The 120,414-nt window shown below is 42.5% G+C and overlaps 1 protein-coding gene across 12 annotated transcripts; it reads left to right on the forward strand.

Moving 5' to 3' along the window:
* Positions 1-3,251: 3,251 nt before the first annotated feature.
* Positions 3,252-114,190, forward strand: CAST (calpastatin). Of its 12 annotated transcripts, XR_007773389.1 has the most exons (33): positions 3,253-3,612; positions 12,957-13,022; positions 17,313-17,381; positions 55,741-55,794; positions 59,268-59,333; positions 62,766-62,816; positions 64,169-64,225; positions 64,346-64,462; positions 67,729-67,833; positions 67,926-67,994; positions 68,400-68,498; positions 69,611-69,691; positions 69,783-69,836; positions 71,040-71,135; positions 71,237-71,332; positions 71,981-72,082; positions 74,225-74,308; positions 80,047-80,094; positions 82,364-82,468; positions 82,746-82,847; positions 84,344-84,445; positions 90,469-90,552; positions 91,313-91,360; positions 91,555-91,647; positions 92,234-92,335; positions 94,441-94,542; positions 103,357-103,449; positions 104,470-104,523; positions 105,269-105,358; positions 108,333-108,422; positions 109,696-109,767; positions 112,842-113,885; positions 113,920-114,190. XR_007773389.1 is itself a non-coding variant. In XM_050945711.1 (32 exons), exons 1-31 carry the CDS (start codon positions 3,547-3,549, stop codon positions 109,744-109,746), a joined length of 2,496 nt encoding a protein of 831 aa, XP_050801668.1. In that variant the 5' UTR covers positions 3,252-3,546; the 3' UTR covers positions 109,747-109,767; positions 111,307-112,829. The 12 variants fall into 12 exon arrangements, 11 of the variants coding, with proteins under 11 accessions (XP_050801668.1, XP_050801667.1, XP_050801669.1 ...); XM_050945711.1 differs by lacking the exons at positions 112,842-113,885; positions 113,920-114,190 and adding an exon at positions 111,307-112,829 and having other exon boundaries at positions 3,252-3,612; XM_050945710.1 differs by having other exon boundaries at positions 112,842-114,190.
* The last annotated feature ends 6,224 nt before the right edge of the window (positions 114,191-120,414 follow it).

Genomic DNA, 120,414 nt, shown 5'->3' on the forward strand with positions numbered 1-120,414 from the left:
AAATAATAGGTAGCAGGTTTAAAACAAACAAGAAGAAGTACTTCTTCGCAGAACACACAGCCAACCGGTGGAACTCATTGCCAGGGGATGTTGTGAAGGCCGAAATTATAACTAGGTTAAAAAAATAATTAGATGAGATCATGGAGGATAGGTTCACCAATGGGTTTTAGCCAAGATGGTCAGGGACACAACCTCATGCTCTAGGTGTCCCATAACCTCTGACTGCCAGAAACTGGAACTGGACAATAGGGGATGGATCACGCGATAATTGCCTTGCTCTGTTCATTTCCTCTGAAGCACCTGGTATTGGCCACTGTCAGAAGACAGGCGACTGGGCTAGATGGACTATTGGTCTGACCCAGTATGACTGTTCTTATTTAAGCATGTGCTGTACTTAGGTGATTTGCTCGATCAGGGCAAAGCCAGCCCTAGGCGTAAGCATAATAAGCAATTGCTTAGGGCCATCAAGCAGCTTTTTATTTTTATTTATTATTGGGGGGAGCCAAAAATATTCCTGCTTATTCCCCCCAACAGGCTAGCACTGCCTCTGGATCAGGACCAGAGAGATGAGCACCAGGCAGAATTGAGACCTAAATTATTGTGTTTTTCTCACATATTCTTGTCTAATCATGAATGCTACTGTTTGCTCCCTAATTTCTGTCACTGAGCTAAAATGACTGTCATCAGGAACAGAGCAATTAAAGGAGTGGTGCTCAAACAGGCTTCCTCCTTTTCCTGTAGAAGTGCCAGCAGGGAGTATCCTATGCACTGCAACCTCAGGAATGCAGTACGATCTGTTGGACCTGTTGGTGAGACCCAAGGGGTTATTTTTTTAAATTAAAACACAAAAGATACTTGTTAAACTCATATATTAAACCAGTCCTTCAACCTTCCATCTGCCTCTGCATCTCACCCATACACTCATCCTTCAATTGCATTTAGCCTGGTACAATTATTTTAGACACACAAGGTTTGACTCGCCTCTTACTAGTTTCACACTGGGGTAAGTGAGATCAGAACCAGACTCTCAAACTGTTACTCATAGTACTTTTATCTCTGTATTCGTCTTTCTGAAAGTATGGCTGGATTACAGTCAAAATTCTCTTGTAAATGTAAAAAGTTTTAAAGATAAATTTATGAAGTTTTACATTAAATCAATCACAATCATTTCAGCATATAAATTATGTACTTATATTTCTCTTAAGTATTCAATACACTTAAAATATATTCAATATTTAGAACTGAATTATAAAATAATTTCTACAAAGCTAACACTTAGAATAATCTTAGTTGTAAACTTACTATATTTAATATTACATATGTGTTAATGAGAACTTAATACACAATCTCATGTTAATGTAAATATTTTTCTTCCTATTTGAAAACTGAATAGCAGTATTATGGAACAAAGCTTATTTAAACAATTGGAATAGGGTTCTCCTACTTCCTTCCAAATTATTAATTACATCTGACTTGCTACAACCTTTGAGAAATAATGTAATATATATCAGTTATTCTGATTGCTTCTTCAGAACAGAAAGGGTTGGGCTCCTGGTGGACTGGTCCCCCACACTCAGTTAGAGCCAAGATGTTTCTGATAAGAATGCCTAGCATTTCTGAGTTTCCCAAGATGGGCCACTTGCAGGTCTGACCCTTTCCCATTTTGGCTGTTTAAAGCTTAAAGTAGGACAGTGTTGCTGTTATTGCCAGACTCAGTGAAATGCCTTGGTTTGCCCCAAATCCTCAAGTCCATGTAAAAGCTGTGGAAGGTTCTGAATGTGGTGAAACGGATGCTATTCTTATGTGGTAGGATGGGTACAGGATGTAAGGAGTGCACTCAGGCCTGGTCTACAGTACAAAATTTAATCTCAGGGGGAGTAGAGAGGCTCTGGTACTGCTCCATGGCCTAGAGCTCCCCAAGCACACATCTATTTTACTCAAGCTGTGTACAAATTGCTTACATATATGCTTGCCAATTAATCTTGTGTCTTTAATCTCCCTTTATTTTGGAAGGGAATAATTAAAGTGATGGATTTTCAGTTCCAGGTACACCTCAGTATCTCTGCCAGATCCAGACTAACTTAAATTCTTATTCTGGGGCCGTGTTCATGCATTCAGAGTCACAAATAATAATGTTCTGACTTTGGATCAGGGCCAGATGGTCATGCTGGATTTTTGATTGACCACAAAATTGTTCCTCCAGTGTCTAAGAGAAGTTGTTGGTGTCTCATAGACTGCCAAGCCTTCTGCATAAGTGTTTGCAGGAGTTGGGCATTTAGAATTTACCTTTTTTAAACTAAACTTTGAAAATTCTTTCAAATCTAATCATCTAAGTTGCGGCAGCAAAGGTTAAAAACTTATTTAATACATAAATTTGAAACCTAATAGTTACTCTTAATCAAAAAGGAAAGTTTTGTTGTTTTTGCAGACCCATTAAAACTGATACTCACCAGAAAACATTTAGTTAGTTAGAACCTTTTTGCATTCACTGGTGTGGAAATTTAAAGATTAAATGACTGATGATTTTGAGCTATAGGAACATAAAATCTGGAACAAGTACTGGGGTAAATTCAACAAGTCATGGAGTTTTTGAACAACAATTTTAGGGCATGATCCCAAGAAGGAAGTTGTGAATGGTTTAAGCACCTCTTCAGAAGCAGGCCTCAAGTGGGATGCTTAGTGAAACTGATATGATGAAAAATTTCAGCTAGAAATCTCATGAGAAGTTTGCTTTTGATATTTCCACTTGCAGCTTAATGCAGGAAGAGCACAAGAGACATATACCTTCCCCCCCCCCCCCGGTGTTTTTCTCTAAACCTCAAAAAAGTTCCAGTTTGGTTTGAGTTTTGGGCAAAGATACAGGTTTGCTCAGATTGCACGTTATTCTGCTACCTAAAACTGACAGGAGAAATAAATGTTGGATGGCTAATTTTTTCAGGCAACTGGTTTTTGTTACAAGGAGCCAAACAGCAATTACAGGAGACAGGCCTAAACCAAAACTATGGATCTGATCCAAACCCCACTGAGTCTTGCAAAGTTTTTTGCTCTGGCTTTGAATTTTATGCCTTCCTCCACTGTAGTTTCTAGCACAGGAAGAAGAATAAATCCCAGCTCAGCTGTGAAGCCTAAAAGAAACAAGAGGACCACGCCCAGGCCCCATTCTGCAAGTAAGCCTGCAAGGTATGGCCTGGCAAGCATCTTCAGGCAGCTGTCCCCTCCTGCTCAGTAAACACTGAGCCCAGCGGGGATGCGCCAGGGCAGAGGAGTGGTGCAGTTAGAGCAGCTAGTCCGTCCCCTCCTGCTCAGCAAACACTGAGCCTAGCGAGGATGAGCCGGGGCAGAGGAGTGGTGCAGCTAGAGCAGCTGGTCCAGCAGTCGAGGCTCCAGGAAGAGGAGGGACTTGCTGGGTTGCAGCCTAGAGAGTTGGCTCTGGCTGCATCGGAAAAGCTGCTTCGCAGTTACATGTAACCTGCCCCCCTCTCCCTGCCCGTTACATCGCCCCGTAAACAGTGCGAGAGAGGCGCCGAGCGAGGACCCGCCGCGGCCATGTCTCAGCCACATAAAGGGAAGAAGTCCTCCTCCTCCAAGCCTGCGGGCAAGGGGAGCAGAGCGGTAAGTGTCGGAACCACGGCGCGGGGCAAGGGCGGCGCCCAAAGCTCCGCCGTGCCAGGGCTCTGGGTGCCAGCTGGGCTTCCTGCCTGCTGCATGTCAGGGCAGGGAATGTGCCAGCGGCGCCCGCAAGAGAGAGCGCCCCTAGGCTGGTGCGGGCTAGCGGAGGGGCTGTTCGGCTCAGCCCCGCTGCGGGTCCTGGGGTGGGGGGAACAGCCCAGCCCAGCGCAGCCTAGATCCGGGCCCTCGGGGGCGGGGGGGACGGGACAGCCCAGCGCAGCCCCGCTCCGGGCCCGGGGGAGGGTTGGGGGACGGGACAGCCCGGCGCAGCCCCGCTCCGGGCCCTGGGTTGGGGGACGGGACAGCCCGGCGCAGCCCCGCTCCGGGCCCTGGGGGGGAGGGGGGGGGTTGGGGGACGGGACAGCCCGGCGCAGCCCCGCTCCGGGCCGGGGGGCGGGGGGGTTGGGGGACGGGACAGCCCGGCGCAGCCCAGCTCCGGGCCCTGGGTTGGGGGACGGGACAGCCCGGCGCAGCCCCGCTCCGGGCCCTGGGGGGGGGGGACGGGACAGCCCGGCGCAGCCCCGCTCCGGGCCCTGGGTTGGGGGACGGGACAGCCCGGCGCAGCCCCGCTCCGGGCCCTGGGGGGGGGGTTGGGGGACGGGACAGCCCGGCGCAGCCCCGCTCCGGGCCCTGGGTGGGGGGGTTGGGTGACGGGACAGCCCGGCGCAGCCCAGCTCCGGGCCCTGGGGGCGGGGGAGGAGGGGAAACGACAGCCCAGCGCAGCCCCGCTCCGGGCCCTGGGTGGGAGGTGGGGGGGACGACAGCCCAGCGCAGCCCCGCTCCGGGCCCTGAGAGGGGAGGTGCAGGGGACGACAGCCCAGCGCAGCCCCGCTCCGGGCCCTGAGAGGGGTGGGGGGGACGACAGCCCAGCGCAGCCCCGCTCCGCGCCATAGGAGGGGCGGGGTGGAGGGAACAGCCCAGCGCAGCCCTTTCCCCGGGCACCGGGCTGCTACAGGACAGACTCGCTGCAATGAGGGGCGCGTTGCGATCTGCCCCGCAGTCCCTAAAGCCCTGGGGACCGGGAGGGGCGCAGCAGAGGCCGCGGCAACAGCCCTTCCCGCCTCTGCCTGCTCCTGCCCTGCAGCGGCGGCCCGCCCAACCTGGAGCGCAAACCCCGCCCCGCTGCCAGAGCGCCGCCCGCCCCAGTGACGGGGTCAGCCCCCGCTTGGCTCTAGAGTGCTGAGCCTGTGCCCTTTGAAACGCTGCGCTGTGCTAGGAGGGAAGGGATTATTTTAAAAGAGGAACACGTTCCGGTCATGGCTTTTGCAAGCTGGTGGTATGCGAAGGTAAATCTAGCCAGCTCTGCTATTGACAGAGTGGGTTTGAATCTCTCGGGTTGGGGGTGTGGCTCTTGCCAGCGACTGTATCAAGAATACACGGCTGTAGAGAGTGGGGGAGCATTAGTGCTGAAGGTTAGAGACAGCCCAATGCATTCCTTGTGTAACTCTGCTGCATTCAGTAACATTACAGGGGGGTGAATTTGCCCCACCCTCTATTTGGGGAATCTCACCCTGCTCTGGTATGTGTGACGTACAGTCTCACTCCCTTTTGTAGCTTGGCTATGTTGTATTCCACGTTTTAAAAGGTAGCTACAGTATGTGGGGCTGCAGGAGAAGGAATGAGGAAGCAACTGTCAGTTATAGCAAGAAAGAACTATGGAGTCACTGACTTCATATTAAGTTAGACACTGATGCACTGGTTATGTTGTTCAGCAGAATATCTAGTTACTTGATGCATTGATTGTTGTATGTTCATCTTAAATTAGTAAGGAATAATACTTTTGTGTAGAAGGTGTGATTTGAAACTTAGAAATTTTAAGTTGATGATATTTTACTATGAAATATTGTCCAGTTATATTTTCTGTATATAGTCTGTTAAAATACATGCCTTGCAGTTTCAGAGGGACTTCCATAAACTCTTTAGTGAAGCTATTGCAGTCAAAAATAGCTTTGTGGATGTTGCTTATTTTCACAACCTTCTGAAAAAATGCAGGCCCTTTTACATCTGATAATTCATTTATCCTTTAACCAAATCAGGGTTGTGGTCTGAAAGGTAATCTTATAAGTGGTGGATTGATTATTTTTTTTAAAGGCTAAGTTAATTTTGGACTCTTTCTTCCCCACTCTGAATAGAGTCCTAGTTGGTACAAGTTTTCATAAATTTTTTCTTGGCTGCAGGTATTCTTTTTAGCTAACTTGTTTGAACCTACCTAAGTAAACCATGGTTCTTTGATGGAACTTTGCAGTTTAGCTATACTTGAGCTACCAAAGATTACTTTTGGGGGAGGGATAGCTCTGTGGTTTGAGCATTGGCCTGCTAAACCCAGGGTTGTGAGTTAAGTCTTTGAGGGGTCCATTTAGGGATCTGGGGCAAAAATCTATCAGGAAGAGTACTTGGTCCTGCTGTGAAGGCAGAAAATTAGACTTCATAACCTTTCAAGGTCCCTTCCAGCTCTATGGGATAGGTGTATCTGCTTTTCGCTAACCTTTATTTGTATGTTTTTAGCAAGTCTGGTCTTTCTGCGTAATGTGTTAGACATATAGGGAAGCATTCTGACTTTACAGGTTATAGTGAAATCATAAAATAACGTACATAGGTTGTGATTATAGTATTTGCATTCCACTAGTTTATACCCCCCAAATATACTTTATATAAGGTGACTTTGTCTCACCAAAAATTCATTCTCTGAATCAATTAAATTGCTAAATTTATATATGGATATAAGAAATCCATGACATTGCTAATCATTATTTACATCAGATCTGCTCTGTAGAAAGTTTGCTGGAACATAAATAATTTAATTATACAACTTCAGTCACTGTTTTAAGTCAGTATTTGAGTTCGTTATCCAGTATTGATGAATGGTCTTTCTATACATAATTAGAAATGTGAGTTCCATGGAATTGTACTGTCAGACACCTGAGGGTTGAACACTACAGCTGTAAGTATTGCACCAAGTTTGTGCCAGTAGTACTAGCTTGATGCAGTGAAAGTCTTTCCTTAAAGTATAAAGAATGACAGGTTCTGGAAACAATGTAATACAAACTGAGCATGTCTTTTGAGACAGAAAAAACACTCATACATCTACTCAATTGGAAACTAGTCATTATCCAGAACCCGCTGGAGATCCCAACCAAGATCAGAGTCTTAGGCCTAGTCTGAACTTAAAGTTTGTGTCAAATGGTTATATTGCTCCAGGGTGTGAAAAATCCATCCCCTTGAGCAATGCAGGTATGCCACTCTAACCTCCAGTGCAGACGCAGCTAGATCAGTGGCAGAATGCTTCCATTGACCTAGGTAGCATTGTTTGGGGAGGATGTGTTCCTACAGTGACGAGAACAAAAATTCTGTTGGCATAGGTTATGTCTAAACTGTGAGGTTATGTTGGTATAGCACTGGCACCATAACTATGAAGATATAGTCCCCTCAGTGTAGACAGGGCCGTATTGTACGAACACATAGTAAGTGGTAGCCCCTGTCCTGAAGACCTCACAACCTATATAGGCCAGACAGATAACACATGGGAGGGGACACAGAAGCAAAAGCAGTGAAGTGATTGACCTTCTGAGTGTTTTTTTTTTTTATTTTAAATAAGAAGTTTATTTAAACAACAAGACAGTTTACTTGAAGGGAAAACTATCTAGGATCAATATTTTTTTTGTTAGGCAGTTTTCTTTTGAATCAGTTGCTCAAGTGAGATCATAGACTATTCTCTCATCCCTAACTTTGGGACTTACTTTCCCCTGGATTCTCCTCCCCCCCCCCATTTTTTTTTTTAATCTTCATTCCCTCTGGATGAAGAAAAACGTGGATCTTTATCTGTTTCTAAGAAAAACATGGAACTTTATCTTTCTTCACAGTTGGAGGTTATGGCTTTCTTAATAATGTAGGGCAAAATTCTCATGTAGTGTGAAATAGCATAGTTCCTTGGAAATCAATGTTAAAATCAATAGAGCTATGCTGATTTACAGCGGCTGAGAATCTGACCCATGGACTTCACCTCTTGCCCAGTTACTGGAAGCGTCACTGCTCCAGCGCTCCAAGTCCCTGTTTAATTAGGACCATGGGTTAGAGCTGAAGTTAATGACATTCTCTCCAAGCCTCAAGAATGCCAAGTTTGCCTTGAAGCTGGGTGTTCAGCTTGGTCTGCCGTGCTGTCTGCAGCCTGAGAGTAGGCCAGATTTAACGATTAGCATGTTGTCCTTCTTCTTTTTATTTATGCTTGTCCTTGTTCTTCAGTTGTTTTCTAATTTATGAGATGCACACCTTGCTGATCAAGACGTTAATGTTAATAAGTTTCAGAGTGGTAGCCATGTTAGTCTGCATCAGCAAAAAGAACGAGGAGTACTAGTGGCACCTTAGAGACTAACAAATTTATTTAAACATAAGTTTTTGTGGGCTAAAACCCGCTTCATCAGATGCATGCAGTGGAAAATACAGTAGGAATATATATATAAACGCAGAGAACATGAAAAAATGGGTGTTGCCATACCAACTATAACGAGTGTAATCAGTTAAGGTAGGCTATTGTCAGCAGGAGGAAAAAACACTTTTGTAGTGATAATCACGATGGCCCATTTCCAACAATAGACAAGAAGATGTGAGTAACAGTAGGGGGAATAGTTCTACTTTGTGTAATGACCCATCCACTCCCAGTCTTTATTCAAGCCTAATTTAATGGTGTCTAGTTTGCAAATTAATTCCAATTCATCAGTTTCTCACTGGAGTCTGTTTTTGAAGTTTTTTTGTTGTAGTATTGCCACTTTTAGGTCTGTAATTGAGTGACCAGGGAGATTGAAGTGATCTCCGACTGGTTTTTGAATGTTATCATTCTTGACATCTGATTTGTGTCCATTTATTCTTTTGCGTAGAGACTGTCTGTTTTGGTCAATGTACATGGCAAAGGGGCACTGCTGACAATAGCTCACCTTAACTAATTACACTTGTTATAGAAATAATAAAAAAAATGTTCTAATAAAACTAATACTGTTTATTGACCTGGTTATGGGGATGTTTACTGTATGAATAGGTTGATTTAGTTTAATAGAAAGCTATGGGGGGAGCGGGGAAAGGAAGATGGGAAAGAGTGGATCAACATAAGCCACCATTCACCGTCAAAGGTTGTTTGCTCCTGGAGGAATTCTGTGCCACTGCATGTGCACAGAATTCATGTCTAGAATTCTTTGCTTCCCCGCAGAAAAATGACTTTCTCACGGGGAAGCAAAGGGAAGCAGCAAGAGCAGTCATGTGTCCCTCCCCAACAGGTGGGCACATCATTTTGGGTGCCTGGAGCTGCTGGTGGAGAGAGAAATCACTGCTGGAGGGAGGGGACTGGGGATGCCCTGGCTGGAGCTGGGTCACACTCACCCTCATCTGCCCAATCCCCCTGCATCCAGATCCCCCCCACATACCCATATCCTTGGGCCAAACCTCATCCCTCACTTAGAGCCCCCCCACACCAACCCTCACCCCTGGGATCAGGAGCCCTCCTGCACCCAGACACCCCAGTCGAGCCCCAACCCTCCTGTAACCGGGCCTCCCCAGCTCCATCCAGGTGGTGGCTCCTACCCTGTGCTGGGCTCAGCTGCTAGGCTGGGCTAGGGGTAGGGGAGGAGCGTACTTCCCCTGCAAGGTGTGGCAGGTCTAGGTCAGACTCACCCTCAGAAACTTCCCATGGCTCCCCCCACCCCTTGCTCTTGCCTCTGTTGCTCCTCAGCTGCATGGGGAGCGGTCACTGTACATCCAGACCCTCCCATACCCAGACTCCCCTGCTGAGCTCCACCCCTGGCCCTGCCTGTTGAGCCCCAATCACCTACATCCGGACCCGTATCTGGGCACCTCCCCCACCTGCATCTAGAGCAGCTCCTGCCCCCCCACCAGATCCCCTTGCATCTGAACTGCACTGTCAAGTCCCCCTCGCCCCCCGCCCCATGCATCTGGATAACTACTCCCCGCTGAGCCCCGGTTCTCTGCAACCAGATCACCATGGTACCCGGAACCCCCTGCTGAGCCACTCACCGCTGCAGCCAGACCACCCCTTGCTGATCCTCCTGCTCTGGAGCTGACACCTGGGCCTCATCTCACCCCCTGCACCTGGACCACCCCCACTCCACTGAGCCCCAACCAGCTGCACCTGGACCTCTACCTCACCAGGCCCCACTCCCCCAGCACCCAGACCCTTCCTGCATGGGTGGAGCCCTCCCTTTGGGTAGGCTAGCCCCAGGTTATGCCCGTGCCCTCGGAGACCCCCTGTACCCCCCTCCCCCCTGTGGCCGGAGCCTCAAGCCTCCCCCTCTGGAGAAGCCCAGAGCACTTGCCACACCCCAGCTGCAGGAGCCCTGGGCTGGCCAAAGCCCCGAGTCTGCCCTCTGTCCAGAGGAGCCCTGGGCTGACTGAAGCCCCAAGCTTCCTTCCCCCGGCCCAGAGGAGCCCTGGGGCAGCCTCTGCCATGCCTCCCCTCCCCAGACCCAACATGCCCAGGGGAAAAGCATCTGTTAGAAGATGCTTTTGATATGCCCCATGTAGGTTCTGGGGCAGCAGGAGGCAGTATTATCGTCCCACACCCAGACACTCTTCCCCCCCGCCTCCCAGCTGAGCCCTAACCGCCTTCACCCCGCTGCAGAGTCCCATTGCCGCTGTACCTGGAGCTCACCCAATGAACTCCTGTGCATCCATATCCCCACCCCCCCTTGGACCCCCCCTCCGAGTTGCCAACACCTAGATTGCCCCACACAGAACCCTCTTACCCCACAGCTGGATCCCCTCACATCAAGGCATTCCACACTTGGATCCTGCTGGGCTGAGCCTGCCTGCCCACACTTGGTGTGCCTGGCATGGAGGGCAGCTCCCTGGAGTATTTCTGGGGCAGGCCCAGCCCTTGCACTGTGTCTAGGGCGAGTGCAGCCTCATGTCCCAGGGAGTGGGAGGGAGGCTACAGCATGATCTCCCACCTCCATGCAGCCAGTTGCCTGTGCTCCCCACTGCCATGCTGGAGCCTCCACATTTATTTATTGACATTTGCAGAATTTTAAAATATTGTGTGCAGAATTCCCTCAGAAGTAGTGTTAAGGGACAAAGTGAGAGCCATTGACTCTGAGGAGTGTGACTTGATCTGCTGCTTAGCCTACTGGACTGATTTTGTCCAGAGGACCAAAGCCTAGCAACACAGAAGACCAAAAGAACTATGGCAGTTTAAAAAAGGTCTCTGTCAAAAAAGAGGGAGTTATTTGGGGAAGCAGACTGATACTCAGGCACCTACCAGGGGCATCTGAAGAAGTTATGCCTGCCTAGCTTATTTTCAGATGATGGTAAGATTTTAGGTAAGATAGACGTGCCTACATAAGTGTTGTTTTAAAATCCTTTGTTTTCTAAGAGCTTTGTTCCTATTCTTAAAATATACAATACTTGGGTTTTAAGAAGGTTGACTGGCCACTGTATACCCCACTGGTCATGGATACCTGAAGGGAAAAGCCGTGGGTGTCTGAACTCAGTCGTACCTGCTAGCTAAGCACGGTTAATACACACAGTACTGTAGCTCAGGGTCTGGTCTAAGAGTGGGAGAATTGTGAAGTCCTGCCCCACAACAGGTAAAGGGACAAAGAGAGGGGACTCGAGGGGCGTGCTCAGAGAAACCAGAAAGAGGGCAGAGATGCAACTAAACAAATCCATTGTCATAAATTAAATTGGACTATAAATCTATGATACTGTTTTTAAAGCTATTCCCCCACCCTAAAGAAACAGACAAAAGCAACAACACAGGTTGTTTGGAGGTACAGTAAAGCAGTGCAAGAACTGTTAGCCCTAGTATAAACAGATATCTTATCTGAAAAGCTGGGCATTGTTCTGGTATTGCATGCACTTCATTCTTACAGTCATATACTGCACTCAGTCTGAGTATAGAAATGCCATTGATATCAATGGGACCTGCACTTCTGGATTCAGGGTAGTATATACCTTTTAGTGTGTCATGCAGCTCAGATTAGAGGTTCAGATCAGTTAAAGACTAGGTGGTTTGTTGTGTCTTGTGGGTTAACTCCACCAGGAGCTAACTGTATTTATGTGGGAAAGCAGACAAATTCTTCAGATAGCATCATATACTGGTACTTAAAGGGACAGTGTAGATGCCATTTGTGTGAAGTTTCATCTCTATTCTTGTTGAGTTCCATTGGCTGGCTTGTAACCAGCAGGAGTGGGGCTCCGGGACAGGGGTGGGGGAAATGAATCAAAGAACTTTGGAATTGATTAATAGGCAGTCCCTGAAGAAAAGGACAGAGCAAGGCAGAGAGAGTTGGAGAGCAGACAAGTTCAGTCCCTAGGGTTTGGGATAAGATAGGCCTGCCCAAGCTTTACGTAATGGAAATATGTGTGTGGACCTCTTTCTTGTGTTAAAACCCCTTTCTTCGTGTTATGTTTTATTCCTATTGTTATGATTTAACACTCCTTTTTTTTTTTTTTTTGCAAAGGCTGTTTGTGTTGATATTCATCACTGGTCAGAGCTTCCAAAGGGAAGCCTTGCAGGACCTGAACCCACTGAGGCCTGCTGAGTAATCATGGCTGGTACATAAGGGGGTGCATGGAGTCATCTAAGTGTGGGAGAATCATGGGATTCCACCCCAGGACTGCTGAAGGCAAGAGGCTTAACTCCTGAGGAGGATAGAGAGAGACTGAGAGAGGTCAAATGTGCAGCTAGCTCTAAACTGTGACAGGGATTGTTGGTCATATACCAACAGTATAACTGCTGGTCCTGGTGAAAACTTGGATGGAATGCCTTCAAGGAAAACTTAGGTGTTGGAAATAGTGTTCATGATTCAGTAAGTAATGCTACTCTCTCTAAGCACTTATCCGACATTGACTGAAGTCAGTGGGAGTTAGATCAGGATCTAAAGCAATACTGAATCAAAGACCAAAATAGAGTTAAGGAGCACTGAATTGCTGGAGGAGGAGCTATAAAACAGATACAGGTATTTGAATGTCTTGTAGCAGTTTTCAGAAGAGCCGTAGTGTTAAGTTTACTGTCAGATTCTACCAGTGAAAATAATTATTCTGTCTGCCTAAATTCTGCTTCTGATTTCATTTGAAGTTATGCTTCATGTCTCCTAAAAACGTTATCTGTTGTGTATTGGTGATGAAGAATAAGTCCTGATTCACTCTGTGGAGATCTTGATTACAGTGAATAATGTGGTCCCAACATGTACTGTCTGTAAGGCATTTGAGATTCTCTTTATATAGAAGATGCAGTATAAGATTTAGTTATTAATCTTATTAATGACTTTTTTTTGTTCTTACAGCATGGTGACAAGAAAAGTGGAGCATCTTCTAAACCTGGAGATAAAAAAGGATCAGAAGTCACAGAGGTAAATAAATGCAGAACACTGTGTTATATTAAAATGAACTCCAGCATGTACGATTATATAGCAGAGAACATCTACTCATTCTGTGATAATGTTTATGGTTGGTTGTTTTTAAACAGCAAAGTAATAACTTGAAGACATCTGACTAGTGGTGTTCGCTAATAGCTCTTATTTCCAAAAAAAGTTATAAATCTATCTTGTGCTGTTCAGTTTTGTGTGAAAAGAGCTTTCCCTGATTCCCCTGTCACTTCAAATCTGCATGTTGGCATGAGTGGAGAATCAGGGTCCATGTATTTATTTTAGAAGAGCACCTTATCTCTGCAAATGCTACTTTATCTGGAATTGGTATTTGTAATTCAGCAGTCTAGACAGGTCTCTAAGATTGAACTCAGGGCCAGGAGTCAAGAACTCCTGGCTGTGCCACTGTGTGGCACATTTTGTTCCGTTTAACTTATAAAAAATCCATGGAAGCCAATGCTCCTGGCAGCAGCATTAACTGTCACTAGGCACTTTGTGTCTGCTGTTGCTAGTGTCAGGCAGCTGTGGAGAAGCTAAGGGCAGCACAGCAACCAAGCCAGGCTTGTGCATGGAGGACACTACACATGGTGGGCAGACTATCTGTGGATTTGAATAAGTGTTTTTTTAACAGTCTTCTGAATGCTGGTAAATTGGGAAATGCTCATAGGGTGCTTTTTAAAAGACAGTTTTCTAACTAGCCTTCTGGGTCACACCAGATACTTCTAATGAAATTCATGTAATACCAAACATATTGTAATAAACATAGTCTGTCTCTCTCTCTCTCTCTCTCTCTCTCTCTATTAATTCAAAAGATCTGAAAACTGAAATTTCAATCAGCCTAGTGATTGTGTTGGTTAAATCTCAGTGGTGTCTTTGACACTTCCCAGATGAATGGTAATTTGCCTGTAACTTGAGGTCTTCTCTCTTACTTAAGCTGATTTTAGCCAGATGATTAAATGTGATGCTGCCTGAAGGAACAATTGTTACTATAATACACCCTCTCTGATTCTGTCTGCACACTCCTTTTTGTGCCCAAGTTTTTCCAGCCTACTTGAATAAAGGTAAAGGTTGTTATGCCCAAGTCCCTCAACTAGTAAGGTATGAATCATTGTTTATAGCTAGTGCTTTGTGTTGCCAAACCTAAACAGTTTGGTTTGATGTGAGTTATTTCAAATTACCTTTTTTATTTTTTAACTTGTAAGAGTGATTTGATTTACAACTCAAAACAGTTTATGACCATGAACATTTGTCTATGCAAGGAAATGATCAAAAGTGACATCTGAGTGCTCCAAAACAAGAGTTACCCTAAAAGAGGAAAAATACTGAGATTAAAACAGTCTGATTTGTAAGAAGAGGGTGCTCTGTTTTAGTGTCATTGCTCCTGCTACAGAAGGGAGGTGGCATATACATTCCATAATAACTTATATAAGAAATAAATGCAGCATAATGAAATTAACTGTATAAAGGACTTGCTAATTTTGAATAAGTGCCATATTGTTAGAGAGATCCTTTGTACCAGAGCCTGAAGTGTACATGGGCATTGTCTCCACCAGAATCTCTAGCTAAGCTCTTGCACGAACTCATCTTCTTTAAGAATGTACAACAACTCACTGTCATCAAGTATATATGCCTGACCTTAAATTTGTAACTGCCACTTTCCAGGCTATAGTATAGCTACTTCCGCATTTCCATTTGTAAATTCTAGCTTGAGCAGCAGCAGGGTGCTTATTTTACCTAGAGTAATGAACCTCAGGTCTGGGGGAAAGAGGACGTGCTTATCGCATCCAAGGCAAGACAAGTCAGAATCAGTTTACAGGGTTTTCTTTGGAGGCTAATTTAAACTATCTTACTCTGTTATGAAACGCCTACTTTGTATATATTACCTAGGGCAAAGTGTTGTCTCCCTGATCCTCTGCATTACGTGTACCAGACTAGCACGTTGTCAAATGCTAATTAGTGTCAGGATTTGTCCTCTTTCTGGTTCTTGATTTCTTTATAGCTGATAAGTAACAATCTCAAGAATAGAGAGATTCAGAGATACGTTTATTACAGTGTTTGACACTTAAAGCTACTGTTAAATAAAAAAAAAATCAAGAGATATGAGAAACAACAGAAGGAACAGATACATCTGATACTTTTTATACAGAAAAAGCTACTGAAAAATAAATCATTGTAAAACATATGTTAACCCTTGTTTACAACTGAAATATATACAGTATAATTTGGATAGACTCTTCTCTACTGTGCCTACATGGATGACTTAAGCAAGTGCTTCTTCCTTTCTTGCTTGGTTTCAGGAAGGAATTGTGCACCCTGGGAACCCAGTTGTCTCTTTTCTCTAGGCTTTACAGGGTAGTTTTAGGTTTTTCCTATACAGTATCCTTCCACCTCCTCAGTGAGCTGAGCACATCTTTTCAGCTTGATGCCAAATTCCCTAGCTGAGCTCTTACTCTTAATTGAGAAAAAAATGACCTCTTGGTAGTAATGATGAGAGTTGAGAGCCTGCAGTTTGAAGTTTGGCATTCCTGTTTCTCGGTTCCTGCTGAAAAGATCTATTTCTAGCTAGCTAAGACTCTGTAGAAGGCTATTATTAAACTACTTATTCTGAGAAAACGTTGTGCAGGTTTTGGACCTTAACCCTGGTGGGTATGTACCTTCACCTGAGACATCAGGGTGGAATTACAGTGTGTGTTGCAACAGTGAACGACACAGCACCTAACTCTGAGGCACCTAGAAATTACATGAACAGCACCGGAATCCACAAAGCTAAGTTAGGCACCCTATGCAATGAATGGGGACAGATAGGCATTTCAGAATACGATCCATAAAAGCCAGGACACTCAGGGGGAGCAGCCTGAGGTAGCCGATAAGAGATACTGACCAGAGGGGTGTGGATGGTAAGCCCCGCCTCTGTCTCAAAGATGGGTACCCACATCTGGCTGCAGGGAGGTCCCTAGAGATCCACAGACAGGAACTAGCTGCCTGGAATCAGACAGTGTAGGCACCTAAACTGCTTTTTGAAGGAGTAAGTTGGCTGCCTGTCTCACTCTGTCCTGGTGATGGTAGTGCCACTACTGTTGCCCACCTTATAGCTCTTATCCCAATGGTTAGAGCATTCACCTGAGATGTGGGAGACGGCTCAATTCCCTCCTTTCTGCCTGGTGTGTGTGTGTGGGGGGCCGGGATTTGAACGAGAGTCTTCCATCTCTAAAGAGAGTACTCTAACCACTGAGCTATGGGATATTGTGGTGTGAGACTCCTTCAGTCTCTCCAACTGAAGCTGTAAAATCTCAGGAGTCCACTTACCTGAGAGAGGTCTTCTGTCTCTAAGTAGGTTTTCTCTATCTGCTCCTTCTGAAAAACCAACATTTCTTTGCATTCATTGCTCAAGGTTGATTTTTCTAACCACTTCTGATTTAGCACAATTTCATTCCAGTTGTATACCAATGTAACTCCATTGGTATCACTGAAGTTACACTGACATGAAACTGGAGTCATGCAGAAATTAATTACTTGCTGTGTTTTTGTTCCCTCTGCACAACACAGTTGTTTAATTTGAAAGCCTTCAGTTCTACCTGTCAGTATTTGTATGTTTGTGCACCTCTTTGCCTCATTTCTCCCTCTCTGCATGTTGCACCACATTGTTCACATGTCATCAAGAAGGGAAACTATTGCTGCATCCACAGTACTTTTTCACAGATGCCTTTGTAAGCTTTTCTCCAGTATAATTTCTGTGCAGTAATCTAAATGTGATGTGAAGGAACCAGGGCATGTTGCTGATGCAGGTTTAAATATAGTGCAAGCTTGGAAAAAAAATGTGTGTGTTTTGGTTTTAATTTAAAAAATCAAGCTATCTGACTTCAGTTTACAGCGGTTACTTTTCTTGAAGTGTCTGAGATACAGATTACATTTGGCTTCTCTGTTAATCAAAATGAGCACCTCAATTTTAGGAAATAGTATAGATTAATATAAGATTTATGGAACTATGCAAAATAATTCAGTCTGTAATAACTGTTCTGCTCACAAGAAAACCATCTCAAATGATCTCTGGTGATCTAAATTCCTGAATTATAACTCTGAAAACTGCTTCAGATGACTTGTAAAGCAGACACTGAATATAAATGAACTTGTTAGTATTTTGATTAAAATAGTCCAAGAAACAGAACCCTCAGAATCTTTTTTTAATGCAGTATTTTGCTCCTTTTTACCAATAATTTATTTCTGACATATTGTCCCCCCCCCTTCTTTTGTATTTTTGCGTTTATTTCACGGAAGAAGCCTGCAAGCACTAGTGCCAGTCAGCCTCCCAAAACACATACAAGTGGAGCTGCTTCCACCAGTAAGGTAACTTGCATTTTGATAAACTTGCTATAGGGATTAACAATAATTGCATCAATGAGAGTTATAATAAATCTCAGTGTAGACTGGAGATTTAACTATATGCTTCTTTAAAAATACATTTTTGGTTTAGTTTTAAAAATTTTGGAATCTGTAGAATTAAGCTGTTTATCCTAATGTTTTCTGGGTTTTTAAAAATGTAGTCTTTGTGGATTAGGCCCAAATCCTCAAAGGCATTTAGATGTCTAACTCCCAATGATTTCAGTTTGAAATAGGTGCCTAAATACCTTTTTGACGTTTTGAGAATCTGGATCTTAGCATAATGCAGATATAATATATGTTATCCAAAGCAGAATAGTCATATTTTCAGAAACAAATTCGGACATAACTGATCTGTTTGTTTTGTCGACTAAAATATAATGATTTGCTTGAATTGATAAATCTACTTTGGAAATTATCTTCAGGTACAATTTTCTTAACTTCATTAACCAAAAAAACCCTCAAACATTTGAGGTCTTTGATCCAAAGCCCACTGATGCTATGAAGTGATAAATGTTGAAGTATCTCAGAAAAAACACTATATGAGTTAATTATACATTGTATTTAAGTGAAATAAAAGTTCAACTTCCAGAGCAAGTGGATGTGGTAGTTAACTTATACTTGTTATTTCACTACAACAACACTTTGTTCTTTTTGTTTCTGAGGACCTCATAGCATTGTGCAAGCACTGAATTAGACCTCACTGCACTACTGTTAGGTAGACAGAGTGTGTCTGGGGTGGACAAGAAGTGAAGAATACTCTTACCGAGCTGGAATTGCAGGTGCATTGAGGCAGAATGCCAGCACCTACTAATAGTATGCCAGGACCTTAGTCCAGTATTGAGTCGAGAAATTCCACCAATACCATTTTGTGCAGCACTTGTGCTCCTTGGAGGTCTCCCATCTATGGGTTAAATCCTGGCCCCACTGAAATCAATGGCAACACTTACATTCACTTCAGTGGGGCCCAGGATTGCGCACCAAGTATGTGGTCTGATCCTGTGAGATCTGACAAGATCATAGCACCGATAATTGTAGTGATCTGATCACTAAGTGCCAAAATAGAGGCCGATGCTAACAAATGATTTACAAAGTGGAGTGTAGACTTTAAAGATGTGTAGTACTAAGAAAAGCAATAGTGATAAAAGTAAAGCAATACATGGAAAATTGCCTTTTAAACTCACCTTTCATTTCTGTTCATGGCACTTTCATAAACGGAATTAGGGACTACTGATTTCAGGAAGCTTGGCAGGTCCAGGATATTTTCTGTAGCCTAATAATTGGTTGGAAAAAGTCTGCACACTAACATACAACTGAAAGCCATTAATTCCCAAGAATTCCCTGAATTGAGTTCATTATTTGTGTTTTGAATTGAAAACGAAAACATATGAGGTATGCATTTTTAATTTTTATGGATCACTATTTTTATAGAATCTCTAAGATCTTTTCACTTCTGACTTCTGTTGTGTCACTGAGACCTTCTCTCTGCTCAAGAAGTGTTATTTCCTGTTGCACATGTACTAGTTCTTTGTTTAGTTTCAACTGTCTCAAATGCTGGGCTTCTACTCCACTTTCCCAGTGGGATTTCTGTGCCTGATTGAGCTGACTAACAGGAAGTGTTTCTGCTATCAGATTATATTTTCACATTCTTAACTTCATTCCGCTGCAAAATAGTAATCAATAATAAAAGAATATAGCTAGGAATATTATCCTAAATTGTTTTTCTTCCCGGGTGTTTTACATCCATTCAGTATTTATAAACTCTTGCCTTGTCCCGCTCCTAATTGTAGCAAACTTAAATATACATATTTAGCTCCTTCTGTTTTTCTCATCAGTATATTCGCTCATGAATTCCTAATCATTTTTTTGTTCTTCCTCTAACTTCCTTCCAGTTTGTCTACATCTTTCTGATGTGGCCTAAAACTGAATGCAGTATTCCATGTGTGGTTACACATATAATATCATGCTTCTGCATATGGATCCTCAGATTGCACTGATCTCATACTGTGTATCTTATTGCAGACTCATTTCTAAGGGCGTGTTGCTACTGCTCTGCAGTTTGGATGAGGTGCAAATGTCAGTGAGCACCAAAGTGCTGTGCTGTAACTCCCCCATGTGGATGCTGTGGGCATGAGCTGAAAGGTCCCTCGTTCAATTAATTTATTCTTTAAACAGCATATAATGTGACTCTAACGTGATAGCTGTGTTACCAGACAAAACATTTCTCTCCTCCTCACAAATTAGCCATATTGCTTATCTGTGGCCAGGTTTACACTACCCCTTACTTCGGTATAACTTCCGTCACTCAGGGGTGTGAATAAGCCACCTACCTGAGTGACATAAGTTACACTGACCTAAGCACCAGTTTGGACATCACTATGTTGGCAGGAGAGCTTGTCTCACTGCATTTCTACCGCATCTCACGAAGGTGGATGTATTATGCTGACAGGAGAGCTCTCTCCTGTCATCGTAGAGCATCTTCTTCAGAAACATTACACGGCGCAGCTGCATTGATGTAGTGCTTCTAGTGTAGTTTAGCCCTATGAACTTTATTAGCCAATGTTCAATTCATAGGATAGTGCTCAAATTGCTTGGAGAGAAAATAATTTTATAGTAGAATTTCATGGGTTACTATATCACATGCTTTACTGATATCCAAATATACCTATCACTTTTGGTACTTTCTCTAATTTTGTATTTTTATCCATAAAGCCAGTTTTTGGTCTTTATAAATCCTTGCTGCTAATTACTTTTGTTTCTCTTAAACTCTTAGTGATTTTTGGCAGGGTGGGAGAGGGATCACAGTATTTTTCAATTCTTTTATTAAGGATAGAAATCAAGTGTACAGGATGATAATTGCCATGTGAATGTCTGACCAGTGCAATTTCAGCCTAGTCAGAGGAGTCACTGTTCATTGCCTCCTGCTTCCTCTAGAGTTGGCTTTAATCACGTTTACAATTATTTTCATCATGATTTTTCCCTGATAATAAGCGTATACCTCTATAATTATTCTGATCCACAGAATCTCCTTTCTTCAGGATTGGTACAATCATTGCCTTTAGTGAGTTGTTCAGTACGTCCTTTTGCACCCACAACTTTCAATGTATTTTTTCGAATGCTTTGATAGCACTTGTCCCACTGGCTTTTAGCAGTGCAGCTGTTATAATGTCTATTCCTGCAACTGTGCCATTTTTTAACTACTTCCCTGCTCTTTCCATTTCCTCTGCTGGAAGCTCAGTGCTGATATCCATTGTTCCTTGCAAGCTTCCCTGTTTATGTAGCACGTCTAAAATGCTTGCGTCTGGATGAACTACAGGGTTCAGCGCTTTGTCAAAATGCTTCTTCCATACTCCCAGCACATCTTCGGCATTTGTTGCATGTTCACGGATAACCTTTCTTACCGCTTGCATCTGGTTGCTAGCTTGATTGTGTTTCCATGCAACTTAACCTGACTGAATTGTATCTATTCACATTTTTCAGTAGTCTCTTACCTGCTTTTCCTCAATAACTATTTTTTAAAATAACTTTCATTACTTCCTAATAGGTCAGATTTCCCTTCTGTATTTATTGTTCCAGTTCATTAAGTCAGCAAACTTTGAGCCATTAACTTCAGTGCCTTCCTCTGTTAAAGCTAGATTACTTGGACATTATTAATGGGCCTGCTTTTTTTCTCTCATATATTGTAGTACAGATATCAACACCCTTCTCTCCCCCCGTCCCCTTTTTGATTCCTTTGGCTAACAGTAACTCATTCTATTTTCTTGCCTTTTCCTCTCCCTGGAGTCCATAAATAACTTTGTCTTTTGTCCGGTGTCCTTTCATCTTTTCCATTTACAATTTAGGTTTTATTAACTTAATCTAATATCTTTTACCACTTGTTTTTAATTCAACCATATGACACCTCTGTTCCTTCCATTCAGAGCAATTGTGTTGTGCCTTAGTTATGGAATCTCTTTGGATTCCCAGGGCTTACTTTACAATAGTGAACGTTAATAATTCCTTTCAATGCACCTTACCCAATGGATTTCTGAATGCCCCCCAATGTGTGTTTTCTAAAATTTTCTGCCCTAGTTTTGCTACCTTTGTGAACTCACTCCTTAGCAAAGTGAAATAAAGTAATTTAATGCTTTAATTCCAGTGTTCACAGTCAATTCACTTTTGTTGATAAATAAGGCTAAGTTTTTGTCACATATTTTTAGTAAAAGTCACGGACAGGTCACAGGCAATAAACAAAAATTAATGGAAGTCCCTGACCCGTCCCTGACTTAAACTAAAAATAGCTCTGACAAAAGGGGTAGGTGAGTTCCGCACTCTTCTGCTGGGGCTCTTGGGTCCCACACTCTGCAGTGCATTGGGAGTTCTGAAGTCTTCCGGCCCAAGGGACTTGGCTGCTGCGGGGCCCTCTCATCCCAGGGCAGCTGGACAGCTGTGGGGAGTCCCTTTCCCCCATCGTGGCTGGGCAGCTGCAGAGTCTGCCAGACTCCCTGCAGCTGTTTAGCCATAACGGGCGGCGGGGTGACCCCCTGCAGCTGCCTAGCCAGCAGGGACTCCCTGCAGCTGCCCAGTCGAGGCAGAAAATGTCTCAAAGGTCAAAGAAAGTCATGGATTCCATAACTTCCATAACATAATCGTAGCCTTATTGATAAACAATAGATTCAGATGTCTCTTCTTCTGGTTGGATGTCTGTTTGCCTGTGCTTAATGTCAAACTGATATCTGGGTAGTTAAAAATCCCCAAAGATCATGTATCCTATGAGGTAGAGTATCCCAAGCATTGGTTCAGGAATATTTTACTCTCCAGTCTTAGTCTGCAGCTAGTATATGTTCTTGCTTCCTCTTTTGTTTTTCGACCTTTGTATTGTAACTCACAGAAATTCATCACTATAATTTTCATTGCCATACTGTAGCTTAGTGGGATAGCAAATGTTGTTGTTTATCCATCTCTTCTGCTTTTTTCTGTCTTACAAAAGTTGCATTTGGCTATATTGTGTGATATTGAGGGAGGAAAAAAGTGCTGCTGCTTTGGCCAATTTTATTTTGTTCCTAGGTTCTTGTGTTTTCTAAAGCTATGTCAAAGGTGCCCAGAGTTTTGGCTAAATTCACTTTGTTGTGCAATTTGCATAAGGCTGCACTATAAAAGATTTTAATATTTCCATTACAAATAGATTTTCTTTGTTTCACATGTTGCTTGCCTTTTTATTTTAGTATAAATGCTTTTTATTGTTTCTGGGACAAGGTTGTGGGGTATTGATGTTTCATAAACAGAGAATTAATGCTCTGCAGTACCTATTCTGATAATTTAAATCTCTCAACATTCCATTCAATTTGCAGTTACCATTGTGGAGAGCATTTCCTGGCAACTAATGAGTGGCTGAACAAGTTTGCTTTGGGCCCATAACTCAACCATGCATTAGGAGGTCATTATCACCCTTAGAAACTATACAAAGTGTAAGGAAAAACTAAAATAATTTCTTCTTTTTGTTAAGTAAAAAGTTGGACTGCACAGTACCATGAATGTTGTGTTCTCTTTAGTGGTGTAAATGTGCCAGTTCACTAGCCAATTTGAAACCAGAATTTCAAACTCAACGCTCATTCATATTAAAATTTAACAGTTACATTGAGGCATGGAGTTGGATCCAGTGAACTTTCTGGGGTTGTTAAATATTATCATGTGCAGTAGTTATGTTTATACAGAACCGAGTTTCACCAGTTTTGTGTGTGGTTAATTAGGCACTGGTACTCTTCATTTGCACAGGACAAGAGTCAACTTCCTTGATCATTAATGGCTACTGCACATTGTTGAAATAATGTCTGTCCATGCTGCTTTCATGGAACAAGCTCATTAATAGTTAGTTATTAATATCTGAAACTATACCTGGAGAATCAAACAATCCTCAGCCTTTATTTATGTAGAGCAAGATCTTCAATTCCGCTAGATGTAGTAAAACTGTAACTATTACAATTATATTCTTCTTGTTTTTAAAATGGCAGAAACTCTCATAATTTATTAGCATGTCAATCATGTGAAACCCTAGCCACTCCAGCACACTATCTAGCATACTGTTCTTAATGGCCATTTGAGTCCTAATGGACAAGAAGGCTGTTGACTGACTGACCTCTCCACAGAAGGCCAACCTTTTGTTTAAAGTCCCAACCTTTATCTCTAAGACTCTACCAAATTCATGGTCCACTGTGTAAATTTCATAATTTTTAAACTATGACTGTGAAATTGATCAATTTCAGCTATTTAAATCTGAAGTTTCACAATGTTGTAATTGTAGAGATCCTGACCTCAAAAGGAGTTTGGGGGAGATGGGGCGGGGAGAGAAGAGAGAGAGAAAATCACAAGATTATTGTAGGGGGGATTGTGGTACTGCTACCGTTACTTCTGCGCTGCTGGTGGCAGCAGTGCTGCCTTCAGAGCTGGGCAGCTGGAGAGCGGTGGCTGCTAGCCAGGAGCCCAGCTCTAAAGGCAGAGCCACCACCTGCAGCAGCACAGAAGTAAGGATAGCAAGGTGTGGTATTGCCACCTTTATTACTGTGGTGCTGCCTGTGAGCTGGGCCATTGGTCAGCAGCCACCACTCTTCGGCCGCACAGTTCTGAAGGCTGCAGCACAGAAGTGGCATGGTGTGGTATCGCCACCTGGCGGCAGCAGCAGCAGTGCAGAAGTAATAGCTGCTGCTCTCCAGCAGCCCCGCTCTGAAGGCGGCAGAGAGCAAATCCCTTTTGGGTCAGGACGCCTTCTTTGAGAAACGGTGATCTCCTCCATGAAATCTGTACAGTATAAGGTTAAAAAAAAAAAAACAAAAAAACAACCACGACAGACCAGATTTCATGGTCTGTGATGTGTTTTTCCCAGCTGTGAATCAGGTAGGGCCCTAGTTAGCTCCTAAAAGCTGTGTGACAGCAAGTGGAGGAAGAACTCAGGAGAAGGAAAGCTCATGCAAATTAACTAACTTTCTCTAACTATGCTTCAGTACTTCATGTTCTTAAGACCATTTTCTCTATCCCACTTCAAGCAGCCTGTGGAAGTCACTCCAGCCCTCTGAGTAGGTATTGGAGTAGTTACATCAGGGACAATGGAAGACTTCTAGCCTGGATTAAAAGAAAATATATCAGAGGGATCCTTTTACACCTACCCTATGCACCAAGGAGGGACTTCACTGTCACTGTTGGGGATCTGTGTGTGTGCATCTCTCTCTCTCTCCTTTGATCCCTCCTCCCATTGTCATTTTATGTATGGAACAGTTAATCTTTGCACCTTTTGTTGCTTTTTGGACTGATGTCTTGAGTGGCGCTTTTGCCCCAGAAGAGCCACTTATGGTCTGAGGAATACTCAAGATTTTTTTTTCAGGTGACTTCCTCCACTCCCAACCTCCCAGCAGTCATGACATTCTTGATATGTCGGGGATGGGAGAAGGATGATGCTTAGTGAATCCCCCAAAGTAAAACTGATGATGTAGGAAAGTAAAATGATTGATTAGGGCTAAGCTATTTAAACAGAGGAGCCTAAAAACAGATTTAAAAAATCCTGATTTGCAAAGTCAGGCAGATACCCAGAAGTGCTGAGTACTCATTTGCTCCTTTTGAGGTCAGTTGGAACTATAGGATACTTGGGATTTTGAAGAAAAAAAAATATCAAGCAGCTGCTTAAATATATGTTTTAAGATCTAACTTTAGGATCCTGCTTTCGAAGCCAAATTATTAAAATTTGAACCCAAATTTATGCCTGGTTCTTAAAAGCTGCTTCCGGTAGTAAAATGAGAAATCTAAACTCTTTTCCCTTCACTTTTTTCTAATTTAATTCAAGTTTAAAGGATGTTACAAATGCAATTTACAAAACCACAATTTTGGCAGAGTAACACTTTGCAATGAAGAAAAACTTATTCAGGAGACAAATGCTGCCCTGAGATGCTACTTATCCCTCTATAATTCTTTCAGTAAGTAGAACTTTGCTTGATTTTTGTACAAGGGTAGCAGAATAGGAAACAGTTCTTTGAAAGTAATTAGTTTCTGGCAAAATAAAACAAATGTGGATTATTTTTATCCAGAGTAAACAAAATGTTCATAATAATCAGATGAAAGAGCAGGTTCCCTACCAAAATTCCTGCATAAGTAGTCTTATTTTCTAACACCAAATAACAAGTTCCAATGTACACAAATCTTACTACTGTTTTAGGACTCTACTTTAGTGGTACCTCGGATAACAGTAAGAAAATTTTAAACATCAGCCTTTGGCTCTTCCCCTAGATTGTTTCTAGAACTCTCCTGAAGAACCTCCTTTGTCCCAGGCCCTAGTTTTCTCTCTACCCCAGAGGGACACTCCAACCCCTTTTATATACTGGCTGGAGCTAAAAGGACCCATCTGCCAGCAAGAATCAGTATCTTCATGTAAAATTCTAGTACATAAACTCATTGTGGCTCAGCACAGAAGCTTTGCATTTTTATGCAGGGCCCTAGAAACGGCCACCCTGTTACAATCACAGATTACCTTTCATCCTGTGGCACTTCCCAATATATATATATATTTGTACACCACTAAAATGCAGTCACCTACAGTTTATAAGGTGGTACCCAGCTATACAAAAGTGGCAGGAAAGAGTGTGGATCACAGACCCTTCTTCTTAATATTCATGAAGAGCAGACTAATAATAATAATTAAAATTTTACTATGTATATGTGTTTTTATGAAAACCTTAAAGTACCTAAACTATATACAGGAAAAGATGATGGTCTTGTGCTGAAATTTCAACCTGTGAGTTCCTAGTTCAGACTGGGGCTTATACCAGTAAACAATTACCTTTTGCTAAAAAGCTAGCAACATATGATTATCAATATTTGATTAATACTAAAGAAAATATCAAGTACAAATTCATTCTCACTTGCATACACAGTTAATCAATAAAAGTAGATGAGGATTTGAAATAATGGATGGGGATGATTTTTTTACATTACCCTTCTGAATTTGTGTGTCTGTGTAGGTTGTAGCTAAATTTCAAGAACTTTTGCCTCAAACCTTTAATATTTGAGTAATCTTAATAAAACACATTCTATTCAAATAATTTTTCCGTATTTTAGAGCTTTTCCTCTTAATCCATATAATTGAGATTATTTTGTATTACAATAATTAGACTGTTGACCACAGTAAATCAGCCACAAGTGGTTGCTAGGATATGTAATAATATAACCTTTAAGTGTGGGTTTTGCAAGGAAGAAAAGAACACCGTAGTCTTCCAAATATACATACCTTTAAAAATTGGACAGGGTAAATCAAATAAACAATAGCAGGAGAGGGGGGCATATTTTATATTACTACAACACACTAAAGAGGTCAGATATATTCCTGTGCTATGTAAACTGTTCTGTTTTATAGGAGTGCCTTTAAACCCCCTTAAGCAAGCTTTGAAAAATGTATTAGCTGATGGTAGGTAAGAAATACTCTTTGGTGAATGATGTAAGCCCTAAACCACGAGTTTCTGCATGAGTTGAACTTTTTAACCAAAATTAAGTCTTTATCACTACGTATAAACACAGAGACGCTTGTTTGTGAAGAAAACCTCATTGCTGCCAACTTCCTTGTCTTTAGCATATTCCTTGATTTTAGCAAAGCTTTTGATACGGTCTCCCACGGTATTCTTGCCAGCAAGTTTAAATTATGGGCTGGATAAATGGGCTATAAGGTGGATAGAAAGCTGGCTAGATTGTTGGGCTTAACAGATAGTGATCAATGGCTCCTTGTCTAGTTGGCAGCCGGTATCAAGTGGAGTGCCCCAAGTGTCGGTCCTGGGGCCAGTTTTGTTCAGTATCTTCATTAATGATCTGGAGGATGGTGTGGAGCACCCTCAGCAAGTTTGCAGAGGATACTAAACTGGGAGGAGTGATAGATACACTGGAGGGTAGGGATGGGATACAGAGGGAGCTAAACAAATTAGAGGATTAGGCCAAAAGAAACCTGATGAGGTTCAACAAGGACAAGTGCAGAGTCCTGCACTTAGGACGGAAGAATCCAATGGACTGCTACAGACTAGGGACCGAGTGGCTAGGCAGCAGTTTTGCAGAAAAAGACCTAGGGGTTCCAGTGGACGAGAAGCTGGATATGAGTCAGTGGCGTGCCCTTGCTGCCAAGAAGGCTAACGGCATTTTTGGCTATATAAGTAGGGGCATTGCCAGCAGATCAAGGGATGTGATCATTCCCTTCTATTTGACATTGGTGATACCTCAGCTGGAGTACTATGTCCAGATTTGGGCCCAACATGACGAGAAGGATGTGGAAAAATTGGGAAGAGTCCAGCGGAGGGCAACAAAAATGATTAGGGGGCTGGAGCACATGATTTATGAGGAGAGGCTGAGGGAACTGGGATTGTTTAGTCTGCAGAAGAGAAGAATGAGGGGGGATTTGATAGCTGCTTTCAGCTACCTGAAAGGGGATTCCAAAGAGGATGAATCTAGACCAGGGCTCGGCAGTCTTTCAGAACTGGTGTGCCAAGTCTTCATTTATTCACTCTAATTTAAGGTTTTGCATGCCGGTAATACATTTTAACATTTTTAGAAGATCTTTCTATAAGTTTATAATATATAACTAAGCTATTGTTGTATGTAAAGTAAATAAGATGTTTAAAATGTTTAAGAAGCTTCATTTAAAATTAAATTAAAATGCAGAGCCCCCCGGACCAGTGGCCAGGACCCAGGCAGCGTGAGTGCCATTGAAAATCAGTTCACGTGACGCCTTCTGCACATGTGCCATAGGTTGCCTTCCCCTAATCTAGACTGTTCTCGGTGGTAGCAGATGATTGAACAAGGAGTAATTGTCTCAAGTTGAAGTGGGAGAGATTTAGGTTGGATATTAGGAAAAACTTTTTCACTCTGAGAGTGGTGAAGCACTGGAATGGGTTACCTGGGAAGGTGGTGAAATCTCCTTACTTAGTGGTTTTTAAGGTTGACAAAGCCCTGGGATAATTTAATTGGGGATTGGTCCTGCTTTGAGCACGATGTTGGACTGGATGACCTCCTGAGGTCCCTTCCAACCCTGATATTCTATGAACTTCTGCAGTTATTATTAGCATAATATTGTTTTATTGTTAGCATATTAGCATGATTTTTTTCCTAAAGCCCCAGCTCCTGAATTCATGTGAATAGATGAGAATCTTCTACCCCTCATGGTTGAGGAGAAAAGGCTGAAAATAAAATCAAAGTGTTTGCCAAACACTAGGAAAAACAGAAGGCAAATAACCCTTCCTTCCCCTCCCCCCCATTACTACTTTTTTTTTTTTTTTTTAAACAAACTAAGTCATGGGGGCCTAACTAATGATTTTTGAACAGTTAGGGTTGGTAGTACTGTAACCTTCCTAATGAGTAAGCCCAATGAAATGCTGTTTTCTTGAGTCAAAGTGCAAGCTTTGATATTGCTGCTGCTAACTTTCTGAGCATCTGCCCGTGAAATGGAGAAGATTCTGGACAGTGTTTTTTAGAATTTTGTTAGCAGTTGCTGTGGTCAGCTGAACCAAAATAATTTGGCAGGCTCCTTAGTTTTTGTGTAGCAGACTGGAAATCTGTGCCAGGTTCAAAAATTTAAAAAAAAAGAAAAAAGGGGGAGAGTTCCCTGAAAATAATTAATACAATCAGCACAGTGTTCCTTGGTTTGTATTTTTTTAATATTAAATTCACCATTACACTTGGCTATTACATTTTGAGGTTATAATTTTCAATATGTTTTTGTACAGGCAAAAGCTGTCAGGAGGGAAGAAGTAACTGGGCAGAAAATAACTTGGGCTCTTGGCCTCTGAATAATTGTGCGAAGTGGATTGGAATTGTCCTGTAAATACATTACTTAGCTGTTATTGCTAATTTTATCAGCAATAAAATAGTTAGCAATGCTAACTTTTAAATTTCAGAGTGGTGGCTGTGTTAGTCTGTATCAGCAAAAAGTACGAACAGTACTTGTGGCATCTTAGAGCTAACAAATTTATTTGAGCATAAGCTTTCGTGGGCTAAAACCCACTTCATCGGTTATTATCTTTAGATGTCAGACTTAATGTACCAAATGATGTGAATGGGGGCAATTAGCACTTCTCAGAACTGTTGATTCAAGCGGTCTGTAGACTGAAGAGAATATCACTGCCTCAGTTCTCATTTTGAAGGCTCTCTTTGCAACCATAAGGGCTAGAAACATTTAAAATAAATACAAATAAAGAGTGCTTATATGGTGCAGCACTGTTCTGTAGCAAGGGATAAATTATTTAGCAAATAGTGGGGCTGTGGCATACACGGACCTCTCAATTTCATGCTGCCTCCTGGAGCATTGTTTCCTAGATTCCAAAGCCAGAAGGGACCACTATGATCATCTAGTTTTACCTCCTGTATAACCCAGGGCACAGAACTTCTCCAAAATAATTCCCTGTTTGAATTAGACCATATCTTTAAAAAATAATTATTAATTCTTCAACCTTGATTTAAAGATTGCCAGTGATGGAGAACCCACCATGATCCTTGGTAAAATGTTCCAGTGGTTAATGACCCGCAGTTAAAAATTTATGCCTTATTTCCATTCTGAATTTGTCTAGTTTCAGTTTTCAACCACTGGATCTTGATATACTTTTTTCTGATAGATAGAACAGCCCATTATCGAATGTTAGTTCCCCAGGTAGATACTTTGATCAAGTAACCCCCTTTGCCTTCTCTTTGGTAATCTAAATAGATTGTGTGTCCTCAGTGTATCACTGTAAGGCGTGTTTTCCAGTCCTTTACTCATTCTTGTGGCTCTTCTTTGAATCTTCTCCAATGTACCAACATCCCTTGTTGAACTGTGGATACCAGAACTGGACACAGCTTTCCAGCAGCTGAGTAGAGCTGTTCAGGGGGCACAACGCTAACATATCAAAGCTGTGGGAATAATAGAATAGTGGAAGCCTCTTTCCTGCATGGAGCATCTGTCCCTGTTGCATAAAAACGTAAGATGTGGCTGCAAAAACCAGAGATGGCCATCTTCCATTGTGGAAGAAGGGGCTGTGGACTGCAGGGAGAAAAACAATAGGTTCTCAATGCATTTTTATGCAATGTTTAAATAGAAATAATATAATTGTTTAAGACATGAACTCTGTACCTTACTGCAAAAAACAGCACGGTCTTTGGCTTATCTTTGTAAGTTTTGCCATGTGAATGGGCTGGACATTTTCCAGCACCCTCTTATGTCCAAAAGCACACTGCCTCAGCTTCTCCATTAATTAAATTACCAAAATAAACTTTTCTAATTTCAGCAATTCTCTTCCCTGGAGTTGGATTTATTAACATAATATTCAAAATGAAAGTACTTAAATCCCCATCCAGTCAATGCTTACAGGCCTTCCCTATCTGGAGCCTTTTTCCTGACAACTCACAGTTTCCAGCTGGAGCTTCCTTGCTCCTAGCAGTCTCTGTGGGTTGACTCTCTCTAGATTCCTGCTGTTCCTTGTAGGGGAATGAATTCCTCTGTGCTCAACTGGTTCTACTAATTAAACCGCATCCATGTCTCATGTGTGCCATGTATTCCTAATTGTATGGAACTGGCCAGGCTCCAGGCCTCTGGCCTTTGAGGGTATGTCTACACTGCAAATAAAAAATCGCAACTGGCCCATGCCAGTCAGCTTGGGCTTGTGGAGCTCAGGCTAAGGGGCAGTTTAACTGCGTTGTGGATGGCCGGTCTCCAGCTGGAACGCAGGCTCTAGGACAGGGGTGGGCAAACTATGGGCCACGGGCCAGATCCGGCCCATGGGATTGCCCCCCGTGGTGCTGCGGGCCCCACGCTGCTCTCAGCAGCAGCCAGCCCAACGTCCCTGCGGCCCCCGGATCCTTGCCTCCAGGCACTGCCCCCACAGCTCCCTTTGGCTGGAAACTGGAAACCATGGCCAATGGGAGCTTTGGGGGAGATACCTGGAGGCTCGGGAATGGCAGCGCATGCGGAGCCCTCCGTCCGTTCCTCCGCTAGGGGCCTCAGTGCTTCCTGAAGCGGCATGGGGCCAGGGACAAGGCAGGCATGCAGAGTGACTACCCTGGCCCCAGTGCGCGCCACTGCCACCCCAGATCCTGAACCCCTCCTGCACCCCAGCTCCCTGCCTTAAGCCCCTTGCCTGCACCATGCATCTCTGTGCACCCAGCCCCCTGCCCTGAGACCCTCCCATAGTCCGCACCCCTCCTGCACCCCTGCCTTGAGCCCCTTCCTGCACTTTGCACCCCTCCTGCACCGCTGCCCTCAGCCCCCTCATACACCCTGCACCCCTCTGCCCCAGTCCCTTGCCCTCAGACCCTTCCTGCACCCCACTCCCCAACCCCCACCCCAGCCCTGCATACAATTTCCCCACCCAGATGTGGCTCTTGGTCTAAAAATTTTGCTTATCCCTGCTCTAGGACCCTGTGAAGTGGGAGGGTCCCAGAGGGTGGGCTTCAGCTGGATCCAGAACATCTGCACTAGCTTGAGCCCCAGAGCCCAAGTCTGCTGGCATGGACCAGCTTTGAGTTTCTAACTACAGTTTAGATATGTCTAAAGAAAGAGGAAAGCCATCCAGTTACCGCCCCCTTGTTCTCCCTCTCTGGTTGATCTCCACCTTGGGGGTGGAGTGGATGTGGGGGTTTCCATATTTATCAGACATATGATGAGCCAGAAACTGATAGGAAAGGAGCATTGAAGCTCTTTACTTTCAAATAAATAATAAACACAACTTTCAAGAATTTGATTTTATAAACTTATATGAAATTAAAAAGTAAGTTGCTGTTGTTATCCTTGTATCTTGATATTTTTCTGTGATAATACCTTTTAAAACTACCAAATTTGGTGTACAGCAGATGAATTTATTGTACTTACATTTATGGTCACAACCAATCAAAGCACAGGGATATTATACAGTGACAATGTGTGGTTATTAATGAAATAGTATTCAGATAACTGCTGTGTGGCTGAGGAACAGGAGTAGCCAGTCAGATTAGGAATTTTGCATAACTGATGCATGGCTTGTTTCAGAATTGTTGTACAGTCATTTTGTCTCTGATTTGCTGCTGACTGCTAGTCCATATGCCCAAAATACACATGGTCCCATCATCTTCTCACCCTTTCCTCTCCCTTACTGCCCCCAGTTCTCTCTCTTTTCCCACTTTAACTTCTACCCGATTAAGAGAGCTCAGTCCAGTTCTGTTCTGTCCTCCTCTCCCTCGGATATAACTATCTCCTGTCTCTCAGCTAGAATTATTTGAAAGTCTTGCCTGCTGAGTCCTTCGCTCCTCACCTCAGCAGTCCACAATAACAGTAGTTGCTATTTATTAATTAAGGTGAATTGGACTGTATTGGATTCCTCCAGTCAGCACTGTTGCTGTAGAAACCATAGTAGTAGATGAGACTAAGAACTGTGCAGAAATGCAGACATTGATTTAAGAAGGAAAAAAGGAGTACTTAGTATTGGTATAAAATACAAAGGGCTCAAAACATTCCTGATGCAATTTGACTGACTTCAGTAGAGTTACATAGAAATCAGGGATGAGTTTTACCTACTGTCATTGTTTATGATAAACCAATGATATACACACATTCATATTTCCACAGGCAGTATTTTCTTTTTTCACTTTGGATCAGTTATTCTAGCTGTGGGAAATCTTTACAGAGAGAGCTGCCTGTTTACAAACTAAAAAACACCACACCCAACAACAAACTAATAGAGAGGTGGAGCAACTGAATCTACTGGGTGGAGGATCCTGCCATGGTGTTAGAAATGGCTGTGTCATCCTCAAGTGTAAAAGGGGGTTGGCCAGGATTTCATTACAGCTGAAACCAAGGATAGCACTATATGCTGAAACAAAAACAGTTCTGTCATAAGGATCTTGTGCTACAATTAACTAGAGGTTAGAATATAAACCAACTGGACAAAGTGAGTACTGTTTTCTGACTTGCTTTTCTACTTATTTCTGCTTCAGGCTAATTACATGATATAGTTTCTCCTTTCTTCTCTCCTAGCAGTGCTCTGATCGAGCTGCTGACATTATGAGGTGTTTCTTTTATCTGGGCTAGAGCATTCCCAAACAGGCTGAGTGTACAGTGACCCAGTTCTAAAACTGTCTACTGTGTCCACATGCTCAGAGCTAACAGGGGGACAGTCTTTCTGTATAGTACGGCTGTTTGTACTCTATATGTGTTTCTGAATATTTGTTTTGGGGACCGAGTTTCAAAATATACTGTTTGAGACATGTGCTAAATTCTAAAGGAGGCAGGGAAGGGCAGGGGATTTAATCAGCCTAGTTTCTTTAGGTTCAGTTTCTATGTTCCTAGTAACTGTAGACATAGTTTCACTTCTTTATTTGGGGGAGGCAACTCCAATCAGGCCAATGGGCTGTGTGGGGGAGGGGGCAAATTCTGTGCCTGCCTGAGGCTTTCAGTTTGGGGTGCCGCACCTCCCTACCCTTTCCAAAGTATGCCCATGCTAGTAACTTAAACTGCCTTTGCATCAGAAGCCCATATTTTTTTGTCACATGAATGCAAATTTTAATGTAGTTGTTAAATGTACCAAATGTTGCATAGTCAGGGCATGGTCATCTGTACAAAAGAATGTTTTTGTTTAAAGGATGTTTAGGTGTTGATATACCTAACAACACACAAGTGTGCAGAATAAGTCCATTCAGAAGAAACAGAAGCACAGTCGTTAAATTGTTCGTTTGTCATTGTTTCTATAGTAATGCAGATGAGATTTATTGTGTAGACTTAGTATAGGTTATACTTAATATTTCTTAGGAATTTTTCATTATATTCATTGTAAATAAAACCTTTTGATTCATTACCATAAATTCCTTTGCTTGGTTTAAAACTCAAAATAAAAAGGATTAGTTGGGAAAAAGGCTCCTGCCCCATATGAGGTTTTTCAGTTGCTGTGTTATATCCACTTCTCCTTTATTTACTTTGAAAGAGTGAAAATAAGTTTACCTAGCAAAGAGGTGCTTGAGGGTGAATTTAATCAGCTTTGTTCTATGGTGTTATTGCTTAAGAACTCTACTTTTTCATCACATTTTGTGTGTAGGGAAGGAAATGTCTTTGTTATAAAATTACTGGCTTCTCAGCCTTTCTGCTAGATAAAATGAGGATTTGCTTTCTAAACTGAAGTGTTTCATGCCATCTATCCATAACATAAATATTTGATATTTTGAAGAACTAATTGAATGTGCATTCAAGGTGAAGTTAATCTCTGTCCAGAGGACCAGCTGAAGGCCCATTGCACTGCTCTGCAATTTAAGTGCATGTGCTGGCCATCTGTATCAAGTTGAATTTTCCCATTAGACCATATTGGCTTGTGCTGTAGCTCTGCATGTGAAAGGATACTGTCAACTTGAAATCTAGCCAAAGTTGCAAAAAGTTGTAAAAATAGCTTCAGGTGCCACATCTGCCCTGTCCTCCCCATGCCATTTATGGTCTTGCAGTCACATTTTCCTCTTTGTGTAAATGGGTTTTCTCTTTCCTCTTGCTGTGTTAAAGATCTACACAAACAACACAGGAAGCTGGGTAACATGCCGCACTCCTTCCTCGGCAACCCCCCCCCCCAATCCTTTGGGGCGCTGCATGGGCTCACTGGCCTACCCGCACAAAGTTAATTTCAAGGACTGGGGCTTAACTGACTATGTGGGGAATAGTGAAATGACTTTACACAAAGGTGCTGTCTAATGCACAAATAAATTGAAAAATATAAAGACATATATTTTTCTCTTGCAGTATTAGGTGTTACTGATAAATATCCCAGCTTTTTCAGGCAGAAGAGTGTTTTCTTTATTCCTAAAGTAGATGGTTTCTCTTCTCTTCAGTAATATGCAAACTAGGGTGTAGCTAAAGTGGTATCAGTTGTCTTGTAGTCAATTGATTCAAACATCATCATTTAGTCACATATACTTAGCTGTGAAGAAGCATCATTCTCCATGTTAGATGTGACCTAGGGTTAGAAATCCTTTATCTCTAGCCCCAGTGCAAATGGCCTTAAGGATGAACCATTTTGCCATGAGATTTCTCCATAACTAGATCTTCATTGTGGAGAAGTGCAGAACTCTAAAAGTCAGATTAAATGAACGCCAAGTATTTGACCAATTTTTCTTTGAAAATTCTCTTCCTAAACAAATTCGCTATTTTTGAAACAGTGACATCAAGGACAAAGTCCCAGAGTGGGGAGAGGGACACAGAAAGCAAGAGTGCTAATTCCATGTCATCATCTTAATATATACCACCTTTTCCAGGCAGGCTTTGTTGCTGGGAAGATAGAAAAAGGAATGGCGTTTGGGGGAATAAATTATCCACAGTGATGTTACTTCAGCTTTCTCAAAAAACATGGGATTTTGTTAGGTAAATTAGTGTTGAATCTGACCCTGTCCATGATACCCTGTGCTCAGAAACTATTCCTGAGCTGGAGGAAAGTAGCCACAAGGGGGGCCCCTGACAGTGGTATTTTTGCAGGACATGTATTGCTAGGAGGAACAAAGAGTAAATGTGATGTAAATGTACAGATAATTCTGTGCCTCTGCAAGTCCCTGAAGATCTGAGTTTGAGGCAACTATCTGCTTCTTCTGCAGGGGATATTGCATGTTTCTCCCTCCTTCCCTTGGTGGATGAATGCCTTAAAAATTCGGCAAGTGGAAACCCTTCAATTTCAAATCTCCAGTAGGAAGGAGGCTGAATCGGGCATGATAGGGCCCTAAGAATATACAGATCTTAAATGTCAGTGTTGTATTGAATTCCAAAGGTGGTGTAGACTGGTAGATAGTGTGCTCTGGAAGAATGAACATGGGTTTGGCAGTCAGGAGATCCTGAGCTCTGCTACTGACTTGCTGTGACTTTATTTGGGGATAATAACAGACTTCGCAGTGTGTTGTGAGGATTAATGTAATGCATGTTTATAAGTGTGTTGAGTATGTGGAGTACTATATAAATTGGCCGTGTATCATTAGAACTAAGATGATTATTTTTTAATTATTTTCTGTTGGAAACGCTTTGAACTGATATTCTCGACTCCATCTTATAAAAACATACATATAAACATATGAGCTATTCTGTGATTTTAAAATGTCTCTTGCTAACAGTAATTCATAGTCAGTTTTTTGGAAGTGCTATGCTAGTTGTCATTTCTTCTTCTTTAGGCACTTTTGCAATATAAAAATTAAAGACCACAACCAGGTTCAATCTCATTGTGTTAGTTGATGTACAAGCATAAAAAAATACAGTTTCTCTGCCCCAAAGATCTTACAGTCTACAATACAAGACGTAATAGATGGATGAGAGAAACAAGCAGCCTGGAATGGTGGGTTGATGCAAGCAGAATAACAATATAATGTGCATAATTCTTAGTCGGTCAGTAGTAGTGACCACATTTGACTTCTGTGTTTACATTAGACAAATAATGTACTTGTGTACAGATGTACAGTATTAGTGTAAATGTTAAATACTTTATAGCATAATTTAAATAAAACATTAAATGTAAGACTTAATTTTGAAATACTGTTAAGGGTCTTTTTTTAAACTGACAAAGTAAACAAAAAACAGAACTCTTTGTCTATGGCTGGGTTTTGTACCCATTCCTCAGAAGCTTCTAGTGCTGGTCACTGCTGAGACAAGTTACTGAATTAGATAAACAGTTGGTCTGATCAGGTATGGCAATTCCTCTGTTCCAGGGCATCATTTGTAAGGTTTTGAAGCATAACTCCAAAGAAGCACTTATAATAATGAATGATGTTAGGACTGTGCTAATGATACCATGTCTAATCACAGTTGTTGCTAATACAATTACTGTAAAAGTGGCAAAAGTAGCTTCCTGTTCTGGCTTTATTTTATTGGCTATTTTTCTTTTTAAATTCTGTGGAGATAACCATGGCTTCTGAGCCTTTGTTGATTTTTCATCTTTGGTAATAGATGTCTTTGTCACCTAGCACATGTGCAGTTCCTGTTACCTCAGTGGTAACATCCTCCTACCCCACTCTGCAAAAAATCCAGTGTTTGAGTCAGAGTATCTCTGCTGATTCTTGTGAACACCAACTGACAGTTCTGAATTTTGCCAAATTTGCTAGGTTTACGTTGGAAATTACTTCTCTCAGAACCTATATCTTAAGGTGTCTAGTTATGTGTGCAGTTTTATTCTGTTGGGCTTTCCTGTGGCTTCTATAGACAAACAAATATACTGTATTACAGAAAGATTTGGGTAAATTTCTCCTTGAGAAATGTTACAGGCTTCTTGTACTGATCCTTAGCAGTGTTCCAGATTAAGTGACATAAACCCACCTGAATGTGGCACTTAAGCTGATGCATGATGGCCACCCACACTTATTTCCTGAAAGTAAATTCTTTTTCCCATTTGCAATTCATTGATGCAGAAAGCACTTTGAAATATTTGATGTTGTTAACTGTCATTTCTGTAATATTTTTTGTAAATAAAGTATTTAGCTACTACTTATCAGGGTGGATTTGATTTAAATCAAATTGATTTAAATCACTAGTCAGGAAGACTCGATTTAATCATGGTTTTCGACATAAAAGTACATTCTTGTTAGTAGTTATAACCTTAATACATATTCTTCACAACTCAGAGATAGATATAGGTTTCATTTTTAGAAGGTACACATATTTTTAAACAGTAATTTATTTTGAAAACTTTTCAGATTAGTTTTACAGCTATATCAGAAAATGAATGATTGTTTGGTTATTTCATTTACCAAAGATAATTGAAGCAGATACTTATGAAGTCATTGGGAGGTGAACTATCTTCAGTTCAACAGGTTAATCATTAATATTTGGAGGATTTTCTTTCCATACTCTATTATGAGGAGAACATCACCAGACGGATATTTTAAATTTTGTTATTTAACTAAACCAACGTTAAGTATTCTGGATTTTTTTTCTTCAACAGGAAACGCATAATATTTTAACAAAACAAGCATATGTCCCTTGTTTCTCACATTTATCTCCAGACTTCTCCTTGTCCAGATCTAGTCCGCTCCCAGAAATCTTCTATTCACTGAACTTTTTGAAACTTTGCACTTTTAGAGAGAGGTAAGGGATTGACTCTATGTACACAAATTTGCAGAAGGACAATAGAGTTGAGGGCCATTATTTCTCACCTCTGTGTATTTATTTTAAAACATTTTTGCTGTTAACAAGCATGTTACCTCTGGAGACACAAATCCACAGTTTGAGAACTAATCATCTCTGATAGTGCTCAGTCTAGAAGATATTGAGTCCCATTGGGGAGATAGAAAGATTAACCTGAATAGTCTATACAGAAGCCTATGGAACCCCAAAAGATTGAGTCCCTAATCCATGAACTATTGGAACTCATTTACAAAATTTTTCTCAAACATTACATGAATATATTGTCTCATACTATAGAATTAGAATTTATAATCCCTCTTAAACAATAAGATATCTTTGAGCTATAATGTATCTTAATTAGAACTATCTTTAGATAGGTTTTTTCCCTCAAAAATGAATTAGAATTGCTTTACTGTAGATAAACCAGGTATTTCCAATACTTGCAGGTATAAGGTGTTAATTGAAGCTGGACTTCATTTGAAAAAAATGGAAAATAGTGCTGTGTCTGTTTAGAGTTCCTTTGATATTGAGGATTATTTGTGGGTATTCCATAACTACCGTTATTATTACAGATTTCTACAGCTGTTTTTGCTGTGGCAGCTAGAGTAGCTATTATAAAGAATAAAACACAAAGCAAGACACAACAGAACTGTTACCCAGTAGCTTTGCAAAATAAATGTCTTGCATTATATCCTGAAGATGTTCAGACGCAGGCTCTTAAGGGGAGAGCATAAAAAGAAATGATCTCTGTCATAATTCCCTTGACTTAAATGGAGTTATAGAGGGATGAGTTTGATTCAACAATTTTAAAATTTGCTTAGACTCTGAATGCTTCATGTGGATTGGGCCTAAGAAATAACACATTGATCAGCATGGTTTGTGGCCACATGCAATTTTTCGAGGCGTTTTTTACATCACTGTTCATGAAAATGACGAGAAAAAAGGAAATCTAAGTAATAATTTGAGTGAAATGCACAAAGAATTAAATTTGAAAATGAAATGCGTTGTAAACTTTCAACAGGACAAAAGAAACCTTTTGCAATTGAACAACACAAACAGAATTTGATACTGAAAAACTCTGTCTTGGAGAATTGGGGCTGTGATGCAATTTTATTTTTAACTCTACTCCAAGCACTTAGTGAAAATGAAGTAGTTTGTAAGCATGTGAACTTCATTCTCTACTCTCAGTTTATGAATACATCAGACATATGCTGGCTTGCTTTCCAGGCCGCTTCCAGAGTACTTTCAGTAATCAAAATGCAGTTTTAAGCAGGTGCCGTCCTCATACAGAAGAGGTATAGGGCTGAGCAGTACTAAATCTTTATATACAACTGACGTTTTGGTTTAGGTCTGAGTTGAACAACACTTCAAATAAACAAACAAAACCCTTTCATTTGTTTTTAATTTAAACCAGGACTGGATAGTATGCCAACTTTCTAATTGAATAAAACTGAACACCCTTGTTTTACCCCTTTCCTGAGGCCTCTCCCTGCCCCTCCACTCACTCCATCCCCCCTCCCTCTGTCTCTCCCTCTCCCCCACCCTCACTGACTTTCACTGGGCTGGGTCAGGGGGTTAGAGTGTGGGAGAGGTTGAGGGCTCTGGCTGGGGGTATGGGCTCCAGGGTGAGGCCAGAAATGAGGGGTTCAGAGTACTGGTGGAGGTGTTGGGTGCAGGCTCAGGCTGGGGGTGTGGGCTCTGTGATGGGGTGGAGATGAGGGGCTTGTGGTGTGGGAGGGCCGCAGGACTGAGGCAGGGGATTGGGGTGTGGACTTGGGGTGGGAGTGTGGGCTCAGGGAGGGAGTTAGGGTGAGAGAGGGTGTTCGGGGTCCAGGCTCCAGCCGAGCAGTGTTTTCCTCAGGTGGCTCCCAGTCGGTGGTGCAGCGGGGCTAAGGCAGCTTCCCTGCCCACCCTAAGTCCATGCAGCTCTTGGAAGCAACCGGCATGTCCAGCTCCTAGGTGCAAGGGTGGCCAGGTAGCTGTGTGGTGCTCGTTGCCTGCACCCACAGGCACCACCCCTGCAGCTCTCATTGGCTGCAGTTTCTGGCCAATGGGAGCTGCAGAGCCAGCGCTTGGGGTGGGAGAAGCACACAGAGCTTCCCTGATAGCCCCTGCGCCTTGGGGCCGCAGGACATGCTGGCTGCTTCTGGGAGCTGCGCAGAGCCAGGGCAGACAAGGAGTGTGTCTTAGCCCTGCTGCGCTGCCGACTGAAAGTTTAGCGGCCTGGTCAGTGGTGCTGACCAGAGCCTCGAGGGTCCCTCTTCGACTGGGCGTTCCAGTCAAAAACTGGACGTGTGGCAACCCTAGGTGTGGAAGTGTGATTGCTCTAAGGAAGATCACACTAATAGAGATCAGTAAGGCTCTTCATATTTATGTACCTTGTACCTCCTGTGATTGTTTAGCAAAAAGATTAGAAAGTCATTTAAGTGCAATAAATTCAAATAAAGCAGCCTTAACATAGTTAAATCATTTCAAATCAAATAATGCTAAGTAAGGTACTCAAGTTACTCAAGAAATTCCTAATACACTCTATCAACAGATAACGACATATCTATTTTACACCCTTAAATATCTTTATCAATCCCTTGTTCATGTAGAACTATTTACTTGCCTTGTTTACTTCTTTTATAATTTTTAATATCGTGGAATGTAGGTGGATCTCAGTTAGTTGTCACATTCACTCTGCTCATAGACATCACTTAGTATTTCACTGTCTCTTTTGTCCTCCTCTAAAGCTGCCTGACTTGAATGACTGTTGCTTTTATAGGTCCATGTCGTATGAGTGAAAAATAGGGACCTTCTTGTATAGCCAGTTTATTTTTAGCTTCCTGTGGCTCTTTTGAAGTGTATTTCATGATCTGATATTCCGTAATATAGCTCTTACTCATGATGCGCTCTGTCTGCTCAGTTACTGCACAAAGAGCATTCCTCTTTCTCTGTAATTCTAGATTCATCCTTGTATTTTGAAATCCATTTAGAAAGTATTATGCAGATGTATACTCTTTTTTTACTTTTGCTACTGGCATCCATTTGAGATTTCTGACAAAGCTTATATATATTCACAGACACACAAACTTATTTAAAATACTTGATGAAATATACTTTGATTTCAGTTTTTCTTAGAATTGAATATTTTTAGAAGTAGGTTTTTCCATCTCTTATTTCTAAGGTATTTTTTAAATAAAATGTCTTTCAGGGAAAAAGCAATATGTCTCTCAGAAAAGCTTTTATAAAAGAAGGAATATATATTGGTTATTATAACTTACTGCATAAATATACGACTCATCCGAAGTACTTTACATGCTAAAAAATAACAACAACATACAAAAAGAAGAGTTCAAATTATTGGTAAAGATGTAATATCCTAAAAAAAGCTAATTCTTTACAGAAGTTATCTGTTTTAAGGTTCATATTTATTCAAACTCAGTTCCTGATGCAAAAGACTCTGCAATTCAGAGTTCCCATTTGTGGAAAAGAGACCAAATAGTTTAATGTTGTTATTTCAGAGTAAAAGCTTTCATAACGCAGCTGTTCTTATAGATCTCACCTTACTAGATGTCTAAATTATTATTTGTTTATTTAGCAGTATTTACATGTGAAGTACTGTAACTCAGATCATTTTAAATTCTTGTTTAACCATTTTTCTAAAAGAATAATCCAGATTTGCATTGGCAGGAAATAGTAACATTTATTAACAAGTACAGCCTTAGACTCCAGTGCTGGAAAGATTACTGTTTGTGCTTAACTCTATGCACTGTAGTTCCATTAAACTTCAGTGGGGTTTCTCATAGTGTGTAAAGATGAACACAAGTGTAAATCTTTGCAGAATGAGCCTTAAAGTTTGTTCTTGGACTCAGAGCAAAATCTGTCCACCCACAAAATCAGACATAATTTACTGTGTTGGCCAAAAACTCATTGAATTACATGAGATCTAGACTCAATGGAAGTTCTCTGTGTGTGTGTGTATGTGTATGTATATAAAAACTTCTCTGTTTTTATTCAGCAGTAAAAAGGCTAGAATAAGAAAAAGAATATGCCAGATCTCACTTAGTGAAACATTACCGTGTTGAAAGGATACCTATTGCAAAAAACATTCTTTGTTATGTGAAAATTGCAGGAAGGGGAAGCTTTTAATCTTGGCCTTGTCATGGCAATGCCCCCAGATTCCTCTTCAAGCTCAGTCCTGCACAGATTCTTGATCATGCAGGACTAGTAACCATAGTGGTCTTTATCTGCTTGGCATAATTCACTACAGATAACTCTCAATATTTGAATTTTTGATGCAGAGAACAGAGTATAAGAGCATGAACCTAATATGTGCACAACACCGTATTTGCATCTGTTTATAATATCATGCATATAATACATGTAGTGTACATAAGAATGGCCGTACTGGGTAAGACCAAAAGTTCATCTAGCCCACTATCATGTCTACCAACAGTGGCCAATGCCAGGTGCCTCAGAGGGAGTGAACCAACAGGCAATGATCAAGTGATCTCTCTCCTGCCATCTCCACCATCTGACAAACTGAGGCTAGGGACACCCTTCCTTACCCATTCTGGCTAATATCCGTTAAAGGACTTAATCTCCATGAATTTATCCAGTTCTCTTTTAAATGCTGTTACAGTCCTAGCCTTCACAACCTCCTCAGACAAGGAGTTCCACAAGTTGACTGTGCGCTGTGTGAAGAAGAACTTTCTTTTGTTCGTTTTAAACCTGCTGCCCATTAATTTCATGTGGTGGCCCCTAGTTCTTGTATTATGGGAACAAGTAAATAACTTTCTCTACATCACTCATGATTTTATATACCTCTATTGTATCCCCCCTTAGTCTCCTCTTTTCCAAGTGGAAAAGTCCTAGCCTCTTTAATTTCTCCTCATATGGGACCCGCTCCAAACCCATAATCATTTTAGTTGTCCTTCTCTGAACCTTTTATAATGCCAGTATATCTTTTTTGAGAAGAGGAGACCACATCTGTATGCAGTATTTGAAACGTGGGCGCACCATAGATTTATATAAGGGCAATAAGATACTCTCCGTCTTATTTTCTATCTCCTTTTTAATGATTCCTAACGTCCTGTTTACTTCTTTGACTGCCACTGCACACTGCATGGATGTCTTCAGAGAACTATCCACGATGACTCCAAGATCTTTTTCCTGATTCGTTGTAGCTAAATTAGCCCCAATCATATTGTATGTATAGTTGGGTATTTTTTCGAATGTGCATTACTTTACATTTATCCACATTAAATTTCATTTGCCATTTTGTTGCCTAATCACTTAGTTATGTGAGATCTTTTTGAAGTTCTTCACAGTCTGCTTTGGTCTTAACTATCTTGAGCAGTATAGTATCATCTGCAAACTTTGCCACCTCACTTTTTACCCCTTTCTCCAGATCATTTATGAATAAGTTGAATAGGATTGGTCCTAGGACTGACCCTTGGGGGACACCACTTGTTATCCCTCTCCATTCTGAGAATTTACCATTTATTCCTACCTTTTGTTCCTTGTCTTTTAACCAGTTCTCAGTCCATGAAAGGACCTTCCCTCTTTGGTGAGGGACCTTGTCATAGGCTTTCTGGAAATCTAAGTACATTATGTCCACTGGATCCCCCTTGTCCACATGTTTGTTGACCCCTTCAAAGAACTCTAATAGATTAGTAAAACACGATTTTCCTTTACGGAACCATATTGACTTTTGCCCAACAATTTATGTTCTTCTAGGTGTCTGACAATTTTAATCTTTACTATTGTTTCAACTCATTTCCCCGGTACCAACGTTAGATTTACTGGTCTGTAATTGCTGGGATCACCTCTAGAGCCCTGTTTCAATATTGGCGTTGCATTAGCTATCTTCCAGTCATTAGGTACCGAAGCTGTTTTAAAGGACAGGTTACAAACCATAGTTAATAGTTCTGCAAAAAATTTCACATTTGAGTTCTTTCAGAACTCTTGGGTGAATGTCTCTGTCTCTGGTCCCGGTGACTTGTTACTGTTAAGTTTATTTATTAATTCCAAAATCTCCTCTAGAGACATCTCAATCTGTGACAATTTCTCCAATTTGTCACCTACAAAAGCCGGTTCAGGTTTGGGAATCTCCCTAACATCCTCAGCTGTGAAGACTGAAGCAAAGAATCCATTTAGTTTCTCTGCAATGACTTTATCGTCTTTAAGTGCTCCCTTTGTATCTCGATCAGCCAGGGGCCCCATTGGTTGTTTAGCAGGCTTCTTGCTTCTGATATACTTAAAAAACATTTAGTTATTACCTTTTGAGTTTTTGGCTAGCCTTCCTTCAAACTTCTCTTTTGGCTTTTCATATTACATTTTTACACTTAATTTGGCAGTGTTTATGTTCCTTTCTATTCACCTCACTAGGATTGGCCTTCCACTTTTTAAAAGATGCCTTTTTATCTCTCACTGTTTCTTTTACATGATTGTTAAGCCATGGTGGCTCCTTTTTAGTTTGTTTACTGTGTTTTTTAATTTGGGGCATCCATTTAAGGTGGGACTCTATTATGGTGTCTTTGAAAAGCGTCCATGCAGCGTGCAGGGATTTCACTTTAATCACTGTATCTTTTGATTTCTGTTTAACTAACCCCCTCATTTTTGCAGAGTTCCCCTTTCTGAAATTAAATGCCACAGCTTTGGGCTGTTGAGGTGTTCTTCCCACCACCGGGATGTTAAATGTTGTTATATTATGGTCACTGTTTCCAAGTGGGTTATAGTTACCTCTTCGACCAGCTCCTGTGCTCCATTCAGGACTAAATTGAGAGTTGCCTGTCCCCTTGTGGGTTCCCATACCAGCTGCTCCAAGAAGCAATCATTTAAAGTATTGAGAAATTTTGTCTCTGCATTTCATCCTGAGGTGACGTGTTCCCAGTCAATATGGGGATAATTGAAATCCTCCCACTATTATTGAGTTCTTAATTTTGATAGCCTCTCTAATTTCCCTTAGCATTTCATTGTCACTATCACTGTCTTGGTCAAGTGGTTGATAATAGATCCTTAATGTTGTTATATTCTTATTGGAGCATGAAATTACTATCCATAGAGATTCTATGGAACATGTGGATTCACTTAAGATTTTTACTTCATTTGACTACATTTTCTTTCACATATGGTGCCACTCCCCCCCCACCCCCCCGCATACACACACACACACGCACCCACCCACACGACCTGTTCTGTCCTTCCAATATATTTTGTACCCCGGAATGATTGGGTCCCATTGATTGTTCTCAGTCCACCAGGTTTCTGTGGTGCCTATTATATCAATATCCTCTATCGCAAGGCACTTTTGTTCACCCATCTTATTATTTAGACTTCTAGCATTTGTGTACAAGCATTTTAAAAACTTGTCCCTGTTATTTGTCTGCCCTTTTCTGATGTGTCCAGTTCTTTTTTATGTGAATGTTTCTCATCTGATCTGGCCCCTAGATTTTCCTCTTCCATCCTCTCCTCCTGACTATACCCTAGAGAATCTCTATCAATAGACTCTTGTCTAAGAGAAGTCTCTGTCTGATCCACGTGCTCCTCTGCAGCTGTTGGCTTTCCCCCATCTCCTAGTTTAAAAACTGCTCTGCAATCTTTTTAATGTTAGGTGCCAGCAGTCTGGTTCCACTTTGGTTTAGGTGGAGCCCATCTCTCCTGTATAGGCTCTCCTTATCCCAAAAGTTTCCCCAGTTCCTAATGAATCTAACCTCCCTGTCTCCCCCCGCCCCCCAGCACCATCATCTCATCCACACATTGAGACTCTGAAGCTCTGCCTGCCTACGTGGCCCTGCACGTGGAAATGGGAGCATTTCTGAGACTGCCATATATCATGCATATAATACATGTAGTGTAATACAGGTTAGTTAGCCAGATGGAGTTAGCTCTGGTAGTGCTCACAACCAAGAATGGAATTTGCTGATTAGACATTTTTGTCAGTTCAGTTTTATCCTCACGTTGGGCTCCACCTAGTGTTCTTGGTGCATACTACTCCTTTGGATTTTTCACCCTCTTCTTGTTACAAGAAAATACCATAGTCTCAATACAACTTCAATTCTGCGCTTAGTTAAATTACATATTGGAGTTGTTTACTTTAATAAACCACAGTCCACTGCAGATTGAACTGTAACTACCATATTTAGTTCATTCTTCATGTTCTTGACTGTGAGCTTTGGTCTCAAAAAAACCCAAACAAGTTTCTGATTTTCTTATTGCCTACGGGGAAGCCAGTTTATTTTAAAAATATTTTTCTTGTGAACTCTTTAAAGTTGTGGAAGGTTTATGGAATTCTGTGTGAATAATTATATGGGTACATTGATGATTTTCTAGCAAGGAGGTCTTCTGTTTATTAGTTGAGCTAATAATGAATGTTGAATTACACTGGTCTACAATTTTTGAGAAGTCGTCTGCTTCAGAGATAAAATGTGATATTTATTATGTATTTTGATGTGCTGAATTCAAATGTGACAATTAAAACAACTGGCTACTGTTTCTAAGATATTTAAGTTTTTACATTTTATGTCTATATATATATATATATATATATATATATATATATATATATATATATATATATATATATATATATATATATATATATATATATATATATATATATATTGTGTAGATAGTAGAGTTTGAATCATAAATTGTAAACCTAGGTCTTTTCATGTGTTTATGGTTGCTTTACATGATAATATTTCACCTGTCCTGTTTATGGAACACTTTAAAAATCAGCAAAAGGTTTATTATGAAACAAAAGGCAAAAAACTATTATGTACGTAGTTCAGTCCTATTCAGTGTCTACTCGGTGCTTCTTGGCTTGTCTCTTGTATTTATTAAATGGAGCATCTCTTGTCACTGTCCAGCAATAGTCTGCAAGCATTGATGGGCTCCGTTTGCCCTGATAGCCTGCCAGGAGATTCCACTGCTGTAGTCTGGAGCCCAACAGGTCTGCCTTACTCTTGGGTAGTTCCAAATCCCTGACAAGGTCATTCAGTTCACCTTGTGTTCTGAGGTGTGATGAGGAGGAGGATGGGAGAAAATGTGGGTCCTGTGACATAGATGGTTCAGGACCAGAAGTTTCATCCTCTTCCTCTTCCTAGTCTGACTCAAGTGAGAGTGATTCTGGTGCATCAGGAACTGGCAGTCCTTCTCCGTGGGGTACTGGGCGTATAGCTGATGGAATGTTTGGATAATGCACAGTCCACTTTTTCTTCTTTGACACACCTTTCCCGACTGGAGGCACCATGCAGAAGTAACAATTGCTGGTATGATCTGTTGGCTCTCTCCAAATCATTGGCACTGCAAAAGGCATAGATTTCCTTTTTCTGTTCAACCACTGGCAAAGATTTGTTGCACAAGTGTTGCAGCATATGTGTGGGGCCCACCTCTTGTCCTGATCTCCAATTTTGCAGCCAAAATAAAGGTGATAGGCTTTCTTAACCATAGTGGTTATACTGCGCTTTTGTGATGCAAAAGTCACTTCACCACAAACAGCAGAAGTTATCTGCACTGTTCACACAAGTACGAGGCATCTCCGCTCACTGGCTAAACAGAAATGTGTCCCTTTGCAAAATCAAACACTGACAAATAAGAGAGCACGACATTGTATGATTTCTAGAGCTGATCTAGGGCAATTTGTTCAGCAGAGTGATGTAAGCTTTGTTATGATTGCATCATCCATGACTTCTAGGAATACCACGATGCAATTCATATCATGTATGAAGGAACACCAGCTTCAGATTGCATCATTCATTGTTTTGCCTAAAAAGCAAGTACTGTCCAAACCCAGTCATAGATTTATTCATAGATCCAGTCAAAGATGTATTTTAATCATTTCTGGTTTAAATTGAGAACCCTTCCCTTTATAACTCACTCATCCTCCGCCATTCCCAAGTCAAGGGTCGTACGTATATACTGACCCAATAGCATATCTTGAAAACTAGAGCCAATCAACAATTTTAAGCATCATTTTCTTTCTCAGTGACCCAGAATTAGTAAAGTTGGACTACATTTATTTCAGAAGCATTTTGGCTGTAGAGCAGTGTTAAACACAGGAAATATGTCTAGGATACATTATTATATGAAGATTCAAAATCTAATGTCTATTAAGGAATTTTCCCAGTAAGGTCATTGATTCAGCAAACTTTGCCTGTTCCACAAAGCAATTTAAGTACCTGCTTAACTTTAAACACATGCTTAAGTCCCATTGATTTTAATGGGATATAAGCACATACTTAAGTGCTTTGCTAAATTGGGGCCAGAATTTAGTTTCATGGTATGATTTTTTTAGCAGAAGTCCACTAAAGATTTCTGCAGAAAACCAGAAGTTAGTAATAAAGAGACTAACTTTTGCCTCCAATGATTTTTACAGTTTTCTAGGATTATCTTCCCGGTAATCAACCTGAAAAATAAGAAGATTTGTTTATAACATTCAAGGTTGTAAAGTCAAACAGAGATAATAGGTGCTGGCCTTTATGCTCTGGCAGGTTTGCTTGGGTGGTTGGTTGGATAGTTCTTTTAGTGATACTTGCCTGAATGTAACTTTTAATTCAAATGGAAGTGTTAGAAAAAAAAATCATGTTGATTATTCCTGCATAGTACCTGACTTTAAAAAAACACAAAAGTAAGCAATCTTTAAGCCAGAAGTATATTCTAGATACTTTTTTTTCCCATTTACATAATCTTCAGGTACTTAATGTGAAATGTCTGAATCTGATATGCTATCACTTTCTGTTTTGAGTATTAAACCATGTACAGACTTCTCCATAGTCCAGTAGTTTCATTGTGAAATAAATGGGCATGTATTTCAGAAAATAGTTTAAGGCCCAAAGGGACTATGAGATCATCTGGTATGACCTCTTGTATATCACAGGCTATTACATTTCACCCAGATACCCCTGTCTTAAGCCAAATTATTTTAGTTAGACTAAAGTATTTCAGTCCTTAGGAGTCTAAACTGTGTGCCACAGGGGTGGAAGATATTTTCACATGATTCCAGCCTATAAACCACACCCAATGCTTCAAAGAGAGGTTTTAAAAAAAACAAAACAAAACAAAAAGCCCTCCCTCACAGGTTCCCTGTCAGTCTGACCTGGAGGAAAATTCCTTCCAGATCCCTAGTTTGGTGAGCAGGACCCTGGGCATGTAAGGGCTAGTCTATGCTGGTAACGTTAAAGCGCTGCTGCGGCAGCACTTTAACATGACTTGTGCAGTTGCGGCAGAGCTCCTTCCCTTCTTAAAAAAAAACACCTCCACAAGGGGCATAGCTTCCAGTGTTGGGAGAACGGCTCCCAGCGCTGGTGCACTGTCTACACTGGAGCTTTACAGTGCTGAAACTTGCTGCACCCAGAAGGGTATTTTTTCTTAAGTTGCAGCACTGTAAAGTGCCAGTGTCGACAAGCTCAAAGCAAGACACACCAGCCATGTATCTAGACAGAGGATTCTCTGAACCAACTCAGAACACTGGTCCACCCTGTCCAGTGACGTGTCTTCAGCTGTGACCAATGTCTGGTGCTTCAGAGAAAGGTGAATAAGAAAACAGCCACTCACTCACACAGAATACATCCAGCCCATTGTGCATTGTGGGGGGGAAATCCTTCCTGACCCTGTGGTGATTGGCTGAAGGCCTGAAGCATGAAATAAGATTAATCACTGTTTTAATGCAGAGCTTCAGATTTTAGAAGTGTGTTGAGGACAATGCAGTCATCCTGGTCTCCTCATGGCTCATGAAGGAAAGGAATGAACGGAAGATTCAGATTCACGGATTCCAAAGCCAGAAGGAACCACCACAACTACCCAGCCCAACCCCCAGCACACACAAGCCGTAGAATTTCTCCCTGAAGATGGATTAAAGCATGTATTTTAGAAAGAGATCTAATCTCATTTTTAAAGACTCCAAGCAATGGTTAGTCCACCACCTCCCCACTTAAGCTGTTCCAATATTTAATTATCCTCACTACTAGGAAATTGCGTCTTATTCCAGGGTTGAATTTATCTAAGTTCAACTTTTAGCCATTGGATCTTGTTATACCTTTGTCAGCCAGGCTGGACACCATCCCACCCTTCCTCTCCCCAGCCATCCCTGCCAAAACACACATCCAGATATCTTTCTATCTGTAAGTACCTATACACAGTGGTCAAAACACCTCTCCAACTTCTCAACATTTAACTGAATAAGTTGAGCTCCTAAAAACCTCACATCATAAAACGTATTTTCCAGCCCCTAGATTATTATTGTTTTTCTCTTTTTAATTCTCTCTGCTGTTTCCACATCATTCTTGAAGTGGGTCTATCAGAGCTAGACACTGTATTCTGGTAGTGGTCTTACCAATGCTGTGTACATAGAGGCAAGCTCACTTCCCTAGTGTTCTCTCAACTTGTATATATTCACTCGTTAACTCATTTGTTTTAAGAGAGGCATAATTTTCCTACACTTGTTTTTTAAATGTATTGGAATAACACGTTAGTTGTTAATGCACAAGAACTGCAGTCACAGTGTGAGATTGGATGAATCTTGAATTGTTTCCGAGACTATAAGATCAACATTTGTTATATTTGTAATCCATATTGCTGCATCTGCTTTGTGGCTGATTAGGAATTAAGAGAACCAGATGAGAGAGTGCTCCAGGTTAATGGCACTTCATTCAGATTTCAACTCCTGCATATCTACATTGCCAGTGTGCCACTTTTTTACAGCTTTTGAAAAAATTTGAGGCCAAATTTATGTCTTGATTACATACGTGCAACTCCCATCAACATAATTGAAGTCAGTGGGAATTGTGTGTGTATAAAATAGCATAGTGTTAAGTAAGCGTTAACTTTTTTGGGGAATCCCCATAGGTTTATGAAGGGAATAATGCTGTGTGGGGCAGCTGTCTCTGGGTCTAATTCTTGGGCCCTTCTCACCCACTGAAAGGTTTCCATGAGTGCAAGGAAGGCGAGATGGAGGTGGCTGGGGTGGTAGCCCAGGTTTTCATCTCCTTCATCCATTCAGGTGGAATGAAAAATTTAGCTCATAGCATTTTGTACCTTCAAAATATAATTCAAATATTAACTAGCTGATCAGCCAATTAACCTTTACAGTAGCCTTGGAAGTGGGTTTTGTTGTCCCTGTTTTACAGACAGTCATACAAGGTTAAATAACATGCCTGAGGCCATTCAGTGAGCCTATGACAGAGCCTCAGGTAGGAAGAAGCAGTAACAACTTTACCAGAAGTACTACCAGCCCAAATTTTGCCCTCAGATACACAACAATAACTGAAATCCCTAAAATCAGTGGGATTGCCTGGATGTAAGTGAAGGCAGAATTACACTCTATAATAAGCACTTGGAGCACACTTTGTTTTGCCTGCTTCTGAACACTTATCTTTTAGTTTTGTTTTAATACTAAAATAACAATAGTGTTCTGAAGCAAATACAGTCTGTTTTGTGTTGACCATATATGTTTCACTATGTAATCTTTTTTTAATGTGTCCTGTTTGCCAACAAGAGCTCGTTATTCTCATACTATAACAGGGTGTGCCTCCAAACATGTTAAAGCCTCTCCAAGTTCTATTTAAGCCATGAATCAGTCAGCTATTGTGCTAGTTACTAGGTAACATTTTAATATTTATCTCCAAGCCTGATATACATTCCTGTGTTGCATCAGAGGACAAAACTTGATCTGTTCTGTACGTTTAGATGGTGGTGTTAAATGGAGAATACAGGTTTTTTTTTTATAGCAGCATGTTGTTGGCTAGTACACATGACATACACACCACCATAAAGAACAGTAAAATGAAACCATCCAAAATTGTCTCACGTTAAACAGCCAATGTTATGTAAGTGGTTTAGCAGATATCAAACAATCAAGACACTTCTACATATGTATGTATTAACACGCATATTTTGCTCACAGATAAGGGGACCAGATTATTCCAGGTCCTTGTGTGATACAAGGATTGGGAGGACAAAAAAATCTCACTCCACTGCCTTGTAATACCCATTCAGGGGAAGTGCCTGAGGCAGTTGAAGTCCTTGATCTCTGAGGACCACAGGTGGGACGGGCCTTCAGTGCATCCTAGGGTGCACTATGGCCCAGAAGGAGCAGGAAGACCCTGATAGCACTGTCCTACCCCCTCCATGCTATCCTGTAGAGCAAGTCAACTGCAGCAGGGGGACAGCCTGTGCTTCAGGCCACTGAGGTTGTGGTCTGGTTTCTACACCACCCACACTAAGGCCTTTTCAAGGGAGGAATAGCTAGTGGATCCACATAATGGTTGACCCATCAAGACCAAAGCCAAGCCTTTCTCAGACTTTTCTCCTTGAAGAATTAACCCCTTCATCTGTCTTCATTAAATAAACAGACATTCACAACACTAAGTGAAACTGTTCTGTGAGGTGTTTTGACAAGAGATGAAGACAGTAGCTGTTGTTTGGCATAGTCACATTAATCAGACTGCCCTTGGTAAAAGCACTTGATGAATACGTTGTCCATTATTAGCACAAATTACGATGTTGTGTGCACACATAGTGCTTTAAAAGAGAAAAAGATGTGAATGATTATTGCATGTATTTCAACTACTCTGTTAGTGTATTGTAAGTGAGAAAAAGGTCACTCAGAAGAAGTGTGGTGATGATGTGTATGTAGCATTACGTGTTTGGAGGTAGTGTGCTCATCTGGGTTAATGTGCGTCTTTACTGCATCACAGTGAGGGTGACTGTTAAGAGAAGGGATGGCACAGATACTTGTTAGTCATGTAGCAAGAACTCAAGTGACTTTATATGTGTAATCTGCTTCTGCCTAAGGGTATTGTGTTGTAGAACAAGATACAGAGACCTCATCCCCTGGAGTTTATCTGTTACCTGAGATAGATAGAAAAAGTTGTCAAAAGGAATATTTGTTTCAACCCTTCATGTAGACATCTTTATGGATTATGATGAATTTTGTTTTCAGAATGTGCCTTTACATTTCCATTTTTGTATTGCATCCAGTCTGGAGAGAAAAATGGACTTGTTTACATACAGTACGCAGAACACTTCTATAGTTAGAAGGTCAATTGTATGTTGTATCCCAAGTACATTTGGAGAAAGTAAACCTGGGACAAATATGTCTAGGATATAAGAAAAGGAGTGGAGTACAAGCCTGCTTGTCAGAATTAATTGTGCAGCATAGCGCCATTATTGCCTTAATTAAAGTGACACTATTCATTTGTTTTATTTCAGCTGAAAATATATTTACCCACAAATTTTACACGTAATATCTAAGAATCCTATACTTACTCAGTTTGTTTACTTTGTGCATTGTGATGACACTTTGTGTTATAAACAGTTTCACTGTTTATCTTGTACACTTTTTTCCTTTTCAGTGTGGGTATTCTTATATAGCAGACCAGGGAAATAAAAATGCGACTAAATCCACAGTGTGATAGGGCATGACTGCCGCATAGTGCACTCTGCTTGTTGAATGTGGCACTACCAGCCGCCTTCAGTTTCCTTCCCCGTCTCCTCGTCTCTTCATACACTGGTCTGAGCTGGAGATGTGACTTAGCCCTCCAGCTGACCCACAAACAAACATAACTCCTTTCAGGATAGCAAAAGTCAAAGTAAAAATCCCAACAGAAAAGGAAGGTTCTTCAGCCTTTCAGGGATTTCTCTTTAGGCCGTCCTTTGGGCTATATTTGATTAGTCTTTCTAGCTCTGGGATAGAGTACTTGGCCTCCCAGGCCGGTTCCCCTGGAGTACCATTCTCTACCACTGCTGAGGTTCTGTTCCATGTATCCTTCCCTGCTCTAGTATAGAGCACTGAGCTCCCAGGCTATTTCACCTGGAGTACCCGGCCTCCTGCCTGTGGTTCCACTCACAGACTGATATCTCTCAGACATTTTATATAAAGCCCAGGTGTCCATTAAACTATCACCTGACCCTTCTTAGTCCTGCCCGCTCAGGCTGGGAAGCAGGGAATTAATTACAGCTTGGGTGTGGCTTAAAGAGGTCAATCACCCAATGACACTCCCAAATTGGCAGGAGGGACAGATTTCGATTTTTTTTTTTAAGCAATTTTTTAAATTGTGTATATCCCTTTAAACTTCCTTTAATTTTGTCCTATCTTTTTCTGTGATGGAAAATTCTGGAAGATTTTGGAAGTGCTTAATGCGACGCATTCACCATAGACTAATCTTAAATTTTTTCTTCCTTTTTTTGAAAGTCTTCTAGGAGAAAAGAGGTAAATGAGGAAAGTGACATTGCCACTGTGTTCATGTGAACTATATTGTGAAGTGCAAGGTCCTACATTTAGGAAAAAAGAGTTTAAATAACATTCCCCGGGTTGGGGACTGTTTTCTGGAAAGCAGTTCATGATAAAGTTTAGAGTGTTGGTGGATAACGAACTGAACATGAGCTCCTAGGACAATGCTGTGGCTAAAATGGCTAATATAATTCTTGTTTGTATAAACAAGAATATTTAATAGGAATTGAGAGGTGGTATTACCCCCATATGTAACATTTTTGAGACAATTACTAGAATACTAATTCCATTTCTGGAAGCTGAAGGTAGATAAATTCAAGCTAAAAATAAGGCACAGTTTTTAAATAATGAGGTTGATTTAAACATTGGAACAACTTACAAAGGGATTGATGACTTCTAGATGACTTGAAGTCTTCGAATCAAGACTGAATATCTTTCTGAACAAAATATGCAAAATTTGCTGTGGGTCAGCTACAAGATATGGGCTTGATTTAGGAACCAGTTCATGAAATTCTGTGGCATGTGTTACATCAGAGGTTAGCCTAGAAAATCATCATAATCCCTTCTGGCCTTAAAAATCTATGAAGCTAAGAGTGTATATTAAATGTTATTTTTGGCAACCTAATAAATCGAAGAGGATATATGTCTTTGAGCAAGCACAGTAAAATATGAAAGAATTCTTCATATATACATTTAAATATCCATAGATGTTTCAGCATTGGAGAGCAGGATTCTTATATATTCCAATATTCAGTTAGAAATCTGCTTTTAGCATACTTAAGAGAAGAGGCTGTTTCTACATTATACCTTGGGAACCCTACCTACTAACAGAGAAGCGGAGTAGGAGTATGTTTTCTAGTTTGGCAGAGAATCAGAATAAAAGTGATAGGCCTAATCTCCAATCCTCAACCTGAATTTTAGCATTAATTTTAACAAGCCTGTATACTTGCATAATACAAACTTTTGTATTAATACACATCTTAACATTTTATGTAAAGGTGAAATTGTTTTGAAGTAATGTTTTGATTTTTTTTTTTCTCCAGACACAGCCCCCTTCTACAACAAAAGCATCAGATATGAAGCCCACTGAAACAAAGGTATGAAGTCCTAAGGAATGAATCTTCGATTTATGAGTCAGAAGATGTGGATTTTACTTCAGACTGTCACTAACTCATTATATGACCTTGACGAACTCACTTATCTGTACCTGAGTTTCCACATCTGCAAAATAGGGATAAAGCCACTTGTCCTCTTATGCAAAACACTTTGAGGACTGTGGATTAAATTAATGAATACTTCAGAACCTCTGAATTATGCACATAGGCCCTGATCCTGCAAACTCTTAATTACAGGTATAACTTTATTTATGTGAATAGTCCCAGTGAAGAATTTGGGCCTTAGTTAGTCAATGTGAAATCACATGTTCTCGTTAATGATACCCGCATTCCTCCCTACTATCTTCCTTCCTATTGTCTTTTACACTTGTTGTGCTGTGTCTTCAATAAGGTTTGCGAGCTCCTCAGGGCAAGAGGCTGTTTCATCTATGTCTTTGTAGAAAGGGGCCTTAATCCTGATTCGGGCTTTTTGGTCACTGTCGTAATATAAAAAATATAATAATGATGTTTTCCCTTCTCTTTGCCTAGCTGTACATTCTTGCTCAGGATCAAAATATTGAAACTGACAAAAATCATGCCGTCCAGAATAGGGCTTTTGCACATTTCAATATTTTGTCAGCTTTCTGAACCAGATCAGGTTGGGAACCATGTAGCGTGGTACAAGATACGGATTTTTCTAATGTTATACATATGTGACATTAATGCCAGACTGGTAGGTCTAAGTTCAATCATGTCACTTTGAGGTTGAAGTCCACTGTCAGCCTGTTTATGTTTAGCCTGTGTCCAGTTTTGGGTCCCACACTACAAGAAGGATGTGGAAAAATTGGAAAGAGTCCAGCGGAGGGCAACAAAAATATTAGGGGGCTGGAACACATGACTTATGAGGAGAGGCTGAGGAAACTGGGATTGTTTAGTCTGCAGAAGAGAAGAAAGCAGCTATCAAATCCCCCTCATTGAACTACCTGAAAGGGGGTTCCAAAGAGGATGGATCTAGACTCTTCTTAGTGGTAGCAGATGACAGAACAAGGAGTAATGGTCCCAAGTTGCAGTGGGGGAGGTTTAGGTTAGATATTAGGAAAAACTTTTTCACTCAGAGAGTGGTGAAGCACTGGAATGGATTACCTAGGGAGGTGGTGGAATCTCCTTCCTTAGAGGTTTTTAAGGTCAGGCTTGACAAAGCCCTGGCTGGGATGATTTAGTTGAGAATTGGTCCTGTTTGAGCAGGGGGTTGGGCTGGATGACCTCCTGAGGTCCCTTCCAACGCTGATATTCTATAATTCTATGAGTCTGTGATTAACATTACAGGAGAATCCACTTCAACATTCTAATTTAGTCTGAAGTCTGATTTAGCAAGTGAAGCTCATTTGCCAAACTTCTACAAAAAACAGCAAAAGTTAAAATTTTCAAAGCTGTAGCACCTTTAAAATCACCAACTACTTGAATGTCAGAATATTTCTTGGTAAAAAGCAACTTTCTCCTTCTTTTCCTTTGTATCGCCTCTGCCAATTCAAATAGTGCTATGCTGTAATTCCTCAAGGATGTTTTTCACTCAGCTCTTTTAATAGTCGTAGCTACAATGGATACCAAAATATCTAATTTATAAATCTTAATCTCCACACACAGTCCACAAGACCTAGCTACTATACTCCTGACAATAAACTGGACAATTATTAAGCCTTTGTCTAATCCCGCATGATCATCACGAATCATAAATTTAGAGATTCGTTGTTTGTCAGTCACTAATTTAAGATGTTTCCTGATGATGATAGATTAATTATGAACCTACATCAAAGAGCAAACTCACTCCTAACATGCTCTTTCCGTGTGGTATTATCTACATGATGGCAACTGGCTGGCCATCTATTAATAGAGGTGACTACTTTTTCTCTATTAATAGACTCAAAATAAGCATGCCTGCAGGAAAAAAGCTACAGTAGCAGGGCGTAAATCCCTGCCCTGCAACATTTGGGGACTCTAGAGCATAGAGTCCTGCAGGAATTTACTGGCCTGTCTTTATGAAGGGAGAAGTGGAGCCACCTTACGTTGCCCTTTAATAGCTCATGTATAATTCACATTTCCTCCTTGAAGGGGAATTGGGGCACCCAGAGGGACTTCCTTGAAGGAAACAGAGTTGCTAGGGAGTAGGGCACCTTGAATGTCAAATGTCATTTCCTCTTCCTGGAGGGCTACCTTCTTGTGCGGACCCCATTCCCAGTGACCCGCTTCTCATTCGGTCCCTGTGCCCTTGCCTCTGCTCCTCAGAGAACTATTTCCCATTTCTGTTCCGTTCTACCTCTTCCCTTGCCCCCAACCAGTGAAGACCCATTCTTACTCCCTCTTTGCCTTCAAGACTGAATGTCAATCCCCCTTCCCAAAAAAGTGTAATCAGCTTTGTCCTGTGCAAATGGAAGCCATTGCAGCTGTGGCAGGGATAAGGATTTGTGCTTCATGGAGTTACCATAACATGTGAACCTCAACACCTTGTGCGAAGGTGTCTGGTTGGTTTATTGAAATGGAGAGGGGAAAAAGAGCAGTATGGGTATTGGGGAGGGATGAGGTGAACAAGGTGGATAGTGCATGTGCTGCCACGGGGATGGGCAGAGCTTAGGAAGGGGGACAATTTTATTCTAGGGGTCCTACTTGGAATTCATATTTGGGGACCTAACGTGAATCATTATACCTTTTGATCAGAGGAACCTAACTGCCAATAAAATAAGCCTGAAGAGGGGACACCATGAAGGTGTATAAACTGTTAGATAAACACAAACAGATAAACAGAGTTGTCCTCCAGATCCTGAAAAGCCTTTCTGCATCTTCAAGTGTAGCTGTTTTGAAATGTAACTTCTGTGTTGAATGATGAACAAAGCTAATCTCCAATTATAATTCCTCTCCCCCTTCATCCCAGATTGTGTACATCTCACTGTTCTTTCATTTTGCCTGTCCACCTCTATGGTGAACTCTGAAAGCAAGATCCTGATATGTTTCTTTATTATTTGCTTACAAGGTCTAAACAGGCCAGAAGAGCTGAAGTTGCATCTGCAAACAAAAACACATCTGGCTATAAATTTTATTTCCTAAATCAAACTATTACACATCTGATGCCATTTTTACTGTGAACAATTCTGTTTAATGTTAATTTAAAAAAATATATCCCCCCCCGCCCCGAATTTAAAACATAAACAATCCAGTAAATGTACACTCAAATTCCGAGAAAGGACTACTTGCTCTATAAGAAAATTGTCACATATAGTTACTAACAACAGTATTGGTAAAGTGAGCAGCACAGAGGTTTGAATTTAACTCTCAGTAACCGATATCTCTAGCAGTTTCAGTACAGCTGTTTTCATGTACAAACATAAATGGTAGTAAAATATTTTCTCATTTTTCCTGTAAATCTCTCTACGTTTCTTGGGAAATGCATTTTTAAAAAACCTAAATTTGTACTTTAATACTAGGCTACTTCAAGCCATAGCCAGACCAGTGGACAGCAGTCTCACAGCAGGAAGAGACACAAAGTTCAGGTGATGCACAATTGACTATGTCTCTGTCTGCAGTCACAGCAGCAGCATGTTTTCATCACTTCCACCATGAGTTTTTCATGTATCATGCTTATTAATATTGCAATCTTCCTTATGGGCCCAAAACACCTTGGCAATCAATCATCAAAAACAAAATTCTAGTTCCTCACGCCTTCACGTCGGTTGCATTTCCTTATTGCTGCAACCATCAGCTAAAGGCAGCACACGGTAAAAATCCGTTTGATTGATAGTGTAATAATGTTAGAATAAAATTTCTAGCTTCATCTCTGCACAAGCACACACAATCTTCTTGGACCAGAAGACCTGGAAGATTAGGATACTTGCTTTGAGAACTGATTTACGTGATTGATGGTGTTAAGTGTGTGTGTGTGTGTGTGTGTGTGTGTGTGTGTGTGTATAATATATATATCAGAGTATGTACATGTATTTGTATGCATGCATGCATACATATGGTAGGTATACAAGTGTACCCTCTCTATAATAGTGAACCTTTGGTTATAATGAACCTGGTCCCTGGATCCCACCTCTGGCCTCAGGGCCATGACGGGGGCTGATAGCTCTTCCAGCCACGGCAGCTTTAGGGTTCAAGGTGTCAGCCCTGCCCCAGTGGCAGGGCTCTTGAACTTCAGGCTATAACAAGCAAATGGCTTGGATCCCCAGGGGGTTTGTTATAGTGAGGCTATACTGTAGTGTGTAAATGCATACATGCAGACTGTGAATGTATCTGAGAAACAAAACTTCTTCTTGATCAGTTTTAAAATACATGAAAAGTCTAGAAAGTAACAATATGTTTAAAATATATGATCTATGAGGTGAAGTGATTTATTTTCAGCGTGGAGTACAGGAAATTTCTCCTACCTCCAAAGCATTCGCTGTTTCTGTGGTTTGTATGATTATTTACTGCATACATTACAATGTGGTGTTATATACCTTAATCTGCGTTTTCAAAATCTTTGTGTCGCTTGCACCCATGCATGCATGTGCACATGCACACTCAAACTCAGAATTTCACATGTAAATTTACTGTGGATCTGTGCATGGATTTAATAAAATTTCATGGTGGGGTCAACCAATCCATGTAAACGCCAAATACATCTAAATAATACTTTATAATGCCTCTCAAGTGAAAGAAAAAAGCTTGCAAAATTACAGTAGATCAATTGCATACTTAAATAATAAAGTGGTTATATCCATTGTTTTGTTTTAAAGGTGATTCTGTTGTAAGTGACTATAAAAATGTGGGTCATTATTAGTTTGTTTCTGACTCTAAATGTGCTAACCGTCCAAGTAAAAAATGTGTTTTCTAACTGATGGCTTGAAGTTCAACTTCCCGTATGGTTACTGGAGCCAGGCTTTCACTCAGTGATTATGCAGCTAAAACTTAGAAAAAATACTGTTGATAATACTTGATCCATTGAAAACTTCAGCTGACTCTCCAATAGCTATGTTGACTTTGAAGGAGTACAGTAAAAAACCTAAAAATAATAATAATATTAATAATAAAGTCAGGCCATGTCTACACTGCAGTGATTTGCCACATAGCTGTATTGTTCAGGGGTGTGGTATGTGACAGATATCACATACCACACCCCTGAGCAATACAGCTATGTGGCAAATCACTGCAGTGTAGACATGACCTGACTTTATTGTTAATTTTAGGTTTTTTACTGTACTCCTTCAAAGTTAACATAACTATTGGAGAGTTAGCTGGCAGAAGCCCCAAGGGTAAATGCTGTTATACTGGCAAAACTGCACTTTTGCTGATATAGCTCAGGCTGGTCTATGCAAGAAAATTAGATCGACCCAGCTTCGTTGCTCAGGGTATGAAAAATACACACCACTTCGCAACGTAGTATCTCCACAGGGACTTAGGCTATCATGATAGTAGATTAATGGAAGAATTTATCCGTTGACCTAGCTACTGCCTCTTGGGGAGCTTGATTTACTGTAGCGATGGGAGAGCCTCTCCCATCACTGTAGTAAGTTTCTACGTTTTAGTAGTTTAAGTGTAGGCATAGCCTTATTTTGCGTGGGGAGAAGAATAAGCTATGCCAGCAAAAGCACAGCTATGCTAATATAGCTGTGTCTGCACTGGGAGTACTTTTGCCAGGATAGTATACCAATATAACTATACTGACATGGTCTCAGTAAAGTAAGCAGCTATGACTTATAACAGGGGTGGGCAAACTTTTTGTCCTGAGGGCCATATCTGCATATAGATATTGTATGGTGTGCCATGAATATTCATGAAATTGGCGGTTGGAGTGTGGGAGGGGGTGAGGGGTGCAGCTCTGGGGCAGGGCCAGGAATGAGGAGTTGTGAGTGTGGGAGGGGGCTCTGGGATAGGGCAGGGAGTTGGGGTGTGGGAGGAAGGGCTCTGGGGTGTGGATTAGGGGTTTGGGGTGCAGGAGGGTGCCTCAGGCTGGGATCAAGGGGTTTGGAGGGCAGGAGGAGGTTCAGGGCTGGAGCAGGAGGATGGGGTATGAGAGGAGGTCAGGGGTGCAGGCTCCACACTGTGCTTATCTCAAGCAGCTTCTGGAAACAGTGGCATGTCCCCCTCTCCAGCTCCTATGCAGAGGCGCGGTCTGGTGGCTCTGCGCACTGCCCCGTTCACAGTCGCCTCCCCTGCAGCTCCCATTGACCGCAGTTCCTGGCTGCAGTTCCTGGCCAATGGGAGATGCAGAGCTGGCACTTGGGGTGGAGGCAGCATGCAGAGTCCCCTGGCTGCCCCTGTGCGTAGGAGCCAGGTGAGGGGGGGGACATGCCGGTGCTTCTGGGAGCCACAGCACGTGCGGAGCGGGGCAAGTCCCCAACCCCACTCCCTAGCGGGAGCTCAAGTGCCAGATTAAAAGGTCTGATGGGCTGGATGTGGCCCCTGGGCTGTAATTTGCCCGGCCCTGACTTAGAAGCTGCGATATTCAGTAACCTTTTTGGCAGTAACTACACTATTTTATTCGTTGTGGGAATTCATAACCTTGTATATACAAGATATTGATTATACTTTTTGTACTTTGAGTTGAGATGAATCATAATAATATTATTCTGAATGTTGCTGAAACAGCTTTTTTCAGTTTGGGAAACTGGAATTATTGGTTACCTTTACTCAGTTCTCTTATTTCATGGCCCAAGTGAAATGAGTATATAAATTGTGTGTGTTTTATCTGCTGTGTTTTGGCCCTGCTCCAGTAGCTTACAATGCATGAACAGGGTCCTGTGCCCATGTGTTGTAAATTGGAGGGTGAAGTCATTATTTATTTATAATCCAGATACATTTGAGTGTTCGTGTATGTATAAAATATGCAGCATGTTTTAAAACCATAAGAACAACTAAGCTTAAATATGTTTTAAAACATAAAAAGCACTAAGCTGCTTTTTTGATCTTTTGTTCTGAATATAATTTTTTATATATTTTAGAGCTCACAAACTGCAAAAACAGAACCTGGAAAAGTAGCACAGTCACTAAAGGTAAGCTACTACTTTTATTTAATCATTGTGCATTGTTCTTCTTCAGAGAAGTTTGTAATGATAAGCTTAATTCTGCCACTAATGGACCAGATGCTCCCATCTTCTCATGTGGGTGAAAGGAAACAAACCTACCTGCAGATGAGGTAGGAACAGGAGCTCCGCTGTTAGGAGTTGACATAGCACATTTCTGGGGAGCAGCCACTCTGTTGGTCTTCCCCTCTACCAGCAGATTTCTAAGCAGAAACCAGCATTAAATCCACCCTGCTCCATTTACCCTTTTAGGGCATGTGTGGGTGGGAAAGAACAGAGAAAGCTGACTTCATTGATTGTCAGGGAAAGGAGGTGCTCATAGAGCTTGATACAGAGTCTGCGTTGCTGCATGGATGCCTCAGAATTCACAAGGATATAGTCTAGGGCTAGGCTTCTCCTGCGTACTGCTTTCTCTCCTGCAGAGTTTTTTCCTAGAGAGAGGACTAGGTAACCCTATCTGCCTAGTAAATGTCAGGTTTTTTTAAGTTATTTCTATTTTTTTTTCTTTCTCCTTCAATAGGCAGGGGAAGGAACCTGAAAACTAGAGTTTAAAAAAAAATAACAACCCTAAAGTAAAAACAAGGCAGAATGATTCCAGTACATTGGGGTGGTTTTTTTTTTTTATTTTTTATTTTTTGGCAAGGACATATACAAAGTTTCAGCCCATTACTATTTTTGCCCAAGATGAAAATACACATTTACAAAGAAAGATAACCCATACTTATAGGTTCTTCCAAGATCTTTTCTCTCAAACTTTAAACAGTGAATGAATGAATGGAGAAAAATTCATTTCCACAAACCTGGACTATGCTTTTTCTCATATGGCACATGGGCAAGAGTGAACTCGCCAGCTGAACTAGCTGAATATAAACTGTGCCTTCCCTTGAGATTGCTTGAGAAGCTACAGGAAAAACTGTCACTATGAAGTAAACAAATGGGAATGTATAGCTAACAAAAAGGATATAAATAACTTGAGAGAAGTATTTTTACAACCCTTTGAAAGACCTCTTTATGTTTAAAGCCTGGCTACAACTACTCCCAGACGTGACTTTCCACTTTCTAGTATATTAAATCCTATACAGATAAGCGTTCACATGATTGTGCCTGTAGGATGTGTATAATCTGGTTGGAGCAGGAATTGTATCTTCCTTTGTTTGTGCAGCCCTGATATTCAGAAAATAATAATTTCCTGTCTCTCTAAATTGTCTATCAGAACAGATGAAAGTTACATGTATGTTAAGTAAACTAGACTAAAACTCCATTGAGTTGAATACCTCCTAACAGTTAAATATTTTCTAATATATCTGTATTATTTTTGACAGCCAGCTGATTCTCAAACTAAACATCAATCTGAAGAGAAGCAAAAGGAACCTGGCGGGGTGAGTTATTTACATGTTCTCCTTTTGTTTGTTTCATTGGTTTGTTAATTTTCTCAAAACAAAAACGCAAGAATACTAAAATCTATCCTATATATTAATAGCATATTTATGGTTGTATAGGCAAAAAGCCCATCCAAACCTTCTGTAGCGAAAAGTTCTAAAAAAGCTAGTCCAGGAAAAGCGGCCACCGGTCAGACTGAAAAGTCAACGCAAGTATCTTCAATAGAAGAACCAAAGGTAAAGCAGAAGTGGCAAGCCCTTTATTACTTTGTTTGTTTATTTGTGTTGAGGGAGCGCCTACTAGCCCTAGTCACGGACCCCATTATGCTAGGCATCTGCAAACACTGAACAAAAAGACAGTTCTGGTCCCAAAGACAGACTGCCTTTTTGAAGGTATGTGTGCATTAAACTACAGTCTAAGCTACATTAAGCATGTATAAAACTTCACTGTTTGGGATTTAATGGGACCTTTGCATTTTGCTTATTTAACTTTAATAATGCCTTGAATGTACTGATTCAAAGGCAGTGAGAATAGAGTTGCAAGCATTGTCTATAGAATATGCATGACTGAACATCTGATTGGAAACAGCCTCTTTTAATATGTATTCTGCAATAATGCCAAGCTTCATATCCTCTCTTAAGCCATTCTTAGCTTTGTAAGGTGTCGTGGATGTTTTTGAAGGTGACCCATGTACAATTGCTGGCAGTTGCAGGTCTGTCTAAGACAGAAGTACTGCACATTTGAGACTCTTGTCACGTTCCCCTGCAAACTCCGCACTGCTCAGGCTCAGGCCACTCTTCGTGTATATCTGCATTGCAGTGTAAACTCAGGGTTAGTAGAACTCTAGTTAGCAGACCCTGGGTTTGTTAACCTAGGGCTTGAGCATGTACACTCAGTTATAACTCAGGTTAGGAACTGTTGAACCCTGGGTCACAAACCCAGGGTCTCTAGTGCATTATGTGGGCCCAAGTCCAATCACCCTTATCCCAGACTTCCTAGCATCCTCCCAAAATGTGGTTGCTCTAGCCCTTTGTTCATGATCCTGTGTGGGAAAACTTGACCTATCACCAAACTTGACTGTTCAGAGGACAAAGCAAGTTCCTGTCTGATTGTGGAATACCTTTGGGAGACTCTGAGCACAAGTCCAGTAAGGCTGCATTTACACTGTAAAGCAGTAGGGCTTGAACCCTGCATCCTGGCTTGACTCAGGCTCTGACCGTCCACCTCCATGGGGTATTGGGACCCTGAGTCTGCTCTCTGCCTTAGCATGATTTGTGTGTGGACAGAAGAGGGTTTAGGCTTGAGCCTGAGTCTTTACACTGCAATGTAAGCCAAGGGTTCACATACTCTTTGTCAATTTGTTCCTCTTTGCATCCTTAATAGAACATGTGAGCAGATTGGGAAGCCTAGGGTCAATCAAGGGTGTGTGCCTTGCTCTGTTTAATACATGAGCGCTGCCCTACTTGATGTTTGGCTTTCTTCTCTGTTGAGTGTTTCAGGCAGATTTTTGAGTGCCAATGACTGGCCCAAATGTGGAAGAGGAGCAGGCTGGCAGCATGCAGATGTGCAACACTCCCCACAGCCTGCAGGACTGGTGGGAGCTTAAGGAGAGGGGAAAGAAGAACAGAAAGGGTAAATTCAGAGGAGTCAAGGGGAAAAAGAGGGCAGAAAGCAAAGTGAGAGAATAAACATTCGGATTACTCTGTCATTGGGTAAATCTCTCTCAGATGTCTGCCTAGGATTTAGAGGATGTCTACAGTGCAGTGGGAGGTGTAATTGCAGCACCAGCTGGCATACCCCACCCTAGCTTTAATGTAGCTCCCATGGCTAAAAATAAGGGTAGACACAGTGGCATGGATCCCAGCCTGAACTGTACAAACACGTCTGGAACTTGAGGTACATACTTGTGTTGCTGCATCTACACCGCTATATGGAATCATGCTAGCTAGACTAAACTAGTGTTGGCATTCCTACCTGAGCTGCAGTCGCACCTTTGATTACAGTATAGAGGTATCCTGCGACTTGGTGACTCAGGCTAGATAACATGGAGTGTGATGTCAAAATCATTCCCGGTACACCTGAACCATGAAGACTTCCTGGACTGTAAAGCCTCACATCTTTCACGTTTTGCTTATAGGGGAATAAGTTAGAAAACTGTGGGTAAAAAATCTCTCATGATTTGTGGCAGATTTTGACATCTGAGATTTTACAAATTTGTTTTACCTCCTGTATTTTTGTTTTACTTCCTTAATATCCTAGCCTCTCATGCTGCCTTCATGGCTTCACTTTCTCGACAGATCTTACTTTAGGGAAATGGATCTGCCTCTGTAGTGGGCTGTGCCAGATTGTGCTGCTCCTTGAAGCTCCCAGGCAGTGGAAGGTTTTGAGGGGAAGATTCCCTAAACTCCTCCCTCTTGCCACCTCCAAAGAATCAAAAATCAACGCTGGGGAATATACCATGTTTGTCTCAGTTACTAGGTGCTTCTTTACACCCAGGGTGTCTTCAACTTTGGACTGTATCTGGAAAGGGGGTAGCGGGTGTTTGTAGAGTCATGAAATCTGTACAAACTTGCAGCTGCCAGACTTACTGCTTATTTAAAAAATAGCATGACCAATTTTGGTTTATTCAATTTAATATGAGTGCCAAATATTTTAGTAAATAATAAACTGTTTGATTAGAGAGAGAAGGTGTTTGGGATAATACCAACATCTGTTGGTGAGAGAGACAAGCTTTCAAGCTTGCACAGAGCTCTTCTTCAGGTTCTGTGTAAACTTGAAAGTTTGTCTCTCTCACCAACAGAAGTTGGTCCAATGGAAGATACTACCTCAAATACCTTTTTTCTGTAGTATCCTGGGACCAGCACGTCTACAACAACACTGCGTACAAACTGTTTTAGTGTATGTTATAGACTTGAGACTGCATAATGTAAAATACAATCTTTTTTTCTCCATCACCAGCTGCTGTTGTTGGATTTCAGTCATCTATTGAGTCTCAAGTTAGTTCAGTGAATTAGCGTTTTTTCAGAGGAAGCTGCAGTAAATGAGAATTTCAGAGACTCAAAACTCAGCTTCCCATCTTGGTGTTTTATAGTAGTAGTGAACCCTGCATATGAAGAAATTTCCTATTTTAGTGCATTTTGGGTAGAGTTTTATAATCTTTTTATAAAATACTTACTAAACTTTAGTACCATTTGCTTTTTAATTAACTTTCTCCTTCTGCACCAGAAATCAATGTGTCGTTTGTCGTAAGCTATACTATCTCAGTGTTATCAGAGGAACAAAAGAGAGAATCCCACTAAAACTGCACTTTTCCTTCAGCACAGAATGTTGCTTAGCAGCATTAATAATCTTTTTCCTGTTCTGTCCTTGAAATTTGCACAAACATATTGACAATTGGAGTAATGTAGGATATATACTAGGGTAGAAAATTTCCATTATAGTTCTCTTCTTAAAATTGTTAACACAAAGTCATATACACAAAGTCTTCTATTTTATTCCCTAGCCTAAAACTGAAAATAAATCACTAGCTAGTGGTGCAGCTGCAGCTACAGTTGGTGCGGTCACTGCTGCTGGTTTGGTTGCGAGAGCTGATAAGCCAAGTACTGAGGTAGGTAACTATAGTCTAACACAAATCAGCTGCTTTGTATACACCTAACTCCCTTACACTGGCTTTCAGCACTATTTTCACCTTTTTTTCAGGCTAAAGAAAATAAATCAGCAGCTCCATCTTCAGCTGTTGAAGCTGCACCTACTAAGCCACCTGAAAAAGTAGGTAACAACCTTTCCCAAATCTGACATTGTTATCAATAATACTTCAGTATGTTTCATCTTTAAAAATAAATCTTTACAACATATTAACTAATAAATCAGCTGACTACAAATAATCTTGTTACTGAAATTGAGAGGTAACTGGTTAACAATTATCCTTGAAAATGTTTGTCTGTTGAACTTGTATTGATTCAAAGCAAGTTTCTAGTTTGGGTTTCCAGGAGTTCTCTGCAAAGGATCCTGTTTCCTTCCCCCTGCTCTCCCCTTAGGCTTAAGGAGAGAGAGGGGGTTTTTTTGTGTCTTTTTCTGTTTCTTTGCAGTCTTACATTAGTGCTACGCATTGTGATACATCTTACATACTGTGTAGTGCCTTTAACTTGTATAACTGTCTGCTTATTTTTCTAGTCTGATCTAGATAAGGCCTTAGATGACCTGATAGATACGCTGGGAGGACCTGAAGAACATGTCCCTCCCAGTCCAGTCTACACTGGCCCAGAAATTACGGTATTGAATTTTTTACGTCACTTGTTATCATACGGGCTGAGTAATTATCCCTGTGATCCCATAACATTTGAAATAGATTCACAGTTTCTCTGTAAAACGTAAGGAATGCCTCCCACACGATACTAGTGTTGTTTTTAGCTGTTAAGAAATGTTGCAACTGTAGATCTACAGTAGAACACAATGGTGAAATGTTAGCAAATTGGAAAAAAGTTGCTATTTGAATTGGTCACCAAATATGGGCTTGTCTGACAGATTTACAGAAGAACATGTTTTTATCAAAGTCGCTGAAAGGGGAGAGAAAAAAGCTTGGATAAGTGAAGGGAATTCTCTCTACTTACTCTTTTATTTGTCACGTGGTGGAGCATTAGGAATCTGAGACGATGTTCATTTCTAAATGTGGATGTGCGTGGAGAAGAGGGGTTGCAATCGCAGTTGATGGGGAGGGTAATGGAGAAGTAAGGGAGTGGAGTACACAGAGGTGTTTCCAAAAATATGTAAAATTCACATTTTATCTGTATCTACGTTAAAGGATTGAGATTGACCATTTATTGTACTTGACTCTCTCTTTTCTCAGAATTATCATTAGTGAGTAATCACAAGGTGGCTGGCCCCTTGACGAGGGAGCAGGACAGTACACCTGTGACTGGTCAGCTGACCTCGATGAGATTTAAAAGAGGGTACCTGGGCAAGGGGGCCACACTTGATGAGTCAGAGCCAGAAAGCTGCAAGAATTAGAAGCAGCAGGCAGTCCCGCAAGGAGAGGAGGAAGTGGGAACCTGCTGGGGGGAAAAGCTCTGGGTGATGTGTTGCTCAGCGACCAGAGCATTTAAGATTCCTGAAGGAAGGACAAAGAGGCAAAGGGGACAGTGCACTGGGAGCTGTAGCCCGGGGTGGGCTGAGGAACTGGTTTTATTAATTTTGCCTGTGTTGGAAGAATAAAACTGCCTGGAAAGAGACTCTGGGTGTGGCAGTGGGTTCTTTGTGAACTGGGGAGAAGGCCAGTTTATTGTAGGGTAGAATGTCACTTTATATAGTTATCTTTGTAAATTAGTAACTTACATTTGGTTTCAACAAACATGAATACAATATTAACTTAATGTTTTTTGTTGCAGGATTCGTATTCTTTTGCATATATTGAAGAACTGGGTAAACGGGAGGGTTCTATACCTCCAGGGTACAGAAAATTATTGGAGGTAATTAAAGTGAGCAAAATAAGACGTAATAGAGTTCTGCTTGTATACTGGGATTATCTTCCATTTACTACAGAAATAACTCTTCTTTCAGGGTAAAGGAGATGACCAAGCTGTACACCCAGAAAAAACAGAACCACCTCCCCAGGTAAGGTTGGATTTACATCTCAAAAGTTAAAAATAGGTCATCATCCGGTTCTTGGGAAAGTTCTAATTGACTTCTGCTGATGTCAGAAAATGCCAAATTCCAAGAGGTGCTGACCGCATGCAGTTCTGTTGAAGTCAATGGAAAGCATCTGGAGTTTTCACACAGAATTTTTAATTAACATAGACAGTCTTAGAAAACTGAAAGAAGTTGAAACAACTAAACCAAATATTTTTTGAGAAATTGAACCTGATAATATTAGACTAGCTATTGACAGTTATGGATGCAGGAATCCTTGAGTACTTTGTGTGGCAAAGAATGCTTAAATCTGTGTGCTTAGCATGGTCATAAGAACAGCCATACTAGGTCAGACCATCTAGCTCAGTATCCTGTCTTTCGACAGTGGGCAATGCCAGGTGGTTCAGAAGCAATGAACAGACCAGGTAATCATCAAGTGATCCATCCAAGTTGCCCATTCCCAGCTTCTGGAAAATAGAGGGTAGGGACACCATCCCAGCTAATAGCCATTGATGGACCAATCCTCCATGAATGTATCTAGTTCTTTTTTAAACCCTGTTATAGTCTTGGCCTTTGCAACATCTGCTGACAAAAAGTTCCACAGGTGGACTGTCATTCCTTTAGACTAGAGCAGGGATCAGCAACTTTTGGCACGCAACCCATCAGGGAAATCTGCTGGCAGGCTGGGATGGTTTGTTTACCTGCAGCGTCCACAGGTTCGGCCAATAGCAGCTCCCACTGGCTGTGGTTTGCTGTTTTGGGCCAATGGGACCTGCAGGAAGTGGTGTGGTCCGAGGAGTGTGCTGTCTGCCTCTTCCCACAGCCCCCATTGGCCTGGAACGGCGAACCGCGGCCAGTGGGAGCTGCGACCTGCTGAACCTGCGGATGCTGCAGGTAAACAAACTGTCCTGGCCTGCCAGCAGATTTCCCTGATGGGCCACATGCCAAAGGTTGCCGATCGCTGGACTAGAGTTTGATTTCACTGTAAGTTTACACCTAAAAGAAAACAAAAGGCTGCATTTGTGACGTGTAGGGGTGTTTTCTTTCTGAGACAAAAGTGTAACAGTGGCCCCTTAAATACATATTGCTACTTCAGTAAGCACACAGCGCACATGAATTATAAACTAGGTTTTGACAGCCCTTGACCTTTGTATGTTAACCATAATCTACTATGCAATTTCTGTTTAGAAACCAATGACAGATGATGATATTGCAGATGCTTTGTCATCTGATTTTACCTGCAGTACTTCTACTCCTAGAGAGGAGAAGACAACTCTTAAAGAGGTATTGATTTTGCCAGCTGAAAATTTTTTAACTTTACCTTCTTTACACTTTTTGCAAATTTTCCCAGTAACCAAATGTTTCATTTTCTCCTTGCATAACAGAAGCCAACAGCAGAAGGAGAAATTGTACAAGCACAGTCAACAAGTTCAGTCAGGAGTTCAGCTCCTCCTAAGGAGAAGAAACCAAAACTGGAAGAGGTATAGATACTCTCTTTTTTGACTAATTTAATTATTATGATATATCTGTATTTAACATACTTCATGCCAAAATTTGGGCTTGATCTTGCAAGACGTTGAACATCCTCGGCTTCAGTTGAAATTCTGTTGAACATATTAAGTACAACGGGAATTGCAGGTGCAGAGAGCCTCTGCATGTTATAGGATTGGGCCTGCGAGGGTCAAATAATTGTGCTTATGGAGTCTACTGCAGGGCACCCATAGGCCCAGTAAACATAGTATGAGAGCTTGGTGTTTTTTAGTTGTGTGGGATGCTTTTAATATCAGGATAATTTCATGTCCTTGTATTCATAAACTGACCTTTCCTTCTCATATCTGGAGAGATAATGTAATATAGTGTTGGGGTCTCTGCTTTACTCTCCTTGAAGAAGTTTTTGTTTTATTAGAAGCTGCTGGTATGATCAGAGTTTGCCATCTGCTGCCCTCTCATGTTAAAGAAATGTGGTGAAGCAGAGCAGAAATTAAAAATGCCATTTTATCACTTTTTGAGCTCAGACGTGCTAGCATGCTGCTTAGCTCCCTGCAGAATATAGAGGAAGACGCATGTAAAGAAACCCTGTGCCTTTTTATGAATAATCACAATATGATTTGCACATTTTTTTAATCTAGGCAGCAATAAGTGATGATGCACTAGATGCCCTTGCTGATACTCTTGGTGCACCAGAACCTGAACCCAAAGAAGACGTATCTTCCCTTGTAGAAGTCTCAGAGGTATAATTAAATGTATATTATATCAGCTCCCCAAACTCCATTTTTCTAGATGTTGTACAAATGCATAAGAGGAGAACAATGCATACCCCACAGAACTTACTTATGTAGACTGTCGACCCTTCATCAGTTAAGACTGAGCCAATCACAACATGTCTTCCAGTCTTCTCTCGCTCTGGCCATCCTTCACCTTGCTTGTCCATATCTCCTTGTTAGGAAATCATCCCACCTCTTTGGAGGCTGACTGCGTGGCCGTTTCAGTTCTCGCCGATACCACTCAGATATAGCTGCAGTCTATCTGTTGTCACTGAATCAGGCCACATGTCCCTCCCACCACATTTTGCTGAGCCTGCTTTCAACAACATCTCACACTCCAGACTGCTGCCAGATTATTTCAGTAGGGATGTGATCGCAGAGCGAAATGCCCTAAAATGTTCATTCCATCGCCCTCTGTGTGACACACAATTGATGTTCTTCAATCTTCGTCAGTGACCATGTTTAGCTGCCATATAGCATTGCTGGAAGCATGGTTGAGTTAAAAAGATTTGCACGAGTTGTTTTGCTGATGTTTCCTTGGAGGATGTCCCTGATGTCGTTGAATGTGCACCATCCCGCTTTTTTTCTGAACGACAGTTCACCTTTCTGATCATGGTGTGTGTTGGCTTCCTGGCCCAAATAAACGTATTTGTCGACCTCTTGGATCTGCTCTCCTCCAAGAGTTATTTGGGTTCTTGGCAGAACATCTGTTCTCATATTTTGTTTTCGACTGGTTCATTTTTAATCCGACTTGACTACTTTTCACGTTCAGTTCTTTAAGCATGCTCTCAAGCTAGACTGTATTATCAGCTATCAGCTCTATAGCACTATAAGATATAGATCACTATAAGAACTTACTTAAGTGACAAAAAACAGACAAAGGGAGTAGAAATGGGATACAACATACCAGAGAAGGATAAAAGCAGCAAAGAATCCTGTGGCACCTTATAGACTAACAGACGTTTTGGAGCATGAGCTTTCGTGGGTGAATACCCACTTCCTCAGATGCAAGTGCATCTGAGGAAGTGGGTATTCACCCACGAAAGCTCATGCTCCAAAACGTCTGTTAGTCTATAAGGTGCCACAGGATTCTTTGCTGCTTTTACAGATCCAGACTAACACGGCTACCCTCTGATACCAGAGAAGGATAGTAATGACTGTTGTGCTTCTTGTCGGTTACACTTAAATATATTTCTAACCATTCTTTTCTCTGACTATTTTTCCCTTTAACTCTAGTTGTTGTGTTTAGGGTGGGAGGGGGGAGTTACAATTAATAGCATTTTCTCTTGTAAATAGTTCTTGTCTGACTTTTCCTTTTATTTTTGTATTTAGCCTGGATCTCTTCAATGTCTCTTAACTTTAGTGCTCATTTGGTATTTATTCCTTGCATGTTTTGAGTTTTATCTTTACATGTAACACCACTCGCCTATTAGCTTTACATTATTTTATCCCTTCTCCATATTTAGTAAGTGCATAAAGCAGGGGAGTGACAGAAAGGCAATGGAAAATTAGTTGCTGTTGAAGGTGTCTGGAGTGCTTGTGCTAGTTCTGAACTTGATAGAAGGCATGATGTGACGTCAGAAGAGCTGACTGGCAGGAGAGTCTAGAGTCATTGTGGGAGGGCCTCTAGAAGAGCTGAGTGTTTTTGAGCTCGTGGAAGGACTCTGGAGTCATTAAGGGGTGCACTGCTGGGACTCCATGTCCCCAGATGATTGCTCAGTGGAGAAGGGGATACAATCCTACTCACCCTTTATCTCTTTCTGCTGCTGATGTGGCCAGGGTGGTGAAGGCTGCCAGGAGAATCGGGAGCTTTGTACTGTGCCCTTTGAAGGCCTGTTGAGGCAGTGGCCAGGGACATTTATGTCTCTGCTCTGTGTCTTTGGGTTGTGTTTTGAAGTGTAACACTACACTAGTGTTAATTTCAAAACAATGGGTTTTTTTAACCTAAATTTGGCATGAATAGAACATAAAAGGCCATCAAAGCATAGAATGGCTTAATCTGACTTTAGTACCTTTTAGAAAATTGGAATGATCCTCTTTATTGAAGAGGGACTGTAGGTGTTTTTTCCTGGAATTTCTGTTCATCTGTATTTGTATCCTTTTCTTCAGGCAAAAGCTAAAGAGAAAAAAATAAACAAGGCTGGTGAACGTGATGATACAATCCCTCCAGAATACAGATTGAAACCGGCAATGGTAATTTTTCATCTCTACTTTCCTCATATAAATTATAGGTGCCTGACTAGCTCGGTGGTTGTGTCACAGGCAGGCAATGAAGTTGGGGGAAAGTAAAAAGTAGTGGAACTCTATTAATGACTAACTCTGAATGCACCTTTCCTGGATGGCTCCTGTATCCCTCCCCAGCCCTTTCCCCTTCCTTGAGGGTTCACTTAGAACTCTCTGCTGTCCCTCAGAGTAACATGATGGATGTTGAGGAAAGGAACATGTAGACTTGCAAACAATATTGGCATTTATTTGGAATAGTTTCTCATGGAAAGTGCCAGAAGCATCATTTTATAACCGGACGTGTCACTTAAATATGTCTGTGGGGCTCATTTGTGTAGTATGAGGTCCTGACAAACTCAATAGAGAGATATTATCCACATTTTACTGATGGACGCACACAGAGAAGGAGAGGTGTTCAAAATTGTCAATATTGATGCAGTTAACAATGTGTACATTTCAACTCTCATCATTAGGTTTCAGTAGTAGCGCATTCCTTTTTGAATGGAGCAGTTTTTACCTCTCAGAGACTTTCAGTGTGTCTAATTGCAGACCTGGGAAGCTGACCTAAATAAGTTGACATTCAGAAGATTTTCTTCAGAGCCATAAAGACTATAAAGTTAGGACCTATCTTACTATTGAGTTATCGCTTGTTTTAAATCGATACTAAGTTAATCCAACATAAAACTGAAGTAGTGCAGTGGTGACTGGCCTCAGGGCTAGATTCTCGGCAGTGTTCTGGCTCCTTTTTGCCACTCAGGTCTTGCAGCAGTATCTGACCAGCTGAGAATTCCCCTGTTCTTCTTCGAGTGATTGCTCATATCCATTCCAGTTAGGTGTGCGCTCCATGCGTGCACGTTTGTCGGAAGATTTTTACCCTAGCAACTCCGGTGGGTCGGCAGGTCGCCCCCTGGAGTGGCGCCGCTATGGCGCCTGATATATACCCCTGCCAGCCCGTCCGCTCCTCAGTTCCTTCTTACCACCGTGTCGCTCTTTAGAACTGTGGAGCACGGCATAGCTGTCCTCCACGTACCTAGCTTCTCCTTGTTCACTCATTGTATATAGTTATTGTTAGCATATAGAGTAATTAGTTCATAGTTGTCAATCAGTTATTGTGTATAGTTTAGCGGGTTCGGGCTCTAGCCCTTCCCCGCACCCGGTGCCCGGGCTCATGCCCGGTTCGCCGGGATTCAAGCCATGCTTGGCCTGTAAGAAGCTGATGCCCACAAGCGATCCCCACGACGCCTGCCTAAAGTGCCTGGGGGAATCGCACATATCTGAGAAGTGCCGCATTTGTAAGGCTTCAAGCCACGGACCAAGGAGGAGAGAGACCATCGTTTAAAGACTCTCCTTATGGAGGCACCTCTTAACCCTCCTTCCTCAGCACTGAGTGCTGACACCACCCCGGCACCGGACCGCACCGGCACCGCGAAAATGCCTCGGCACCGGCCTTCCCCGGCGCAGGCTCCTTAGGGATGCATACACCCGTAACCCAGCGCAGACCCTTCCGGCCACAGCAGCAACACCGGCCTTACCCCCAACCCTGGCAGAGGCAAGACTTCACCAGACGGCGAGGCAGGAATGGTCGCCGCAGACAAGCCAGCAACCAAGGAGGCCAGAACCAGAACCCCTCCAAACCTTCTTCCAGGCCGAAACCTTCCTTTTGAAGGTGCACCTGAGGGCGTTGTACCAGTTTTGTTGATTGATCCGCCCCCTCCTTTTTCCAACTATCTTTCCCTTTTTCTCCCTGCGTGGTCCTAGCTAACATCGGACCGCTGAGTCTTACGCATGCTGGAACTGGGATACCACCTGCAATTTGTTTCAAACCCTCCCTTGTCCCTCTTCAGGGACCCCTCTCATGAGCAACTCCTCCTACAGGAGGTGCGAGTGCTCCTCGCCAAAAGAGCCATAGAGGAGGTTCCCGAGCTCGAGCGGGGCAAAGGGTTTTATTCCTGCTACTTTCTAATCCCCAAGGCGAAGGGAGGTCTCAGACCTATTCTCGATCTGAGGGAACTCAACAGATACCTAGTAAAGTTGAAGTTCCGTATGGTATCCCTGGGGACCATTATCCCATCCCTGGATCCTGGAGGCTGGTATGCCGCCCTCTACATGCAAGATGCCTACTTCCATATAGCCATCTTCCCACCCTACAGGAGGTTCCTCCGGTTTGTGGTCAACCGGCAACATTTCCAATTCGCGGTCCTCTCGTTCGGCCTATCTACAGCCCCAAGAGTGTTCACCGAGTGTATGGCTGTAATTGTCGCCCATCTTTGCCGCAGTCGTATACACGTATTCCCATACCTAGACGACTGGCTTCTCTGGGGGACTTCCGAGGCGCACGTCCTCAGTCATGTCTGCATTGTCAAGAACCTTTTCTTAAGCCTAAGTCTAATGATCAATGTGGAGAAATCGACGCTAATCCCCACACAGAGGATAGAGTTTATCGGCACTACCCTGGACTCCACTCTTGCCAAAGCCTCTCTGCCTCTGTCGAGGTTCGAAACTATGGCAGCCATCATACAGAGACTGCAAGCAGCGCCCCTGACCTCGGTGCGCACCTACCTTACCCTCCTGGGCCACATGGCGGCCTGCACGTTCGTAACAAACTATGCAAGACTCCGCCTAAGACCCCTCCAGTCCTGGCTCAACGCACAATACCATCCGGCCAGAGATTCTATCGACATAGTTGTCACCATTCCCCAGGACATCTTAGACTCCCTCCAGTGGTGGCTGGACCCTTCCGTGGTTTGTGCGGGGCTTCCGTTCCATCCGCCCCAACCCTCGGTGTCCCTGACAACAGATGCCTCATCCCTGAGTTGGGGGGCTCACCTCGGGCTCCTGCAAACCCAAGGCCTGTGGTCACCTCGCGAGCTAGCCCTCCACATCAACGTCCGGGAGTTGAGAGCGGTCCGCCTTGCTTGTCAGGCGTTCCGTCAGCATCTGCAGGGCCGTTGTGTCTTGGTATTCACCGACAACACGATGACCATGTGTTATATAAACAAGCAGGGCGGCACGAGATCCTCTCCCATGTGTCAAGAGACCTTATGGCTTTGGGACTTCTGTATAGCCCATTCTATTCACCTCATCGCGTCCTTTCTCCTGGGGGTTCAGAACGTGCTGGCGGATCATCTCAGCAGGTCCTTCCTTTCCCACGAATGGTCCCTTCACCCGGACGTTGCTCTTTTGCTCTTCTGGAGGTGGAGGTTTCCCCAAATGGAACTCTTCGCATCCCGCAGGAACAGGAAATGCCAGATGTTCTGCTCCTTTCAAGGCCTCTCACTGGGTTCGGTGGCGGACGCCTTCCTTGTTCCATGGACGACGCACCTGCTGTATGCCTTTCCACCGTTTCCACTCATCCACAAGGTCCTATTGAAGGTGCGCAGGGACGAGGCCCGCTTGATCCTGATAGCTCCAGTGTGGCCCCGGCAGCACTGGTACTCCATGCTGCTGGACCTTTCCATAGCCGACCCTGTCCCTCTGCCCCTTCATGTGGACCTGATCACTCGGGACCACGACAAGCTCTGTCACCTGGACCTTCAATCGCTCCACCTCACAGCGTGGCTCCTGAGTGGCTGACCCGGTGTGAGCTCCGTTGCTCTACCCCAGTGTGGCAGGTACTCCTGGGCAGCAGGAAGCCTTCCACTAGAGCGACGTATTCGGCCAAATGGAAACGTTTCACCTGCTGGTGCGCAGAACGGAACTTCCTTCCCACCTAGGTCTCCATTGCTAATATCCTAGACTACATCTGGTCCCTCAAGCAACAGGGCCTAGCGATATCGTCTCTCCGGGTTCACCTGGCGGCCATCTCCATCTTTCACCCGGGGGGGATGGCCGCTCGGTGTTCTCTCACCCTATGATGACTAGATTCCTTAAGGGCTTGGAGCGTCTCTACCCCCAGGTTCGCCGCCCTGCCCCTACCTGGGACCTTAACCTGGTTCTGACCCGGCTCATGTCCCCTCCATTTGAACCATTAGCGACTTGCTCCCTTCTCTACCTCTCATGGAAAACCGCTTTCCTGGTGGCCATCACATCAGCGAGACGGGTCTCGGAGCTTCAGGCCCTCACGGTAGATCCCTCGTATACTGTGTTCCACAGGGACAAGGTGCAGCTGAGACCGCACCCAGCCTTTGTCCCCAAGGTGGTATCGGTTTTCCATGTTAACCAGGAGATCTTCCTACCTGTCTTCTTCCCAAAACCCCATTCGACTTGCAGGGAGCAGCAGCTACACTCACTGGACGTCCGTAGGGCGCTTGCTTTTTACATAGAGCGAACTAAACTATTCTGCAAAACCCCCCAACTCTTTGTTGCGGTGGCTGAACGTGTCAAGGGGTTACCAGTCTCCTCGCAAAGAATTTCCTCGTGGGTAACGTCCTGCATCCGCGCCTGTTATGACTTGGCACACGCCCCCCCCCCGGCCACGTGACTGCGCACTCCACCACGGCTCAAGCCTCATCGGCTGCTTTTCTTGCTCACGTGCCCATTCAGGAAATCTGCCGGGCAGCAACCTGGTCTTCTGTCCATACCTTCGCTTCCCACTACGCCCTGGGTCAGCAATCTAGGGATGACAGAGGCTTCGGCTCCGCTGTGTTGCACTCTGCGATATCTCTCTCCGACCCCACCGCCTAGGTAAGGCTTGGGATTCACCTAACTGGAATGGATATGAGCAATCACTCTAAGAAAAGACGGTTACTCACCTTTGTAACTGTTGTTCTTCGAGATGTGTTGCTCATATCCATTCCACACCCGCCCTCCTTCCCCACTGTCGGAATAGCCAGCAAGAAGGAACTGAGGAGCGGACGGGCCGGCAGGGGTATATATCAGGCGCCATAGCGGCGCCACTCCAGGGGGCGACCTGCTGACCCACCGGAGTTGCTAGGGTAAAAATCTTCCGACGAACGTGCACGCGGCGCACACACCTAACTGGAATGGATATGAGCAACACATCTCGAAGAACAACAGTTACAAAGTGAGTAACCGTCTTATATGGGGGTTCTTTCAGATGATGCAGAGCCAGTATACCCGGGTTCCTATGTCACCCCTTCCCTGGCCTAGGGGTCTGTGTTTGAATGAGGCGTAATATGTCAGTGGTGTGGCCAAAATGAGATGTGTTCCTGCTTTCCCCACTTGGCATACAGTTCCTTGAAGACCATTGCCACCTGTTGTTTGGTTAGGTCTGCTCTAACCTACAGTGGTCCTGTAGCCAGCACATATGGGCCCTGAGACTCAGGAAGCCATTACAGGCTCCCAGATGTTCTCCTTTCTGCTGCACTGAGTGAAAAGTTGGTGCAGCAGAGAATCTGGGACTAAATGTTTTCTGTAAAAGAAAGCTTAAATGCTGTAGCAGGAATGGCCTGCCAGAATAGTATTGAAATATATTCTGGATCACTTTGTGCCTAGTCACAGTTTCTGTGGCCTCCCTCTGTTGGCAGGTCCCATGGATGGGGGTGAGGAGACCTGCTGCTCCTACCCTGTACCATAAAATGCTGTGTCCGTGGAATTCTGTATTGTTAGTGCATGTCATCAAATGTGATATGGCACAGATTTTGCTTAATGTGTATTTTCATTTGTTTTCTTTAATTCCTTGGGGTGTACTTGTTTAGATACCTTTCCCATTGCAAATAACTTAAACTTGCAATTGTTTGCTGGCATGGAAGCCATGTTTTGTAATAATAGAAAAAAACTGACAACAATATTTATGTTTTTCCCTGCAGGATAAAGATGGAAAACCATTATTGCCAAAACCTGAAGAAAAGCCTAAGGTTAGAAATGTAACAGTATTATATGATTGTCACTAGATATCCTGGTGGTTTCCTGTTGGTTGGTTTTGTTTCTCCTTTTTGTCCTCTATTCTCCTATGTTCTTAGTATAACTACACAGTCTTGGTCCCTATTTGTAGATACACTTATACAGTGTGTAAACAAGTGCAACTGATTTTTACTTTCTAGCCATCTGTCTCTGATATTGAAGTTGAATATTATTGTTCTGTAGGTGGATCATGTGAATGTTTGAGTAATACTGAAATGCTTCGCAGTTCTGGGCAACTACATCTGTATTCCCCCTTTACTGTGGTCTGCCAACGGCACCCACCCTAGGCTCCACAGAGGTGCCCTCAGGTGTCATGTCTCTCTTGGGTGGAGACATACGTCTCTCTCCCTCCTGACCAGGCTAGGATATTTCCAGGTTGCAGAGTCCCCTGACTATACTGTGATATCCCCAGTTTAAGCAGGCTTCTTTTGCCTTCTCTTCAAAGATGATACACAATGTAATAGCCAGAGGTATAAGTTACCACACAGCTCTTTCTGAGTAAGCACATTTATTCTTAAGATAAAAGAAATGCAGACAAAACATAAAAAAAAATGACAGAACCTACATTACCAATACATGATCTGTACTTGAAACATTGTAACACACCGCTACCCTGATATAAAGCGACCTGATATAACACAGGTTCACATACAAGGCGGTAAAGCTCTGGCACGCTGCTCTGAGCAGCGTGTTAAGGTTGCTGGGCCAGGCCAGGGCCGAGGGGTTCGATAAGGGGCAGAGGGTCTTGGGGGCGGTCAGGGGCTCGCCCCCAGGGTCTAGGGGGCAGGAGCTGTGGGAGGGCACTTCTGGGGGCCCCGCAGACCCAGAGTGGCCTGGGGGATTAGTAGGGGGCCAGGAGCTTCCCTTACCCCGACCCCAGCTGTGTCACTCGAGGCTTGAGGGAAGGGATTCCCCACCCCCTGCACTCACCAGCAGTGGTGGAAGCGGAGTAGGCCACCCCCAGCCCTCTCCACTCCGCCAGCTCCCAGCTGCAGCGCTCCGCTTCCCGCCTCAGGTGAGTGTGGAGGGCATCCTTTCCCCAACCTCCCCACACTCACCTGCGGCAGGAAGCGAACTGCCGCAGCTGGGAGGTGGCAGAGTGGAACAGGCTGGGGCTGCGTCGCTCCGCTTCCCGCCGCTGGTGAGTACATGGGGAGTCATTTCCCCAACCTCCCCGCACTCACCGGCGGCGGGAAGAGGAGCAGCCCAGCCCTAGCCAGCTCCACTCCGCCAGCTCCCAGCCGTGGTGCTCCGCTTCCCGCCGCAGGTGAGTGCAGGACCTTTCCCCAGCCGCCCCCCAGCGACACGCACTCACCGGGGGCAGAAAGTGGAGCGCTGCAGCTGGGAGGTGGCGGCATGGAGCTGGCTGGGGCCGGTCTGCTCCACTTCCTCCAGTGCCGGTGAGTGCCTGTGGGGTGTGGATGGGGGTTGGAGCAGTTGGTACAGGGAGCAGAGGGGCTGGGTGGGATCCTGGGGGTGATTAGGGATGGAGGTCTCTGGAGAGGGCGGTCAGGGAACAAGGAATGGGGGGAGGGGAGGCAAAGCAAGATTGATATAACGCGGTGAGATTTGTTGTCTCCCGAGGACTGCGTTCTATCGGGGTAGAGGTATAGTATACTGTCATACTAAATGTTAGGCCTAATCTACACTCAATGTAGGTACGGCATCAGGTGTGTGAAAAAGTCACCCTCCTGAGCACCAAAGCTATGCTGATCTAACTCCCAGTGTAGATGCAGCTAGGGTGACGGAAGAATGATTCCATCGACCCTGCTACTATCACTTAGGGAAATACTGTTTCTACAGCAATGGAAAAATGCCTTCCCTCACCATAAGCTGCACCTAAGCTACCGGGTTATGCTGGCAAAGCTACATTACTGTAGCTATGTCAGTATAGACTGCACAAAGTAGACATAGCCTAAGTAATTTATGCTATTGTTTTTAAAAGCTTAGAATCCTCTCATGAAATAAGTTATACTTTGCTTTTTAGTAACACTGTAAACTATTTTTAAAATGGAATGCTATTCCAGTAAAAATCATTTTTAATTACAAAACTGGACAAATTCTAGAAAGGATTTTCTCAATAAATATTTATTAACTATGCATACATAGTATATTTTAAAATGTAAAAGGTGCTGACCAAGCAAGTTAATTTAGAATTTTTGTAAAATAAAAACAATTGTATCAGTCACTCTGTACCACATTTGTGTCCATTTTGTATTGCAGCCTGTAAGTGAATCTGATCTTATTGATGAATTTTCAAAAGACTTTGTCTGTCCTGCGCCACCTGCAGCCGAGTCTAAACAATCTAAACCCACCGACACATCTAAAGTAAGTAAGTCTTCTTTGATCTTAAGTAAAAAAAAAAATCTTTTTAATATTCAGTGTTCAATTTCACTGTCACTGGACAATTTTAGGATAGAGGAACACTTAAAAAAAGTCCATGGTTCTCTGGTTTCTGTATCCCATAATATTCTCTTCCCAGAAATATCTCCTCATTTTTCTCAGTTGCATTCTGTTGAAAGGTTTATATCTCCATGTTCTTTCTGATTTTCGTTGCTTTGTGCTTCAGTGCATTAATAAAGTTCACTGCATTTGTTTCTTTCAGAAACCTGCAGTTACTGCACCTGCAAAGGCTTCTGTGGAGGAAGTTGTCTCCTCTGCTGCAGTTTCTACTGTGCAGTCATCAGCTCCATCAACTACTACTTCAGTGAGTAACCTGTAGAGAATCGGAATTGGTGCTAAAGTAAAAACTCAGAGCTGTTCTGTGAAAAGTTAGAGAAGTATGGCTTTGTGGAATACTATTGCAAACTTCACAGTCAAGCACTTCAGAATAATCTCGTCATGGCTTATCTGTATGATATAGATTGAATTTCTGAAGGAGTACCTGTGATTTGAACTCTCGTGATGCCCCCTGGCATTTTTTCTTGAAACAGTTGTTTCACTATGCTTGAGAGTATATGCTTCAAATGCTTTCCTAAAATCTTTTTAAGATGATACTGTTTATGAACTTTTTATTGCCAGTAAAGATAAACATCATAAAACATTTTATGAAAAAAACTGCCGTCCTATGTATTTGGGAAGACTATATTACTGGCAGACCTCCCTAACTCTGTGGTCATGGAGTATATAAATCAAAACTTGTGGAAGTGTCTAGTTGTTAATCATGTCTACCTAGAGAACACTCTGCCAAAGTCCTAGAGGATCTGTGCTGCAGTGACACACTTTAGCGGGAGAGGCAATTTATAATTAGAGCCATACCAAATTCTCAGTCCATTTTGGTAAATTCCACGTTCATAGAATTTTAAAAATGTTAAATTTCATGGTTTCAGATATTTAAATTTTTGAAATTTCACGGTATTGTAACTGCAGGGGTTCCAACCCAAATTGAGGATGGGGGTTGCAAGACTACAATAGGGGGTTGCGGTATTGACATCCTTACTTCTGCGCTGCTGCTGGCAGCGATGATGCCTTCAGAGCTGGGCTCCAAGCCAGTGGCCGTGGAGGTTCCTGCAACTGGGGGAGGTTCCCAGAGGTGGGTCTGACCTGGCCCTGGGAGTGGCCCATGCAGAGGAAGAGGAAGTTCCAGCTAGGTTGGGACTAGCAACTAGAGCCCAGCATATGGTAGCAGTCCCCAGCTGGGGTGCCTCAACCCATCCCCAGCTCTGGAACCAGCGCTTGGGGGCTAAAGGGGACTTGGACTGTCTGTGTGTGGAGAGATTTGGGAGCACAGTGCCCCCCAACCATGGCACCCTGGGCGATCACCCACCTGTAAGGCCAGCCCAAAAGTGACGACCTCCCCCCCATACCATGCCATCCTTGCTTTTCTGCTGCTGGTGGTCGTGCTGCCATCAGAACTGGGCACCTGGCCAGAAGCTGCCGCTCTCCGGCTGCTCAGCTCTGAAGGCAACACAGAAGTAAGTGGCAATCCCGTGACCCTCCTATAATAGCCAGATATCACAGGGAGACCAGATATCATGGTCCATGATGCATTTTTCATGGCCAAGAATTTGGTAAGGCCCTATTTATAATTTTTGAATTTATTAATATGGATAGTTGTATCTTCTTGAGTTTTGCATATATGTTGGTTGCAAAGTAAAATTGTGTTTATAATCTATGGTTAGAAATTCTGAATATATTTCTTCAAAAACAGCTTAACGTCAGTAAAACTGCAGTTGTGTCTAATAACATCTAATGCTTTTGTAGGCTGGACATGTGTCAGATGAGGCAGTGGAAGCCTTGTGTGGTAGTCTAGGAAAGAGAGAGCCTGACCCAGAAGAAAACAAATCTGCTGTGGATAAAGTGAAGGTATTAAAATAGCCAGGCCTTCAAAAAAAATTTTGTAAAAGTAGTTATCCAGAGTTACGTTGTAAACTATTTTACAGTGGGCCATATTTTGCCATCTATTTTTAAGCAGAACTTCCTGTTTAAACCAGTAGAGGGAATTCAGTTTAGAAACTTGTGAAGGGATCCTTAGGATGCAACCTGGACTGTGGAACTGCTGAGCCTTCCAAACCCATCAGCCTAGGCTGTCTGTCACACTGTGATACTGGTGTCTAACTACAAGTCTCTGTTAGGCACTGCACTTACACAGCCATCCACAGGCAGAGACATGCCCAATTATGTTACATGAGTGATCTCCGAGCCACTAATGAACCATCAATAGAGAGGCTTCAGCCAATTCCCCCCAGTTCCCCAGCCTTGCACCCTAGAAATACCCTGTCTTGCATTGCTCAAGGATCTCTTAGACAGTGCAAACTCATTAATAAGTTCAACACATGTTCATAGGAAAGTGGACAAGCACCAGCTTTTGCAACCTGAGCTGAGATTCCTCAAGCACTTCAACTAAAACCACACTGTTTTAGGAAAAATATAAAATGGATTTATTAACTACAGAAAGATAGATATTAAGTGGTTATAGGTAGCAGGCATAGAGATCAAAGTTGGTTACCTAAGAAATAAAACTAAATTTGCAGTCTTAATTCTAATTTAAACAGAGCAGCAAGATTTGAATCCGTCTCTCACCCTAGATGGCACAGGCAGCTTACTGTTCCTCAGTACACAGACTGGTGCCAGGCTGAAAGAGGGTCCAATCTCCCTAGTTCAAAGTCAGTGTCTTCCAGATGATCTTTCAGGTGTTGAGATGTGGGGGGAAGAGGCTAAGCAATGATGTCTTTACCATAGACCTTAGTCCAGGGATCGGCAACCTTTCAGAAGTGGTGTGCCGAGTCTTCATTTATTCACTCTACTTTAAGGTTTCACTTGCCAGTAATGCATTTTAACTTTTTAGACAGTCTCTTTCTGTAAGTCTATAATATTATAACTAAACTATTGTATGTAAAGTAAATAAGGTTTTTAAAATGTTTAAGAAGCGTCATTTAAAATTAAATTAAAATGCAGAGCCCCATGGACTGGTGTCCAGGACCCGGGCAGTGTGAGTGCCACTGAAAATCAGCTCTCGTGCCACCTTTGGCACACGTGCCACAGGTTGCCTACCTCTGCCTTAGTCCATTCCATGCTTTGCTGCACATTGGGCCATCCACATTTGCCATCCTTGCCTGTCAACTGCCCTTCTCTCCAAATGTTCTCATTTCATGTTGAGGTGCTGCTTGTTGTTCAGAACTGTTTGTTTCCATGTTATTCGCGGTCTTCTCTCTTTCTTCTTGCATTTTCTGGTTTCCATTCAAGGGCGGTACTTGGTAAGCATTCTTTTTCCATTCTCAGCACATGTCCCAGCCACTGATGTCTTCTTTTGTAGGTTATTTGTGAGAGGGTGCCTTGTCCGGTCATTTTTCTGACTTCTTCATTCATCTTCCTCTCTCTCTATGTTATTCCCAACATTCTTCTCAGACATTTGTGATGAAATTCATCCAGCTTTTGCGTCTCTTTTCTTGATAAGTTGCCATGTCCCACTGCTATATGTTGTGATGGCAATAACTATTGCTTTGTACACATTTGGTTTTGTCTTGAGGGAGATGCTTTTTAGTTGCCAGATGATTTTGAGTCTTCCAAATGCAGCATTTGCCCTCTCAGTTCTTCTTCTTATGTCCTCAGAACTAGTGCCACCTTGGTTGATGGTACTTCCAAGATACGTAAAATTGTCTGCTTTCTCCAGTTTCTCTTCTTCAATTTTGATTTCTGTTCCTATATTCCCCATTAACATGACTTTACATTTCTTTGCATTGTGTATCAAACCCATCTTCTCCATTACAGAAATGCTTAAATCAAGTAAAAGTAGTAGTCTGTTGGCATCTTCATTGATAAAAGCGATGTCATCAGCAAAGTCTAGATCAAATAGCCTTGAATTGTTCCATTTTAGGCCATATTTATCACTATCGCATTGTTTTAATCCATAGTCAATGACTAGCATGAACAAAAAGGGAGACAGGATGCACCCCGGCCTTACACCTGTCTTGATGCTGGATGGCTTGCTCAATCCATTTTCCATTTTAATGCAGCATTCTAAGTTGGCATAGAATGCCTTCATAATGTTAGTTAAATTTTGTTGGATTTCCATATTGTTCCACAATTTCCCCCATTTTTTTTTTCTGTTTACACTAATGAATACCTTTTGAAAGTCCACAAAATTGGCAAGACTGCCTTGGAATTCAGTTGTGTTCTCAATAATCTATCTCAGGGTGAAAATAGCATCTGTGCATAATCTCACTTGTCTAAATCCAGATTGTTGTTCAGGTAGGATGGTATCAATCCTTCCTTTCATTCTGTTCAGGACTGCTGCTAATACTTTACCTTTGACAGATAGGGGTGTTACTCCCCTCCAATTTGAACAATTGTTTAGATCACCTTTCTTTGGTAACTTGATTATGATACCGAGGGTCTGTTCTTCCAGCACTTTCTCCTCTGTCCATATTTTGTTGCACAGCGAACAGATGACTGATTCCATGTCTTCGCCTCCATTTTTAAGCATCTCAGGATGAATGCCATCCAAACCCAGATGCATTGTTGTTTTTCAGCTTCTGAAATGCTTTTTTTACTACTTAGATTTTTACCTCAGATACATCTATATATAGGTCTAGTGGTTTGTCATTGTTAAATTCCAGTCTTGTAATTTGGTTCTGGTTGGTTTAGCACTTCTTTGAAGTGTTCCACGCATCTATTTTCTTGTTCCACCTGTGTTTTCAAACTTTCTCCTTGTTTCCCTTTCTCTGGGATACTTCTGAATTTTGATCTGTATTGTGCTAACTGTTTCCGGATCGTGTAGACTGTTCTTGTATCGAGGAGAAGGGATAACTCAGTGGTTTGAGCATTGGCCTGCTAAATCCAGGGTTGTGAGTTCAATCCTTGAAGGGGCCACTTAGGGATCTGGGGCAAAAATCAGTGCTTGGTCTTGCTAGTGAAGGCAGGGGACTGGACTCAATGACCTTTCAAGGTCCCTTCCAGTTCTAGGAGATAGGTATATCTCCAATTATTATTTATTATTTCCCCTGCTTCTTCAGTTTCACTAGCCTTACTTTCCAGTTTTGCTTATCTCGTTTGCATTGTTTCTTTACTGCTTTGTCAAGGTTCTTGTACAGTAACTCCCCACTTAACATCCTCTCGCTTAACATTGTTTCGATGTTACATCCCTGCTCAATTACAGAACATGCTCCATTTAAAATTGTGCAATGCTTCGCTATAATGTCATTTGACTGCCTGCGTTGTCCACACCTGGCAGCCCCCTATCAGTTCTCCTGTGCCCCCCAACAGCGCCTCCAACCCGCCGGCAGACCCTGCGGATCAGCGCCTTCCCCCTCCTCCTCCTGCCCACAGCAATCAGCTGGCTTGCGGCATTGAGGAGGGAGGGGGGAGGAGTGAGGACTTGACGCGCAGGCTCCCCCTCCCTCCTCTGCCTCCCAAACGCTGTAACCCAGCTGATTGCCGTGGGCAGGAGGCAGGAGAGGAGGGGGAAGCCTGCGCACTGAGTCCTCGCTCCTCCCCCGTCCCTCCTGCCCCCCTGAACATTGCAAGCCAGCTGATTGCGCCAAGTAAAGGGGGAGAAGGGGGGAAGAAGAGGTTTGGGGGAAGTGGTGGCATGGATGGGCTGAAGGTTGAGCCCCCCACCCCTGGTGCTTGCAGAGTAAGGAAAGCTGCTGCTGCTGCCCAACGTGCTTCTAGCCTACAGAACCTTCAGCCTTCTTGCCTGCCTCATTGTCTCCAGTGCCAGTGGGCTGTGCCTGTGTGGAGTAAGGTGGGAGCACCTCTCAACTATAGTCCTGTACTGTATGGCAAAAAGAAATTTCCCTGGAACCTACCCCCCCTTTACCTTCATTCTTATGGGGAAATTGGATTCACTTAACATCGTTTCACTTAAAATTGCATTTTTCAGGAGCATAACTACAACGTTAAGTGAGGAGTTACTGTAGGTTTGTTTTGTTTCTTCAGTCCCATGTTGTAGTACTAGAGCCTTTTGTTTTCTTCTTTTGTCTATAATTTTCTGTGTTTCTTCTGAGATCCATTGTTCTTTATTGCTTCCTCTCTTTCTACCAATTATCTTTTCAGCTGCTTCTAGCGTAGCTGTTTTGAAAAGATCCCAGTATTTTTCCACTCCATTTTCTTCAAGATCTTTAAGGGCCTTTTTACCTCTATCTGGAACTTCTTTCGTATCCTGCAATCTTATAGTTTCTGTGTATTGTATAATCTGAGTCTGTGTTCTTTCTTTTAAGTGCTTTAAACGTCAGTTTGATGTTTGTTTTCAGCAAATAGTGATCACTCCCTTTATCTGCTCCTCTGAATACGCTTGTGTCTAACACTGATGTTCTCCACCTTTGAGTAACACAGATATAGTTGATCTCATTTTGTGTATGGCCATTTGGTGAAAATCCGTGTCTTTTTGTGTATGTTTTTATGTTGGAAGAAAGAATTGCAGATGCTAAACTTGAATTTTGTGCTGAAAACAATAAGTCTTGTGCCATTGTCTGTCATTCCAGTTGCATGTGAGCTGATGATTGTTTCCCAGCCTCTTCTTTCATTTCTGATCTGGGAATTAAAATCTCCCATAACCAGGACAAGATCGTGGTTTGGTATTTCTTTCATTATGATTAGGTCACTGCCCCTCTTTTATACTTTCTTCCCGCTGCTAGAAAGATCCTTGCTGTGATGTAGGTTAGTCTGTCCCCATGGCATACTTGCCTTCTCTGAGGAGTCCCCGGGAGAGTGGATCCTTTTTATTGGCCATCAGCACCTATCTGTTTTGTTGCAACTGAAAGGCCTGTTATGGGCATTTTCTAACCTCAAAACATATTTCAGTAGCACATATAGCAGTCCTTCATAACTTCACATACAAAGATAGTACATATAATTCAACATGATATTTTTGTTCAACAGATCAAGACTTTTAAAATAATACCTTACAAGGCATACTTGTACAAAACATATCATAGTCGTATCACAATGGTGAATATGCAGGTTCCAGGGTGCTACTTGGAGGTAGAGTTTCACAAAATTATTAGTATAAATTAGTGCAGAATGATTTATAAGTGATTTTGTTGTAAATTCACTTTAGGCATGCATACATACCTTAAGAATGAAATATTTGGTAACACAGTATCCTTTTTACATTCACACAGCAACAAAAAAATCAATTAGTCCCTTAAAAGAAACCCATTTAGATTTGTGCTGGTTTATTTTTTAAGTAAATTTCTCCCTTCTTTCGAACATAAAGACAAAGGAAGGAATGAAATGTATAGCTACATTTGTTTGTAAAGATGTTCTATGATTGAAACAACAGGGTTCAATATATTACTAGAAGGATCTTTCACTCCGTTGGACATAGTCACAATTTTTATGTCAGCCTTAAAAACCCTGTAAAACCTTATGACCTCTGGGTCAGGTATTACTTAAAGCAGCCAAAGATAGCTGGTGGAGAATTACCCTGGCTCATACTCTCAGCCAGCAGAAAGCTGCTGCCTTTTGCCCCAGCTACCTTCCCAGCTTCCCTAGGCCTAATCCCGCCCCCTGTGCAACCTAATCTTGCAGCCCTGAATAAGGGAGCTGTTAGTGTGTTTCATACAGAGAACAGAATCAAGGCCCATGGGTGTTTTTATTGTTGTTGGTTTATACTTACTCTCATATTTACTTTTATCAGTTTTATACCAAATATAATGCTATTAAAATGGATGGAATTACTCCTCATTTTACATTGAAATAAGTGGGTGGAGAATCAGACTTAAGACTCATCAGAAGAGAGCATGAGATTTTGCCTGATAATTAAACTGCATTTGCAAGGGAACATCTGGCTACAATGATGTTGTACTGGAAGAGCGTTAAAAACTTGCTCACATGCAGTATGTAAGAAATGCTGAGAAATGTTCCACTTTTGTTTTCCCCCTTAGGAGAAAGCCAAACAAGAAGAACGAGAGAAACTGGGTGAAGATGAAGAAACTATCCCTCCTGAATACAGATTAATAGAAGCTAAGGTAATTCCTTTTAATATGTTTCTGTATTCTTTGCACCTGTTTCTTTGTTCTTGGATGTTGCTGCAGGCACCACGGTAATACATAATGAATGACTTCATTGTAATTTGTGGTTCATCAGCATATCTGAATACTAGGAAGCTTTTATTTAGATATCTAAATACGGGTAAAGGTGGTTTAGCTTTATGCACCCAAATGTGAATAATTCTGCCTGAGAGGGGTGAATTGGATTATTTACTCTTTGTGCTTCAAAAGAATAATTATTAAGTTCCAATCAATTACCTCGCTGTAACCCAGTGAAGCTGATGGGATTTTTGCAAATGTCACCAAGGGCATAATCTGATGATGATAGGGTTGCACAGGCATAAATGAGGCCTGCAAAACCCTTTGTTGCTGATGTTTCAGGAAATTACCCTCTTTGACCCTAAGTTCTGGAGTGATTATGCAGGGCTACAGGTTAGGCTTTCATTTGCAAACTGAGCATATTTGATATGGCAATGGAGAGACAGTTAAGCATGGAAGCTCACGATGACATTTTTGGAGTCTCTCTTTCAGAGTAGAACTATATTTTAAGTTCCTGAAACCGCATTTATGTCGAAAGCCTGACCAATGGCTGTTGTTGTTTTTTTTTAAAAAAAAAAAAAAAAGAGGGGGGAGGAGAGGCAGTGTAATAACATTCTGTATGTTTTAAACCCCCATTACCAAAAGACTTCTGTTTTGTGATCATAGAGAACTACTTTGTTAAACAATGTTTTCTCTGTAGAATAAAGATGGAAAACCACTCTTGCCAAAATCTAAAGAAGAAACCCAGGTCAGTGAGTAAATATTCAGAAAATCTTTCACTTTTCCATTTGTCATTCCTTAAACAGAGAAGGAAAAGATTTCCTATTCTTTAAACTTTTAGCTGTATTATGACTCTCTAAATTATGCAGGTGTAATCAGAGCAATCAACAGATTTCAAATAGAAAGGATAAAAAAGTTGGTGTTATTTCTTTTTAATTGTAGTCCATGAGTGAAAGTGATCTCTTGGATGCTTTGTCAAAGGAATTTTCCAGTTCCCCAGCAACCTTACCTTCTGCACCACTAGCTACACCTAACGTAAGATCTTTGAATTTACTTGATTTGTATTATTCAGTTTTATATTCAAGTTGTTTTAATAACTTGTATTTTCCATGATTTTTATAGTAAATGTAGAAGGAAAAAAACAGGCCCAGGCTTTCTTAAATTATGAGAAAAATTGGGGTGTGTTTTATTGTTGTGTCTAATTTAACAGATGTTTGCATTGGTAACACAATCATTGAGACTTTTCAAAGCAATCTAGAGGATTTAGACATGTGGGGTGAAGTCCTAAACCCATTGTAATCATTATGATTATTTCCATTGACTTCAGTGAAGTCAGGATTTCACCCACTAATTTTAATGGAGAGTTGAGCAAGTTACTTCTGAGGTATGAAATGTAGAAAACGTAAGTTTAAATGACTTCTTGAGAAGGGTTATGCCCTCGAATGGGGATGGGGAAGGGAGTGAATTAGGCTGAAATAGATACAGTATGTTAGAAGAATCAAGTCCCAGATGAGCATTGTACAGGATGAAAATAACATAGTTGTGTGTCCCAGAAACTTGGGATTTCCTATGTATGTTTATAGTATTATATACACTGGTAACAACATTTTTTTTATTTTAGAAATCCACAGCTGTTAAATCTTCCCCAGCTGCCTCTGAAGAAATTGTCTCCTCCACCACAGCTTCTGCAGTGCAGTCAGGAGCTCCTCCAGCTGCTACCCCAGTAAGCAGCATTCATTGTTGTTGATGGTGATGTTCATAACAAAAAGCTGTTAGAGGAAGGAAATAGGAGATCTTCTTTTTAGAGTAGTTCTTAATGGTGGACCCTGTTGTAAAATTGAATCATTTTACTTTTGAAACTGGCTATTAAGAAGATAGATTTTTCTCTGGAAAAGAATTCTAGGCTTCTGCATTTTGTGTACAGTTTTGCACTATGGCCCAAATTTTGGCTTATGTTACATATATATATGCACATTCCAGAAACCACCTGGCCAGCACCAGGAATGGATGCTGTAAGTTGTCCATCCCTTTTCTGGTTCCTTGAGAAATATGGAAGGCATAACTAGATGTGACCTAGAAGACATGGGCTGTGATTGTGTATGTAAACATGTTAATGCAAGACTCGGCAACAGTCTGTATGAATAGCCCCCATTCAGCTCTGAGTTGGAATAGATTTTATAATTGATCTGTGAGAGGGACTGGTCTTGGCCAGAATAGGAACATACATCCACGTAATTTTTTTGCAGTGTGTATGTGCACAATTTTGAGACTTGTTATGCTTTTTTTCCCTCTTATATCTGCCAGAATTTAACCCTATGTTTGGTCAGCTAAATACAAATACAAGCTAGATCCCCATGGTGTACCCTCGCAGGACCATGTGGTTCTGTGATTTTTGTGAGGCCTCTGCAAGTGGGGTTGAGGCAAAAAATGCAAGTAAAAGTAGAATACTATACTTGTCATTGTGACAAATCACTTCTACAGGAACAGCAGGAAAATTAAGGGTTAATGGGGAAGAGTGCTGCTTCCCCTCCTGCTATAAGCAGAGGAGGGCTCTCCTTGGCTAGGGTAAGCAGTGTTCTTACATATCCCCAACTCCTTCCTTGGCTGGTGCAGTGAAAGCTCCCACTTCTGTTTCAGTCTGTTTTAACCGCTATATTGGAGAAACTCCTGTGGCTCACATTTTGTTAAGAAAATAAACTTAACTGAGGCCTGGTCCACACTACGCTGTTAAACCGATTTTAACAGCGTTAAATCGATTTAACGCTGCACCCGTCCACACTACACTGCTCTTTATATTGATTTAAAGGGCTCTTTAAATCGATTTCTGTACTCCTACAAAACGAGAGGAGTAACGCTAAAATCGATATTACTATATCGATTTAGGGTTAGTGTGGACGCAAATCGATGTTATTGGCCTCATTATTTTACAGTAGCTACCCACAGTGCACCACTCCAGAAATCGACGCTAGCCTCGGACCACGGACGCACACCACCGAATTAATGTGCCTAGTGTGGACGCGCACAATCGACTTTATAATATCTGTTTTATAAAATCAGTTTAAGCTAATTCGAATTTATCCTGTAGTGTAGACGTACCCATAGAAGCTAAAGTTTTCAGTAGGTAAAACCTACGTGTATAAGCAAAGGACAGCACGTTCTGGAAGGAAAAAACCTTTCAAATGTTAATGGAAACATTAAACAACCAGAGAATTTTAACTTACGCAACTGGCACTTGCTTAGCAGCTCCCTATACACTGCAGTAAAAAAACCTGCTGCACCGAGTCTCAGGCTCAGGCTGTGGGGCTAAAGTTGTAGTGCAGTGTAGATATTCAGGTCGCAAGGAGAGGGGAGAGAGGGTCTCAGAGCTCAGGCTGGAGCCCAACCCCAAACGTTTACTCTGCATTTTTCAGCCCAAGCCCCACTAGTCCAAGTCAGCCAACCCAGGCCAGATACATTTGTGCTGCAGGTCTTTTGTTGCTGTGTAGTCATACCATTGGCAGAATGAGGTAGCACGTTTGTTATGATGATCCATTTTAAAACTGTTTTTAGTGTAGATGTTGTCCTAAATTAGAATTGGTTTGCTTGTAGCAGACGAATGCCAAATAAATTTCTACTCCACTTGCCTACTCTGTTATCTTTTCCCTTTACTCTGAACATCCAATAATTTTCCAACTGTTGTCACTACATTGCAATTAATTTTATTTATGGTATTTCAAAGGTAGAGTAGACTTTGTGTTGGATGAAGTTAGTGTTTATTATATCTTGTTTAAATGGAGATTTTTTGTGACACATGTTTTCTTGAATATATTTATATTTACATTTTGTTAGGGTGGGAAAGAGCAAGACAATGCCCTAGACCTCCTGGCTGGTTCACTGGGACAAAGAGAACCTGATCCTGATGAAAACAAACCAGTTGTGGATAAAGTAAAGGTAGTGAAATATTCTCAACTTGTACCATCAAAAATAAATGGAACATCTGCCCTGTCTATTCTTAATCTATTTATTTTACACAGAAGAGAACATGGTACATCATTTTCAAGCACAAGAATAATTTTAGTGCAGATAAAGCATGCATGTATGCTATGCTTAATTTATGCATGTTTTATTCAAGAAGTTACATGTTTAATTGACCTGTTCATTTCATATTGTAAATCTAAAAGGTTTAAACACCAGGGTAGTCATATTCAGATTTTCATTAAGTTTTGTGTTGAATCCATAAGTGCTTGATGCCATCTGAGACAATTGAAAACAATTAGGAGCTGAAGTTTGTTGTAGAAGAAAATCAAAAGTATTTAATCTAGTACCTGTGCAATTATTTCTGTGATTACATTTCAGATTCTTTTCTAATCTTCATTTCTAAAGTGACTTTGATCGTCTGTTGTTAAATTGAGTTTTATCACATTACACATAGCAGAGTAAACTAATAGACTGTTAATGATATTCTTGAAATGAAAAAATCATGTTGTACTGGGGTTTCTTTTCAGATGTGTGCGCTCAAGCCTACCCCCACGTACACTTGTCGAGACTTCACATTGTACCACCTCTTTAGGTATAGAGTGTTGTATTCTTCAATGCTCTTCCTGCCATTTCTTTGGTTGGCTAAAGGTTATTAGTAGAAAATAATGCAAAACTCTTCTCCTAACTGCAGGGATTAAAGGCCCAATCCTGAACCACTGAAATCAATGAGAGATTTGCCATTGACTTCACTGGGGAAGGAGTAGGCCCATGGTACAGTTTTTTATTTTTTATCTACAAAGTTTATAATGTTTAGCAGCCTAAGAAGTTGCCAAACTGGCTTTGTCCATGTTTGCACACTCTACAGCAGAGGTTTTCAAACTGTGGGGCATGCCTACCTAGGGGGGCGCAGAGGAACACTCGGGTGAGTGGTGACACCAGATGGCTCAGGCTTCAGCTCAGCGGGGCTCGGGGAGGGACTGCCACTTCCACCCCCTAACTCACCTATTTTTGTCTGGGTTGAGGTGGCGCAACTCAAAGTGGGGGCACAACTTAAAAAGTGAAAACTGTTGCTCTGCAGCTATCAGCCCACATAGCCAGATTTTTCAAGATGTTGCAGTTCCTGATATTTCTGGCCAAATAGGTTGTATGATAGCCAGTTCCTCTCTGGTATCTTCAGTTCTGTTCTCTACCTCCTTAGCCTTTAATTCCCAATGTTAACATTTTGAAGGAGCCCTGGTTTAAAGGCTTAGATTTTCCTCTTAGCAGCTCAAAACAATTAGCGTTTTTGACCCATTAAATAACCACAAATTATACACTCACTGGAATGCCATTGACACCAGTAAGATTGGACAGGTTAAAAATAAGTTCAGAATTTGGTCCCTAATTTTTAAAGAAAGTACTGTATGGAGTGATATTAAATATCCTGCAATAAATTGCCCCGAAGGGTGTCCAACAAACTAAGAATTGATGTAATAGATCAATTATATTTTTAATGTTGGTAAGTGACAGCATGAGCCCTGGGCTAGAGAGAGTTTGCATGTGTTAATCATCAAGCCCAAAACTTGGTATCTCTGCATCACAGTATAGTATGCGTATGTTAACTTGTATACCTTTTTTTTAAACACAGAAAATGTTTATAACAAATTAGGATGCTTTGTTTTCTAGTAAAAAAGAGAATTCTCTAAATTCTTTGAGTGCTTGCTCATGTCCATTCAACTTAGGTGTGTGTGTTCGCCACGTGCACTGGTGCTGGAAGCTTTTTCCCTCAGCAGTATCCGTAGGGGATCAGCTCTGGCACCCCCTGGAGTGGCACGCACATGTTGCAGTATATAGGGCACTATCAGTTCCCCCCCACCCTCAGTTCCTTCTTGCTGCCAGTGACAGTGCTGGAATTGTTGCAGCTTCAGTTAGTGCTGTTGCTGCTCGTTTGTACAAACTAGTTATCTCACGTATTATATAGTGTATATAATTTTCTGTTAATGTTTATAAATCCCTTAGCTATAGTTAGAGACTTCATAGGTAGGGATAGCTCAGTGATTTGAGCATGTTCAGTCCTTGAGGGGGCCACTTAGGGATCTGGGGCAAAAATTGATCCTGCTAGTGAAGGCAGGGGGCTGGACTCGATGACCTTTCAAGGTCCCTTCCAGTTCTAGGAGATTGGTATATCTCCAGTTATTGTTTTTTTTCTTATTTAGGTCCTGAACGGGACTTTGCTTCAGAATGGGGTATGCCCCGATCCCCAGTCTTTAAGCTCTGTGGTTGCTGCAAGAGGCCTATGCCCATTAGTGATCCACACAGCAGTTGTCTGCTATGCATGGGCGAAGGGCACTTCTCTTAGTGAAAAGTGAAAAATTTGCAAGTCCTTCAAGCCAAGAACTAAGGAGTGAGATATTCATTTAAGAGCACTCCTTATGGAGTCGGCCCTCACCCCAGTCCTGGAGCAGCACTCTAACTCGGCGCTGAGTACTGTGACCTCGGTACACAGCGCCCCACTGGGACCTTCCACTGGCTGGCACCGGTCCCCATCCATGGCTGCTACCAAGAAGGCGGGGAAAAGCGGTCTCCAACTTCCCACAAGGGGAGGGATAAGACTGGGTGTGCGAAGGTCCCTCTTCACCCATGTCCCCCTTCACCAAGTCAAGATCTCAGGCCCATGCTGCAGTGGAGCGATGTAGCCTGACCTGCTCCCCGCCACGATGGTGCCTCCATCAGCTCTGGAGGCCCTGCAGGCAGCGCAGGTGATCATATCCCTCCTGCCGCCACTTGCACCGGCTCCTGCAGTTCCCCGGTCACAGAATAAACCTGTGTTCGGACTGCTTCAGTTCCCACCTCAGCGGCACCATTCCCCGTTGCAGGGGACATCCCACCAGCACTCGCCCTCCCATAGCCTCCATGCATCTGACGTGATAGGCAGATGCAGTGCAGCCCCATTTGGTCCCCAGACCTTGGGCATGGGCAGAGAGGCTCAAGGCCACTGGCCACCGAGCACAGACCTTTGGAGGCATGCACCCCCCAGCAGGAGTACCAGTCCTAGTATCTCCAAGACCGTGGTACCATTCCAAGGACCCATCGAGGGATCGATGTTACCATTCCTTGGATCGTTGCCAATCCCCTAGGAGGGCATCACCCCGTGCAGGCACTTCCCGGCACCAGGCCCATTCTGACTCCCGGTCCCAGTCCTCATCCTGGTACAGCTCATCAAGCGCGAGACGTAGATCGCCAGCTCTAAGCTGTCGTGGATCCGTTGAGCGCCACGGGTCCCTAAGATCCCGTTCCAGATTGGATTCCAGGTGACCAGCACTGGTAGGGACAGAGCCACCATTTCACTCTGTCCCGGTCACCTAGGAGCAAACGCTCAGGATCCAGCTCTGGTTTGGAGCGAGGCTCCTTGACAGCGAGACAAGCTCCAGTACCGTCTATACTATCGGCACCGAAACTGGCCCATGGCTTCAGGCACAGTGGCCGGTGCTGTGGTATCCATGGATCCCATGGGGTTTCACCCAGCCCTCCCAGGCTGCCTGGAGAGTCAGAGACACCAGCTGTCTTTCTCTCTCACCCTCCTCCAGCGCACAAAGCCTCGAGTGTGAGGACCCCACAGGTCAAAGACGGAACAGGAGGAGAACAAGCTACTGGACCACCAATGGTTGTGGAGGACCCTCCAGCAGCAGCATCTTCATCATCATCGCCAGATGAGTTATTAATGGGGCCCCTTCCCCCGGTTCCTCCGGAGGACGCTAAAGCGCACCAGGAACTACTGAAGAGGGTCACTGCCAACCTTGGTCTTTAGGCAAAGGAGCTAGAGGAGCCTTCAGACTCTTTTCAATGTCCTCTGCTCCATAGCACTGGCCAGGGTGGCACTTACCCTTCATGATGGGGTCTCTAAGATCACTAATGCCCTGTGGCAAACTCCCTCCTCCCTGCCACCCATCTCCAAGGGGGCTGAGCGCAAGTACTTTGTGCCATCCAAAGGCCATGAGTACCTGTACACCCACCCTGCTCCCAACTCCCTAGTGGTAAAAGCGGTTAACCACAGGGAGCGACAAAGTCATCCCGGGGCTATCCCTAAGAACAGTTACTCCAAGAGACTAGACTTGTTTGGGCGTAAGGTTTATTTGTCCTCTAGTCTCCAGTTGAGGGTGGCCAACCATCAGGCCCTCTGGGACGCTATGATTTTAACATGTGGCAAGCCATGGCCAAGTTCGAGGGCTCTCTTCCTGAGGCTTCTAAGAAGGCATTCTGGGCTATTATGGAGGAGAGCACCTCTGTGGCTAGGGCGATGCTCCAGGTGGCGTCGGATGTGGTGGATACTGCCTCCCAAACCATAGCCTCAACCATCACCACGCACCAGACATCCTGGTTGCTCCTCTTTGGCCTGTCCACGGAGGCTCAGCAGTCAATGGTAGACCTTCCCTTTGATGTGCAAGCCCTATTTGAGGAACAGACGGACAATAAGCTTTATGGCCTAAAGGACTCCTGCACGACCCTTAAAACACTGGGCCTTTATGTTCCTGGCCCTGCCCGCAAGTGATTTAAGCCGCAGCAGGCTCAGGGTCAGGGGAGCCACCCTTGCCAGGAGCCTCCCCATAAGAAATCCAGAGGCTACTAGCCAACAGCTTTCAGAAGACTCTCAGTCGAGCTCGACCCACAGTAAGCAGACAGGCAAGTGTTCATTTTGAAGGTAAGCCCTAGGGTGACCTACCAGACTGTTCCCAGGATCCTCCCTCCCCTGTTTTTGCCAACTACCCTTTTCCTTTCCTCCCTGCATGGGCATCTAGAACATCAGACCTATGGGTCCTCAATATGGTGGCGTAGGGTTACACCCTTCAGTTACTTTCTACCCCACCTCCCCATCCCTCTTCAGGGTCTCCTCGCGTAGGAGGTAGAGCGGTTACTGCAGCTAGGTGCGGTGGAGATTGTACCTCCAGAGCACAGGAACATGGGGTTCTATTTCTGCTACTTTTTAATCCCAAAGGCCAAGAGCGGTCTGTGACCTATCCTGGATCTGCAAGACTTGAACCACTTTCTAGCAAAGCTGAAGTTCTGCATAGTCTGCCTGGCCTCCATCATCCCCTCCCTGGATCCAGGAGACTTGTATGCCACCCTCTATCTGAAAGATGTGTACTTTCACATTGCCATCTTCTAGGGACACAGACACTTACTCCGGTTTATGTTAAGTCCCAACCACTATCAGTTCGTGGTCCTCCCGTTTGGCCTAGCGACAGCGCTTCAGGTGTTTACCAAGTGCATGTCAGTGGTGGTGGCTTACCTCAGACATCGGGGTATCCAGATCTACCAGTTCCTCAATGACTGACTGGCTAGTCAAGGGCAGCTCCAGGTCCAAAGACATGTCACGATGCTGTTAGTCATCTGCCGTCACTTTGGCCTGTTGGTGAACGACAAAAAAAAATCCACGTTCGTTCCGGTACAGAGGATAGAGTTTATTGGAGCGGTGCTCGACTCAGCCTGCACCAGGGCGTTCCTGCTGCTGGAGAGATCCAGGGCACTGACGGACCTCATCGCAGAAGTCTCCACATTTCCCCTGACCCATGGCCAGGGTTTCCCTGTGCCTGCTAGGTCACGTGGCCACATGTACATATGTGGTGCGCCATGCCAGGCTCCGGATGCGACCCCTGCAGCTATGGCTGGTGACGGTCTACTCCCACTCCAGGGACCACCTGGAAAAGATCATTACCATCCCTGCGCAAAAACAGTACTTACCTCGCTGCAATGGTGGAGCGACCCCGGGAAAGTCCTGGAAGAAGTTCCCTTCATCAGCACTCCTCACTCAGTCGAGTTGGTTTCAGATGCCTCGGACCTTGGCTGGGGGTGCGCACCGTGGCACTCTCCAGATCCAAGATATGTGGTCCCCAGAGGAGTTGACGCTAAAGATAAACGTCAAAGAACTCAGGGCGGTGCACAGAGCATGCGCAGTCTTCCTCCCTCACCTGTTGGGCAGAGTCAGAGTCCTGACGGACAACACAGCCTCAATGTTCTACATCAGCAGACAAGTGGGAGCACAATCCTCAGCCCTTTGCCAGGAGGCACTCTGTCTCTGGGACTTCTGCCTCGACCACGGAATCCATCTAGAAGCGTCACCTTCTGGGTGCCAAGAAGACGCTAGCAGATCACCTAAGCAGGGACTTCTCTCATCACGAGTGGGTGTTCCACCTGGAGGTAGCCAGCACGATCTTCCAGAGGTGGGGAACTCCCCCAGTGAATCTGTCTACGACCAGGCAGAACAGAAGGTGCCACAGGTTTTGCTCCAGATGGGGTCTGGGCAAGGGCTCCCTCTTAGACGCCTTCCTCCTGCCGTGGGCAGGAAACCTGATGAATGTGTTCCCTCCAATTCCGCTAATCAGCAAGGTCCTAGCAAAAGTCAACATTGCCCCAGCGTGGCCTCACCAGCACTGGTTCGAGACACTATCAAGCTTTTCAGTGATCCTTCCCTGGCCCCTGCTGAATCAACCAGATCTGCTGTCACAAGTTCACAGTCGACTGGCCCCCCAGCCTCGCGTCCCTCCAGCAGTGGGAGGGAGCCAGTGGCTGAACACTGAGGAATGAGCCAGTTCGGAAGGGGTCCAGAAGGTCCTCTTCGAGAGTAGAAAGCCCTAAACTAGGTAGACCTTCCTGGCAAAGTGGATGAGGTTCTCCCGCTGGGTGGCCAAACAGGGCAGCTCCCCTATGCATTCTTCAGTGCAGTCTATCTTAGACTACCGTCTTCATTTTAAGGAGCCAGGGCCTAGCGCACGCCTCTATCAGGGTGCAGCTGATGGCCATTTCTGCCTTTCATCAGCCAATCCAGGGGCAGACCATGTTCTCCCATGATAGGACGGTCAGGTTCCTCAGAGGCCTCAAGAGGCTTTTTCCTCAAGTTCGGTCCCCATCCCTCTGTGGGATCGCAACTTGGTTCTGTCAGGCTTACGGGCCCGCCCTTTGAGCCTTTGGCTTTGGGATCCCTGTCTTATCTATTGAGGAAGGTAGCTTTCCTGGTGGCAGTGATGTCGGCGAGGTAAGTCTCCAAGCTGTGAGTCCTGACCTCAGAACTGCTGTACAAGGTCTTCTGTAAGGACAAGATCCAGCTCTGGCCCCACCCGGCTTTCCTTCCAAGGTGGTGTCTACTTTCCACATGAGCCAGGACATCTTCCTTATGGTCTTTTGCCCTAAGCCCGAGGAGACTAGTGAAGAAAGGTGCCGTCACACTTTCGACGTAAGAAGGGCTCTGGCTTTCTACCTAGATCAGACAAAACCTTTCCGTAAGATGACTCAGCTTTTCATCTCTGCAGCGGATAGGATCAAGGGCCTCCCAGTGTCCTGGCAGAGGATTTCTAACTGGATCCTCTTGCATTCAGACCTGCTACGAGTTAGTGGGAGTCCCTCCACCTCTGATTGTCGGAGCCCACTTGACCAGTGCACAGGCATCTTTGGCAGCCTTCCTGGCACACTTCCCGATCCAGGACATCTGTCGAGCTGTGACGTGGTCCTCGGTGCACATGTTCACAGCCCACTACACAATCATACAGCAGGCCAGGGACAATGCTGGGTTCGGCAGAGCTGTGTTGCAATCTACACATCTGTGAACTCCTACCCACCTCTGAGGGGTACTAGGGAGACATGAGCGAGCACTCGAAGAAGAAAATACAGGTACCTTTTCCATAACTGCTGTTCTTCGAGATGTGTTGCCCATGTCCATTCCACAACCTGCCCTCCTTCCCCACTGTCAGAGTTTCCGGCAAGAAGGAACTGAAGGTGTGGGGAACCGGCAGCATCCCTTATATCGCAGCATGTGCACACCATTCCAGAGGACCCCTACGGATACTGCTGAGGGAATAACTTCTGGCACTGGTGCATGCGGCGAGCACACACACTCCTAAGTTGAATGGACATGAGCAACATATCTCAAAGAACACCAATTACCGAAAACGATAACTCTTTTTTTTTTTGACCGTAAATGGCTAGTTATTTTTTTAATATGTACTGAAGGATATACATATATCTAATCAAATACCACATAAAGTAGCCTAAACAAAACATACAGATTTGATTGTAGAATGACTGCTTCCCTCTTTCATATTGTATTCAGGAAATTGTGATCTTAATCATCTTAATCTTAATCATATTTTATGTTTAAAACCATCGCTGGCTGCAGCTAATTCTGACTGTTTTCTTAGTAATAGGAGACACAGACCATTGACCTTTAATTGTGATATTTGGCTGGCAAGAACCTTGCATTTTTATACAATCTGAGCGTGGCCGAGGAGCGGCAACACAAAGCAATGCCGTTATAAGAATGTTTGAGCTAGTGCAGTAGGTGAATGAGTTCTAATGTGGTGGCATAATGTGCTGAACACTTAGTAAGCAGTTGAGTTGTTATCTAGCTGAGAGGCAGAACTGAAAACTTATTTGAAGAAAATAGTATCTGTTGTCATTTTGGGATTTTTAACATATTACAATTGTATATCTGTTGAGAGGCAACAGTTTTTCAAGCTTTATACCCACAATGCAAGGTTCATGGTTAAATAAATGTATACACATTTCCACTGATCCTGAACTCTAATGTATAAAAATGTTGTTGTTCTCCTAGAACATTTATCTAAAAAGGTTCTTTTATAAGGTCTGCCACTCAAAACATTCTCTTTTAATAAAATCATCCTAGCATATCTATTAGTTTGGGTCACGTGTTATATGATAGGCAATTACACAAGCAGTAAATTACAGATTACTCTTAACTAGACACCATCATTCTAATGGAGGAGATCAGTAATAGTGTTGTTTGTTTCATATTCTTAGGAAGGTGCTAAATCTGAACACAAAGACAAACTTGGGGACAGAGATGATACAATCCCTCCTGATTACAGGCATATTCTGGATTCAGATGAGCAGGTAAACAGAACCAAATACCTCAGTTGCTGCATTCTGAATTTAGATTGTCATCTTAACACTGCAACAAGTCAGTTTTTCCATCAGTAGAGTTGTGTGAGCAACCATTGGAGTTACATGAGTGACTCTTCTCTATTGGAAAAGCAGCAAAGAGTCCTGTGGCACCTTATAGACTAACAGACGTTTTGGAGCATGAGCTTTCGTGGGTGAATACCCACTTTGTCAGATGCATGTCATGTTAAAATGCATCTCTATTGGTGTTACCTATATAAATCCCCACACTGAAGATGAGAGACTAAATCTCCAAACCATTATGTGTTTGATGCAAAGAAAATGGACTGTTCATTTTACATTGATCAAAGTCAGAATGGTTAAGACACTTCAAACAGTCATCAGCGATCAATGTAGGCAGGAAGTACTGGGATCTACGTGGCTGAAAATCAGGCCCAAGGTGTCTTAAGTTGAGCACCCAAAAACAAGGTGTACAATACTAGTTGCCGCTCTTGAAAACTTAGGCCATAAAATCACCGTGACTATTATTCCCTTCTCATCTTAGTAAAGCATTGTAAGATCTGTGGATGAAAAACATTACGTAAGTACTATTGTTTTTGTGGAACCTGGCAGAATAAAGTCTTGTGAAGCTGTCACTCATTTTAGTGAAATCACTGCGATGCCAAGGGAGTGAATGATCTTGCTCAACAAATGGGAACCAGACAAAGTGTGTCCCAACCAATTCTCCTCTACTGGAAGGATACAGGGTGAGATGCAGAGTGTTCAGGGGGACGTTAAAACAGGGAAAAAACGTGAGATAACAAAAATGTGATGAAGGAGGCCATGTAGGTATAATAAATGGATTGTAAAGTGGATAGGACAGTAAAGCATCATAAATAAAGTTACTGTGAATAATAAATAGTAGTGTCAAGTGAAGAATGTAAGAGCGTATTTTACTTTCAGTTTGATTCATCAGCTCAAACTAAGGGTTATGTAATAAATGTAACCATTTCATCCTATCTGTTTTTTAAGGGTAAACCAGTAAAGCCAATAGCAAAGGAGGATGTGAAACCCAAAGAACCAAAGGTAAAAGTCCATTACAGTTTTATTCTGCACTGATCCCTTCCTGACTGTGCTCTGAATCGAATGCTGATCTAAGCAGTGTTATTTTTGATTCAGTAGCACTGTATATTGCAAATTCTCAGAAATGCTGTTGAATAGATGTAGAAATATTGTCCTTATTTAAGTGAGAGTAAAGACTTTCAAATGGACAGCACTTATAATGTAGATATTACACATACAAAACTACATTCAAAGAATGTTAAAGTTATAAAGTCAAGTACTGAAAAGTTCAGACATGCCAGAATTAAGGCTGCATGTGCAGTCTGACAATCAAAATTAGACTGAACTACCAGCTTCACCTGTAATAAGAACATGGGAACCAAGATTTTTCAAAAATGAATTCTTAAAAGCATATTTAGGAACCTAAATAAGTAGCCTGAGTTTAAAAAAAAATGCTGAGCATTAATTGCTCTTACTGATTTCAAAATAGTTGCACTTCTTGAAAATCAGGAAACTGGGTAGGTCCTTAAATATGGATTTGGGGATCAATTTAAAATAATTTCAGCCATGTGATTTCAGGGAGCTGCAGCTACACTGGGAAAAGAACTATGCTGTCTGGTCAGCTTTGTGGATTGGGTATAAGTGCTAATGATTTATTTATATATTTATTTTGTCAGTTGGTTTTTTGCTTTCGTTGATCATTTTAGAGTACAATCTGTGACTCCTTTTGCATTCTGTAGTTTATGACTGATGATAGTTTCTTTTGCAGAAGCCTACAGATGATTCTGCAGCTATAGATGCTCTATCAGGGGACTTTGATAATTGTGTAAAAACTCCTCCCACACCACAACACTCAAAGGTAGGATATTTTCTCCTGAAGGATATGCAAAATAGTATATTTGCATGACCCTCACAGACGTAGGTTTGCATTACATTTCTTTGCTTTGGCTCTATTTGTGTTTAGATTTGCACTCTCCCGTATAAGAGCATTTGAGAGGGTAACTTAAAGGGACACTGTTAAGGCTTCATTGTTGGCCTGACATACTTTTAGAAGAAGTGTGAGAATTAACTGGGTTCAAAAAAGAACTGGATAAATTCATGGACAATAGGTCCATCATTGGCTATTAGCCAAGATTGTCAGGGATGCAACCCCATGCTTTTTGTATCCCTAAACCTCTGACTGCCAGAAGCTGGAACTGGATGACAGGGAATGAATCACTTGATAATTGCCCTATGCTGTTCATTCCCTCTAAAGCATCTGGCACTGGCGTTGTCATGTGACAGGATACTGGGCTAGATCATGGATATGGCCATTGTTATGTTCTTATCCAGGGGATCCCAATTTTTTCAGTTGTCTTCCTTGGATGAAGATCAGGAGGAAATAAGAGTAGATATATAAGTAGGGCTGGAGTTGTGAGTGGCCTTGATGGTGAAGACAAAAATCCTGTTGAAATATCTTCAGAGCAATGAGAGGGGAAGGTGGATTTCAGTAGCAGCATTTGTATAGACTAGGGTGGGACCAGAGGAAATGGGGAAGCAAAGAGGAGAAATCTTGACTTTATTACTGCAAGAGTGACCAAAGTTTAAGGAAAGATTGGAACAAATAGGAAAGTGAAGGTGCTGTAGAAGTAGTAATAGAAGGGCAGACTTGACAGTGTCTGAAGAGAGCTTGGATGTTTGAGGGAGCAGAGGAGAGCGAATTCAGATACATCAACATTGTCAGCCCATTTGTTGGGGAGGATAAGAGAGTTGACAGCAGGGATGAAGTAAGAAGAGGATTTGGGATGAAAAAAGAACAGTTCAATTTGTATCATATTGAGTTTGAGATTGTGGTATGACATTTACTTGGAATGGTCAGAGATGCAGGTGGAGATGTGAGATTGCAAAATGGGAAAGGTGGGTGGTAGGGAGGAACATTTGGGAGTCAGGCACATAGAGATGGTGCCATAGTTAAATCTATAGGAATGGATGATGATGATGCTCTAGAGAATATAGAGGGAGACAAGGGAGCTGATATGTGATTAAATCTGGAATTGGAGAAAAGCACTGTGGAGTTCAAACTTCCTTCATGCTTGCTGTCCCCATCAATCTACTTGGGCTGTGCCAGCAAAACAGCACTCTTGTTGTCTTTTGTATCACTGGAGAAACGGATCCATCCTAAATGGCTCCTTTGACGTGACCAGAACACGCTGGGGTGATTGGGGGATATTAAGTGCTAAGATTCACAAACTGTGTTATTAGATTTTCTAGAAGTGCTCACTCTGGCTAAATTAGGCTTCATTTAGTCAACCCCTATAACAATTTTATTTGCTCCTGTTTGCTACCTCTCCCTCCCCTGGATAAATAACCCCCCTTGTTCCCTCACCCACAGCCAGAAGAAATCACATTACCTGAGGGGTGAAGAGCCTTTGTTCTCCACTGGCTTCCCACAGTCACAGCACAGTCTCCATGCCAGTTCTTCCCTACCTCACTCCTGGCCACCTGATGTGATCCACCTCCCCTGCTTGTTTCCAGCCTCAGGGTCAAATTGGGAACTGGCAGCAGTGGAGGGTGTCACTTTAGGAGCACAGTGTGGGAGAGGTGTGGGGACTTTCAGCTGGGAAGAGGCAAAAATGGTGGGGATTTTGACCACCTGAGAGTCCAGACTCAGCCTTGCCTCCCACCAGTCAAAAATTAATTTTCTTGCGCAGCACAGCAACTTCTACTGGCCTCCTTGGAAATTGAGCCAGTTCATAAGTGACCCCCATGAGTTAGCTGGTTTTCTCAAAATTAAAACATAAAACACCCAATTACTGAGAGACAGGTACCAGTAATCTCCCATTTAAAACATTTACTGTGATTCTGTCGCATGATTTCTCTTTTGTTCCATACTGCCAGTAAGAAATGCCCTATTAAACTGAGGGGGTACAAAGCAGGATACAGTTCCCAAAAAGGAAGGTGATTCTGTTTCCAGAGAGGTCTGCTGGCTAAAGCAGAACAATAGGAAGCTGCCTGGTCACCTCCTGGCCTTGCAGTGGAGACAGCGACAAAGCTTAAATACATCTTTCTTTCCAGTATTGGACTTTTCTCAGGACACCCCAGCACTGATAGGAGAATAAACAACAAAATTCCCTTTGTTACATGAATTCAACCATTGCTAAGTACAATAAAATAAAATATATTCCTGAATTATAAATACTGATTTTTTAGTTCTCATTCACTGCTTGAGAATGCATCTTGTTCCTCTCTTCCAAATAAACTTATTTTTTTCTACTAGGACAAGAAGAGTGGTTGTTTGGGGCCATTCCTTGGACTTGTCCCAGATCTCTTAACAGTTGTTGGCACTGATTTTATGACTCCGTACCCTTACCCATTTAAGCACCCTTTCTCACATTGTAACTGATTTAAGCATTAGCCTAATCCTAAAAAGGAACTCTCTGCCTTGAGTAATCAACAAAGCTAAATGAGAGTAATTACTTTCTTTATCTTTCCAAAACCCCTTCTTCCTCAGCATGCACACACAACATATACCATACATCTTCAGTAAGCCATCTAAAGATATGATGTCTAAATAAATGGTACATATCCCACACAATATAGTTTGTCTGTCTGTGGAGTGAGGGGTAGATTCTCAGTGCACCTGCTTTGTACTGAAGGTGGAATCTGGCCACATAGCCAGTACAGCAGGCCAGCAGACAATCAGCTTCATCACCTCTGCCCTTTCTGCTGCCAGACAAGGGGGCTCCTCAGTGCTAGACAGGGATCTATCCCAAATATTCTCGACTCCATTTGATTCTGGAAGATGGTAACTCTTCTTTCTCTTTCTTTGAAAGTGAATTTGTTTCTGATGACAGGTGTCAGGATTAGAGGACAAAAGTGGAAAGGAAGCTGCCACCATGAAACCAGCCACAAAGGATGATGGAAAACCTGAAGATCCTAAAACGGTAGAACCAAGTCCTGCTATGGATAGGGCTGGAATGTTGAACAATACGAGTATGGAGATGGGCAGCTTGGATCTGGAACCATTTTATTTGGACATGAGAATTTGGGGAAAGTGTTCAAGTAATAGGTTCTGTTTGACCCACTTTTGTATGTATGCAAGGGAGTGGCACTTAACTATTTCAGGAGATGCTGTGGACCTGCTTTGGCTTAAAAAAGCGTCTACTTCAAAAGAGGGTAAATCCCATGCAGCATACGAGGTAGATGTGGGCTCTGTGTATTCCTATGTTCCTCAAGACACACAAACTCCACATTCTCACCTTCAGAGCTTCTTGTCCACAGCCCTGTGCTTGTCTATCACTGCCCTCCTCACCTCATTCTCTTTGTCTACTTCTCTGACTTCTGATTCCGCCCCTTCTTTCATCTCCTCTATCTGGAGCAACCTTTCTCCTCTCCTGCCTTCAGTAACCTTATTCTCTCATGTCACGTCCCTCGGTTTCTCCTCTTTTGTCATACGTTTTACGTAATCTTTAAATAAAATAATCTGTGCCCGTATATAAATACGTAGGCAGAATGAATTTGGTGGAGCGGGAAGGTGTGTTAATTTTTTATGTAGTGCATGTCTATAGATGGATATATACTTAATATGAGCAAAACAGCAGAAAGGACCCAAATGTTGCTTGGATTTTTAGGAACCCATAAAGGATCATAGAAACTGGAATTAGACATGGAAAAGACCTAGCCCATTTAATAATCTGATCCATCCATTTATTCCTTTGAGCCAGACTTAAACATCATGTATATCATATTTTTTCAGTGATTGTGATGAATGGAATTTTTCTTTACCAGGAAATTTGATTTCCAAGTCTTTTGTTTGACAACAGTTGAGCTGACTTGCAAATTTTAATTTAAAAGCATTGCAGCAGGAAATTTTATAACGTTAAAAGTTGTCCGGCTGCCGATAGCTATAGCCTATAGCTATGGCCCAGTAGATGTGAAGATACTAGGGCGGGAGGAGATCAGCCACACATGCCAAAATAAAATATGGGATAGGAAAAAATAAGGAGAAATGGACCCACATGAAGTTACAAATACATTTTGCTGAATGATGGCCTTTTTTCCCCTCTCTGTTACTGCTGATGAGCATGGCTCACAGAGGCAGATCATTTAGATGCTGTCATTATCGCTTTTAATCTATAATTGTTATGTTGTTTTGATTTCTAATCTGAAACAGTAAATTATAGCTCATCAATGCTTTGTTTTACTTTTACTTTTTAGGCAAAGGAGCAGTCCTCCAGTTCAAAACCCAAGAACCAAAAAACAAGTTAAAGTTTAATATTACTGTATTGGGTAAGATTTCTCTTTAACCCATCCTCTTAGTTTCCATAAAGACAATCTACATTAATGAACCATAATTACATTAATGAGATGAGACAATTTCACAAGGCCGACTGGAACCAAGGTGTAGTTCACTTTTAGACCAAATACGCAGGACTTCACTGTAGAGAATCCTAGTCAGAAAGGCCCTGCTATCTCCTCTAGCACAGGCTCCTCTCACCTCCCACCAAACCAGAACAGAATTGCTTCCTGCAATTAATTTTCAAGAGCTTTTGGATAATTTTAATTTTAAATATCTCAAGTGATTCCACTGCTTCCTTTGTGAGACCATTTCACAGACTAATAACCCTCAGTGTCAAAAAGTTATTCCTAATATTCTATACAAACAGTCTGTCTTCTTTGAGTGCTGGTCCCTCAGTGTATTCCACCATGGGCATGCACGCGCTCCATGCCGCCAGAGAAGTTTGAAAGCAGTGTCCGTTGGTCTACACATGCACACTTGCTCACTTCATGCCTCTGACTGAGGAGATAAAAGGTAGGGGGAGGGGTCAGACTCACCACCTCTCTAGTTCCTTCTCAGCACCACATGGGTCCAGGTTGGAACCTCCAGTGTCCAAAGCTTCAGCTTTCTCCTTTTTCTGTGAACATATCTATGTCTATTTATTGGTAAATAGTTTAAGTGTTTATAGTTTTATCTGATAACCATAAGACACTAAAGCTAGTTAGCCACTCTGTTGTGAGAAGCCCCACTCCTAGTTCTTCATTTGAAGTACTGGACTATGCCCAGGACACAGGGCTTCAAAATTTGTGCTTCCTGCTCGTGATCCTTCTCGGTCAGCGACAACCACCAACATTGCTTGCACCCCCTCGGGGAAGCCCACAACGTGCCGCCAAGGTCTGCTATCTGGTATTAGTTCCCCAGTCATACGCAGAAATGGCAGGAACTTCACTTTAGGAAGCACCTAATAAAAAGGCCATGAGGCTGCAATCGGACCCAGGCCAGGGAACCCTCTCACCCCACCCTGTACATCTATCTGCCTGACTCAGCAAGGGGTGTGCCTTGTGCCGCAAGATCCAACTCAGGAGCGAGGGAGTCAACCCCCACGTATGCCTCCTTGGAGTCTTGTCGAGAGAGCAGGAAGCGTTCTCACAGGCATGAATCTAAATCCTCCAAATGCACTTTGAAGAAATCAGATTCAACCCTATCTAAACTGAACAAGTCTCCGAGCTCAGCCCAAGAGAACTTAGTATGTCCTAACTCATAAGGGTATGACAAGACCGACCAAAAGTCTAGGGCTCTTTCAGCACTGAATCGTGACTGGGCAGCAGTGGTGCCTCCTGTACCACTCAAGCACAAACCCTAGGCTCTGTTGGCACCAATGAAGAGCAGTCACCAAGAGCATCAGTTATCTGTGGTACTGACTTTGTCTACCATGGCTATGGCACAGACTGTCTCTGCTGTGACTCCTCTTATTTAGGCAGACAGGACCCCTCACGCTCTGGAAAGAGCTGAGACCTACGCTCCTCCTGAGGACATCTTTGCTTTCCCAGGTCCAGTGTCTCCTGCTCCATTGGGTCACTCCCTCTCATCCTTCCACACGTGCTTTTGACTCCTCCTCTGATGCATCCTTTGGAATGGCAGTCCTTCATTCGGCTCTGTCATCTGCATCTTTGCACTCTTCTCCTACTTGAGTACAGCTTGTCAATCACCCACAGCGGAATACACTGAGGGACTGGCACTTGCAGAAGAAGAGAGGGACACTTACCTTATAGTAACTGGAGGTGTATTGCCCATCTGTATTCCACTACCTGCCCTTCTTGCCATCTGCTTCAGATCACCTATTTGTTCACAGTGGAAAAGGAACTGGAGAGGCAATCTGTCTGCTCCCCTTTATCTCCATGGGCAAAGGCATAAGGTGAGCAAGGGTGTGTGTGCGGGCCAACAGAGAATGCTTTCAAAATTCTCTGGCTGTGGAGTGCGTACTTACCTACAATGGAATACAGATAGTGATCACATCTTGAAGAACTTCCGGTTACTATAAGATAAGTAACGTCCTCTTATCTCTTTATTCCTAGATATACCGTCTTGTACAATGATACTTTATCTTGTTATTTATACCCTTAAAATATGCACAGGCAATTATATTAACTCTTAGGCCTAACATATAACTAATTAATGACTATCAAATTCACGATCCATTTTGGTCAGTTTCATGGCCAGAGGGTTTTTTAATTAGTTGATTTCATGTTTTCAGATGTTTACATCTGAAATTTCATGGTGGTGTAACCATGGGAACCTGACCCAAAAGGAGGTCATGGGTGAGGAGTTGCAAAGCTGTTGCAGGGGGTTATGGGATTACCACCCTCACTGATAGCTTCCTGCAACTGGTGGAGGTACCTGGAGATGGGTCTGATCTCCCACTGAGAGCGGCCATGCAGGGGAAGAGGAAGTCCTATCCCTCCCCAGACCATCCAGAATTAGCAGCTGGAGCCTGGTAGAAGTCCCCCGGCTGGAGTGCCCTCAGCGCTGCCCCTGCCATTCCCTTCCAATAGCTAGATATCATAAGGGAGATCTGCTTTCATGGTCCTTGGCATCTTTTTCAAGGCTGTGAATTTGCTAGGCACTAGTTATAGGGTGTATATTTAGACCTTTTAATCTTTCCTCATAATACTGTCCTCAGAGCCTTTAATCATGTTTGTTGCTCTCTGAGTCCCCTCTAATGTGTTGATCTATGTGTCATTCGTGTCCCCAGAAGTAAACACAATTTTCTATATATAGACACAGGGTGAAATCCAATGTGAGAGAGATTATTATCTTCAATGGAGCCAGGTTTTCACTGATAGACAAGATTTATAACTTCTCTGTATGTGCGGCCCAGTGGCACCTTTGTTTCTTTTTGCATTAGTACACTACAAATGATAATGCCTAAATCACTTTTGATATTACTTCTTCCTGGGATTCTCTCTCTGTGTTATGTATTATTCTCCTCAGGTAAAGTAGCTTATGTTTTTCAAGTTGAATTTCCTTTTACATGACAGACGTTTCACTGAATTTTTTCTTTGGAACCTTTTTTTTTTTCTTCCAGGTGATCGGCACATAGTGTAAAAAGTCTTCATTCTGCTGGTGGACAGTTATTCCCAAAGAACAAAAGCTAATGCAAGAGCATGAGGTTATTCTGGGTGGTTTTTGTACAGTGTTGTTTGCTGGAGGTTTTTCATATCATTTTTCCAGGAATGAATTGGGGTGGTTTTTTTCCTAACCATTCATGTTATTGTATTGATATATTTTGAAACTTTTTTTTTGGTAATTTCTTCAGTTCTGAGAGGGAAAGGATGCTTTATATTTGTAAGAAGTCTATTTCATAAGAACTTAATAGCAATTCCAAAAACAGCCTGCAATCTTTTGCACATAATCTTCACATAGTGCCTGTAAATGTCAAGTAGAGTTCTCTAGGTATGAGCTAGCATTTTTAACATTGCAAAGAATGCATTAAGTGTTCTAGGAATGTAATGAGTTTTGGTTAACCTTGGCCTTTCTAGGCTGGCTGTATAAGGTATTTCTTTGGGTGAATTATTGGTGAGAAAGCATAGGTCAATCACAGATATTTACAGGATAGCAAATTAATAGATGTATCATCTCATCATGGTCTCCTAATAATAAAATGTCAAAAGTCTGGACAGTGCCTTTGTTACAGTGTAAAAAAGGAGTCTCCCCTCTCTCAAATTATGTCACCACAACTGTACTCTTACCCTCTTTGTGCGAGGAGTTCCCTGACTACAGATGCTAATACGAGTCACCTGCATTCCTGGCCATATACTGCAAGAGAGGGAAAGGGAGCCCCTGAAACTTGGCAAGAGTCAAATGAATGGGAGCTCCAAGTAAACAGAAAGGGTGGCACTTTGCAATAATACCAACTCTCTCCTTCTCCACCCTCTGTTGAGACTGCCAAAATGGGTGCAGGAGCAGAGCAGAAGTTAATGCTATAAGGAATGGCATTAACTTCCATGAACTATATTCACATGGTCCCCAGGGAAACAGCTGGCAAAGAGCAGCCATTCCCTAGCAAACATGTTGCAATGCTGAAGATGAGGATATTCTGTGAGCTGTTATAGATGTGCTACTTTCCCCAGTTTGTGGGTTTTTCTCTTCTTTATGCCTCACAGGAGAGGGAGGAATAGTGCTATAAGTGCAAGATTCTGGTGTCCTTACTCACAATGAGTAACACTATAAATACTCTCATTGACTTCAGGGAACTACTCAGTGTGAGGTAATGGTAGATGAAATGTTTGCCAGGGTCTCAAAATCTGGTCCTATCTATCTCATGTTCCAGACAACCATTTTCCAGAGAGCTAATATGGAGGATAATAAGAATTATGACAACCTGACAGTCTGTATTGAGAGCCTGTATCACACTAATAAAGTTTTTAGAATGCATTACTATGTGTGTCCTATTGTTTTTATCATCCTGTTTCCAATTGTGTATTATTGAACGACTCACTAAAGACAACAGAAGTGTGTCCACTAGAAATCATTAAAAAGTAGGCTTTGGGATATTAAAATTGAATGCAGTGCTTTGTGCAAAATCAGTAAAATGTCTGACATCAGATCTTCATGAAAATCAAATATATTAACACCATAAACATAAAATCAATTCAGAGATCTAGCTAAAATTTTTTTTCTCATTTTGCTTTTAAATAACTCCAGAAGAGAGTCAGGGCCAGCTTTTAAGTTGCAGAACTCCATTTTTGTGGGCACAACTCAGGTCATGTAAATGTTTAAATTTATGAGCACAAATACTTTCACACACACAACTGCACCCACGAAAATGAGGACACAATTGAGATTGTGCTGAAAATCTGCTAACTTTTCCCATTGCTTAACATAAACACCCTGATGTTCTTAGGAGACTGCAGATTCATTCTCTTTTTAGTTTCTTGTATACTACCCATCATCATGATATCTGGGTATAAAAATATTTCTTTGAGAGGAAGTTTACAATAGTTTTGTTTTGAGCGTTATCTCCTGACGGTAAGTAGCTGATTGATTTTTACCTTATTAATAAATCAGAGAGAGACAGAGACACCAGGCTACTTCTGTCAGGTAAATAGCATAGCATAGCATCAGAGTGAATAAAAATTAGTGATTTTTAAAAAATATATCTTTTTATTAAATCAGATTTTTTTGATAAAATGCTTTTTCCTCAAAACGCATTATCTAAAGATATCTCATCATGGAATAGGGATTATAAATTCTAGTTCTATAGTATGAGACAATATATTCATGTGATGGTTAAGAAAAGTGTTGTAAATGAGTTCCAATAGTTCATGGATTAGGGACCCAATCTTATGAGGTTCCAGGGGCTTCTGTATAGATTATTTAGGTTAATCTTTCTATCTACCCAATGGGACTCAGTGCTCAGTCTAGAAGATACCATCAGAGATGCTTAGTTTTGCAGTTCTCAAACTGAGGAGTTGTGTCTCCAGAGATAACATGCTTGTTAACAGCAAAAATGTTTTTAAATAAATATTTAAAAATAATATATAGAGGTGAGAAATAACAGACCTCAACCCTATTGTCCCTCTGCAAATTTGTGTACAGAGTCAATCCATTACCTGTCTCTAAAAGTGCAAAGTTTCAAAAAGTTCAATGAGCAGAAGATTGCTGGGGGTGGAATAGATCTGGACAAGGAGAAGAAGTCTGGAGATACATGTGAGAAGGGAGGGACAGGCAGTAGAAACAAAAGTGAAACTGTTTGAGAAGCATATTCCAGAAGTCTTGAGGTCTTTCTGAGTGTAGTCTTCATTGATTTGAGATCTACCATACTATTCTCACTAGAAGGGAAAACCTATAATGGCAGCAGGCTATAAAAGAGACTCAATTTGGGAATATTTTAATGAAGTTTCTTTACCTGTGGGTAAAACAGGCATGCGTGCAAAATGCAAACAGTGCAACAAAGAAATGCAAGGCCTGGTTGCCCGAATGAAACAACATCATGAGAAGTGTTCCTTCTCAGGAGGAAGCTGCATTGAAGATGATGAAAGGAACATGTCTGTACATGCACAATCTTCAGATTGGTAAACGTTTTTATTTCATACTTAAAGGATTGCCTGTCTTCCTTCTGGACTATTCTTCAATTCTCATATTTGAGCAAAAAATACACTAACTTCTCACTTAAAGTCATCCCTGTTAACAATGTTTCGTTGTTACATTGCTGAAAATAGACCGTTTTGCCAAAAATAAAACCTTTTGCTGACTTGTTTTGAACAGCTGGTTTGGCACAGGAACTAGAAATGCTGCAGTCAGGGATGTATGTACCTTTCACTGTCCATGTGAAAATTTATCCCAATTTGCCTCATTTATAAGCCATGGAGAATCACAATTTACATATGTACAGATTTTGACACATACTCCCTAATTTTCTTTCCAATTAGCACTGCATATGTCCTCAGCTCTCTTTCCTTCAGAGGTTTCTGCAAAGTATGTTTGACACGCACGCACGCGCGCTTCTCCTGTTCCTGGCACTGTCCCTGCTTAAAAGAAAACAAAAACCCTTTGGCTTCAGGGAAGGCCCTTTAGTCTGGGAATCAAGGGGCTGAGTTTTGGTTTCCTTCCACCAATTAGTATTAGTCATTAAATGCATTTCAAAACCTTTATTATTGAACAAGACCTATCCTTACCTTAGGAGGCAGGAAAGTCTCTCTGTCTCTACCAAGAGTTGGGCCTACAGCTGGATGTGAAGAAATCCATGCTGGTACGCATACAAAGGATACCGTTTATAGGGCCATACTTGAACTCACTGACAGCCAGAGTGTACTTCCTTTTAGACAGATGTGCAGCTTTGTGAGGTCTAGTAGGGACTATTCAGAGAAGCCCTCAGACCTCTATAAGGAACTGTCTTCAACTCTTGGGCCCTATGGCAGCTTGCATGTCTGTGGCTACACTTCTGCTGCTTCCAGGGTTGGATCAGAACTACCTAGTCTCCAACCAGGGACAGGCAGGTGATGGTCCACTTGCACATAAAGAACTCCCTAAACTGGTGGAGGAAGTAGGGTGACCAGACAACAGCAGGTGTTAAAGAGTAGAAAAGCATCAACCCACGCTACTTATCTGCAGCAATGGAAGAAATTTGTCCACTGCTGTGGTCATCACTACCTCAGACCTGAATTGGGTCTCCTTTCCCTCATCCTAGATGGATGGATGATCTCTGGGTTATCTGTCAGTTTGGGCAAGGTGCAGCTGCCCACCGTTTCAGCCTTTCATCCCCCAATTGAGGTTTTCTCCATTTTTGCTCGCACAGTATTGTCCAGATTTATTAAGGATCTGGGTAATCTCTTCCTCATCAGACACCCCACCCAGCCTTGGGACCTCAACCTGGTTTTCAGCTACCTCACAAAAACTCCATTGGAACTGTAGACAAGTGGACTCACCCCTGCAGCACCTCTTGCTGGTTTCTCAGGGAATTAGCTCGTTCCAGCTCTGGAGCACCCTCTGCAGGCCAGTGATCTGCCTGTCCTTTGGCCCCCTTGTCCCTCCTTGGACCCGGTGCCCTTTTACATGGGGTGCTGCCCCTGGCAGTAACCCCCTCAGTCTTAGGGTCTCCCCTCCCCAGAGAAACCCCCACCCTCTATACCCACCTTGCCTCAGTATACGGCTACTGCCAGTTATTGTCTAGCCTTCATGCCCTGGGGCAGACTGCAGTATCAGCTGCTCATCTCTGGCAAGGTTGGGTTTGGACCTGCTGCCTTGGCCTACCCCTGGGCTGCCCCCTGCAACCTCCAGTACCTTTTAGCCCAAAGCTAGGCTGCAGCCTAGGGCTTTCCAGGCTAGAGCTCCTCTGCCTTTCCCCAGCCCTGCTTCACTTAGGTACCCTGTGTCTAGCTCCCTGCAGCCAGGCCCATCTCACTCTACAGCTAGAGAGAGACTATTTGCTCCTGGCTTCCCTGGCCTTCTTATAAGGCCCTGTTGCTCAGTTTTGGGGCATGACCCCAGCTGCAGCCACTTTCCCCAATCAGCCAGGGTTTTACCTTGCCCTCTGCAGGGCTTTTCCAACCCCTTCCAGGCTGGAGTGGGTGGTCACCCCGCTACAGAACCAATGGTGACCTGCTTCCTACTTTAAATTATCTATGAAGTTGGCCTTGTTCGTTGCCGTCTCATCTGACTTAGGGTCAGGGAAATAGGAGCCTTAATGGCAGATCCTGCCCCTTTGTGATGATCTTCAACTGTTAGGTTTTCTTTACATCCACATCCTAGGTTCCTACCAAAGATTACATTGACTAAGATGAAAATCCAATCTACCAGTATTTTTTCCAAAACCTCATAGTTCAACAGGAAGTTAGAGGAGCCTTGGGCTTCTACCAGGATAGGACCAAGCAATTAAGAGATCGCCTAGACTCTTCATATCCTTTGCAGATACATCTAAGGGGCTCCTATCTCTGCTCAAAGGCTTTCAAAATGGGTATCAGGTTTTATAATACTGGTTTACAATTTTTGAGAAGTCGTCTGCTTCAGAGATAAAATGTGATATTTATTATGTATTTTGATGTGCTGAATTCAAATATGACAATTAAAACAACTGATTGGCTACTGTTTCTAAGATATTTAAGTTTTTACATTTTATGTCTATGTATATTGTGTAGATAGTTGTAGAGTTTGAATCATAAATTGTAAACCTAGGTCTTTTCATGTGTTTATGGTTGCTTTACATGATTATATTTCACCTGTCCTGTTTATGTAACACTTTAAACATCAGCAAAAGGGCAATATAAATAAAATTTATTATGAAACAAAAGGCAACAAGCTATTATGTACATAGTTTAGTCCTATTCAGTGTCTACTCGGCGCTTCTTGGCTTGTCTCTTGTATTCATTAAATGGAGCATCTCTTGTCACTTTCCAGTAATAGTCTGCAAGCATTGATGGGCTCCATTTGCCTTGATAGCCTGCCAGGAGATTCCACTGCTGTAGTCTGGAGCCCAACAGGTCTGCCTTACTCTTGGGTAGTTCCAAATCCCTGACAAGGTCATTCAGTTCACCTTGTGTTAGGAGGTGTGGTTCAGAGGAGGAGGATGGGAGAAAATGTGGGTCCTGTGACATAGATGGTTCAGGACCAGAAGTTTCATTCTCTTCCTCTTCTGACTCAAGTGAGAATGATTCTGGTGCATCAGGAACCGGCAGTCCTTCTCTGTGGGGTACTGGGCGTATAGCTGATGGAATGTTTGGATAATGCACAGTCCACTTTTTCTTCTTTGACACACCTTTCCCAACTGGAGGCACCATGCAGAAGTAACAATTGCTGGTATGATCTATTGGCTCTCTCCAAATCATTGGCACTGCAAAAGGCATAGATTTCCTTTTCCTGTTCAACCACTGGCCAAGATTTGTTGCACAGGTGTTGCAGCATGTGTGGGGCCCACCTCTTGTCCTGATCTCCAATTTTGCAGCCAAAATAAAGGTGATAGGCTTTCTTAACCATAGTGGTTATACTGCGATTTTGTGATGCAAAAGTCACTTCACCACAAACATAGCAGAAATTATCTGCACTGTTCACACAAGTACGAGGCATCTCTGCTCACTGGCTAAACAGAAATGTGTCCCTTTGCAAAATCAAACACTGACAAATAAGAGAGCACGACATTGTATGATTTCTAGAGCTGATCTAGGGCAATTTGTTCAGCAGAGTGATGTAAGCTTTGTTATGATTGCATCATCCATGACTTCTAGGAATAACATGATGCAATTCATATCATGTATGATGCAATACCAGCTTCAGATTACATCATTGTTTTGCCTAAAAAGCAAGTACTGTCCAAACCCAGTCATAGATTTATTCATAGATCCAGTCAAAGATGTATTTTAGTCATTTCTGGTTTAAATTGAGATCCCTTCCCTTTTATAACTCACTTATCCTCTGCCATTCCCAAGTCAAGGGTCATACGTATATACCGACCCAATAGCATATCTTGAAAACTAGAGCCAATCAACAATTTTAAGCATCATTTTCGTTCTCAGTGACCCAGAATTAGTAAAGTTGGACTACATTTATTTCAGAAGCATTTTGGCTGTAGAGCAGTGTAATCTATCTATGAATGAGTCTGCAGGTGCTCAGCCCTCCCGCAGGGCATATTCAACCAGATGCCAGGCAACAACTAAAGCATTTCTGAAGAATGTTGCAGCATCTGAGATATGTAGAGCAGCTACTTGGATTTCTGTCCATTTGTTTTCAAAGAATTATGCCCTGCTCCATGCCATCAGGTCCAATGTGGCTCTTGGCTCTGCAGTACAGTCTTTAGTGCTGGACCCCATCTCCTTAGAGGAATATTGCTAAGGGATATTGCTCCTTAGAAGGATACTGCTGATGCAGAGCATCCCTAGAGACACTACTCAAAGATGGAAATGTCACCCGTGCAGGAAGTGTGGATCTTTGAGATGTGCACCCACCCCTCTTTTGATGCTCCACTATCTTAGTGGGGAGGAGTAACAGCATATGGATTCTAAATGCATGGGAGTTCCAAAACAGCAGAAGTCTATCATTTCTGCAACAATGCCCTCCACTTCCTCTGGCAGACAGAAGTGGGTACAGAAGCAGAGTAGACTTAAGTGCTATATTTCCATGAATTAGATCTGCTTGGTTTCCTAGGAAACAGGTGACCTAGAGCAGCT

The sequence above is a fragment of the Gopherus flavomarginatus genome, chromosome 3, assembly GCF_025201925.1.
Source record: "Gopherus flavomarginatus isolate rGopFla2 chromosome 3, rGopFla2.mat.asm, whole genome shotgun sequence".
NCBI classification, from domain to species: Eukaryota; Metazoa; Chordata; order Testudines; family Testudinidae; genus Gopherus; species Gopherus flavomarginatus.

Excerpts from the sequence above, each read along its gene's own strand:
- CAST (XM_050945711.1), top strand. The coding sequence starts at position 3,547 with ATGTCTCAGCCACATAAAGGGAAGAAGTCCTCCTCCTCCAAGCCTGCG. Across the intron at positions 64,226-64,345 it reads AGCAAAAGGAACCTGGCGGG|GCAAAAAGCCCATCCAAACC; the intron begins GTGAGTTATTTA and ends ATGGTTGTATAG. Across the intron at positions 80,095-82,363 it reads AACCTGAAGAAAAGCCTAAG|CCTGTAAGTGAATCTGATCT; the intron begins GTTAGAAATGTA and ends TTTGTATTGCAG.